The sequence below is a fragment of the Myotis nattereri genome (assembly GCF_964212035.1).
Source record: "Myotis nattereri genome assembly, chromosome: 8".
Taxonomy (NCBI): domain Eukaryota; kingdom Metazoa; phylum Chordata; class Mammalia; order Chiroptera; family Vespertilionidae; genus Myotis; species Myotis nattereri.
In genome coordinates, this window is record NC_138083.1 from 68,702,625 (window position 1) to 68,846,472 (window position 143,848).

At 47.6% G+C, this 143,848-nt stretch overlaps 4 protein-coding genes across 4 annotated transcripts; 3 read left to right on the top strand and 1 right to left on the bottom strand.

The window, feature by feature from the left end:
- Nucleotides 1–2,176: 2,176 nt before the first annotated feature.
- SLC2A10 (solute carrier family 2 member 10) lies at nt 2,177–12,405 on the bottom strand (the record flags this gene model as incomplete). Its single annotated transcript, XM_081096558.1, has 6 exons — nt 2,177–2,255; nt 2,774–2,909; nt 5,165–5,287; nt 5,847–7,130; nt 12,107–12,164; nt 12,376–12,405. 6 exons carry the CDS (start codon nt 12,403–12,405, stop codon nt 2,177–2,179), a joined length of 1,710 nt encoding a protein of 569 aa, XP_080952684.1.
- A 3,890-nt stretch (nt 12,406–16,295) lies between these two features.
- On the top strand, nt 16,296–20,968 carry TP53RK (TP53 regulating kinase). Its single transcript, XM_081097423.1, has 2 exons — nt 16,296–16,614; nt 19,352–20,968. The coding sequence occupies exons 1-2, from the start codon at nt 16,317–16,319 to the stop codon at nt 19,828–19,830; spliced, it is 777 nt and encodes a 258-aa protein (XP_080953549.1). The 5' UTR covers nt 16,296–16,316; the 3' UTR covers nt 19,831–20,968.
- A 15,679-nt stretch (nt 20,969–36,647) lies between these two features.
- SLC13A3 (solute carrier family 13 member 3) lies at nt 36,648–99,905 on the top strand (the record flags this gene model as incomplete). Its single annotated transcript, XM_081097422.1, has 13 exons — nt 36,648–36,758; nt 56,435–56,700; nt 59,818–59,951; nt 69,497–69,563; nt 72,487–72,672; nt 75,005–75,130; nt 76,507–76,599; nt 77,550–77,654; nt 81,190–81,287; nt 84,776–84,888; nt 93,231–93,392; nt 95,243–95,380; nt 98,178–99,905. The coding sequence occupies 13 exons, from the start codon at nt 36,648–36,650 to the stop codon at nt 98,355–98,357; spliced, it is 1,779 nt and encodes a 592-aa protein (XP_080953548.1). The 3' UTR covers nt 98,358–99,905.
- A 3,901-nt stretch (nt 99,906–103,806) lies between these two features.
- On the top strand, nt 103,807–108,002 carry OCSTAMP (osteoclast stimulatory transmembrane protein; the record flags this gene model as incomplete). Its single annotated transcript, XM_081096559.1, is given in 4 exon segments — nt 103,807–103,850; nt 106,286–107,276; nt 107,604–107,957; nt 107,961–108,002. Coding segments are annotated over 4 exon segments (1,431 nt in total).
- Between the last annotated feature and the right edge of the window lie 35,846 nt (nt 108,003–143,848).

The window sequence follows — 143,848 nt, forward strand, 5'->3', positions numbered from 1 at the left end:
GACATAGTGTTTTATTTGCACATTCTATCCGTCACGGTCTTAAGGCTGGAAAATCAACAAAACAATAAATCGAGCCCTGATCTGTAATGTTCCCCCATCTCTGTGGGGCCAGCACACTCCCCATAGCCAGTTTTCACTGAGGTAGAATCAGAAAGAAATGCCCGGTCTCCCCCGTGTCCCTCATAAGATACAATAGATGTAACCTCCAGAGCACAGATAGTAGTAAAATGTGGTAAAATAAGGAAGTGATGAGTTTTTAGTGTTTATTTCCTTTGTTTTTAATACAATTTATTTAATTATGAGCTTCAGTAATTTAATTTCTCTTAATGGCTGTGTTTAACTGTGATTCAAGCTTTCAAAAATCCTGAAAATTTAACAGTCTGCTCTCAGAGCCAGTAGGAGCCAGCTCCAGCACCCCACTGGCTAGAAGGGAAGTACCGTCACCCCCAACTTATGATGATTCAACTGATGATTTTTTGACTTTATGATGATGTGAAAGCCATATGCATCCGTACTTTGAATTGTGAATTTCTATTTTCCTGGACTAGTGATACGCGGTACAATACTCTCGTGTGATGCTGGCCAGCGGCAGCAAGCCTCCACTCCCAGGCCACCACTCCATCACGAGGGTACACAACCCATACCCAACTCCTAAGTTATCTGCCTATTTGTTAGATGGTGGTGCCCAACTGTAGGCTAATTAATGCAGGTGTCCTGAGCATGTTTAAGGCAGACTATGCTAAGCTACGATGTTTAGTAGGTGAGGTATACTAAATGCATTTTTGGCTTAACCATGGGTTTATTGGGCTGTAACCCCATCACAAGTCGAGGAGCATCTGTATGTAGAAAGGAGAGGAGAAAAGTTGAGGGACCAGTCCGTGGGGACTGCGCCAGCATCCCCAGGTGAGCGACACGATGACAAAATCTTGCCTGACGCCAGCACCCTGGACCTCCTTTAGCTCTTCATTCTCAGCAACCGGGAACTCTGGCCAGTCCCTTCCTTCAGGGACCACTGGCTGAACTACCTGTTCAATCTCTATGTGACTCACCCATTGGGGGACAATGCTTCACAATGTCCCAAAGGGGCAGGCATGGGTACTGAGGTGAACAGACACCTCCGACTCCCTGATTAGCTGCATGGGACCAGCTGAAGATCTCCCAGATGGAGTAAAATACACCGCAGAGGCATAGTCACCCCCCCCCAGCCCCCCCCAATGCAGAAGCGGAAACTGAGCTTGAGGGAGTAGTTATTCACCCAAAGTCAACAGCTGCCGAGAGGTAGAGGCAACACTGACAACCAGGTCTATAAGCCTCCAAAGCCATCTCCTTCCTGCATGAAAGGGCAGCCAGCACCGTCCTGGAGACAGCCCAGCAGCTCGTTCCACACTGGATTTTAGGGCACTTAATTCTGGACTTCTGTTGACCTTTCCCCGAATGAAACTTACATCCTCCAGAGAGATGACTAGAGACTTGAGAGCAGGGCCCACGTTGAATATCTGTTGTATTATCAGCACTTAGAATTCCCATTCATTGGTGTCAGAAGAGATCTTAAGAACCACTTGGTCCAGGTCCCTGACTGTACAAAGGGGGGAAACGGAGGCCCGTGGTCACACAGCAATGACACCAGCAGACTCGGGACTAGAACTCAAGCCTTTTGCTGACCAGTGTGGGTTGCTGGTGAATGGTACATATTCCGGAGAAGAGAATTGGGGGGGTGAACAAAACTGATATCTAAGAGTCGAAAGAGCAGGCCTCCCCCTCGCTGAAAAGTCCCAACCAGATGAAACAAAAGAGCAGAGACTATGGTATCCTCAGCTGGATTGAGGGGTGATAGCAGAAGGGACTTCCTGCCAGAGATTCTTTGAGAAAGCCCAGGGCACCATGGAAACTCCATAAGAAGTTCTCATTGTAAGTACTGTAGAGATGTGCAGAGCCAGTGGGGAAACTGAGGCAAGAAGGCAGCTCCTCAGAAACCCTCAGAGCCTGAGACTGAACATGAAGACTTTCGGGTTCTCAGACTCTCATCCCTTTCACCCCAGCACAAGAGACCTCCTCTGGAGCAGGGGTCAGTCTCAAAGGACCGCCTAGAACTTGTGCTCTGGAGCCCAGGCAAGCAGGAAGCTGGATCTCGTCGGCAAAAACCATGGGCCCAGCATTTTCCAAGCAGAGGGGCTCCTCAGGAGGCCGCAGAGACCTTGATGCGGCTGTACCGGATGCCAGACGTGCTCTGCCTGTGGCCAAAGCTCGGGGGGAACCTGCCAAGCAGAGAGTGAACAGAGTCAGGGGGCAGGGCCTGGGAGCCTTCCCGGAGGAGACAGGAGTGGAACATCCCCTGGGACCCCCATCGCCACTCCCAATCCTACCTGTTCCTTCCTACCTCCGGCCTTAATATCCATTTCCATCTTCTGGATTACCCAACTACTCCTCTTGGTCCCCCTGTGTCTCCCCTCACCGCCATGTGCCCCTGAGTCCCCGGCTCCAGCCAGACACTACCCTTCCATTCTAACCTCCTGTCATTCCCCAGTTACAGGATTTAACAACTCCTGTCAGCTGGGCTTAAAGGCAAATGAAACTCTGTTGTAGGAAGACTCCAAACAACTCAAGGAGAACAGCTCCTGTAGGAAGTCAGGACAAAACGCACAGCATCCAGTAAGAGAGGCAAGAAGAAAAGAAAAACACTCCCTTGCAAAGGGAAAGGATGATGGCTCAGGTCTTGCAGGGACGTGCTCGGGCTCATGGGACCCTTCCCCGGGGCCCGCCCTGTCCCCCTTACCGTCTCCTCTGGAATTGCTGGTCTATCTCTGCCAACGACTGGCCTTTTGTTTCAGGGACAAATAAATAGATGAAGCCCAGGCCGAGGACGGCAGTCAGCCCGTAGAGCAGGAAGGTCCAGGACAAGCCGATGGTGCCTGGGGACAGGGGTGGGAGTGTGGGCCTGGGCACAGCCAACCGGCTGGCTCCGGGTCACGCACTGAAAGTCAGCTGGCCTAAAGAAGATTCTCCAGATGGTCAATTTGCAGAATGACCAACAACTGTCAGAAAAGTACCTTAAAGCAGGAGTAGGACTGATTGTCCCAGAGGCCGGCAGGGGCAGGGCTCAGATCCACACACGCTGCCCAGGGCATCTTGTCTTTCTGGGGCAGCCCGCTCACTCGCATCTAAACCACTCACGGGTGGAGTGTGCCCGGAATCAGAAAATGTGAACGGAGGGAGACTGCTTTCCGCCTTAGCAAAGAAACAGCTGCAGGAGGCAGCCGTGGCAAAGCTCGGCTCTGAAGAAGAATCCTTAGTGATTCATGGATTGGTTATTCCGTGAACTGAGCATTCAGGGAACTGGGTTTCAGCCCGTTTGGCCCCAGTCTGATTGGTCTGGGAGAGAAGACAGAAACCTTAGCATCCTAGCCTCTCCCTCTTCCTAGAGACTCGGGTGGAGGCCTGGGTCACAGGGCCAGCGACCAGGACCCCTGGGATGACCCTGACGCCTTCGAAGTCAATCAGCCCAAGAGAGAGAAAAAGGAGGCTGTGAAGGAAGAGACCGGGTTGAGCCAAAAGTGAGAATGATATTTTGGCTGCCATTCTCGCCTCTACCAGAGCTGGGCTGGGAAGCTGGAGGGCTGGGATCTCGCCTGCACACTACCTGGCTGGATTTAGGGAGGACGTACTTCCCCATCTGGGAAATGTGGATGGTAAGGGCAGGATACAATCCTAATAAACCCCTCCCATTCTTCCATCCACTCTCTCACCCACTCACTCATTCCCCTGAGGGAATGCTTGAAGAGGAGGCAGTGGGGAGAAATCTGGATTCCCTAAGACTGGGGGTGGGGTGGGAGATACCCATGTTCCCCCCAAGCCCCCGGAGGTGGCTGTGCCTTTGAGGAAGAAACGCTTGGCTGCAGGAAGCGGGAAAATCATTGAACCCTAAGAATGTGGGACCCGCAATGAAGGCCCAGGCAACCAAGGGCTACCTTGGGCCAGGAGCGTCTCAGAGACCCTTGCCCGGTGTCCTGTGCCCTTAACATTCCCACCCACCCCACCCCCACCTAGACTGGGTTTGAATGCTAGGTGAGAAGAGACATGTCACCCAAACTAGATCTGAGAAGACTTTCCTGCTGGCCGGTGGGCATGAGCCGGTACGAGTTGGCTTAGAACAGAAAGAAAAGGCTGCGCTCCGCACGCTCTGCTCTCAGACAAGTTCTCGCCAGTGTTGGTGTGGCTGTCACCTGTCACGGGGCTCGGAGGATTTTACGGCGTGTCTGAGGGCTCTGGACGCCGTCAGACACTTCCATGGGACACGTGCATGAAGTTTTATTTGAAGAATAGTTCTGCTGCTAGCAAATAGGAAACATTTAAAAACCCTCCCGCTCTGGAGTGGGACTTTGGGCTACAGAGAAGAGCTTGCACTTGGTGGAGAGGGGGGAAAGCAGAGCCCTATACTCAGGTCCCCACCCAGAGCTTGTGCCCCTCCCCCTCCACACTCATCAGAGATGCCCCCTTGACCAGGAAAAGTGGGTGCCTCAGTTCTCCTCTTTCAGCCTCCACTCCCAAGTCACCCATCAAGCCAGCCCACACACCGGGGGGGCCTGGGATGAGGCAGAAGCCTCACAAAGCAGATCCTCTGTTGTCTTTGTCTCCCAGCCTCACCTCTCCCTTTTTCTGATACCAATTTTCCTTTGAAGAAGCCTCCCCTCCAAATTCTGATCCATGCGGTTGGCAGAGGTTGTCCCTGCCCCCTGGCTCCATGGTGGGTAGTGTCCCACACCTGGAGACAGCTCTCCAGCCACAGTGATTGGTTCGGGGATGGGCAATGAGAAGCAATGGTAGGTCTTGGGGAGGAGCCACTGGGAAAGAAACGCTCTCTTTCCTTGGGGCTGCCGATTTTAGGTCGCTGGTGGTCATCTTGGCCACCAGGAGGGCCTGCCTGAGGGTGAAGCCCACAGTGTGGGAGGCAGAGTGGAGAGGGATGAAAGATGGCCACAGTTTTGTTGGCGCTTCTGGTGCTTGATGCCAATTGCCCTCCTCTTTTCAATTATTCAAGACAAAAAACATTCCCTTTTGTTCATAAACTGGTTCGCCTTGGATTTTCTATCGTTTGTACCCAGACCGATAAGGAGGTTGCTCCTGGATCCAGAGGCACTGGACTGAGGAATGAGGTGAGAGCACTCACCGATGAGGTCGAGGAAGGAGAGGCTGATGAAGAGGTTGGCGGCCCAGTTGAAGCTGCTGCAGAAGGCGAAGGCCCTCCCTCGGATCTCTTCTGGGTAGATCTCACTGAGGACCAGCCAGGTCACTAGGACAGGAGAGCAGGGAGGGCTCCTAGGCTGTGGCCGGGCTGGGCGGGCACGCAAGGTCCAGCAGGCAGCCTTCCATCAGTGTGATTCAAACAGGGTAGGCTACTGAAACCAGACTCTCCCTGGCTGCTTCCCCCACAGGCTGTAAGATCCCACAATCCCTTTAGAGTGACCTACACTCTTGGTTTCCCCAGGACCAAGGGTGTGGATGCCTGGGACAGGGGACTTTCAGGGTCCTGGGCAATCCAGATAGTTGGTCACCCTAGTCATTAAATTCCCTTCGAATTCTTTGAGTGAGCTATCCAGGAGCAAATTCAGGTTTTAGGTTAAATGATTTGGGGGCTTTTTAAAGTAAACAATATTACAAACATGCAGGCAGGCGCTTGCCCTCAAAAGGAGTACCTGCACATAAGCGAGGAGCCCTGAAGCTAAAGCCACACTGGCTTCATGGTCAAGCCCCCTCTAGTGTCCCTCCAAGACCCTGAAGGGCACCATCCCCAAGCTTCCCACTAGGAAGGGTAGAAGGCTCAGAGTCACCTGCAAGGAGCTCCCACCTACCTGGTCCAAATCCAAAGGAGAAGGCGCTCACAAACACCATCATGCAGACCAGCGCGGTCCAGTGCAGCAGGGCACGCTCTGGGGCAGGAGAAGGGGGTGCTGGGGAGGCGGTGCTTAGGACTGGCTCGGGAGGGACTGTGGGACCCCCAGCTCTGGAATGACGCTTGGTTTTCTCAGGAGTTGGCAAGACTGGCTCCTCTTGGTTCTTGCTGGTTGTTGACAGTGGATGTGAAGAGAAGCCCGTTGGCAGGTCAGACTCTCCAGGGAGGTTGAATGGCCTGGTGGCATTGGGCATGGCCAGGCAACTGGGGCCCGAGTCCATGGGCACAGCAAAGCTGACCAGGCCTATGCCACTGACGGACAGGGCCATAAGGGCACAGCCAGCTAGTAATAGGGCCCTGCGGCCTGCTCGGTCCACTAGCCCCATGGCAGTCAGGGTAGCTGCCACCTTTACCGCGCCAAGCCCCACTGAAGCCAGCACAGCTGAGGATCCCCCATGGAAGCCAACTGAGTGGAAGATGGTGGAGGCATAGGACAGCACATTGGGCTGCCCTGTTAGCTGCTGGAAAAGCACCAGCCCCAGCCCCACAGTGGTCCGGCCTCGCATGTTATCCCGCTCCCTGAAGAGGTCCAAAAAGGAGTATCTTGGCCTCCCCAGGCCCAGCTCAGTGGCCTCACCTCCCTGGAGGGGGATGAGATCCCTGTGGGCTGCAGCATCGTCTGTACCCGCAGGGAGAATGAGGAGGCTGAGGGACTGCAGGAGAGCGGGTGCAGCAGCCCAGCCGAACATATGCCTCCATCCCCGGGGGACCGTGGCCAGCGCGTAGTTGAGTGCATAGGAGAGCAGGATGCCTACAGTGATGCCTGCCTCATAGAGGGACACCATCACCCCCCGCTGCCGTGGCCCCGCCAGCTCTGACATGTAGATACAGCAGGCCATGGAGGAGAGGGAGATGGCAAAGCCAGCAGCTGAGCGGCCCAGGACCAGCCAGGCCAGGGAGCCAGCCAGGCCCAGGCTCAGGCTGCCTGCCAACAGCACCAAGTTGCTCCCCAGGATGGCTTGTTTCCTGCCATAGCGATCAATGAGGAAACCCCCTACCAGAGAGGCGAGGAGAGCCCCCAGGAGCAGGCTGCCCACCAGGAACTCCTGCTCCAAGCAGCTTAGCCCAAATTCAAGCTGCAGTGGCAGCAGGGCACCCGAGATGACTGCTAGTTCATAACCAAAGGTCAAGCCACCCAGCAAAGACACAGAGGCACACAGGGGCAGGAGGGGTGGTGGGCGGCCTGGAAAACAAAAGTGACAGGGGCTGAGTTCAGAATGGTTCCTTGCTAGAGCCTCCATCCATTCAACCACTCCTCCATTTGACAGTTGCATCCAGCTCATCCATCCATCCATCCATCCAACCATCCATCCATTTATTCATGCATCATCCATTGATCCAACCACTCATTATCCACCATCCATCCACTTCTTCCTTCAACCATTTCTCCCTCCATCCCTCCACCCATTCATCTACTTCCTCTATTCACCCAGCCATCCATCTACCCATGCATCTATTCACTCCTTCCTTCTTCCACCCACCCCTTCTTCAACTACTCTATCCATTCACCTACCTATCCATTTATTGAACCATCTAGCCACTCATCCACTCCTTCTTTCATCCATTCACACATCTATTTATTGATCAATCAACCCATCCCTTCATTATACACTCTTCCATTTATCCATCTACTCTATCCACCACATATTCATCCATTCATTTATCCATTCACATACCCCTTAATTCACCCAAACATCCATTCATTTATTAATCCATCTATTCACAAATATATCCATTCATCCAGCCATATGTGTATTCCATCCCTTATGTATCCACCCACCCACCCACCCATTCAACCATTCATTCAAAACTTATTTATCTGGCACCTACAACACACCAAGCTGTATTCTTAGGGCTGGCAATAGTATAAAAAGGCAGATGATGAACAAATAAATCTGTGCTATAACTTCAGGTGGCAATAGGTATCATGTAAAGAAGCAGGGGGAGGGGGCTGAGAGTGATGGAGGACTTCTATTTTAAATAGGGTAGTCAGCTAAGGCCTCTCTGTAGAGGGAAAATTTGAACAGAGAGCCGAATGAAGTGAGGGTAAAAGTCATATAAAGCCTGGGTGAAAGACATTTTAGACAGAGGGAAGAGCAAGAACCAAGGCCCTTGGGCACGACAATTTTTGGTATGTTTGAACAATAACTATTAATATTAATAGCTAGTGCTTATATGGCACTTACTAAGCACCAAACCCCGTTTTAGGGGTTTTATATGTATTCACTCACTTAATTCCTCATTTACAACAACCCTATAACATATTATTATTAGCATCATCCTCCAAGGCACAGAGAAGTTAAGAAACTCTCTCGGAGTCACACAGCAAGTAAGCGGCAGAGCTGATGTAGCTAGAGAGTGCAGGCTTTTAATCACTGTGCTATCCAGCAAGGAGGCCAGCGTGGCTGGAGCCCAGCAAGTGAGTGAGACAGACGATGAGGTAGGAGAAGCAGACAGGGGTAGATCATGCATGTGGAGCTGTGTCGGTCATGAGGACAATGATGAATTTCACTGTCAGTGGCTGGAAGCCTTTGAAGGCTTGCGCGGGGGTGAGTTGGTCTTTGGTAGTCACCTGCACATGTGGATCTCGAGCACTTAAAAGGTGACTAATGGGATTAAGGAACTGAATTTTCATTTTATTTAATTTTTACTCATTTACATGTAAAAATAGCCACATGTGGCTAAAGGCTACCATATCGGCAGTTCAGTTATACAGTTTACTCTGAAATTTTAACCCACATACTTAAACTCAAATGTTTCTGGAAGCATCTAGAGTAATCCAGCAGTATCTCATGCCATGCTAAGTCTCAACTCTTTCACGTAATATTCCAGGCCCTTCATGAGCCAAACCACCCAGACCTGACAACATTCATAATATTGTAACCAGATTTATTGAGTGTTTTCTCTGGACCAAGTGAGTTATTGCATGTAAAGCACTGCTTTGAGCACTTAAGTACAATAACTCATTTGATTCTCATCACAACTTTAGGTGGTAGGGTTTTGTATTATTTATGAATGAATAAACTGATCATCAGAGAGGTGAAATGACTTGCCTAAGGTCAAAAGCAGTAAGTAGCTGTGCCTAGAATCAAAGCCAGGCTGTCTGGCTCCACAATCCATTCTCTTCACCACTCCATTTGAAAACCTTGGCATAATATGATTTCACTCGGGTCTCTCTTATTTCTGCCTCTCCCCATCTCCGTTAGGCAATTTTTGTACAGGTAGAGGAGTTTCATGGGTGGAAAAATCCCCCCCTTTCTGCTAACCCTTCTTCTCATCACTGCCCCGCCCCCCGCTGCCCCCCCCCCCCCAGGGAAATAACTCGTACCCTTCCCTCTCTAGCCTTGTTCTACCTGTTCATGACCATCAATAAACACCCGGGGGAGATTATGCTGCCCAGGTCCTGCCTCATCGTTACCTCTCTTGGCCCCACCTCCCTCAGTTCTTAGAATTTACTGCCAGAAAGGAAGGTCTTCCAGGCCATGTGAGGCAATCAATAAAAGCACAGAATCTGTTTGCTGTGTCCTAGGTTCCTTTTGAGGTGACAGGGAACCCGGCCAAAGGGCTCACAGGCAAAGCTGACTGTCTACAGGTTTTGCTGGAAAACACGTCAGAACAGATTCTGGTCACAGTGGCAAGAGAACAAGGAAAAATAAACGTGACATGAAATGGTCATAATAACCAGTGTCCTTTACTGAGCACCTCCTCTATGCAATCCTAGGTGCCTTCTCTCAATTCAGCTCCCTAACAACGCTAGGTGGCACTGCTACAGTTATCCCCATTTTACAGATGAAGAAACTGAGGGTCCGAGTGTTCTCACAGCCGAGAAACAACAGGATCAGGACTCAAATGCTGACCCATCTGAATCCCAAACCTAAATATTTAAGAGCTTTGCCGAACTGACTTCAAGCAAGAAGGGCCAATCAGAGATACATGGGGTGTGAGAGAGAGCAGGGACACGGGCAGAGGTGGAGAGGAAGGAAAGCTCTCAGGAAAATCCCATGTCACAAAACATGATGCAATGATACTGCCCCAGGAGACACGAAGGACAGTGTCCAAGGAGTCGGGGCCATTAGCATCATTCCCGTATGTCTTCCTCCACTTTCCAAGCCACATTTTTCACTTCTAACCAACTCCGCGTTCTCCCTTCATTTGCTCATACCACATCGCGAGGTCATTGATGTGTCCTCCTTATTAAGTTGGACAGGACAGAGATTTACTGTCTCTGCCTCCAGGGCCCCAGCGCTGCCTACCACCCAAGAGGGGCTCAATGAGGTTTCTGCTGAGAGAACCAATGGCTGGGTTGAGGACCAGGGTGGTATCCCCACGTGGCAGGCCAGGGGCTGTGTCAGGGACATTTGAACCTCATCTAATGCTACCCGAGGGCTCCTGTGAAAGCCTAAGTTGGCCTGTGTCATTCTGCTCAGAGCCCTCCAAGGCTGCCTCCCTCTTCTCTCCGAAAATCCCCAAAGTCCAAGGCCCTGCAAGATCTGCCTCCTCTCACTCTGCTCCTCTGGCCACACCAGCCTCCCCCTGGCACCCAGCACTTCGCATCCCCTTTCCCTGCTTGTGTTTCTCCATGGTACTTGTCACCATAGGAAATAACGATATATTTTACATATTTATTGGTCTCCCCTGCCAGAAGGTCAGCCCCAAAGGAACAGGAATTGCTTATTTCGCTGTCTCTCGATGCTGCGGGCAGTTTGTGGCATATAATAGGCCCTCAATAAATACTTGTTGAATAAGTGGATGATTGATTGAATGAATGAATGAACCAACTAATGAACCAACTCTGGAGATATAGGAAATCCAGAGAGAAAGGATCTCGGCTCTTGAGCATCTGGCGAGGTCCGGGGCCTAGAAGTGGCCATGGACAGGATCAGACCAAATCCTGGCTGCCAAATTAGGACCCTAAAACCAGAGCTGGAGTTCGTCACCATCACCCTGTGCATCAGAGGCTGGGTGGTACAGTGGTTAGAAATGCAGGCTGGAACCAAAGTGCGGGTTCTATCCCAGCTTCTCCTCTTCACCGCGGTATGACCTTGTGCAGCTCGCGTAACCTCTCTGAGCCTCCTCATCTATGAATGAGGGTAACAGTAATACCCACCTCATATGCCTGCCGACCTGACAGCCAGTGTTCCCAGAGCAAGTTTTTAAAACACAGCTCAGGTCATGTCCCACCCGAGTTTAAAATCCTTCTCCAGCTTGTCATGTTACTTGGAATAAAATCCAAACTTCTCACTATGGCTACAAAGTCCCACATAATCTAGCCCTTGCCTACCTCCCTGACCTCCCTTTTACTGCTCTCCCCTGGCCCAGTGTGCTCCAGCCACACTGGCCTGGACTACTCCAGATCACTCCTCCCTCAGGGCCTTTGCACTTGCTGTTTCTTCCTCCTTGAAGCTCTTCTCTCAGATCTTAGCAAGCTCAGTTCTTCTGAGTGATCGCTCAGCGACAATGCCTCCTACGCCGGGAGGCCCTCCTTCCCGCTTACCTAAAAACCTGCCCCCTCATCACCATCACACCACCGCATTTTATGTGTTCCACTGCGCCCCCTACCTGTAAACCTATGTCTGCCACACAGTAGATGAATGGATGGCAGAGTGAGCCTTGGAGGCTTCTGAATCCTGAGAAAAATATTAAAACCTTGGTCTCCCATAGCAACAAGGAAATTCCTTACTCCCACACACAGTCCTACATTCTAATCTCCTCTGTCTCCCCTCTGCTGAATCATATCCACAGCAGAGGTTTTGTCTATATGCTCAGGGCAGCATCCTCAGGCCTGACGAACAGAGGTGTTCGGTGAATTAATTAATGAATTTGCTCCTTGTGGAGCCTCTATTTTTTTTTTTTTTTTTTTTCAGAACAGAACAATTTCGTTTGCCTGGAATTGTAAGGCTTGAGCCGGTCAAGGGAGGCCTGGCCGGGAGTAAGTGCTCAGCATTAGGTAAGGCGCACTCTCAAGTCACTTTTCCAGGGCAGAAAGGAGCATGAAAGGAAGTGCGCCCAGGTCCCTTCCCAGGCCCCAGCCAGGGCCTGGAGTGCGGGACTCGCCACCGAGTGGGCGGTCCCTGGTAGGGGTGCCAGCCAGGGCGGAGGGCGCGCGCACAGATGCGGTCGCGGGGACTCTGCGGTGGGCAGCGCCTGATCGCGACTTACCCATGGCGAGCAGGACACCCGAGCGTGCTGCGGGCGCGGAGCGGCCAGGCGGGCATCCCTGGGCCGGAGTCCCGGAGTCCCTGAGTCCCGCCAGGCCCACAAACTTTCTGGCTGGCCCGCCTCCGTCCCTCCCTCTCTGCCTGCCCGCCCCCAACGCCGCTGCCACGTAGGCCAGCCCTGGCCCCCTGTGTCTGGAGGCGTGACAGAGGGGCGCCTGCGCCTGGCTGGGGGCCACTACTCGCAGTTCTCCGGAGAGAGATGCCTCTCACCATGCCCCCCAGGGTGCTCCCCACTGTCATCCCTGTTGGGACCCCCACATGCATTCCCCTCCCCCTCCAACCCCCATAGGAAGAAGACTTTGAAATCACTGCAGTCCACACTAGCCTGGCCACCAGCATGTACACACACACACACACACGCACACACACGCACACGCCTCTACACTGATGGGGTCACACACATACCCACTTCAGCCACTCAGACACTCTCCCATGGACTCATCCTCCAGTCATTGGACACAGGTTTGGACACCTCCCAAGTACCACAGGCACTGTGCTAGGCCTTGGGATGGGCTGGGAGAACGAGACGGACAGATTTGTTTGTTCTTGTGCAATTTGCTGTCCAGTGGGGGAGGAAGAAAGGTAAATAACAAGCCAGAGAAATGCCAGCTGGTGATCATGGCTGGGTAGAGAATGACACTAGGGTGATGGGGCAGGCAGGCACAGATGGCTGCTTTAGCTCGGGGGTCTGGGAAGGCTGTTCTGAAGAGGGGGTATGTGAGCTGAGACCTCAGGTTCCAGGCGGGGCAGAAACAGCTTGTGGAGTATAAGGAACAACAAAAATGAAGCCAGAGTGTCTGGAGCATGGCACATGACGGAGAGAGTGGAGGGAGATGGGGCCCAAGAGTGGAGTTGTTAAGGGTCAGATCATTGGAGGCCGGGGTCGGAAATGTGGATTTTATTCCAAGTCACACACACACACACACACACACACACACACACACACAATAATTGGGGCAATCTAGTAGGTTATAGGGAGCGAGGGTGGAAACAGGGGAGCTTCTGCAGGTGAGAGGTGGAGTTGATTTGGACTAAGGTGATAGTAGTGGGGATGGAAGAAAGTGGGCAGATGGGAGATAGACTTGATAAGGACCTACTGATGGAAAAGGTGCAGCTTAGGGCAGGAAAGAACATCTACAGTTCTGTTTTGGCTGTGTGACATTTAAGGTGCCCACTCAGCATCCCTGTGTAAATAGGTAGGGTGTTCGATGGAAGAGTTTGGAGTTCTGGAAAGGAGGCAGGCTGGGGATACCCCCACTAATTCTCACTCTCAGGCAAAAACATATACATGGTCACAGGCTTTTCTCATCCTATGCTCATACACAGACACATTCGTTGACATGTGTCACATACCCTCACCCAGCATGGACTGTCTGCCACAGACACAACTGGGCATCCAGCAAAGAAGACAGCATTTGACAAGACCTTCTGAGCCAGGGGACACTGTACACTTCGGAAAATAATAATAGCTGGGGCAGTTTGAAAACATGGCTCCAAAATTCTTTGTTTCCTTCCTTGAGATCAAAGTGGGCTTGTGACAGCTTCAACCAGTGCACAGAGTAGCACTGTGTGACTTCTGAGGCTGAGTCAGGGGTACACTGGTGCCTGGAGCCCCACAACTCTAGGAAGTCCCACTACCCTGAGGACGCCATGCTGTGAGGAAGTCCCAGGTGCAGAGAGAGGCCACGTGGGCATGCCTCAGTGGGTGGTCCAAGCCTTTGAGTCATCCCAGCATGGCTCCAGAAGGAGCCTTCAGGTGATTCCAGCTCCCAGTGTCAAATCTTTCCGGCTGAGGTCCAGGATCATGGAGAGCAAGCATGTCAAACTCGCAGCCCGCCAGCCACATGCCTCATTTATTTGGCCCGTGTTAGCCTTTGAGTTTGGCATGCTTGATGTAGAGCAGAGACAAGCCATCTCTACTGATCCCAGGCTGCATTTATGACCCACACATTCCATGAGTATTAATTAAATGGTTGTTTTAAGGTCCAAAGTTTTGGAGTAAATTGTTATACAGCAATAGTAACCAGGACAATAGCTTTAACTATGGGGCAATGATTATATACTTTGATTTCAGCACTTTACAAATATTAGCTCACTGTTAATCCTTACAACTACCTAATGAGAATGGAATTATTACAATTACCCCATTTTATGAAAGATGTAACTGAGGCAAAGGGAGGGGAAGTAACTTGCTTGCATAATAAACAAATAAATAAGATAAATAGAGCTCAAAGACAATCACTAGTATATAGCTGAGCTGGGAGTCAAGCCCAGTCATGGGGAAAGCAGGTACTTACCCATCACGCTCTGCTACCTTTCGGGCATGGAAAGATCCCAAGGAGGCCTCTTGGCCATTGCCAAGTGACAGCTCCTCCTTCGTCTGTGGGTGTCTGGAATTGTCACCAGGAGACCTGGTACAGCAAGTGCTCCACTCCTGTGAGATACCCTTTAGAAGTTATACGGTGGAATGGAGCATGGAGTTCTCTGTGATCTCTGTGGCTGGCATTAAGTCATGCAGATGTTTGCACACTTGCTGTCATGTTCTCTCTCTCCTAGAGCAAGAGAATCCCTCTTTATTGGTTTTCCCAGATGAGAAAGGAAAAGTTCTAATCAAGCATTTTGGTAGCATCTTCACAAATGACTTCCCTTGAGGGTGCGCAGGGCCTAGTGATTCATTTCTAACTAATAGAATACAGCAAAAGTGGTTACGTCATCTCAGAGATTAGGTTATGAATGGCAGTGACTTCATCTTACTCATCCTTTCCTGAGCTCTCACTCATTTACTCTGATAAAGCCACCTGCTATGTCATGAGAGGCCCACGTGGCTAGAGGTGAGGGGGGCCTGTAGGCAATAGGCAACAAGGTACGAAGGCCCATGGAGATATAAACCCCACCACCAATCGAATAGTCATACAAACAAACAAACAAGACCGTCTGTGACAATGCAAAAGAGAAGAGGTTCATGGGGACACCAGAACTTATAAAAGTTGGATTTTTCCCTCTTGTGAGAAGTCAGGAGGGCTTCCCTGGGGAAGTGACATTTGAGCTAAGAATGAAAGGATATGTAGATGGGTCTAGGCAACAAAGGGAGGGAAGAGCAGTGGGAAGCTGCAGGTGCAAAGGTTCGATGGCAAGAGGGAACCTGGAAAGAATGAAAGACTGAGAGAAAGCAATTTTGTTTGAAGATCGAGGACAAAGGGGAATTTGGTGGGAGTTACTTCTGGAAGATGGACGTCGTGTTCCCATGCAGGACCTTGTGCTTGTGGGTCTTTATCCCAAGCACAGTGGGAGCCATTGGAAGGCTTTAAGCTAGGTTTCCTGCCATAGAAGCCAGAACCAGTCTGACCATAGCAAGCCTGGGATGTAAATATGTTTGCACAGTGGATTTTTCAAAGGCGGGCCTCAGACCGATTTGGTAACCATAGAAACAGAAGGCTTATGTGGACACTAACAATTATGATAATGAAACCACACACTTGGGAAACTGGGCGTTATTAATCGAGTTAGTTCTGGGTGAGCTCTGAGTAGTCTGGCCTGATGAAGGGTGCTGGAAACCACAGTATACCATCACAAAGGGTCTGATGTTTGAAAAGGTGACCCGCCCTGTGATGAATGAAATTGTGGAGCTGGGAGTTGGCGGCACAGCAACCCTGGGACCGAAGGGCCTTTCTTCAGTGTTTCAGAGTCCCAGTGATAGGCGAAAAGGAAAATGAACATATGAAGAGTGCATGCCATCCACCAGGCACCCGCACAGGCAACATCTTATTTAATTTTAATAAGCAATTGCCAAAATAAAACTGATTATCTTCGTACTGAAGGTGACGAAGCTGAAACTCAGAGAAATGATGTTGTTTTGCTGCATTACACGTGGTGCCAGGAACCTGTGTTTGCCTCCTAGGCGGTAACGCCCAGCTCCGGAAAAGACCGGAGATTCTGGCAGCAGTTTTCCGGAAAGAGCCGAAGAGCTGGGAGGCGGGGCCACAAGAGTCTTTTCGGGGCTTCCGTAAGAGCCGAAAGGTCGGGAGGCGGGACCACTCGCACGGGGCGTGAGTGTCGGAATTCGATTGGCCAAAGAGAGCCGAGGACCTTCGGAGCGAGCCGAACGTCTCCGACAGCCCCCGGGCAGAGCCGAGGGGCGCCGAGGCGCAGCAATGGCGGCGGCCGGAGCTGTGGCGGCGGAGAAAAGCGAGGAACAGACGCCAGAGGCCGATGCGCTGGCCACCGATGCGCTGGCCGCGGCCCGGGAGCGGTGCAGCCGCTTCTTGAGCGGCCTGGAGCTGATGAAGCAGGGCGCCGAGGCGCGCGTGTTCCGCGGCCGTTTCCAGGGCCGCGCGGCCGTGGTGAAGCACCGCTTCCCCAAGGGCTACCGGCACCCGGCGCTGGAGGCGCGGCTCAGCCGGCGGCGGACCGTGCAGGAGGCCCGGGCGCTGCTCCGCTGCCGCCGTGCAGGTGAGATGGCGTGGCTCGGGGCCGAGGCGGTGCGGATGCGGGTGCAGGTGAAGGACTCTCTTGCGCCCCCTGCGGTCTGCGTGGCCTTGAGTGCGTCCTCTGTCCCTGCCTCTTCATTCATTACTGCTTAGGCAGCCTCTGGGCCTTGCAGGGGCGAGCATTGGTCCTGGAGCCTGGTCAATACTAGGCTCTGCCACGGTGGCTCCTGTAGAGGGCGTTATTTAACCATGCTCAGTCTCGGTTGCCCCTTTTGTGCCCTCTCAGTATTGGATCATTATCTATGCACTAGTGGCCTGGTGCACGAAATTCGGGGGGGGGGGGCGCGTCCCTCAGCCCAGCCTGCACCCTCTCTAATCGGGGACCCCTTGGCGATCTGGGACTGCTGGCTCCTAACCGCTCACCTGCCTGCCTGCCTGCCTGATTGCCCCTAACCTCTCTGCTTGCCTGGTCACCCCCAACTGCCCTCCTCCACTGGCCTGCTCGCCCCTAACTGCCTCTGCTTCTGCCCCCACCATCATGGCTTTGTCTGGAAGGAAGTTGGAAGTCAGGAAGATGGCAGGTCGACTGGGTCTAATTAGCATAGTACCCTTTTATTAGTATAGATTATGTAGTACAGGATTGCTTAAATGGTGGGGAAAAGCCTTTTCCAGCAGGAGAAGATGCTCTTGGCAGACAAATACACATAATCCCTATATCTGGACTGATAGCCAGCCATATGCACTATGCTGCCAAAGTGGTCATTAAAATATTGAACCGCTTTTTTACATCTTACACCAAGTAGCTGTTGCCCTTAAAACCCCCTCCTCAACCCCCACCTTAGGCTCTGCCTTCTCAGTTCACCCAGATTAGGTTCTGATTGGTTGGTTTCTATGCCATCAGCATCAAAAGCTCTGCCTCCTAGGCAGCCATTGGCTCCTCGCAGTTCACTCAGACTTGGTTCTGATTGGTCAGTTTCTATGCCAGTCAGTGTCAAAAGCTCCGCCTCCTAGGCAGCCATCTTGTGAGGGCATGAGGGTTAATTTGCATATTACCTCTTTATTATATAGGATTACTTTTAAGAAGCAGATGCAAGTATAAGTACTTGCGCTGGAGTCAGACTCTGTGGGTTTAAATACCGACACCACTGTAGCCTTTCAACAGGTTTTGTAACCTCTCAGCCTGTTTCCTCGCCCATAAAGAGAAATCCCAGTTGCAGTATTAATCTCATAGTGCTTTTGGGACCATTCGATGAGGTATGTATGCCATGTATTACATTTGAATGTATGACTGGCATGTAGTGCTTAATGAATTTAGCTTTCATTAAATCACTTTTTTCCCCATTAAAACACCATTGTGCACCATCACCGTAAACTTGTTCTCAGGTGAGAAACTGCGTCTCAGAGAGGGGAAGCAACTTGCCCAAAGTTACTCAGTTAGTGACCCAGCCAAGCGCTCAGCTCCTCAGCTCATATTCCTCTGCCTCAGAAAAACGGGCTTTTCACTTTCATACTTCCTGCCTTTCTTCCTGACATTGGTATTTTTTTAGGCACCTGTGCACCCAGACGTTGTCAGGTGCTGGGAGATCTGGAGGAAATGCAGTAGTGAACAAGCAGGCGGATCTTTGACCTGCTTGGGTTTAAGGAGTTATTTGTGTGTTTATATTTTCTTTTGCATCCTCTCTAGGATATAAGGTTGATTAAGCAGGGATCGTGGCTGCCCTATTTCCTGCTGTATCTCCCCTAAACCCCCCAAAATGTTCCCAGTATCCTGAGCATGATGGACATTTAGTAAAGATTCATTACATCTTTGCAAGTCTTGTTCTCATGTTATAGAAGCAGTAAGGGAGGTGGAGAGAAGTTGATGTGACTTTAAGGTTATACAAGTGGCAACCAAGCGTAAATGAATCACTCCGGAGACCTTGTTAAAGTTGAAATGACAAAGTTTTATTCAAGGGTCTTAGAATTTGCAAATTGGAAACATTACGGGGTAACACCCAGAGCGTTCCAAAGAAAAAAGTTGGGAGTTCTTATAGTAAAAAGTACATTCTTGAGAAGACTCGGCCCTGTATTCCTAGCCTCTGGATTGGTCTGAGGTACGAATCCTCTAGATTAGTGATGGTCTGCACAATGAGTATCAGTTCTTCAGGGAGTTATAGTATTTATATATCCTCCAGTTCAAAAGTTCACGTTCTCCGGCTAGTTAAAATGAAGTAAAATCTTTTCCTTGGGCTTCCTCCCATTTGTCTGAACCAATTTGGTCAGCCTGACTATACAGACTCCCTTTTAAGTCAGCTTAGCTGTACTGGTTTCATCTTGTTTTCTTCACCCCTTGCTCACAACTAACAAGGAAGGGAGCTGGGAGTTGAATTCGTCCTTCTGACTTGGAAGATGAATCTGGAAGCCAGTACACTGCTTGGCCTCCTGTTTGGGTCCTTATCAGGTAGATAGTGCTTTTCCTGGGCTACACTTACCCTTCTGGCTTTGTTTGCTTGTTTTTTAGGAAATAAGTATGAATGAAGTCCAGTCGTAACGGTGGAAAGTTGGAGGGAGCTTTGGCACTGAACTTAGCCATGAGGTAGTTTAGGGAGCAGTTATAAAGAGCAGAGCAGGGGGAACTTTCAGATGAGTTCCAATGTACCATTCTGCAGTGTTTTTAAGTCTTAGCAGATAGGAAATGTAAAAAACTGCATCAATCTTTGAAAGTTAAGCTTATCATTTAAAAAAGAGTCTAATTCACACGGGTTATGTCTTGATTGCAGGGATATCTGCCCCAGTTGTCTTCTTTGTGGATTATGCTTCCAACTGCTTATTCATGGAAGAAATTGAGGGCTCGGTGACTGTTCGAGATTATATTCAATCCACTATCGAGACTGGAAAAACTCCTGAAAGTCTCCTTGGCTTAGCCCAGACTGTGGGGCAGGTTTTGGCTCGCATGCACGATGAGGACCTCATTCATGGTGATCTCACCACCTCGAACATGCTCCTGAAACCTCCCCTGGAGCAGCTGAACATTGTGCTCATCGACTTTGGGCTGAGTTTCATTTCAGCACTTCCGGAGGATAAGGGGGTTGACCTCTACGTGCTGGAGAAAGCCTTCCTCAGCACCCATCCCAACACCGAGAGAGTGTTTGAAGCCTTTCTGAAGAGCTACTCCGCCTCCTCCAAAAAGGCCAAGCCGGTGCTCAGAAAATTAGATGAAGTGCGCCTGAGAGGAAGAAAGCGGTCCATGGTCGGGTAGAAGGATGCGTGCGACAGCTGCGGACAGTTAAGCTATTTACCTCACAGTAAATTTGAAGAAGTGCTAAGAGTGTGGATTACACCTAAAAAAAAAAGTATTGGGATATTTTTAAGTGCTGTCTGCGTTCATGCTTGTTAAGTGTCATTATCACCTGCACTGGACTGTTCTCAGGAGCTTACCATGTCCATAAGCCAGGTTCCAGACCAGGGTGGGCAGCATCTGGCCTGTGGGCCGTGTAAGACCTGCAAAACCATTTGATCTGGCCCTGCCAATGTTTGATCAAATATAGCGGGCTAATTTTAAAGTTGATAATTTTGTATGACCTGCAAATGATGATATAAATATTCAAATGGCCCATGGCAGAAAAAAGGTTCCCCACCACTGTTCTAGACAGAACTGAGTACAAAATAAACCTAGGACAGGCTTTCTCCTCAGGAGCATGGGCACGGCAATAAAAAACATTGACCCACACGATGAGAAGAGTGTCCTCTGTTCATTCCTGGGGAGACGAGAACAAAGTCTCGGTGACAGTGATCTATACCGGCCTTTTAAACCAGTGTTGTTTGTTGTGTTCGTGACATTCCTCTTGAAATCAGTGTAGTGGGATACAAGCAGCATTTTAAAAATAAAGTAGAATCAGAATAAAGTAGAATGTGCATTACATGGAGTATTGTCAGTCCTGTTTTATAAGACTTATTTATATATGTGTATATAGACGAGTATGTACTGGGTTTTGATGTAAAATATATTTTGAGACTTATCGTGAAAAAGATGAAAAATACTGCTTAACTCCAATTTCCCTTTAAAAAGCTTTTGTACAACATTGTTTTTATATGTGTTGCTCTGTGATTTTATGGTTATCTTCTAGTTACGACAATGATTGACATAAAGTCCTTTTATATAGGTAAAAAAGCGAATCACTTTGTCTCACAGACAATAAGTAGATAGAGTAAAAATGGTGACGTGTCTTGGCTGTGACTGAAGTTTGATGAAGCCTGGTTTACAGGAAGGTAGAAGAAACCTGAAATACGATGCAAAGTGCCACTAATAGCTCTCGCTTAATGTTGCCCAGCCTCAGTTTCTTGCCCCAACGAAGGTGTGTGTGGAAGGCATAGTAAAATACTTTTGTCAGCTCCAACTAGCAAGTGAATATTTTGTGTGCCAGGTACTGGGTACAACAGTGAACAAGATGGACACGACACCTGCTCTCCTGGAGGGAACATTCGGGTGGGCCCGAGACGTGTCTGTTTCCGTCACCATAGCTACCACTTCCATGTGGCAGATGCCCAGGAATGAAAGAAAGCAGCCCTTCCTGGGCAGTGGTGACTCGTAGAACTAATCATCACCTGGTTACTGCATGTTAGGCATTGTGCCAGGATCTAAAACAACTACGTTTGGCATTGTCCCCATTTTATAGATGGAGAAATGGGTTTAAACTGGGGGGAACTTATCCAAGGTGTCACAGCTAGGGGTACTTCACCTGCCTCCAAAGCCCACGTTCTTTCCACTGATCCTTTAAGAAATGAAATGCTGGCTATGACAGGTCTTAATCTGATAACTAGAGGCCTGGTAGATGAATTCATCACCAGTGGGGCCCCTCGACCTGGCCTGTGGGATTGGGCTGAAATTGGCTCTCTGACATCCCCCGAGGGGTCCCGGATTGCAAGAGGGCACAGGCCAGACCGAGGGACCCCAACAATGCACCATTGGGGCCAGGGAGGGATGCAGGAGGTTGGCCAGCTGGGGAGGGACCACAGTAGGGCTCCAGGGTATGTCCGGCCTATCTTGCTCAGTCCCAATTGGCCAGACCCCAGCAGCAAGCTAACCTACTGGTCAGAGCATCTGCCCCTGGTGGTCAGTATATGTCACAGCGACTGGTCAACCGGTCAGCTGTCTGCCCCCTGGTGGTCAGTGCACATCATAGCGAGCAGTTGAGCGGCCTTAGCATACTACACTTCGATTGGTTGAATGGACTACCGGACACTTAGCATATTAGGCTTTTTTATTATATAGGAGGATGTGTATTGGCAGTATATAACATTTTTAAACATCTCCAGAGGCTGGCTTTTTTTTTTTTTTTTTTTCCAGTGAGTATGTAATAAGACAGAGGGCATGCCATAACTGGTTTGGCTCAGTGAATGGAGCATCAGCTTATGGACTGTAAAGTCCAGGGTTCGATTCCGGTTGAGGGCATGTATCTTGTTTGCAGGCTCCATCCCAGTGGGGGGCATGCAGGAAGCAGCTGATAGATCTTTCTCTCTCATTGATGTTTCTAACTATCTCTCTCCTTTCCTCTCTGTAAAAATCAATAAAATATACATACTTTTTAAAAAGGACAGAGGGCTCATCCCCAGGGTCCTCAAATGTACTATAAGGTTGGTTAAGGCCAGTGTCTACCTGGTGGGAAGAGTGAGTGAATTCCCACCTGAACGTGTGCAGATGATAAGTCACCCAGCACTCACTCTGTGCCTGGTCCTGGAGATAGGGAGCACGGAGGCTGTCCTCGCTCTCCTGGAAGCATAAACGAAGTGCCCATGACAGTTTCAGACAGCGACGCATGCTGTAAGGGTGCTACAGTCCTGTGTGACCTCAAGGGGAGGAGGGAAGTGGTCAGGGAAAGCCTCTGATGAAGTGACATGGGAGCTAAGATGTGCAGGCAAACCTGAATACCGGGAGTGTGTTCCAGGCAGAAGGGCCTTCATGTACAAAATAGCAAGGCCAGTGGGGCTGGTTTGCAGCAAGCCAGGAGGAGAGACAGGAAATGAGGCCAGAGAGGTGGTTAGGGGCCTGTAGCAAGGTTGGGTTTTATTCTAAACTAGAGGCCTGGTGCATGAATTCGTGCACCAGTGGGGTCCCTTGGCCTGGCCTGCAGGATTGGGCTGAAACCGGCTCTCTGACATCCCCTGAGGGGTCACAGATTGTGAGAGGGCACAGGCCAGGCTGAGGGATACCACCGGTGCAAGATCAGGGCTGGGGAGAGATGCAAGAGGTTGGCCAGCCAGGGAGGGACCACAGGAGGGTTCCAGGGTGTGTCCGGCCCACCTCAGTCCCCATCAGCCAGACCCCAGCAGCAAGCTAACCTACTGGTCAGAGTGTCTACCCCCTGGTGGTCAGTGCATGGCATAGTGAGTGGTTGAGCGGCCTTAGCATATCATTAGCATATTATGCTTTGATTGGTTGAACAGTCGTCCGGACACTTAGCATATTAGGCTCTTATTATATAGGATGTGTCTCAGAGGGTTTTAAACAGGGAGACATGTTTTGAAAGCATTACATTGGTAGAAAAAGGAATAGAGGCAAGAAATCAACGAGAAGGCCACACAACCGGCTGGGCCAGTGATGTGGTAGCTGGGGTGGAGGGGTGGCCAAGCGTGGCTGTAAGCCGCTTGACAGCCCTTGGTGTGAGTGACATGGCAGCCAGCAGCAGTGGGGAAGGAAAACGGATCTCCCCTGCAGACGTTGAGAGGGAGAGGGATACTGCAGACCACGGGCTTATCTGTGTACCCGGCCTATGGGAAGTAAGAGGTTAGCAAGCATTCCGAAGCGGCCCTAGTTGTCTCACAAGCTCTGAGGCCTCCTCCTGCCATTCCAGCTCCCTCGGGGTCGGTGCTTTGTAGTGATGAGCCAATGACAGCTGTGTGTGAATTCCTACCTGAACCCTCAGACAGGAGTTATAACCCCCACTTTACAGATGGGAAAACACGCTTAGCAATGCAAAACATCATGTCCCAATGTCACAGTCAGTGGCAGAGCTGGGTTTCAAACCTTGGGAGGATAGCCCACATTTTAAACAACAGCAACCGTTTGTTGAGAAGTTTTAAGTTCTTGGCATGCATTAACCCATTTCACAGAGGAGGCAAGTGAGGCTCAGAGAAATTGAATCTTGCCCAAGGTCCCCCAACTAGTGAGTGGCACAGTCAGGGAACTGTGATGTGACCCTGAGATCTGTCCATCACTGAGAGGGGCATGGCCCACATGTGGAATATTTAAAAGAGCCTCGTGGGCAGTCCATGGGCCACAGGAAGGACTTACGCAAGCCTGGCATAGTGAGTGCCCTGTACAGGCGTGCTCTTGTTAAGTTAGGTGAGCTGACCACACCGGCACCATGTGCAGGCTGGGGGGCTTTGGGAACACCCACATTCATGAAGCATGTCGGGTATAAACTCGCTGTAACTAAGAAAGTAAACCCTAATCCTGGTCCTGGTTCTAATAAAATTTTATTTACAAAAACAGGCAGCTGACTTGTGTGCATTCGCTTGCCAACTTGATTTTTTAAAGTATTACATTAAAACATCTGTCTTGATTGCCGAGTTTTTAGGTGCCCCCGTAGCTTGTGCCCAAGAAGAGCCTCGTGCGCCTGGTCCCTGTCCTCACCCGGCTGACCCTGACTGCTCGAACCCGTGTTCTTACAAACCTCTTTTGTGGAACCGGGAATATCCTCTCCGGCCGCTCCAAAGCACTGATTCCCCTTTCCCCAGCCCAGAGGAGTGGCTCTCTTTTGCCACTAGAGGTCGCAGGTTACTCTCATTCCTGGAGCAAAGATGTAAAGGAATCTTCCCTCCCATTCCTCCTTCTCCACTTCCTCCTCCCCTCTCTCTTCCTCCATCCTGCCTCTCTCTGCCTTCCTCCTTCTCCTTCCTCCCTCTTCCCTCTTTCCTTCCCATCTCCCTCTCTCGAACTTGTTCATTTATTCACGCAACACTTTAGCTCAGCATCCATATGTGGTGGGCACCATGCTCATCGCTCAGAACGGAGCGAGCAAGACAGATGTGGGATGCCTACTTCCCTCCTGTCTTAATTTGTCACCCATCCCCTAACCTTCACTCATTCATCCACCGTGTATTTATTGAGCACCTCGGCTGTGTCTGGCTCAGAAGGAGCCATGGTAGTAAGAAAATCCAGCTACCACCGGGGGCCCCTCGCCTCTCCCCACACTGCCGCAATCAGTGGTTTCCCCACTGCTCCCCGTGCTGCTGCACTAGCCCCTACAGTCTTCCTCATCAGCAGTGAGAGGCGCCTTTCAGAGCCAGATGATGCCACCTCTCTACTGAGAAGTTTGATGGCTTCCTTTCCCTTGTCTCCTTGCTTACCAGGGGCCTGGCTCGGGACCCCCCACTGCGCCTCCCTGAGCCTCAGTGTCATCTGCAAAGTGGTCTCACAACGGTGCCTCCCTCATGGAGCTGTTGGTCAGAATCCCCAGGAAACAGACTCTGAGATGCAGTTGAGTTATAGGAGATTTACTAAGGCATGGCCTTGGAGTTAACCTCCGCAGAAGGGAAGGGAAGGGAAGGGAAGGAGATGGGGAGGGCAGAGGGAGAAGTGGGCTGAGAGGCAGCCCTGACCACAGCCTCAGCTGACCCCACGGGGAGCTTTTCAGCTACCATGGCCTGCGGAGATGTCCCAAGTTGAGCCGAGATGACCGGGCCTTCATAACCCCACATCACCCAGTCATTGGCGGGCCACCCCCGGGGAGGGTATGAGCTTGGATACGAGGCCACTCTCTGCCCATGACTCCATCCCGGAAGCGCAATAACTGGAAGCTGCCTGCTGGCTGCTCCTGCATCCAAGGCAACCGGCCCTTCCATGCCCACTGCAGGCATCAGTGACAATGCATGTGGAGTATTGCAGTGCCTGGCACTAGCTATTGCTGCTGTTGTTACTATACAATTTATGTTGCTACTATTTTTAGAGACCAATACACAGGCAATTTTAATACGACACTATATGCTCAATGTATAAGCCAAGGGTACTCAGGTGCACTTTTCCACATAGCCAGGCGCCAACACAGTGTATTCTGAATCAAAGGGCCTGGGGCTGCTCTGGGAATGTGCATTTCCAACATGTTGCCAGGTGATGCTGAGTACCACTGCCCCAAGGAAAATCACTGCTTCATGAAAACAGGAAATGGATGCGGAGGGGGCAGAAACAATAGCTATTCCCTATACCCGTTTCACAGAAGAGGGAGCTGGAGCACAGAGGTTCTGAGCAACCTGCCCAGTCATCCTCCTGTAACTAGTAGAGATGGTGCCAGACAATGTCAAGAGCCTCAGGCGCTCCCATCCCTTTTGGACGGAGCCCCGGCTTGTTCAGGTATTTATTAGTGGACAATGGCTTTATCCTTTATCAGGGAATCTCAGGTTGATCCTTGGCATAGGGGTGGGCGTGTGACCTTTATCTGGCCAATAGCACACAAGAGGGAATCCGTGCTTCTGGGGAAGATTTTGCTTCTCGTAGAAGATGAAAGGGGGTGAGAACGCCTAGACTCCAACACCTGCCCATCAGCAATCCCAGCCTTTGAAGGCAACGGTGGTCATTGGAGGTTCAGCAGCCACCGTGAGACCATGAGGCCACTCCTGCAGGTAAAGCGTCAGTGAGACGAGGACCTTGGAGTAGAGCGATGGGCGGAGTGTGACTCTGTTGACATCAGACCTCAAGCCTCTCTTCCTTGGTTTACCGCATAAGCGACCGTCTTTAAAGCTGATGCTGCTTTAACCAGGTTTCCTGTCATTGAAGCCAGAGAAAGATGCAGATTCCAGTCCCCTACAGCCATGTTTGTCCCACGGCACGGTGCCCTTCTGGGTCAGGCTGGGCATACGGGGGCAGCAGGAGCCTCTATTTAGATCAAAGTGAAGGGGCAGTGGCAGGCGGGCTCCAGCACCTGCCCTCCAGAAACCACGCGGCAAGAACACTGGACTGAGATCCAGCCTATTCAAGGCCTGGCCGATCTCTGCCACCAACGTCCTCCTCGAGTTTGGGAGAAATGCCAGGCTTCTCTGGGCCTCAGTTTCCCCATCTGTAAAATGAACAGCTTGATCTGGATCAGACAGGTTGCCATACCCACAGACATTTTTGTTGGGTCCATATAGTGTTTGGTTTTTGGTTGCTAATGTTAAACCATTTTTATATTTCATAGAAAAATCCAGACAACTGACTTCTCTGGACATATTGTCAGGAGATCTGGCCACAGTAGACACCGTTCCAATACCTCTGTCTTTAGAGGGGGGCTTGTGCTCACCGATTCACCCAACCCCCACCCTTCCCTAGTGCCCCTTGACGCAGAGCCAGCTGCCAGCCACCATTTATTATCAAGCTTATCCTGCTCTTTTCAGTATCAAGTTAAGAGGAAAATGAAGTATTTCTTGCTCCCAGACCCTTTCACCCTCATGCCGCTGGTCCCTGCAGGCATTTGAATTTGCAGCTCCCAGATAAGAGGGCCTGCGCCTTCTCCAGAGGTCGAACAGGCATCTCAGACTCAATATGGTCAGAGACGAACTCCGCCCCTGGGTCTCTGTGCCAGCCTTCCCATCACAGGAAACGGCAGCTCTGCAAAGCCAGTGCTTTAGCTCCAAACCTGGGAGCCCCTTGACACCCCTTTCTCACCCTCACACTCCCACCCAACCCTACAGCAGCAAATCCTATTAGCTTTACCTTCAAAATACAGTCCTGAAGTTAGGAGACTGGCTTCGGAGAGGGGCAGTGGCTTGGAGCAGGCTCTGGGGGCACCTGGGAAACGGGTCAGGTCTATTTCTTGAACTCAGTGCTCATTACATGGGCGGATTCGGTTGTAAAACTTCATCAAGGTGCATACATATTATGATGTGTGTGCTTTTCTGTATGTCTGTTACAATTCAATCAAAAGCTTATGAACACAGGGTTAGAACCTGTTGCTATGTACCTCTTCACAACCATCCCCCTCTGGCTGAGGCCACAGGATCTTTTGCCTAAACCGGCGCAGCAGTCTCCTTATGGATGCCTTGCTTCTGTGTCACCTCTCCCCGCCCCCCCCCCCCCGCCCCCATCTGTTTTCCACTCAGCCTGGGGCATCCTGTTACACCTAATTCAGATCATGCCGTTCCTCCTTCCAAAATACTCCAGTGTTCCTACCGCATTCAAAGTCAATATATCCACTTGCCCTCACCCTACCCTTTCTGACCCCTGCTTGTCATTCTGCCTCGGCCACATAGTTCTTCCCAGTCATGCGTCCATCTCATGGCTTTTGTACTTGCTGTTCGCTTTGCCTGCAACCCTGTTCCCCACAGACCTCACTTCCTTCGGGTCTCTGCCAAACACCCCTTTGCCTTCCACGAGCACCCTGTGTAAAAGGTAGCACCCCCATCCTCAGCCCTCCCTATCCGACACCCCCTCCCCGCCCCCGCCCAGCTTTCTCTCCCTCCCACTCACAGGCTCAGGTATCTTATATTTGCTCAGTTGCTTCTAGTGTGCTCCGTGGACAAGGGGCCTTGGTGGCCCCTCTGCTCCAGCCCTCATTTCTATAATGGTGCCTGGAAAGTAGTGGGTAGTAGTGGGTGCTCTGTGAACATTTACTGAATTGACATGAGTTTTCTAGTACAAGTCCAACCTGGTTGTTGGGAAGGAAATCAAGGAGCCGCGTGAGCCTTCCTCCCAATACTGCAAACACACACACACACACACACACACACACACACACACACACATCACCTACCCTCAGCCTTCCTGCTGGAGTTCAAAGCAGAGTCCCGTCCTGACTTGCAGCTTGGAACAAAAAACACTCCGGACCCTGGGGGGTTGGTTCTGATCAAAGGCCTCCTCCTGTTTGTAAACCTTCGTCTGTGCCTGGAATGGAGGGGGTAAGAGGATGCCCGGAACCCAGAGTCCGTTGCAGTCCAGGCCAGGGGAGTTCAGGGCCTGCCCCTTTCAGAGTGAGGGAAGACCAAGCCAGGCCAAGCTTGACCACCCCCAGGCATCTCCCCGGCCTGAGGCCCACCGGCAGGGACTTGCCTCAAAGGCAATATTGCTCTTGGAGCTGTAGAGGACTCCACCAAAATGTCACAAGGAAAGATGCTGGCAGTGGTACAGGGCTCAGCGAGGCGAGTGTGGGGCACTGAGAGTCCCTACTGGATGGGGCAGGGGGGTGGGGGTGAGGGGAGTGGTGACAATACTCCCCTCACGCTCTCTCCCCTCACCTTGCTTCCTTTTCCCCCATAGCACCAAGCACCATGGGATATGCTGTATGTTTCATTCATTATAAAGCTACTGAAATGAAGCCTCTATAAGAATGGAGGCTTTTGTCTTATTTGATCACTGCAATAGACCAGAACCTAAAATGGTGCCTAGTACATAGTAGGTGCTCAATTAATACTTGTTGAATGAATGATATTTAGACTTTTGATTGATGTTCATAATAACAAAATACAATGATTTCAAGCAGGTTTAATTCTTCAATATTTCTTGAATCCCTACTATGTTCTAGGCACTGGGAATGTTCCAACCCTTACAGAAACAATTTGGACTCCTTGTTCTCATGGGGCTTAACCCAGTGGGGAATAATTGCAAATGACAAGCCATGTTGTAAAGGAAATAACTCAGGGGGGTTCCATACAGAACAAGTCACAGAGGCCCCTCTTGAGGAGGTGACATTTGCATTGAGACCTGAATGAGAATGAATCAGCCACTGTGATAGGAAGGTGGGGAAGGCAGAGGGAGCAGTCACTGCAAAGAACTTACATTCAAAAAGCAGAAAAAGGTCACAGAGAGGGTATTGCACAATGATTGAGAGCACAGCAGGCAGGACCTGGGGCCAGGCAGGACCTGACCATTTATGTAAGTGCCCAGCACTGTGCTTGGCACACACCAAGCCCTTAATAACTGGGAGGATGACTACAATCAGTATAGAATGCAGAGTTTACCATAAAGTGTTACTTGCTTATTAACAATGGGCTGTAGGGGAGTAGCAGTGTGTCTCACTCCACCATGCCCTGGCTGTGTGACCTTGGACAAACGTCTCAGTCTCTCTGAGCCTCCGTTTCCTCATCTGTCCAATGGGCCTATCCAGTAGGGAATGAAAAGAAACGGTAGTCAAATCATCCATGGACTGTGGACGTTCTTTAAGAATTCCCTCCCACATTCTACTTCCTTTTCAGTGGCAAGGGGGACGACACAGAGAGGAAGTTCGTGGTGCAGCCTGGGGGCCATTCCTCCTGCAGTTCTAAGCCACCAGGCAGAGGGCTCATGCCTTGTGGACTCTCCTTCCTCTAAGAAGCTCTTCTCCAGGTGAGAAAGGTGATAGTTAACTACTGCAATGGAACAATTGCTCCCGAACCGAATGACACCAAACAACTACTTACTATGCTCACAGATTATGTGGGTCAAAAATGTGGACAGGGCAGTAGGGAGATGTCTTATCTCTGATCTACCATATCTGGGGCCTCAGCTGGGTGTATGTGGGGGGGGGGGGGGGGGGACGGGCAGCCTGGGATCCTCTGAGGCTGATTCACTCATTCACCAGTTCCTTGCCACCGGCTGTGGGTGTGTGTGTTTCCTTGTTTAGTTTGAACATCAAATATGGTGGCTGTTTCAAAGGCGAGAGTCTCAAGGGTGAAGGAACCAGGTAGAAGCTGTATCCTTTTCCGAGCTCAGCCTTGGAAAATGTCTAGCATCCATCTGCCTGTTCTATTAGTGGGCTCGTCACAAGCCCTCACCCACTTCCAAAAAGAGGTGGAGACAGAGACACGCCCTCCACTCCCCACCCCCTTCCGGCCGCTGAGTGGAAAGAGTGTTAATCCCACTCTGAGCGGAGCGTGTGGGATGCACACCTAGGAAGGGGACACACAGGCAGAATGATGGTTGCCCATTGCGGAACACTTACTGGGTGCAAGGACTATGCTACATACACCCTTGCCTGTTAATCCTCCCAACGTCTCTGTTATCATCCCTTTTTCAGAAAGGAAGCTGAGGCCATTGGAATGAAACCTCTTGCCTTGGGTTGCCACAGTAAGCAAGCAGCACGGCCAGGACTTGAACGTAGCTTTGTCTGATGCAGCGTGATTATTAGGATTAAATGAGATCGTACATGTGAAGAGCTGGAAACAGTGCCTGGTACATGATACAGTCTATATTCTTGCTATATTAACAACATTCGTATTATTACTTTTGAGCCACACCAGATGGAAGCCCCTGGGCCAGTGGTTCTCAACCTTGGCTGCACATTAGAATCACCTGGGAATCTTTGTAAAATCCTGATTTCTGGGCCTCATCCTCCGGAAATTCTGTTTCTTTGTTATGGGGTGGGGCCACAACATTAGTAACAGAGAAACAGAATTTCCGGAGGATGAGACCCAGAAATCAGGATTTTACAAAGATTCCCAGGTGATTCTAATGTGCAGCCAGGGCTGAGAACCACTGCCCTGGGCTCAGACTCAGTATCGTACTCTTAGCCTCTTAGCTGGTTCCAGAGACTCTGGGGAATGGGCCCGAGTTTCTCTAATGGCAGCTGGTCCAGTTTGGAACACCCCAGCCTCCCGCTCCCAGGCCTCGAATGTCCAAAGTGCCCGCCGTGGGGCCCCTCCCTCATCCAGTGCTGTCTGATGCCAACCTCACTCACTACAACCTTTGATGAAACCGGTGACTGGGCTGGTTCAAGGTCAGGCCCCCAGTCTGAAAGGATATGGAGAAAGTTTCATCACCACCTGCCAGGTCCATTGGGAAATACCTTGCCCTCGGGGTTCCTGGAATCCTGGAAGCGTGACCCAGTTAGGAGGCGAGCTCAGTGCCCCTTTCTGGGCCTTTCTCTTCCCACCTCTCAGCTTGCCAGGTTTCAGGTCTTTGCATCCCATTTCCGGATCTTGCTGTGACTGGGTACTCTTTTCACAACGAGTTCCTTAATGTTTTTCTTGGAGTTGTTTCACATTATAAACTTAAATAGGTCTAACTTAAAATGAGGATTTTTAAAAAAATAAACCATGGGCTTTAAAAAATACAAAAATCACCTGCTCTAAGTCAAAAGTAATTATACGAATAAATAAAATAAAAATCAATCATTACTGTCCAATGTTGTTCAACATGTCTGGCTCTAGAGCAGAAGTTCTCAACCTTCTGGCCCTTTAAATACATTCCTCATGTTGTGAACCAATCATAAAATTATTTTCGTTGCTACTTCATAACTATAATGTTGCCACTGTGATGAATCGTAATGTAAATATCTGATATGCAGGATGGTCTTAGGCAACCCCTGTGAAAGGGTCGTTCGACCGCCAAAGGGGTCGCGACCCACAGGTTGAGAACTACTGCTCTAGAGCCTTCTCTGGCTGTTACAAAGAGAGCTGATCAAGTGCCGAGGTGTATAGGGATGCTAACACCCAAGTGAGACTCTCTCCGTGGTGTAATAAAGAGTTAAAGGAAACTGACACAGGGAGTACTTTTCTGGGATTAAATGTTATTATTTAAATGCCGTGTAGTACAACATAAAATAATGTGTATTTCTTCACTGGTGTACTCCTCACACCATGAGAAATATTCCACCATCTCACTAGATCCCGGCAACAGCTTCTTTCTCTCCAGGCCTCATCAGACTATCAGTAAGACCTGCAGCTCTGTTGCCAACACATATCAAGAACCAAATAAGTTCTCACCACGCCTGCCACTACTACTCTGGTTTCAACCACTATCATCTCGGCCCAAGGGATGTTTTAAATGAAAAGCATGTCCACTAGAATAGCTGTCATAAGGAGCAGTTACAAAGCACAGCTAGTGTTACACTGAACGGCGAGAGACTGGATGCTTCCTGAGATTGTGAACCATACAGGGATGTCCCTTCTCACGCCCTTATTCAACCACAGTGATTGAGGTTCTAGCAAGTGCAGTCGGCAAGAGAAGTAAATGAAGGGCATACAGATCAGAAAGGAAGAAATAAAACGGTCTTTATTGTAGACCACATGACTGTCTATGTAGGAAGTCCCAAGGATTTGATAAAACAAACCTCTTAGAACTTATAAGTAAATTGAGCAAGGTTGCAAGATAAACATACAAAATTCAACTTTATTTCTGTATACGAACAGTGAGCATATGGACACTGAAAAAGCAGAATACCATTTATATTGCTCAAAAATGTAACACATGTAAATCTAACAAAATATGTACAGGAATTTTAGGCTAGAACTGCAAAATGCTGATCAAGGAAATCAAAGAAGATCTAAATAAATTGAGAAACATACCATGCTCACGGACTAGATGAGTCAGCATAGTAAAGATGTAAATTCTCTCCAAGATTGATATACAAGCTTAATATAATTCCTACCACCAAAATCCCAACAAGAATTTTTGTAGATACAAATTATTCTAAAGATTTACATGAAAATTCAAAGAAACTACAATAGCTGAAATATTTTTTCATCTGGAAACAATTTATTATTAAATGGATTAAGCCCTAAATCCATCAAGAAAAAGAATCTCACACACTCATGGTTAAGATTAAATAATCCATAGGCACATGTATGCGCTCACTAACAAAAACAGCCCCTGGTAAAATTCCCAATATGCAGGAAAGATTTAAAAATAAATGTCCAGTGCATTTAATGTTGCCTGTAATCAGATCTCCTTTGATCCTTAGATGATAAGGTTAAGACTGACACAATTACAACTTGGAAAGGGGGGAGGTAGAGAAAATAAAAACCTAGAAATTGCAGGGAGTGGGAAGTAATCCAATTAATAGCAGCATTGAAAATATGTGATCTTACAACAAAATGCATATCAATTTGGAAGATTAATGTCTAGGGGCATTTTCTTCCCCAAATAGGGAGAAGAGTGAATGTGGAAAATTAGATTTTTTTTTTTTTCAATATTCCTAGAGCCAAAGGCAACCACATATCTGTAGCTATTAAACTCTCCAGGGCTTGAATATCAACAAGCTCTTCCAATAATAATTATCTTGATATTTTAAATTTAAAAAAAAACCACGGAAACAACCCTGCAATAGCCAATAAATTCAAATTCTTATCAACCTCTATTTCTTACATAGTCTGTGAAAAGAGGTAAATAATTGTGCCCTTTTTAAAGATGCAGATAATTTGCCCATCGTGCAAATGAAGCTCACCTGGTCTCAACAGGAGGCACCTGCCCAGGGCAGTCAGAAAGGCAACCAGCACTGCATTTTGTTGCCAGTCATTCCGTTTGAAGTGCCTTCTCCGTTGGAATGAGCTGAGCCAGAACATTTAAAACTAACCAGTGGGCCAGTAAACAAAGCCCATGCCACAGAGGAAAGGGCCTTTAGACCCGATGAGGAGTTGGCAGGCCTGTTCTTTTCTTATCTCTGCTGTTCTCCAGAGAGAGATTCCTCTAAGGTGAGCCAAGTTCAGCGGCTCATTTTAATCTAGAGCTGCTCTAGGATAAGCCATCGAACTGGATTCTGCTAACTCGGTTCTCATCCCAACAGCACTCTGTCTCCCTGCCCCCTTGGGAAGTCCCTAGGGAAGCAGATGGAGCTAATTAGTAGGACAGCCCGTCCAAGGCAACGCAGGTATTGTACTAGCTGCATATGAAGGACTTCCCCACAACTGTGGCAAAAGCCACAGAAGAAATATTTTTCCCACAGAGGGTTCCCCAGTCATTGTCCTCTTTAACTCTGTCCTCCTTTCTTTCTTTCTAATTTTTATTGATTTCAGAGAGGAAATGGGAGGGGGAGAGAGAGAGAAACATCAATGATGAGAATCATTGATCTGCTGCCTCATGCACGCCGCCCACTGGGGATCGAGCCCCACAACCCGGGCATGTGCCTTGACCGGGAATCGAACCGTGACCTCCTGGTTCATAGGTCGATGCTCAACCACCGAGCCATGCCGGTCGGGCTGCCCTCCTTTCTTTAGCTCTCTGCCTGACAACCTCAGCCTGTCTTCACCATGTTTCTTCTCCCGGATGCAACGTGTTTCTCTTCAGCTTACTTTGGAGAAAGGCTTATTTTTATGATTCACCCAACTAACGGTGAAATCAGGTCAGCTGGGGTAGAGGGGGGAACTGAGCAAACAATCCTCTATGTCTGAAAAACAGCTGCTGGCCTTTGAACTTCCCGAGCTGCTTGGCCCAGCTGTGCTGCCCATGCGGGGTCCGCGTCATCCATTGTCATGGTGGGTAGCGTTCCTCGGCTCAGCCTCTGGCCCTGAGGGCAGAAGGCTTGTGACCCGGTGGAGGCGCCTTCCATCTGCTCCTCTGCGAGCCGTTCTTCACTCTCTTCCACCATCAGCTGGATCTCAACAGCAGCCATAGGCCTGCGATTCAGCAGCTGAAGGTTTTCAGTTTTGGTCGATGTGTGGCTTTTTGTTGCTGTGAGAGGTTCCCTGACTGTCTCAGGACTCTGGCGACTGCATGTGTTTTGATATGTATTTTAATGTCTTGGCTTACTTCTGTCTCTGTAACTTTTCTCAGTGAGCCAGAGCAGCCCCACCTAAATTTTCTCCTGTTGCTTTTTCTTAAAATACATTTTTCAAGAAAGAATAAAATGGGAGGAATCAGTCTCCCCAATTTAAAGACTATATCTTGCAGTCATGAAGACTACGGGGTATTGGTAAAGAAACAATTAGATCAATGGAACAGAATAGAGAATCCAGAAATAGATCTAGCACATATGCCTGATTGATTTTTTGACGAAAGTACAAAAGTAATTCAATGGAGTAAAGAAAACTTGTAGAACAAATGATGCTGCAGCAATTGGTCAATGATAGGAAAGAAAGGAAATTAAGAAAACAAAAATAAAATCTTCAACCTAAGTATCACGCCTCATGAAAAAATGAACATATGAACTTAAATATAAACAAAATTACAAATTATCAAACGTCTAGAAAAACAAAGTGAGAAAATCTTCAGGACCCAGGGTTATGCAAAGAGTTTGACTCCAAAAGCATAACCCCCCGCCCCCAACCCCTTAAAACAACCCAATAAATTTGATTCCACCAAAATCACAAATGTTTGCTCTGTGAAAGGCTGTTAAGAGGATGACGAGATTGGGAGAAAATATTTGCAAACCTCATATCTGGTAAAGGACTGCCGTCTAGAATATACAAAGTACTCTCAAAATGCAACAGCAGAAAACAAACAGTTTGGTTAGAAAATGGGTAACCGACAAGCAGAGATCATTCACCAAAGAGGCTATGCAGATGGCCAAGAGGGTCCCAGAAAGATGTTAAACACCATCAGCCATTAGGAAAATGCGGATTAAAACCACAATGCACCCCTATCAGAGAGGCTGAACTAAAACTAGCGACACCCCACATGCTGACAAGAATGCGGAGAAACTGGATCACTGGTAGAAATGGACAGTGGTACACACACTGCGGAAAACAGCTCAGCAGTTTCTTAAAAAAACGAAGGATGCAACTACCACACACCCAGCAACTGCACTCCTGTGCGTTTATCCAAGGGGAAGGGAAGGACCCCTCCACGCGCGGGTCCACCTGGGGGGAAATCAGAAAACAACATCGACGGCTGTGGCAGTCACACAGTAATTCTCACTGAGGGCTTGCGCTGTGCCAGGCACTGTGCTCAGGCCATTATGCGCATGATCTCCATTAAACTGCCCCGCGGACCTCTTGTCTGGTAGTGACCGTCTCACCGTCACCCCCGCCAGCTGGAGGCCTAAACTGAGGCTCAGAGACCGTCGCTCGAGCCCACGCAGCTAGCACGTGGCAGAACCTGGATCGGAACCGGGGAGTACTAGTAAGTACGGTAGTCCTCACAGTGTCATTATCGCACACTTCACAGGGGAATCAACGGCAGACAAGACCGCTGCCCCGGGCCACAGCCCTCGAAAGGGCAGGCTTAACCCCGGGGCCAAGCTGCCTGCAGAGTTGGAGTCCGGTTGCTTAGTTATTGCCTGACTTTTCCTAACGTTTCCCGGCCCCTTTCATCCAGTTCCCGGCTGGGGGTGGGGGCTGGCAGCGTCCTGTTTCGCCCAGCAGTGTCCGGGGAAGGCGGAGTCCCCTCTTTGGACCCTCCCCCAGCCTTTAAGCGCGCGCGGGGGCCAGGAGTCGCAGTTCGGGCTGGCCGGCTCCCCCACCCGCGCGGCCGCACAGATGGCGGCGCTGGCGATCTTGGCCAAGAAGGTGTGGTGCAGCCGGCGCCTGCTGGTGCTGCTCATCGCGCCGCTGCTGCTGCTGCCGGTGGTGTTCGCCCTCCCGCCCAAGGTAACGCCCCTCCGCCCGCGAGCCCGCCGTCCCGCCTCCCCGGCAGCGCCGCCCGCAGGACCCGCTCTTCCCAAGCGCCGAGGCCGGGGACGCTGAGGTCCTAGCCTAGACCGACGCCCCTCTCCTCGCTCTTTCTCCTGCTGCTGTGCACGCCCCTAACTCCTTGCCCCCTTTCCCAGCGCCCGAGTCCCACCCAGCTTTCTGGATCTTCTCACTTCTAGGGAACGATTTCTCCGTCTTGAGCGCGAACCACAGGCTTGGAGCGGTTACACATTTCACCTGGTCATGACTAGGAGCACTCATGCCCAGCTGTGTGGCCTGCAGCAAGTCGGTTGACCGCTCTAGTTTAACGCCTCTGGGGGAAATGATAGTGCCAATCCATAGGGTTGTCGTGACTATTAGATGAGGCAATGCAGTCATACACATAATGAACGATGTTTTGATGGCTTATATGATGGTGGTCCCGTAAGATTATAATGGAGCTGCAGAAATTCCTACTGCCCAAGTGACATGAAGCCATCCTGATGTAACAAAACACACGCCACGTTTAACAAACACTAGGAGCAGGGTGCAGCGCTGAGCTTTGCCTCACGTGTTCCATCTCATTGAATCCTTTTTTAAATTAAAATGTTTTTATGTTTAATTACAGTGGACATACGATAGTATACTAGCTTCAGGTGTACAACCCAGTGATTAGATATTTATGTGATGTATGAAGTTATTACCGTAATAAATCTGTACCCATCCTCACTGTTTGTGGTGATGCAGGTGTGAACGAGCCCACTGCGCTCCCAGTCCCATTAAAGTGCAGCACTGCCGGAAGCCAATTCCAGCATGTCCTAATTGCAAGAGTTTCATCAAAAGGTTGATGGAACTTGGGGACTCAACAAGGGCTGAGTCGCATATGTTATTGTTGGGAATGGCTAAAGGCATTTCCCAAAACCTGAAAAGAAATGATTGCTTGCTGCCAGACAGCTCAGGGCATCTTAACCTACATGTTATTGCCTCCTACTGGCCAAACACCTGAACAGCCGTAGGCTAATTCTCCCGGGTCTGACAATGGACTCTGTATAGGAAACCCTGCCCTTTGAAGTGTATGTCTCCACCTGGCCTCAGGACAATTTGTGTTAATAAAAAGCATGGGGTCCTGAGACAAGGAGATCTTAGTTTCCTTTAAACTAGGCTCCTCTGACCCCCAAATGCCTTTCAAAATTATGCTTCGTCTTTGGACTCTCACTTAAGTTACACCAGCCCCTTTTCCAGATTGCTGAACCCTTCTTAATGCCGGAACAAGAACCTCAGCACATGCCATTATGTACAGTACATGATACTTGATAATAAACCAGTATGCTACTGGTTTACGCATTTCCTGTTGTCAATGTAAGAAATGTGCAAACCTTTAGAGAACTTTTTAATTGAATTTATTGGCTTGCAAAACCATACAAGTTTCAAGTGCACAACTCAATAAAACATCTGCATGCTGCATCACACGCCCATCACCCCAAGCAAAGTCTCATTCCATCCCCATTTCATCCTCTCTTTGTCCACCTCCACCTAATCCAGTGATGGCGAACCTATGACACGTGTGTCAGAGGTGACACGTGAACTCATTTTTTTGGTTGATTTTTCTTTGTTAAATGGCATTTAAATATATAAAATAAATATAAAAAATATAAGTTTTTGTTTTACTCTGGTTGCAAATATCAAAAAATTTCTATATGTGACACGGCACCAGAGTTAAGAGTTTTTCAAAATGCTGACACGTCGAGCTCAAAAGGTTCGCCATCACTGCTCTAGTCCCTGCCCTCCTTTCCCTCTGGCCATTTCCACACTGTTGTCTGTGTTATGCATAGACTGTATGTTTTTTGACGAATCCCTTCACTCTTCTTTCATCCAGTTCCCCCACCCCCCTCCCCTACCACGGCTGCTAGTCTGTCCCATGTGTCTATGTTTCTGTTTCTATTTTGTCCATCAGTTTATTGTGCTCATTGGATTTCAGATACAGGTGAGATAGTACGGTGTTTGTCTTAGCAGAGTAATCTCCAGGTCTAACCATGCTGTTGCAGAGGGAAGAGTCCCCCCTTTTTTTATGGTTGTGTAGTATTAGATAGAGAATTTTTATGAGTTTATTTGAGCCAAACTGATGACAATTGCCGGGAAGCAAAATCTCAACAGATTGAGAAATGGTTATCTTACAGTTTATTTTGTAGATTAAAATCAAAGGAGTAGACGTGAGCAAGTTACATGAAATTCATTTGGTGGTAGATTGGGGAGGTGGGAGAGAGCAAACCTGGGAAATCTCTGAGAATGGACAGAGATGGAGAGCCACATACTTCTACATTGGTGGCTATGGGGTAGTTAACAGTTAACACTGACAGCACATAGAGAAGGTATTCAGAGAACAAGATAACAGGAGGGTTCCGTGGTCCCATGGTCTGGTGGGAAATTAGGCCCTGAGGGGTCTAGAAAGGGGTGGGGATTACACATTCCAAAGGCATCTTATCAGATATGCAAAAAGACAGTAGACAGGTTCACTTGAGGTAAACAGGTAAATGCCAGCCTTAGTCAAGGAAGCTACATGCCCAGGACTTGGTTACCTGCCGTGACTCACTTTTAGTTAGAACTTGTGTGTTCAGACCACCTTATGTGGTTACTCTCAGTCTGAGTTTGTAAGCCTCCATGCAGGCCTCCCCGGAGCTGGTCAGGTTTAGTATGTGGCCCAACTAGACTATACTAGACTTTCGTCCACACTAGACTATACTTGTTATTGCTGTTTGGGAGTGTACTTTTTCTACTTGTAAAAAGAAGTTTGCACCCTGGCCGGGTGGCTCAGTTGGTTGGAGTGTCATCTTGTACACCAAAAGGTTACGGGTTCGACCCCGGTCAGGGTGTGTCCGGGAGGCAACCAATTGATGTTTTTCTCTGACGTCGATGTTTCTCTCTCTTTCTCTCTCTTTCTCACTCTCTCAAATCAATAAGGAAACATCTTTGGGGGAGGATAAAAAAAAAAGAAGTTTGCTGTAAACAATCAATAAGCTGTTTTACGCCCGCTGTGGCTTCATATGTCTCATATTTAGTCTCCTGATTGTATTGATTTCCGTGTGCTTGATTTAATCTTGTGTTGTTTGGTACTGTAGGCTATCGTACCTAGGTGTGTAGAGGCTATACCACCTCGGTTTGTGTAAGAGTACTCTGTGATGTTCGCACAATGATGAAATTGCCGGAAGATGCCTTGCTCAGAACACATCCCCGTCGTTAAGTGGTGCATGACTGTATATGTAAATCTCTTAGAACTGAGCCTGGTATACAGTAAGTGCCTAATAATATACTGGTGGATTTTAATCCAGGAGCCTTGCATGATGGGGACAGCCAAGTTTAACAAACACTGGCTAGGAGCAAGGTGCAGCGCTAAGCTTTGCCTTAGGTGCTTCATGTCATTTAATCCTTTCTTTTATTAAAATATTTTTTTGTCTTTCAATTACAGTTGACATACAATATTATACTAGTTTCAGGTGTTCAACCCAGTAATTACACATGTATATAATTTATGAAGTGATCACCCTGATAAATGCAGTACCCGTCTGCCACCATACATACATAATTATTATAATACTAGAGGTCTGGTGCATGAGATTTGTGCACTTGGGAGGACCCTCAACCCAGCCTGTGCACTCTCGCATTCCGGGAGCCATAAGAGGATGTCCGACTGATGGCAGGGAGTGGGCCTAAGCCAGCAGTTGGACATCCTTAGCACTGCCGCAGAGACAAGAGAGGCTCCCGCACCACCGCTGCGCTCACCAGCCGTGAGCCAGGCTTCTGGCTGAGCAGCGCTCCCCCGTGGGAGTGCACTGATCATGAGGGGGCAGCTCCTGTGTTGAGCGTCTGCCCCCTGGTGGCCAGTGCGTGTCATAGCGACCGGTCATTCCGTCATTTGGTCGATTTGCATATTAGCCTTTTATTATATAGGATTATTGGCTACTAGAGGCCCAGTGCATGGATTTGTGCACCAGTGGGGTCCCTCAGCCTGGCCTGCAGGGATCAGGCTGAAACCAGCTCTCCGACATCCCCTGAGGGGTCCTGGATTGCAAGAAGGTGCAGGCCAGGCTGAGAGACCCCAATGGTGCACGAATCTGTGCACCGGGCCTCTAGTATGCATATAAGATCTTTGGTTAATCTCTTCCTGCCCTCCCACTCCCCCTTCCCTCTGAGATTCATCAGTCTGTTCCATGATTCCATGCCTGTGGTTTCTGCTTCTGCATTGAGCATCTGCCCCCTGGTGGTCAATGCGTGTCATAGCTACCGGTCAGCTGGTTGAATGGTCAGCCAGTCAGCCGGTCACTTGGGCTTTTATATAGAGAGATATTTCTTATGCTGTACTTTATATTCCCATGACTATTCTGTAACTCCCAATTGGTACTTCTTAATCCCTTCACCTTTCAATGCCCCTCACAGGGGGAGGATTATTTACCCCATTTTCCAGAGAAGAAAAGTGAGGCTCAGAGAGATGAAGTGACTTGCTCAGAATCACACAGCAAGCAACTGAATGGGGGTTCAGTCCCTAGCTTCTCAGAATCCAGACCTCAAGCTGTTTTCAGACTCTCAAAGAAAGTCTTGAAAATCAAAGGAGATCCAGATTGATGCCAAGAGTGTTGGCTGGAAACCACCATCAATGGGGGCTGAAAGGAGATGGGACCTTAGGTCCCTGTGGGGTCCTGAACCTGTGCCCAGTCCATCTGAAGCATCATGGGAGGGCACTAAGTTGTTTTGCCATCCCTCAGTGAGATATTAAATGTTCATAAAAGTAATGAGAGGGTATGATTTAGTGGTGTGTTCCAGCACCCACCAGTGGAGGCCAGGGGAGCTGGGACAGGTGTTCAGAGAGAGCTGCCTGGAGGAAGGGTTCCTCCTTGGGCCTAGGCAGTGAGGAGATGGTACTAGGTGGTGCCAAGGAGATCTAGAGCTAATCCTCGGGCAAGCCCTTTAGTGTGGAATTATCCAACTAGACTTTCCAATTAAACTTTCTTGACATAGAAAAGAAAAAACAATAAATGCTGGAATAGGATTTAGGTCACTTTTTCAAAAAGCATTCCATCCTAGGCCACTGGCTGACCTCAGGACCTTGGGCCAACTTCTTCTTTGGCTCTCACTTTTCTTGTCTGTAAAAAGGGGCGATTACCTTGCCGGTTTCAAGAACTAAGATGAGAGGGTTGAGAGAGGAAGTGGCCTGCCTGGTAGAAGGATGGATGGGTCTGCTATGTCCTAGGCGAAGCTCCAGGGACGAAGAGATGAAATGCACAGGATCTCTCTCCTCAGCAGAGGGTTCTGGAAGCTTCTCTCTCTCTACTTTGCCCCCTAGCAAGATCTGTGAACCCAGAGGCAGATCCAGGTGTTATGGGGCCTGAAGTGTGTAGTATTTGAGGGGCTCTATTTAAGAAAAAGCATTCAGGTTTACACATGCAAGATTGAGTATGGGGTTTGGGAAGGAGATATGAAGCTTAAAACTTCATTAGCTGCACATTGAATCTGCTTCCCTGTGAACCCCAGCGTGGATAGGAAAACGGAAGTGCCTTTAACCCCTGCCATGGTGGTAGCCGATGAGCAAGATGTCTTATGGAGTGCTTGACTCTTACTATGTGCCAGGCACCATGCTCAGAGCTTCACAGGCATTGTCCTATAACCAGGGAGGCAGCTGCTGTCAGCATGGCTATTGAACACATGAGCAAATGGAAGCTCAGCAAGGTTAGGCGACTTGCCCAAGGTCACACAGCCTGTACAAGGCCAAGAATGCAAGGTCTGTACTTCTTTTATCTCTTCCTTTTTAAATTAAATTTATTGGGGTGACATTGGTAAACATAATCATATAGGTTTCAGATGTGGGTTTCTATGTTACAAGATCTGTATTTTCTACTGTGTGCCCACCACCCAAAGTCAAATAAATCTTCTCTTGCCACCATATATTAGGGCCCCCTTTACCCTTCCTTCCCTCTGGCAGCCCCACACTGCTGTTTGTGTTCATGAGTTTCAGTTTTATATGCCGCTTCTAAGCCTCTCTCACATAGAAATTCTGGAAGCACCCAGGCAGGTTGTCCTGCACACATATGGGTTCCCAAAAACTTTTGCAAAATTGCAGATATCAGAACAGCAGAGAAGTCTAAGATGCTCCGGCATTTGCTCTAGGCCCCTATTTGGGTCTGTACTACCATCCCCTATAAATACCCACCATCCCCAAACAAGTCCGTTGGTAGCCAGACTTGATACCTTTGTACAAGTTAGGAGAAGGGGCTCTTCCTCAGGCGGGTCAAGCCCCACACTACTAGGGTGCGTGGTTCTTACTTGGGTTTTCCAGCTGGATGACGTCTCCGGGCCACTGTGGCTCTGAGGTCCTAGGAGTCTGACTGGTCGAATGGGTTGGTTCTCATGCACCTGTCCCCTGGTGACTGGTGAGCTGGTCTTCAGGGAGGCTGGGGTTAATCTGAAGGGCAGATGAGTGGGGGAGGAACAATTCTTACATTATGTCTTCCTGGCTCCAAACACTGTCAGCAGGGACAAAAGGAGTGGGATGCACTTCTGGAATGTGCCATTAGGGTTCCTGCTCTCGCTATGAAGAGTGCTTTCCAAAAATGGCCATCCAGGCAGTGGAGGTTTGGGGACTGGCCTTGGACAGCGAGAGGGACAGATGAGACTATTAACGCAGGCTTGCAAATAAATAGCAGCCCCGTGTGTTTGCAGAGAAATCTTGCCCCCTTTCCCTAATAATAATAATAATAATAATAATAACAACTTCTGATTTTTCCCCTTTTATCTTATGCTATTTTACATGGCTTTCACATTTTATTTCATTTACTCTTCCCATAAGCCATAAGAAGCAGGAATAATGATTATCCTCATTTTTACAAATGAGGAGAGTGAGGCACAGAGAAGTTAGGTAATGTTCCTGAAGTCACACAGCTACTAAATATTACTTCAATCAGTTCTCCTCTTCTCATGGTCCTAGGTTTTGGCAGACAGGGTGGCCGGGGTTCTGAGATGCCCTTCAGTCTCCCCCTAAAAATATTTCCCTGGAAACAACAAGAAAGCAACAAGCCCAGCCTTGTGGATCGAACACCTTCTGGCCAGATACTGCCTCGTGTTTTTAACTTGTGTCATCTGCTTGAACCCCGGAGAGCTCAGACAGGGAATTTGTCCTCATGCACCCCCAACATGGCGTGGGGTCTGATTTGGTTTCCGTCACCCAAATGCCACTCACAACATTTTTGCCAGATCCTCTGACCTCTTAATTACCCATTCCTATCACTTCCCTATTTTTTATGTTAATGCCTTACTGCCCCACCTTAAAAACAAACAAACAAACAAACAAACAAACATAAATACAATGACTTAGAAAAAATACATTACTACGGGATCATGTATGTAAAATAAGGATCATGAATGACTAACAGAAGAAAACTAGCAGTGCATAAGTAAATACTGTGCTGGTTAATTCTGGCTCCACACAGCTCCACACAGCCTGCTTGAAGCTGAGGGCCTGAGACCTGCCCTTTCTTTGTTATAAAGGGAGGGAAGTGATCAAGAGAAGTGTTCAAGACAAGCTAGTACCAAACTGAGACTTTTTTTGGAGGGAAATTGCAGGAAGAATCAGAAAGGGAGTCACCTTGATGTTCTTTACTGTCCTTCTATGAGTGGGCATGCAGGAGGCAGCAGCTCAATGATTCTCTATCATCATTGATATTTCTATCTCTCTCTCCCTCTCCCTTCCTTTCTTGAAAAAAAAAATAAAAGTATATCTTGCCCTGACCAGTGTTTCTCAGTGGTTAGGGCATCAGCCAGTGCATTTAAGGGTCATGGGTTCAATTCCTGGTCAAAGGTACGTACCTGAGTTGCAAGTTCATTCCCTGGCCCTAGTCAGGGCATGTATGGGAGGCAACCAATCAATGTGAAGATTATTCTGATTATCTGGGTGGACCCCCCATAACCGGTACAAGAGGGAGGCATGGAGGTCAGAGTCGGAAGGAAGGCAACCTCTAGAAGCTGGAAGGCCAGTACGATCTCTTCCAGAGCCTCCAGAAAGAACAAACTTCAGCCCAGTGAGAAGGACTGCAGGCTTCCGGCCTGTAAAACTAGGAGAATAGCTTTGAGTTCTCTCGGTTCTTCCAGCCTGCCAAGCTTGCTGCTGCCTCAGGGCCTTTGCATTTGCTGTCTGCCCGGCATGAGCTGGATCCTTCTGGTCATTCAGGGTTCAGCTCCAATGGTACTTCCTCTGAGAAGGGCTCCCTTCTCAAGAACACTTGCCCTCCTTACCCACAAAACTCTTTTTAAAACAGCCTCCTGTTTTATTCCCTTTGTGGCTTATCCCAATCAGAAATGATCGTTGTCTGTTCATTGTCTGCCTTCTCCACTTGGCTGTGAGCAATTTAAGGGCAGGGCCCAGGCCTGTCTTGTTCCCTGCAGCATCCCCAGAGCCTAGGACAGCATCTGACCCATAGTAGGCATTTAGTAAATAAGTGAAGGAATGAATTGAAACTTGAACCCAGGTAGCTCTGATTTCAGAAGACATGCACTTCTTAAAACCCTAGACCAGTGGTCGGCAAACTCATTAGTCAACAGAGCCAAATATCAACAGTACAACGATTGAAATATCTTTTGAGAGCCAAATTTTTTAAACTTAAACTATATAGGTAGGTGCATTATTATTAACTTAATTAGGGTACTCCTAAGCTGGCCTTTGCTAAACACGTCCTCAATCTGATTGAGGTACGTTCGCTGAGGTCGACCCCTTCCAACTCTCCCATCCACACTCGTCTTGTATACTTGTTTCATCTCTCTCCTTTCCGAAAACCGACTTCTGCGCATGGGCCACGAAGTTTCAATCGCACTGTACGTGGGCGCCCGCACGTGGTATTTTGTGGAAGAGCCACACTCAAGGGGCCAAAGAGCCGCATGTGGCTCGCGAGCCGCGGTTTGCCGACCACGGCCCTAGACGACTGTCAATTCATACGGGAGCTCTGAGCTGGCACCAGTGTTTCCAGCCCTTTCGTTTTCAGCTGGGAGGACCGAAGCCCGGAAGGTAGGGGGCCTTTCCCAGCCTCCCAAGCCAGGTGGTCCCACAACCCTCACCTGTGCCCCCACCCTGCTGGGACCCATCGCTCACACGGACCCCTTGGCCTCGGAGCGGCTCCTCTGAGCTCCTGCCAACTTTCCACTTTCTCAGAGCTCCTGCCAGGCGTGTAAACAGGCCAACGTGATTCCCCTGACCGGACTCAACGGGACAGTGCCCTCTGGACTGATGAGCAGCATTTTCTGACACCCCCAGACACTGAAGACACGAAGTCAGCACCCTAGCTAAGCTCGACACGTCACACACGTGTGCCCGAACCACTCTTTCCAGCTGAAGTCCCCCGGAAGAGACACAAAGCCACACTGCCTTCCAGCAAGCCATTGCCCACCCCCAGCCTCATTTCCCCGCTGCAAAGTGGGCAGATAGGGTAGTGCCTGATGCTCAGCAGGTGCTCAATAAAAAATGGTGGCGGCTGCTATTATTTGCAAAATAGGAGCACCGGGATCCTGGCTCTGTCTACTTGTCCCTGGAATTCGCAGGGGGAAAGGTGGTCCATGGGAATGAACCGGTGCCGGCGGGGAGCGGGCACTGACACCCAGAACAGAACAGCGCTCCCAGCTGGATAAAGACACTGGGAAAGGGCTGGGGAGGCCACCATGGCCCTGCCAGCCAGCCCACTGCCCAGTCCCCCTGGCTCGGCTTGGCTCCCCCTCGGGGATCCTCATCAGCAGTCTGGGCTAAAAAAGGAATTTCATTCCAGCAGAATTAAGCTCTCCTGTAGGAATGTGCTGGTCCCTGGGAAGCTGCAGGAAGTGAATTCAGGTTTGTTGGTGTCCTGGGCCACATGCCTTATTCATGCCCCCTCCTCTTCCCCCAAGAGCCACAGCCAACACCTCTCTAGCGCTTATGAAGTGTCAGGCAGGGTTCAAAGCACCAAAGATCTGCTTGCTGGCTCACTTATGTTCACCGCGGCTTTGTGGGGCAAGCGCCGTTATTATCCACATCCATGGTGAGGAAACTGAGGCACAGAGTGGGTTACTGACAGAGCTTGAAAGTGGCAGAGCTGGGATTCAAACCCTGACACCCTAGCTCTAGAATACATGCTCTCCCCATGCTGTGGACACAGGGGTGATGGACCCATTTTACATGTGAGGAGGCTGAGACTCAGAGAGATGAAGCCACTTGCCTAGCACCTCACAGCCACTGAATGAGCAGTGGGGCTGGCACCGGAGCCGAGGTCTGCTTTGTGGAAAGCTCATGCTCCACGCTTCAGTGGCGGCTGGATGGGGCGGGGGACCTCAGGGAAGGCTTCTCAGGGGAGAGACATGTCATGCTGACGCTCTTTGGAAGTCTCGGGGAGTTCTCTGAAGACAGGGACTAACAGGGGTGGTTAAGCATGATGAACAGGAGCTTGGGTTTGGCTGCTTGGGTTCAAACTCTGGCTTTGTAGCACGCGGTGTGACCTTAGGCCAGTTGCTTAACCCCTCTGTGCCTCAGGTTCCTCATCTGTAAGTGGGTCTGATAATTGATGATGCTTGCAAAGGGCTGAACAGATGTTGGCTGCCTTCAGGGACAAATCGCCTACTGTGTTCTGAGCTCTGGGAAGCGCTTTCCATCAGTGGTTCCCAAGTATTTTGCCCCCCAGGGGACCTTCGCCGTTGTCTGTGGACATTTTTTATCGTCTCAATTGGTAGGAGGAGGGAGGGTCTACTGGCATCTGGGGGAAGAGGCTGGGGCTGCTGCTAAACGCCCCACAACAAAAGGGCCAGCCCCACATCAAAGAGTTACCCAGCCGCAGGTGCCAGTGGTGCCAAGGGTGAGGACCCCCGTCCTAAACGCATTCGACCCCTCGATCCCCCAACCACTTCCTGCCCCTTTCTGCTGCCCCCTTGGCCTTCTCTGGAAAGGGCTAGGACTCAGCAAAGCTCCTCATGGCGCTCAAGCAGGGTGTTGGCAGAGTCCAAAGAACCGCAGTGCAAGCAGTTTACTGAGATGTGTGTCTTGGGAATGTGGTCTGCTGTGCTCACACCAGGACTAGACTAGGGGTGTCCAGGCCTAGTGGAGCCTGGCAGGGGCTGCTGCAGCCTAACACCTGCTTTTGGGGTGTTAGGGAGACTGAGGCCTGTTCTGAGAGGACCATCTCACCCCCGCTAACCTGGCCCTCCACCTTAGAGACCTGGCTTGGTTTCCTGCTCCTGATCTTTTCTGCTGTGGGAGCTCGACCTCCTCTGGAAGAGGGGTCTGCCCAGAGTAACTTTCTGGGGGTGGCGGGGAAGGGGCAGAAGGGTGAGCGTATGAACCCTGTACTAGACTTCCTGGATTCCAGTCTTGCTCTCCCACTTCCTGGCTGTGTGACCTTGGGCAAGCTACTCAACCTCTCTGTGCCTCAGGTTCCTCCTCTATAGTCTGAGGACACTGATAGGACCTACCTCATGGGGTGTTGTGAAGATTGGCTCATACACCGAAAATACTTTGGTCTGTGCCTGGTATATAAGAGGCACTGAGTAAATGTTTGCTGTTAGCATTGTTCGTAGTAGTAGTAATATTGTTATTTGCTTTACAAATGAGCCCATGGATCCAGGGGTCCAGAAGGGCTTTATAGGGGATGGAACTTGTCTCTGAGTCCTCTTGGCAACCTCCCTTCACTTATTGTGTAGGTTCTTTTGTTCTCTGAGCCTCCCTTTCCTTTCCTATAAAATGGAAGGAAGGTCATTCTGAAGAGTTGCTGGGAAGGTTAAATGAGATAGTGCTTATTCAGAGAATAACCTCAGTGAAAGTTCCCTTGCCATTCTTATTCTTGGCCTGAAGCCTGGAGCCCCTGAGGTCTGAGAAGTGAGAGGTTATGGGCATTGGAAAGCCTTTGTCAGGTCAGGTCTCAGGAGCAGGGTCCACTTCCCTGTTACTAACCAACCGTATCAGCTCCCGGGATGCCTGCAGCAGGGCCAGCTGGACCAGAGTGGGGGGTGGGGGAGGGAGGCAGTGGGGTGATGATAAACAGTAGAGAATTGAAAACATCAGGGACAGGGCGGACCCCCCAGTGCCGGCGAGAAGTTAGGTAGAGTGGTCGGCACCCAGGACGTGGCCTCAGCTGACCCAGGATGAATCCCGGCTGGACCAAGAACTTGCTCTGTGAGTGGGGGGAGCAAGGCACTTTCCTTGCCAGCCCCGGTGCCCTCATCTGTCCCATGGGCCTACCCACCTCCTGGGGCTGCTTTGAGGAGCCAGGGAACCCAAGTGCTTTGTGAACAGTGAAGTGTCCTGCAAAGAGTGAAGTAATAGGTATCTTGTCCGTCTTGTTCACCAGTGCGCCCCCAGCACCTGGCACATACTAGGTGCTTAATAAATATCTTCAGAATGAATCCAGAATCAAACGGATATTTCTTCCATGTTTGCCGCAGGCATTGTCCACAAGTAGTTAGCACATCCAGTCAAAAACTAATTGAGCACCTATGACACTCCATTCACTATCCTCGGGGAACATGGCAGTGTACCCAATACTCACAAGTCCTTATACTTATGGGGCTGGCATTCTAGGGGGCGACACTGAAAACAAACAGGAATTATGGTGTCGGGTGATGATACGTGCCAGGGAGGAAAAACAGAGAAGGGGAGGGAGTCAGGAACGGGATAGTGCAACTCCAGGGTCAGGAGGTTTCCTGGGAAGGGACCCTTTGAATGAATACCCGAAGGGTGACATTTAACTTGAAGGAGGTCGCGGAGGAGCCCGAGCACATACAGAGGAAGAGCACCAGGCAGGGCACTTTACAAGTGCAAAGGCCCTGAGGTGGGCGTGTGGCAGGTGTTAAAAGAAAACATCCAAGATCTTCCTGGGTCCTCATGACGGCCCCTCCTGATCACCTCTGGTCCTCAGGTCACAGAGAAACTAAGTCGAAGAGCCTTAAAGAGATTTAAAGGCAGATCCCACGCCTCTGCCTTCGGACTGGACTTCACTTCCACCAGAGAAAGGCCCCCAAAGGTGTGGGCGGGGCTGTGTGTGGTGGGGGGAGTGGAGAAGCCCTGAGTGGGGCTTTAACTGCACCCCTCCACCCCTGATGGGAACTGAGCTGCCCTGTGGACAGGGACACTGGGGTCCAGAGAGGGGAAGGAGACTTCTTTTTGGCCTCTTTTTCTGAACAACTTGTTTTGTCCTCCTGGGGCTGAGCCAGGCCGCAGGGGGCTCCCGCATCCGGTGGGGCTCCCACCAGCCCACCCACCTGTCTGGCGCAGGAATGATTAGTGAGGCCTGGGCAGCTGTGGCAGTGAGCCGCCCGGGAATGCTTTTAATGAATGGCTCCGAGAACTTTAACTTGTACTTGAAGTTGTACCTCATCCGCTAATGAGTCCAGAGGACAAACACACTCCAGTCCAGAGGAAAGTGGGGAGGACAGGGGTGACTGGACTCAGAGGTCTTCTGGGGCAGGTCACCCTCTCTACTTTCTCCTCTTTCCCCCTTGAGCAGCGGTTCTCAACCTGTGGGTCGCGACCCCTTTGGCGGTAAAACGACCCTTTCCCAGGGGTCGCCGAAGACCATCCTGCATATCAGATATTTACATGACGGTTCATAACAGTAGCCACATGACAGTGATGAAGTAGCAACGAAAATAATGTTATGGTTGGGTCACAACATGAGGAGCTGTATTTAAAGGGCCAGAAGGTTGAGAACCACGGCCCTTGAGTCTTCGGCCCCAGTGGATACAGGTGGCACCGAACTGCTTTCTCGGAGTGTTTTCAGGGTAGGGGGGCCCTGGTTGGGAATCAGAGACCGGACTCCGGGGCGGCCCCAATTATTTCCCTCTGTCACCTGGCGCAGTTTCTGGCTTCTCCCTCCATGGAAAGTGGGCACACACGACAGTCACCTCTGCTCCTCTCCAAGACTGAACAGGCCAGAGGGGACGCAAAGGGGCCTGTCAGGTGCTTTTCTGTTGAGTGTCTGTCCTTTCATTTCCTTTGCTAGGTGAGCTAGTGCAGGTCAAAGGCAAGGCTTGGTGCCTGGCCAGTGTAAGCCCTCTGGAAAAGGTAGCTTTCTTGTTCTCACCTACCATTCCTATTCGAGCAGGGTGACCGTGGGTAAGTCACCCAAGCTCTCTGAGCCACGGTCACTGAGCCGCATGTAAACTGGGGACAGTGGTCACAGCTGCCTCACGGGCTGTGGTGGGTTTCACAAGGGGATCCATAGGAGCCATGCCTGGTCCATAGTAAGTGCTCAGTGCGTGCAAGTGCTGGGCTTGCTCTGAGGCAAGGAGGAAGATTTGCTTGGGTGGGGAGAGGCCCCCAGAATCACCGGCTTTCAGAGAACAGCCCGCCCACATCCCCTTTGCTGCCCCTCCAGCGCCCTCAGATGCTGTCATACGCACCCTGACTTAGGGAGGAGGGCACAGAGGCTCGGAGAGGGCACCGTCTGTCCAAAGCTTGCAGCTTGTGAGTGGTGGACGGCGGGACTCCTAGTGGCCTTGTCACCTGAGCCTCAGCTGCACTCATTTAACTCTCTTTTTTAAAAGGCTTTTTTTTAAGCGAGGAAGGTAAAGGGAGAGAGACAGATAGAAATATCAATGATGAGAAAGAATCATTGATCGGCTGCCTCATCCTGGGCCCACAACCCAGGCATGTGCCCTGACCCGGAATCAAACCGTGACCTCCTGGTTCACAGGTCAGCACTCATCCTCTGAGCCCACCGGCCAGGCAGAGGTGGAAGTTCTTATCGTCATGATCACCATCTCCATTTTACGGAAGAGGAAACTGAGGCACAGAATGACGTCACTTACTCCAGGAAGCGATAGAGGCAGGATTTGAACCCAGGCACTCTGCTTCTTGGCATCGGGTCCAGGTTGCAGCCCCCTTCTCCTAGCTCCCCGTCCCCTGATCCCAAAGGCTTCTGCTTCCCCGGCGCTGGCCATCTTCCTGGTGCTGCCCCACCCTGGTGACCGCGATGCCTCATCCCTCGGTTACCTCTGAGCAAACTGTGGCTCCGAGCGGGGAGCCACCTGCCCAAGGTCACTTCCACCGGTAACGGGGCCGGAGCCATGACGCTCCCAGCCCTGGTGACTCCGGAGGCTGTGACCCTGGCTGGCACCGGCCCTGGGCTGAGGGTGGTGAGGGGATACTGAGCTGTTCAAGGCATGGCTTCTGCCTCTCTAGAGTTCAAAGTTCAGGGCTTCCCACGGGTCTCTAGTGGGCAGCTGGCCCCAGTCCTGCTCCCCAAAGGGCCTGGCATGGAGTCACTGGGGCCTGCCGAGAGCCTGGGTGCAGCCCAGTGCCTGACAAATATGCCTGCTGCTGCCCACCAGGGAGCTGGCAAGGGGGGGTGGCAGGGAGGATGGTAGTGGATCAAGTTTCCAGATCAGGGCTCCGAGAACAGACCAGTTCTCTTTCTGTCCTGAGTGAGTGAAGGGGGCAAGCTTGGGGCAGTGGGAAGAAAGATGCCTTGTGTCTGCCTGGAAGTCATTCCCCAGCTCAAAAATTAACTGCCTGATAAAGCATTTTCTTCTCTGCCCCCCCCCCCCCACCCTCGTGTGCTTTGCCTGCAGACTTTAATCCCTGTGGTAATGGACTGGCTAAGCCCGAGGAGCTGGGGCTTCTTTGGTGGGAGTGGGGGATTATGCGGCTTCCTGAAAGAACTGCCTGGGTTGGGCTGCATGAATAGGGCTGCTCAGGGGCTGTGGGAGCCTTCCTTTCTTGCTCCCAACCAGGGCCAGGACTCTAGTAAGTCCAGGGAGGCCCCCAGGGAGCACAGTTCAAGTTGGGCTCATTGTCAGGGTTGTGCACCTGCCTTCCCCTGGTCTCAGCCCTGCTGCCCACTCCTGCGGCACAGCGGGCTTTCAAGGTAAAGTCCTTACAGCTGACGCGCGGCGTGACCCCCCCGCAAGCCACTTGCCCTCCCTGGCAGCCATTGTACTAGGGGTGAGGTCAGACCAGGATTTCTCAACCTCGGCACTATTGACACTATTGGGAAAGAGTAATTCTCCGTGTGGGGCTGTGCTGGGCACTTCAGGAAGTTTAGTAGCATCCCTGGCCTCTACCCACTAGATTTTCCCCCTCTAATCATGACCAGCAAAAATGTCCCCAGGCACATGTCCCCGGGCGGGGAGGGGGGGAACAAAATCACCCCCTGTTGAGAACCATGGGGTTAAATGATTTCAGATTCATTCTGGCTGTCGTATTTTAAGGTTTTCTTTCTTTTTTTTTTTTTTTAAGATTTATGAAGAGTAAGAACTTGAACTATTAATAATAAAGTACATTAATATATGATTAATATATAATAATTTATCCAGCCCGGCCGGCATGGCTCAGTCGTTGAGCGTCAACCTATGAACCAGGAGGTCAAGGTTCGATTCCTAGTCAGGGCACATACTTGGTGTGCAGGCTTGATCCCCATGCGGGAGGCAGCCAATCAATGACTCTCTCATGACTTACGTTTCTATCTCAGTCCCTCTCCCTTCCTCTCTGAAATCAATAAAAAATATATTTAAAAAAATAATTTATCCAACATAATAGCTCATATTTATTTGGCATCCTCATGTGTCCATCACTGGGTCAGTGGTTAACTTATATGAAATAATTCACTCTCCTAGGCAGGTACGATAATCATATGCCTACAGCAAGGAAGGAAACTGAGGGTGAGGAAGCTAAGTGACTGGCCCAGGATCACACAGCCGGAGTGTGGAAGGTTTATCTGAATCGAAAAGCCTTGCTGTTTCTACTGTGCATGTTTCACATAGAAACGTTAGGACATACAGCACCTCCTGAGGCCCTAACTGCCAGGGGGAAGGCACTTCTGGTGGAAGCTGGTGGAACCCAGACTTTTCTACTCCATCCACTTTTCTAAAGCAGCCTGACAGCAGCAACCAAGGGTAACAAAGGGAGAAGAAAATGCCATCTTTGATGAGAAGGGAGGACCACAGTCCCACCCCTGGTGTGTGAAGAAGAAGTCACAATGGCGATGGGATTTGGACCAAATTGCACAAGGAAACCAAGGGCCGAGCATGCGCTGCAGGTCCCAGGCAGGACGCAGACTGCTCCAGAAATATTGTTCAGCGCCACGAGCTCGTCCTAATCCTGGCAGAGCCTAGAGAAGATGCAGGGGAGGGGAGGCACTGAGTACTGTGCAGTACAGCGTTCAGACGACCTGGAGGAGGAGGCTCGGAGCCCCTCGGTGAGATGCAGGGTGTTGGGAGGCGGGTGGCAGACAGAGGACGGACAGTGATCAGTTTGTCATTGTAACACGGCTCTAGTTTTCTTTCTCAGTCAGACTAAGAGGCATGAAAACTCAAAGAGACCCCTCAAAGGACCGTGACCTTCTTGGGTCTTCACACTGAGACTCCACAGTAAGCCCTACGCTCAGAGTGGAGACACATTCCAGGGCAGCGCTGGTGACCAGGGACTCTGCGATGACCAACAGCGGTGAGGGGTAGGCACCTGCTGTCAGCCTCCTCCTGGCCCCTCTCCCCACACTTGCCTTTAACAAAGTACGGGTCTGAGAGGAGTAGCCCCAATGACAAATGGCTAGCATGGGACCCCCAAAAAGACAGTGTGAGGAATAAGAAGAAAGGGGACATCAAATAAAAGTAAAGAATAAACCCTGAAGAGCTGCGTTATGAAGTTGGAGAAACTACTGAACAGATATTTCTCCATGAGATTAAAAAAAAAAAGAAATTATTTCAGTGGGATTCTCTGTGATGTAGACAACCCCAGATTATTTATTCTCCATTTTCAGATGAACAAACTCAAGCTCAGAGGGGTCAGTGACTTGCCACAAAAACTCAGTAGCAAAACTGCTGTGCCCAGGCTTCCTGGCCCTGAGGCCCGGGTTCTCTAGAGCAGCTCTGTCCAGCAGGACTTCCTGCGATGAGGGAAATGTCCGGCATTCCCTGTCCAGAATAGTAGACACAAGTCTCATGTGGCTACTGAGCTCTTGAATTGCAGCTGGTGTGGCTGAGAAACTGGAATCTAAGTTTCATTGAAGTGGAATGGATTTAAACTTGAATAGCTCCACGTGGCCTGAAGCTACTGCATCTGGACAGCTCAGCCGTGGACACGTCCTTGGCACTCTTTTCCCTTGTACTTCAGCCATCACTGGACATCAAGTTCTCAAACCTGGCCTTTAAAATTAGGACCAGGCTGCTTGCTTCGGGCTCCGTCTTCTCGGGTACAGCCTCCTTTAGGCGTATCCACCCCTGGGAGTTTCAGCTGGGTCATGCCAACTTCTGAGGGCCAAGGGAGGGATGGTCTGGGAAGCTGAGAAATGTTTCACCTGGGGCCAGGACTCCACCTACCTTGGGCCACCTTCTTGAAGTGGAACCTTTGGACAGAGCAGGGTGGTCAGGAGGCAAAGTGCTGACTCGGAGATGACCCAGAGATAGAGCCTGCAAGGTCAGACACCTCCTGCAGCCTCTGAACTCCAGAAGTTAAAATTCACAGGAACAGGATCTGAAGAGCTCGTGACTCTACCTTCTCCCCTAATCTACCTTCTGTCTCTGTGAGTTTGACAACTCTAGGTACCGCATATAAGTGGAATTGTACAATATTCCTCTTTTTGTGGCTGGCTTATTTCACTTAGCATGATGTCTTCAAGGTTTACCCATGTTGTACAATGTGTCAGAATTTCCCTCCTTTTTAAGACTGAATAATATTCCATTGTATACATGTCTATATTTCACAGTTTTCTTGTTCATCTGTCAATGGATGCTTGGGTTGCTTCTACATTTTAGCTTTTGTGAACAATGCTGGGACGATGGGTGTACAAATACTCTTTGAGCTCCTACTTTCAGTTCTTAGGGGTATAGTACCCAGAGGTGGAGATGCTGGGTCATATGGTAATTCTATTTCATTTTTTGAGGAGCTACCATCCTGTTTTCTATGGTGGCTATACCAATTTTATTCCCAACGAACAGGGCACAATAAAGTCCTTGCCGTTATTACTATTATGGATGGAGTGTATACTAAGTGTCGGGCATCGTGCTGCCTGCCAGGTAGAGATGCTACTGATGCTCTCTCCACATCCCCATTGACACACCCCATTCTACGCATGCTCATAGCTTCTTACTGCCCCTGAGCTGCTCAGCACGAGGCCCTCCAGCTAGCTGCACATGGGGCAGGCTGGAAGGGTGGGGCAGCAATGCTCCCAAGAGCAGCCCTCAGTCAGTGATGACCAGGGAATGGGCAGGTGAATAGCCCAACTTCTTTGCCCCTCAGGGGGACAACCAGGAGGCATGATCTACACCGTCCCCCAGGGTCCCCATCAGGCTTGACCCCGGTTGCCCACAGTGGTAACCTCATTAACACTCTGCATTGGCTTCCTTCTCTGTTTCACTTCGCCACACCCTGCTGGAACTTTCTGAGATCCCCTATTAAGTCAAGTGTTTTCAGTCTCATGCTCGTCTCAGGGTCTACTTTTAAGTCAACGGGGTATTTCATAGAACCCTCAAACAGTCCTCTAAACTGGACAGATATGGCTTCCCTGTTCTAGAGTTGAGCAGAATGAGGCTCAGACAGGTGACACCACCTGCTTGGGCACGTACCCTCTCCTCTGCCTCCCCATGGAATGTGCCCGATGGACCTGCTGCAGGACCTACTCCCCTGCCCCTGAGCTGTGCTGAGCCTGCATCCCCCCCCCCTCCCTTTGCAGGAAGGCCGCTGTCTGTTTGTCATCCTGCTCATGGCTGTGTACTGGTGCACGGAGGCGCTGCCCCTGTCGGTGACAGCCCTGCTGCCCATCATCCTCTTCCCCTTCCTGGGTATCCTGAAGTCCAAAGACGTCTGCCCCCAGTACTTCGTGGACACCAACTTCCTCTTCCTCAGTGGTCTGATCATGGCCAGCGCCATCGAGGAGTGGAACCTGCACCGGAGAATCGCCCTCAAGATCCTCACATTTGTTGGGGTCCGGCCGGTCTGGTAAGGCCAGGTAACGGGTCCAGCCCAAAGGTGGGGCGTTAGAGGGACCACATCTCTTGGAGCCCAGATTTACTCTTCCTTGTTGCTCATCCAGGCTAACAAACGCATGTCCTGCCTTCCACTTACTTATTCATTCCTCCTATATTTAATGAGCCCCTCTGTGTGGCAGACACAGTGAGAATTTTCAAAAGTGCATAAGAACCACTGGGAAATCGGTTGAAATGCTGGTTCCCAGGCTCCATCCCCCGGGATTTGTGGTCAGTGGTTTTAGAAGGGCCCGTTTAGCAGTATGAATCCCACGTTACCTGCTCTGGGGAAGGGCTGAACCTTTCTCTGCCTGTAAAATGGAGATATAATAGCCGAGACCTGCACAGCAAACGCTGCCCATGAAACATCCCAGTTTGGTGTTTACCAGCCAAGGAGAAGGGAGGGTGGGGAATGGGGAGAATGGCCTCAGAGAAGCAGGAGGCAGGTCTGTTCCTGCAGGCAGGCCCTCAGCCTCTGGCTAGGATTTGAATTTTTATTCTAAGAGGATTGAGTGGCCTTTCAAATAGGGCCATTGTTGTTCTTTGCTTTTTTTCCCCCCTCCAATTTGGTGAATCTTAAGTATTCCTTCGGGAATAATGTTTTTAAATCATAAAGCACAACACATGAGCTTTAAAACAACAATAAGCACAACAACTACAGCAAAAGGCAGCCATCCAAATACTTTTTAAAACACATAAATCCATGATATAATATCATATGTATGTACCTCTTTCCAGTAAAAATGATAGGATATAACTACTGTCCTAACAATTGTACTTTTGTTTTCCTTTTCTTTTTTTAAATTGACTTTTAGAGAGGGAGGTAGGGAGGGTGAGAGAGAGAGAGAGAGAGAGAGAGAGAGAGAGAGAGAGAGAGAAACATAGATGAGTTGTGTTAGGTTTTTGGCTGGTGACTTGGGCTGTGAAAGAATTCACAACTGAGAGAAGAGATAGATGCAAAGAGAAAGTTTATTTTACTTTCCCTGAAAGGTAAAGGGCCAGTGCATTGCTAATCAATACAGAAAACAAAAGTGGCATCCCCTTTTCAGCCCTGGCTGCTGCTAAGCAACAAGGAAGGGAAGGGAATCCTGGGCCGGAGTTGAGCAGATATCAGGGGGGTTGTAATTTGTTTGTTCTTCAGGAGACATTCTGGGCAGATGTCCTAGGGAAGCGTCTTATCAGTATTTTTCCCAAACCTGTAAAACATGCTTAGAGTAAAAGTTATGAAGAGATCAAAAGAGGCTCGTTTGAAGAGGAAGGGGGAAGGGAACTGTCTACTAACTAGAGACTTCTTGATGCAAATTACCCCTGAGTTGTAGAAATAGCAGGGAGGAGGGGTATGCGAGAACATAGCCTTGAAAGGAACTTATCTTGTCTTGCAGTTTGAATAGAGGGGCTGTGTGAATCAGAGGAGCTAACAGTCGTGGGGTGCTTTTCTAAATTGTGGAAGGCTACCTCTCAGAAAAAGAGGCCTTTTTCGTGTCCTCACACTCACAGTTTGCCTCCTGCATGTGCCCCAACGAGGGATGGAACCCACAACCTGGGTATGTACCCTGATCGGGAACCGAACCCGCCACCTTTTGATATACTGAATGAGCCAACAACTGAGCCACACCGGGCAGGGGTGAGGCAATCGCTGCCGTTTTGAGGCAGTTTTGAGTGTCAATGATACTCCCAGGTGTCGCACCTGTTATACAGTAATGCCGTATGAAAGTACCCGTGGTCTTCATTGGTAACCAAGTCCCAGGCACTTCTAATACCGTTTATCACAGATGGGAAAATTTCTATCAGATGTTAGCAAAATAAAGATGGATTTTTCTCCCTCCTTTCCATCCTGAATGATATCCATGGCCCACCCTGATTATGAAACTCTATTTTAAAATTATCTAAGCTGGGGAGGGACACGATGAAATTTGCATTTTAAAAAAAAATCCCTCCTGGCTGCCAAGTGGAGAGCCGATGATCAGTGAGAAGGTGGACGCAGCCCCGTTAGGAGACAGTGCTGGGGGTCCAGACCAAAGATGGTAACAGCGTGGACTAGGTGGTGGCAGTGGAGATGGACAGGATGTGAGAGCTCTTTTTGTGATGGGGGTGGGGGAAGGGTGAGAGTGAAGAAGGTTCTGGGTAACATGTAAGTTTTTAGCATCTGCTTTGGGCCTAGCACTCTGCTAGGCTCTGAAGCTGTGTTTCCTCCTGGAGGAACTGCAGTCGTGGGGAGAGATTCCATCTGTCGTGGAATACCCAAGAAACACACATGCTGTGGGAGCCCACTAGAGAGGTAGGGTCATGTCATGGAGGAGCTTACATTTGACCTTGAAGAATGGGTGGGGCTCTGGCAAACATATTTTAAAGTTCCGACAATGTGACACCAGTTCAGACATAGATTTTAAAACAGAATAGCCCTGGCTGGTTTGCTCAGTGATTAGAGTGTCAGCCCTCAGACCTAAAGGTCTTGGGTTCGATTCCCGGTCAAGGGCATGTACCTCAGTTTCGGGTTCCCCAGCCCCGGGAGGCACCCAATCACTATGTCTCTCTCATGTCAATGTTTCTCTCTCTCTCTCTCTTCCCCCTCCTCCCTCCCTCCCACTCTCTCTAGAAATCAATGGAAAAAATATGCTCGGGTGAGGATTAAGAGAAAGATAACAACACAGAATCAATAATCTAGAAGAAATCTGAGTCAGTGAGGAAGGGAACGGTTATTCAGTAAATGGTGGGTGTTGAAATAATCAGCTTATTCTTCGAAAAAAGATCAACTTAGAGCTACCATCACACTATATATACATCTAAGTAATTTAAGGTGGATTAAAAGTGGAATGTAAGAAGACAGGCCATGAAACATGAATTCCTATCGTCAGAGCCTGGGGGAGCGGGGGGGCGCTGGTAAGACTGGGAGGGAAGGGGAAGAGGGGGCTGGGAAGGCTGTTTGGGGTGAGATGGTAGAGGGTCTTGGTGCTAAACCAAGGCAACTTTATTATACAAGGGGGGCCATCTGTAAAATGAGGGGGCTGTGTGCTTCCGGTGTGGCCAACTCAGACCAGAGGACCTCCTGGACCCCAGTTCCAGCGCTGCCTCTAACTCCCTCCATCCCCAGGCTCATCTTTGGAATGATGGTGAGCACCGCCTTCCTGTCCATGTGGCTGAGCAACACTGCCTCCACCGCCATGATGCTGCCCATCGCCAGCGCCATCCTGAAGAACCTCTTTGGTGAGGAGGAAGAGAACACAGGTGAGGCTGTGGAAAAGGGCAGGGCCAACCCGCAGGTGGAGGAGTGAGTGGTGATATCCACAGGGTGTCCGGGCAGGCAAAGGGAAGGCACTTATTGAGCACCTGTTATGCGCCCAGTATTTTAATAATAGCAATAATAGTAATAACAACTGAAAAGTAGCGAAGTCTAACCATGGTACTTAAAAAATAGCACTTATTGAGAATTTACTATATATTAAGCAGAGTTAAACACTTTCCATACACCATCTCCACCTCTCAAAACAGTTTTATGAAATAGGTACTATCATTAAACCCTTTAAAAATATATATTCTTACTGATTTCAAAGAGGAAGGAGAGGGAGAGAGAGATAGGAACATCAATGATGAGAGAGAATCGCTGATCGGCGGCCTCCTGCATGCCCCACACTAGGGATTGAGCCCACAACCCGGTCATGTGCCCTCACCAGGAATTGAAACGTGTCCTCCTGATTTGTAGGTCGACACTCAACAACTGAGCCATGCTGGCCAGGCTAAACCTTTTTTTAAAGCATTTGAAGAGATGCTTAAAGTCATTAATGCCCAGAAAAATGCAAATTGAAACAACAATGAGATTGACTTCGATGAGACTGGCAAAAAATGAGAGAGCTGGATAATGCCAAGTATTGGCAGGAATGAGGGCCATTGGAACTCTGAGCACTGCTAGAGAAAGGGGAAACTGGGTCGGTCTTTCTTAAGGGCGTCCTGCAAATATTTAATCAGATTAAATGTGCACATACCCTGGCACTCAGCAGTTTTGCTCCTGAATGTAAATGTTAAAGGGATTCTGACAAAGGACCATGAGAGGACGCATGTGACGATGTTCACAGCAGCATTCTCAGTGGTGTGGCGAGTTGGTAGCCACATGGGTGCGATCACTAGTGAAAGGGAAGGGAAAGTGGGGCGGGTGCACATCACGGAGCACTACACTGCTTTTAGGAGCAAATATTGTTATATAAATGGAGCTCATAAAACATAGTTGTGATTGAAAAAATAGCCAGAAGGAGATACAGGATACATCTCCATTGTGTAAATACCATAATGTAAATTAAAATCACACACAAGTGACCAAACATTTTGCAAGACCATAAACAAATGAAGAGCAACACAATAAACACATCAGAGTGGCTGCTCTGGGAAAGACGGGAGTGAGGAATGGAGATAAAAGGGACTAAATGAATAAATACAACAAAAGAGGGGCCTTTGCAACAAATGAGAATGTGCCACAACTGAGGGGTCACTCAAGCCTCTGAAACCTCTGTGTTCTAAATAAAACAAGATGCAAGTAGCTGCCATGTTTTCAGATGATTAAATGAGGGCTCAGAGGGGGAAGTGACTTCCCCAAGTCACACAGCAGGCACATGGCCGAGCCCCACTTTGCACCCAGGCAGTCTGGCTCCAGTCCACTCTCTTACCCATGAAACCAGCTGCAATCATGGAGGATTCATTTGGCTGCAGGTAAAAGAATAGCAGTCTGCAGGTGGCTTAAAGAATAAGATTTTTTTTTTAACTCAAATTCCACATCCTGTCTGTTTTAAAACATCTTCCTTTTTATTTACATAAATATCTTTAAACAGAAATTTTACATTAGTACATGTGGGCAGAGATTGAAAATTTATACCCAGTATTGATTCTTCCTTTGTTCTTTTATTTTTTTTAAAAAAATATATATTTTTATTGATTTCAGAGAGAAAGGGGGAGGGAGGGAGGGAGAGGGGGGGGGGGGAGAGAGAGAGAGAGAGAGAGAGAGAGAGAGAGAGAGAGACATCAATAACGAGAGAGAATCATTGATCAGCTGCCTCCTGCACACCCCACACTGGGGATCAAGCCCGCAACCTGGGCACGTGCTCTGACAGAAAATTGAACCCTGACCTCCTGGTTCATAGGTCGACACTCAACCGCTGAGACACCATGGCCAGGCCCTTTGTTCTTTTGGTAATAGAACCCCTACTGGGGCACATGGCTGGGCAGGGAAAAAGCTGAATTTCCCAACCTCCCTTGCAATTAGATGTGACTAAGTTTAGCCAATGGGAATGGGAATATGATGGAGGGGTGAGAGATGCTGCCTGGCACCCAAAGATGGAAACCACATATTGAAAAATGGATGGTAAATGCACCCCAGAAACTCTGGCTCCTTTACCCCACCTAGCACAACAAACATTACCCATGACACCATGGGTTTTGTGTGCTAGTTATGTTTTTTCGAATATTCGTTCAAGTAAATATATACATATTCATACTGAAAATATACATATTCACCCACTGACCATCTACATTCAGTCTCATTTACTGTGGTATGGTTACTTCCCCATCCTGTAGTAAGGGGTCTTGCTTACTTTATTTCCGCAGCAGCCCTGAAACCTAGAAATGACTGTAAGTACTTTATAGAGGAGGTTCAGAGAGGTAAAGAACCAAGCACCTTATTGGCAAAGGACAGAGCCAGGGCCTAGGCAGGTCAAGGGCTTCCACGTGGAAGGGAAGACACGCTCTGGACCAGGGGTTGGCAAGTCTTTCTGTGAATGATCAGATAGTCCCTGGAGGCTTTGCTGGCCACTCCACCGCAGCCAATCAACTCTGCCCTTGCCCAGAGGAGGCAGCCAGAGACAATACATAAACGACTGTGTGCGCGCTTGCGTCCCAAGAAAGCTTTGTTTATGGTGCCGAACCCATAAACGTCATGAAATATTCTTCTTCTATTGACGTTTCCCAGCCATTTAAAAACGTTAGCGTCATTCTACGCTGGCCGGCAGTGGGCTGGATTCCTAGGTTGCGGATCCCTATTTTGTAGTTGGTTTTCAAACTGTGTCCCCTGAGTCTTGGGTTCCAAGAGAGCTGCCTGGTAAGTGCCCTGGGTGGCAGCTAACAGTGAAGGCTCGCTCCTCCCATTTCAACTCCAGCTGCCCCTGCTGCATCTGCTTTATACACCGAGCTGCCAAGTAACAGTCACAGGTGTTCACTGAGCACTTACTTTCTGCAAGGACTCTTCTTAGGGCCTGGCATCTGAATGAGGAGGAGCTAGCATGGGCCCCATCCAGAAGAATGGAAATGGAGGAAGGAATAAGCAAAACAGGATACATAAAATAAAAGAAAGCAGGTCACCCCACTTTCAAGCAGCTGCTCTGGTGCTTTGCACCCAGATTGGCTGATTTCAGAGCCCGTGTCCTGACCCTGTCATTCTGCCTCCAACACAAGAGCTTTTCAAAGAGTCTAGTGGCCAACAAAAGGTTTGAAAGCCAAGTCCCTTATTACAAAGATGAAACATCTGAGACCTGGAAAAACGGAAGGGACTTGCCCAAGTCACACACAATGTTGGGCACAAAGCGAAATTCTGTCTTCCCTCCAATTTGTGCTGCAGGGTGTGAGGAGGTAGGAGACCCTGGGGGGTTGGGGCAGACGCCTGGGCAGTGGGATCAGAGAGTGATTAACGATTAACCCTAAGATCTAAAGCAAAGCTCATTCCAGTGCAAAGAGAGATGCTCCCTTTCACCCAGTGCCTTCGCTCGGTGAGGTGAGGTGCGGTGAGGTGAGATGGGGGTGGAGGGCGTGGAGGCTGTGCTCACGGGTCAGGACAGGGGCAAGGAGGCTCCAGGGGCTGTAAGTCCATGAGAGACAGCCAAGCAGCAACCACAATGACAGTGTGCACTTTCACTTTCTGAAGCCCCACCACATGCCAGACACTGTGCTAAAATCCTCATACCCATCAGCTCACTGAATCTTCCCAACAGTACTATGAGATAGATGATCCCCATTTCACAGATGAGGAGACTGAGGCTCAGAGGCAAAGTGATTTGTCCGAAGTGCCGAGCTCTGTCGGGATGTGGAACCTGTGCTTCTGAGCACCACGTCAGAGCAGGACAGAGCCAAGGGCAGGGTGGTGCTCGCTGGACAAGACCCCAGGCGTCCTCAGACTTGGAGGACAGCCTGCTCTTCTCGTCTGTTCCTTCACCAGCTCTGCTCCTAGTGCTGCCCAGGGGACTCAGAAGCGTCCTTCTACCTGCACATTCTCATTAGATCCCCCACCTGCGGGTGGCCTTCTCATCATGCCCATGTCACAGAGCAGGAAACTGGCGCTCAGAGTGGTGAAGTATCTGCCCAGTTCCCTCAGCCAGTAAGGGGCCCGCCTGGCTGTTGAGTCTAAACTCTACCATCCTTTCGCCTGCATTTCTCTGCCCAAAGAAGCCCAGTTTGCCACCATGTCTTTCCTTTAGGAGTGTCCAAGAGGCCATCATTCAAAAACCCATATTTGAGGCTGGGTTAAGCATTGCCCGCCTCCTTTGCTCTTCATTCATGAGGCCAGGAGCAGGGGGCTCTTTTCTCAACTCTAAGATGAGGGCAATACCTCCCATTTCAAATATATTCTTGTGAAGTTTACATGAGAAATGAGAACCAGGAACACAGGAAGGGGTTCGTTACTATGTGGAAGTTGTATAAAAACCATTAGATTTCCAGGCATTGCAGGAGCTGGAAATAAACCTCATACCGTCAGGCACAGTTGAAGTTTCCTGTGCCTCCTGGTTGGGAGGGATTCATTTGTTTATTATCTGCCTCCTTGTAAACGCCAAGCAGAAGGGGAGTTTGTGTCAGTCTCTTTCCTTGCTGTGGTCTTGTTTCCCTACAACATTGTTTGGCGCGTAGTAGGTGTTCAATAAATGAGTGGAATTAAGAAATGAATAGACCAGCCCAGGCAGCGTGGCTCAGTGGTTGAGTGTCAACCAATGAACCAGGAGGTCAAGGTTCGATTCCCGTCAAGGTACATGCCGGGGTTGTGGGCTCAATCCCCAGTGTGGGGCGTGCAGGAAATGGCCAGTCAACGGTTCTCTCACCATTGGTGTTTCTATCTCTCTCTCCCTCTCCCTTTCTCTCTGAAATCAATAAAAATATATTTAAGAAAAGAAAGAAATAAATGAATAGACCAGTTACTTAACTGTTCTAAGCCTCAGTTTCCTCATAGATAAAATGGGGATATTTATACTTGCCGTCTAGGTTGTTGTGAGTGCTAATTGAATGCATGGATGTAAACCTGCCTCATCTGGGCCCTTTGACTGTCCCTGGGGTTCTCTTTACTTAATTTGATGCAAGAACTCTTCCCTGCGGGGCTTCTGTGTTCCCAACGTCTAGGTTAGACGAGGGTTAACAGTTCCAGGTCAGACCTACCAAGGGCCAGGTGGACACCATTGGAGATGGAGTGAGATTCGAGGGAGAGGGGGTGGGGCGAATCAATAGTCCTGGAATGAGCCTGACTCTCCCACCAACCCTTTGGGTCAACTTGATCCCAACCCTGATCCACTTCTCCAGGCCTCGGTTTCCCTGGGTGTAAAGAGGACGGTAATAACCCCTGCCCAGCTCTCCCTGCCCTGCCTGATACAAACTCAGGTACTGGTGTTATTTGAATAAGACCTTACATAAACCCCAACCTCTAACCAGCCTTGTATATAGCACGTACAGTCTAATACTGGGGCTCCTAGCTCAGATGCTGGCAGCAACCAGGGTCCGTGGATGAGTGACAGGGGTTGGGGGGACTGAGGTCAACTGGTGAACACATGCTCCCTCTGAGGGTGTGGGCAGCCTCAGGAGGCTTCAGTCCCCCATCTGTAACTTCAGGGGAGTCGTTCTCAAGCCGGGCTCCCCAGAATATTCACCTGCAGAACTTTTCAAAAATACTGCGGCCCCAGGATCACTAAACCAGAACCTCCAGGGTGGGACTCAGGTATTCCCAGGAAATGCTGCCATTTCCCCAGGGGTGTGGAGGGAAGGGTACAGAGAGAGCTAGCGATGGGTGGGGTTCAGGGTCACTGGGTCAGAGTTCTCCCTGTCCGGCCATCCCCTGGGGAGCGACTTTGCCTCCCAGCATCTGTGTCCTATTAACAGCTTCATTTCCTGCTTCAGTGCCCTGACCTCTGGCCGTGTGCACTGCACGTGGACATGTATTCCCATCACAGGAGCCCCTAGGAGGCCCTCGTCCCCTTGGCCCAGGGTGAACTGATCTGCATTTAGCCTTCGGACCCTGGCTGGTGGTCAGCAGCGCCAGCCTCAGACACAGTAAAAATAGCACACAGCGAACTTCCGTCTCCCTCTTACTTACGCTGCAGGGTGTCAGGAGGTAGGAGACCCTGGGAGGTTGGGGTAGACGCCTGCTTTTGTGGGCAGTGGGATCAGACAGCTGGGGCTGGTTAATGATCAACCCCAAGACCTGAAACAAAGCTCATTCCAGTGCAAAGAGAGATGCTCCCTTTCTCCCAGTTGCTGTGTCGGGGAGGGAAGGTGAGGACAGGGCGGAGGCCGTGGAGTGGAGGCTGTTAGCACGCCAGGCTCCGGGGGCTTTAAGTCCTGGTGCAAACAGGACAGGAGCAGCCCAGAGTGGAGAGAGGAAGGAACTTACTTCCCCAGGTCCCTGGGTGAGGCAGGGAGAGAGCAGAAGCAGGGGTCTAGACCCTTCTCCCCAGTCCACGCGGGCGAAGATCCCAGAAATATATCTGTAGTCGAACAGGCTGAGTGTGTTTCTGCTGCTGCCATGAGCGGGAGTGCACACGGGACAGGCTTGATCGTCTCAGTAAGAGGGCGTGTGAAAGGACCTCTCATAAGACTTGGGCTTTGGCATCTAAGGGAGCAGGCTTTGCTCTACATTAGTTGCTGTCAGAAGTCAGGGGCAGCTTAATGGCTGGGCAAGGAAGTGGCAGCCATTCATTTGGCAAGAGTGGGGGTGCTTGGCATTTTGTGGGAGGCAAGAGGCTTTGTGCTTAGGCAACTTCAGCATCCTTGCTTCGGCTCACCGTTTTATCAGTGATTAGAGGCCAGTGATGTGCAAGATTCTTTAGGTCCAACAAGAGAGCAACATAACGCAGGTAGACGTCAGGGGCCACTTCGATATTCTTTCTCAAGAGCAACCCACGTGAACTAACTCCTGGGTAGTGCTCAGATTCCTGTGACATTCTTTAAATCATAGTCTGGCAAACTTCGGCCCAGCAACTCTAGCCCACTACCTGTTTTTTTTGTGAGTCAATGATAGTTGATATATTTTTAAATGGTTGAAGTTTCAGTGCCCCCAAATAAAGGTTTAGCCCCAGATAATGTTTTACGTGTTGTCTGTGGCTGCTTCCATGATATCATGGCAGGGTTGAGTAGTTAACAACAGAGACCATGTGGCTTCCAAAACCTAAAATATTTACCACTTGGCCTTTTACAGAAGAAATTTGCCAGTCCCTGCTTTAAATGGTACCTCAGCCCATTAGTTGCTATAAAAAATATCCCCGATTGGGCATTTACGCCTCACAGTTCTAGAGGCTGGAAGTCCAAGATCAAGGAGCCAGCGGATTTGGTGTCTAGTGAGATTCGACTTCCTCTTCATAGAGGGCTGTCTTCTTGCTGTGTCCTGACATGGTTGCAGGGGCAGGAGGGCTCTGTGGGTCTCTTTTATTAGGGCACTAATCCCATTCATGAGGGCGCCACCCCTATGACCTAATTACCTTCTAAAGCTCCACCTCTTAATACTATCCCATTAGGGATAACATTTTAACGTATGCATTTTGGGGAGGATATAAACATTCAGTCTGTAGCAAATGGGTCAACTCCTTAACCCTCTTGACAACCCTAGGAAAACTACTACTTCCATTTTGTGAATTGAGGTGCCAAGTGATTCAGAGAGATCTCTAAACCAGGGTTTCTTAACCTCAGCATTATTGACATTATGGGTGGGATAATTCTTTTTTTGTCGGGGGGCTGACTTGTGCATTGTAGGATATTTTGCAGCATTCCTGGCCTCTACCCACTAGATGCCAGTAGCACCCCCCGCACCCCAGTTGTGACAACCAAAAATGTGTCCTGACATGCCAGTGGCCCCAGTTGAGAGCCACTGATCTAAGGTCACTTAGTAAATGATGAAGGTATGATTTGAACCCAGAACCCAGTCACATGCTCAATACCTAGGGATGGTTTCTTTTAATCTTGGTGATGATTTCAGCAGCAAGAACTTTTAATCTCTTCCATTTTTCTTGTCTATAAAACACTATCAAGCAAGGGATACTTTTCAAATAAAGTCAGATCCTGTCCTGACCCTGATCCAACACTCTTCTGCCTCTGCTCCCATGTGACTCAGAGGAGAAACCAAAGTTTTTACTGTGATCCCCAAGTCTCCTGTATGATCCAGCCCACTTTCTGCTACCCCCACCCCTTGCCACTTATCTCACCTCACCTCCTATTCCTCTCCTACTCCCGCAGGCCCCTACAGCCCCATGGTCTCCCTTCTGCTTCTGGATACACCATCACCCTCTCACCTCAGGGCCTTTGCACCTGCTCTTAATTTCCCCAGAGGTTTGCATGGCTCACCCCCTCACCTTCTTCAGGTGTCTGTTTGCTGTTACCTTCTCAGTCATACTTCTCTTGACAAAGATTGTCTGATCCCAGAATACCAGGCCCCTTCCCTGCTTTATTTTTCTCCATGACACTAATTTCCATCTGACATACTGAATATTATACTTATTTGTTTATGGTCTGTCTCCCTAACCAGAAGGTAAGTTCCACAAGGACATAGATTTTCATGTCTTGTCACTCAGTGACATCACTGATGGAGTGATCGGCTAGGGTTCACTGACAGTTCTGGTCCTGGGCTCCAGGTTGCACCAAGCTCTTGTCTCAGAAGAACGGAAACACTCTTACAACTTATTCACTCTCGGCATTTTGATGGCCACTAGCCTAGTGCAGTCCCACTCCCTATCTCCCCTAGGGCTTCCCTACTCTCTGCTTTCCCAGCACACTGGCCTTCTCGTGGTTCCTCAGTTCTTCTAAGCTTCTTACCCAAGGGCCTTTGCACATGCTGTTTCTGTTGCTCAAAACTTTTTTCTCAAGACCCTTCATGTGGCTGGCTCCTTTTTATCCTTAAGGTCTCATATCCAAAGCCATCAGCGTATGGTGTCTCTCTGTTGACTGATTACAGTAGGCCACCTGCTCCCTCTCCCTACTCTGTAATTACTTTCCATCACCTGCCCCAGCTTTATGTCCTCCCTCACTTTCATCACTACCTGAAATGTTCTTTCTGTGTTCACTGTCTGTCTCCCTTTCTAGAACATAAACTTCATGGGAACAGGGACCTTGTTGTATACTTTTCACTGTGTACCCCAAGCTCATAGTCAATAGCCCATAGTAGGTGCTCAATAAATACTTTTTGAATGAATAACTGGGAGATTGGGACCACCCATTCCATTGCTGATCCATTACCACTCATAACGAGTCTTTCCCAAACATCCCTTTGGCAATGGCTGCTCAGGTAAGCCTAGGCTTGAGTTCTGGGCTGTCAAGCAGTCTTACAGCTAGCTAACACCCTGCCCTCAAGTCTGGGGTCTCCAAATAGGCACGGGTGGGGCAGGAAGATGGAATGTTGAGCGGCTTATTTTATTTATTTATTTGATTGAATGAATAGTATGGGATTCTTGGCCAAGAGTGAACCCTGAAGAAGTACTCTTGACTGCCTACAAAAGGATGGGCACACTCCTGTCCCACTCACATGACACTAAGCACATCATGCTTTCTTCTCCTAGTTGCTGTGGGGACAAAAGGCATGAACCCTGTGCCCATGGAGATGCAATTTCTTGCCAGAAGAGAAGAGTGAGTTCCTGGTAAAAATCATTGAGGAGCCAATTCTTGGTCCAAGGAGATGATGAACGAGAGCTCAGTGCTGCAAGCAACCTCCCTCCCATCTCTGAAAATTTCTCCAAATGACATACTTGCCCAAGTTTCCACCTTTTGCTTACGCATAGATCTCCACAGAATCCTTAAAAATGCAGATGTGGTCAGGCAGAGGAGTACATTCAATCCCTAGAGTTTTAGGAAGGGGAGGGTCTCCAGGCCAGGCCCAGAAGAGCAGAAGAGCACAAGCCACATGATAGTCAAGAAGGAGAGCAGGTGCAGACCAGGTCGAGAGACGCCAAGGACAAAAACGTCCTATGAGACAGTAATAATTGTGACTTCTGTGAGTCCAGAAGCACCTTCACATCAATAGCATGTCCAGTCTCTGGTGTACTTTGTGTATAACAATATGGTTAAGATCTTGGGGTTTGGAGCCACACAGATCTGACTTTGAACCCGGGCTCTGCCACTTACCTGCTGTGTCATTTAACCTTTCTGAGCCTCAATTAAGTTCACCTAACAACTGGATATGTTATCGGAACCCAGCTTAAAGGGTTGCTTTGAGATTAAATGGAATAATGTCGACAAAGCCAGCTGCTAGGCCCTACATGCACGATGGTAGCACTTGTTATTAATGGCATTGTTATCTTGATTTAATGGTGATGGAACAGTAGGAAGTAAAGTGATTTGCTCTCAGCATTGCTGGGCATTGATCAGGTCTATTTCATTCACAAGTAAAATCCATAATATGTCCCATGGTTGAGTGTGTTATGCAGGAGAATAAAGCAGTAAAGAGGCCAGGGTGGGGGCCTGGAGCTGGAAAGGGCAGCTTTAAAATGGGTAATGAGGGAAGGCCTCTCTAAGAAGGTCATGCTTGAGCAGACACCTGAAGGAGATGCGGGATCGTGGAGGATCTGTAGAGTGTTCTCAGCAGAGGGACCAGCAGGTGCAAAGTTCCTGGGAGTCCCAAGCAGACAGGAAGCCTGTACGCTTCCTTTGGGGTTGGAGTTGGGAGAGTGGGTGGTAGATAATGTTAGAGAGATTGCCTGTATGGTGAGGGTGGTAGTAGTGGGACAGGGCATGTGGGACCTCATAGGCCACTGATGTAGCTTTGATTTTGAATGGAGGGGAGCTGATGGAGGGATAGCAGAGGAGGAATATGATTTTACATCTGATTGTTTTATCCCAGGGACTGTACTCCTTCCCAGCACCCCTTGGGAGCTTTGAGTCCAGCTTTGAAATCATGGGTTCTGTGATGGCCCAGCCACTCACTACCATGCAACCTGGGAATCAATTTTTACCTCCTGCCTATGCAGAGTTTATTGGAAAATACCTGATGCTACTCTCTGGAACGCCATGTCCATTAGATGAAAACTCTATGTCCACTGGATGCAAGCCCTGTCCCCTCTCTGGGCCTCAGTTTCCCCATCTGAACAAAGAAGGGGTTGTACTAAATCAACCCTAGGGCCCATCTGCTCTCTCATTCTCACTGGGAGGCTCAGTCTGGTTGGGTTCCCACATCTGAGAGGCCACAGTTCCCGACCAGGCCACTCACCTGAGAAGTCAGACCATGACGACATGGGTCTCCAGCTGCTTCCTTGTGTCCCTTTCAGACTTCTGATCATGTCCCCATTGTCCACTGGAGATGGGGCCCCTCATGTAGCAATTAAAACCATACAGTATTTGATGGATCTTTCATTATTTTAAAATATTTGATTTTTAAATATATATATATATATTTCTTTATTAATTTCAGAGAGGAAGAGAGAAGGAAAGAGTGAGATAGAAACATCAATGATGAGAGAGAATCACTGATTGGCTGCCTCTTGCGCACCTCCCCACTGGGGAACGAGCCCGCAACCCAGGCATGTGCCCTTGGCTGGAATCAAACCTGGGAGCCTTCAGTCCGCAGGCCGATGCTCTATCCACTGAGCCAAGCCGGCTAGGGCAAAATATTTGATTTTTTAATGGCACAGGAGCAATTCGTAATTTCATTCACTTATAAACATTTTATAATTGCACAAGTCAAAAAACAAACAAACCACTCTTAAACAAAAAATATATTCGGCATCTCACTCCCAAAGATAAGTTAAAACAGTAAAGTGAATACCAATCTAGATTATTTATTGATATCTCTATATATACATACACACATTTTCTTAAATGAAAATGTTGACAATACTATATATGCTGTTTTGGAAACTGTTGTCTCACTTAATGGAGTGTAGTGAACATCTTTTTACCTCAATCACATTTGTGTCAACATCATTAACTTTAAATTATATAATTAATAACTCTTAATTTTATTCTTTCCCAAAACTCTAACTGTGCAAGGAAAACAACCCAGAAAAAATACAAATAGAGAAAAAGGACCTGTAGTTCAACCCCCGAGAAAGGTGCCAAAATGACTTTGCCTATTACTATTCTAGACTTTTCTTAAAACTCAAATATTCATGAAATAATGTGAGTATTGTTAAAATAAAATAAAAACTAGTGCTGTTACCTATCTTATCACTTTACATAATGGATATCTTTCATCTTAATACACTCATCTAAATCACAATTTTTAAATAGCATCCAGAAAGGGGATCATCTTTATTTAGCCAATCCCCTTTTGATGGTGATTTAGGTTATTCTAAATGGAAATGATAAAAATTAATTAACTAATTAATTAAAATGGTATTTAACACCATGGGGAACTCTTGTACCCACACCGAGACATTTGCCCAATTATTTCTTTGGGACTAATTCTTAGCAGAGAACACCTGAGCTGAAGGGGTGCCGAATTACCTTCTCAGGAGACCACGGAGCTCTCCCCACCCCAGCAATGTGCGAGCTGCTCCGTGTGGGCCCAGGATCGCTGTGTGTGTGCTGAATGGCGTCTCTTTGGGTTTGTTTAAAGCAAAGACTTCCCTGAGGAGGCAGAGGATCCGCCGGCTCTTGCAGACAGCAACAAGAAGGCGGAAGAATATCGCAAAAACATCTGGAAGGGCCTCCTCATCTCCATCCCTTACGCGGCCAGCATTGGGGGCACGGCCACTCTCACCGGCACGGCTCCCAACCTCATCCTACTTGGTGGGATCAAGAGGTAAAAGCAAGTGTCTCCGTTCCCCCAGCCCACCTCCCCTCCCCCCCCCCGCCCCCGGCCCCCCCCCCCCCCCCCCCAGCTTCAGTCAACTAACTACAGGGAATGTATCTTGAGTGCCTTCTATTGGCCAGGCTTCAGCATAAAACCCAGCCAAGTCTCTGCTCTGTGGGACTTTTATTCTGGTGGGGAGATACATGGTAAAGGAAACAGCAAATGAATATGAGAGATGTCCATGTCATAAATTGTGAAATAAATCAAAGCAGGATAAAGGGGTAGGAGGCACAGGAGTGAGTCGGTCACGGATGTCTGGCCTTTCTAACAAGAGGACATTTGAGCAGAGGCCTAGAGGTGAGGGAGTGAACCCTGTGGACCCAGAAGGACAGCGCCTTGCGGACAGAGGGGCAGCCTGAGCAAAGGCGAGCGGCATAAAGGCCGCCGGGCTGCAGTGTAGAAGGTGCGGGGATTGTGAGAGGAGGTGCGGTAAGAAGAGGCCAGACGAAGGCAGCTCTTGTAAGACCCAGTGGGGAGTCCGTGGAAGCTGAGAGCAGAAGGGCGACGTGATGTGGCATCTGCTTTGAAAACACCCAACCGGAGGCGCTGGTCTGCGCCGTCCTGTCCAGTGAGAAGCTTGGCAGCCACGCACGCGGCCAGCGGGACAGCGGGTTCTGCCAGGAGGTGAAGTGTCCCCATCCCTGAAACTATTCCAACAGAGGCCGGCATGAGAACAAGAGAAGGCTTCTCAGACAGCATGGCTTGTCGACTCGGTCATTCCAAGCCTCTTAGTTCAAAGATTTAAAAAAATTCCTGTATTTCAAGATCCTAAGATGTTCAGATTCTAGGATTCTGAGAGGTTTTCAGATTCCTGTGCAGTGGAGATACGGCCTGCATTGATTTAATCTTCACAAATGCACACGTAAGCATTTGGCAAGCAGATAACAGTAAAAAGCCTTTGATGTCCCACATGGCCCCAGCGGCTGACCAGTTTCTCTTCCTGCTACTCAACCAAGGAATCAAGGACCTAGTATCGGGAGGGTGAGGGAAAGCTGGTGTTGGTCTCCTGAGAGCAGGTTTGGCATACATAAATCGGTCCTCTACTTGAGGGTAATTGAAATTCTTTTTATGAGAAATTTTAAGTACACTCCAGCTTTGCCTCACAAACTAATTTTAAAACCTTAAACCTCCACTATATTATATCAGGTGCCTAAGTTCCTTGATTGTATGATTTGATATCAGGTAGAAACCAGTGATTCTCAGCCATTGGGTGCTTGTTAGAGTCACTGGGGGAGATGAAAAAATACAGCTGGGTCTCAGTTGCAGAGTGTGATTCAGGGGGTGTGAGATGGGCCAGGCGTCAGCATTTTGCCAATTGATTTCAGCCGGCTGCAGACCTTTGGTGTCTTTTCATCTCCATTCTCTGAGCAAGACTTGGCTGTGCCTTAGGTTTTGGTTAGCAAACCTAGATGGCCCTGTTTCAGATGTGGGCACAGGCTGGGCTGGCCCTGTAGGAAGAGGCTGGACTGGAAAGATGTGGGTTCTGGGAGCCTCAGGGCAGGTCCTGAGGTGGGGGATGCAGGGAATGGGTGGGGTGGCAGTTGCTATCAGAGAAATTTCAGGCTGCCTGCCCATGCTGACATGAGCAGAACTTTGTCCCAACTTTAAAAGAAATTAGGGAGGGCCCGACCGGCATGGCTCAATGGTTGAGCATCGACCTATGAACCAGGGAGTCATGGTTCAATACCCGGTCGGTTGTGGGCTCGAACTCCAGTAGGGGGTGTGCAGGAGGCAGCGGATTAATGATTCTTGTCATTGATGTTTCTCTCTCTCCCTCCCCCTTTCTCCCTGAAATCAATAATAAAAAAATTTTTTTTAAAGAAATTAGGGAGGAAATGCTGGAGTTGTAAGTGAAAATATCAAACATGAAGGATTTGGAGTAAATTGTATATAAATTACATGAATGTTATCGGCAACATTTAATTGCTCAGGCTTGGACTCTCTGGTCTTGGAGGAGAGGATTTAGAAGGAATGCTAAGTAATATGGAGTTCTGGTTCTCCAGCTAGGAGCCCGGGAGACAGGGCAATAGCTGCCCTGAGCGTTTTCCTGGGACGTTGCTCCCCAAATTCATTTCATTAGTTTATTCTGATTATACATTTAATGGTGGGTACATTATAGAACTCTCAGATAATATAGAAAAATAAACATTTGAAATACCTTTCATGCTACTGTGAATATTTAACATACTTCTCATTTTTCTATGCGTGCGCACACACACACACACACGCACACCCCGGCATGGCTGATCTTGGCTGGCTCTCGCCTCCCTCTTTTCTCCAGTGCCTTCCCACAGAGTGACGTGGTGAATTTCGGCTCCTGGTTCATTTTCGCCTTACCTCTTATGATGCTGTTCCTGTTGATTGCCTGGCTCTGGATCTCCTTCCTGTATGGGGGACTGTTCACGAGGTATCACCTTCATGTTTCACTTGAGCTTTGAGCCAAATTGAGCTGTGTTTGACCTAGGTTCCTTCTCACTAGGGAATGGCGGCTTGAGTCCTGGTCTTCTGCATACACCGAGGACTGTCTTTATAATGTCATGTTATCTTCTCATTTGGTGACTATAGTAGACCTCACTTCCCCACCGTGTCAATTCACAGGAAAGTGAATACCAATGGTGCCCATGAATACATAAAAACTTTTCATACTGCCCCCCAATGTTAAAAGGTGTTCAAAATTACTCTTAATAAAGTAAATGCAAATTACTTTTCTCTTATCAGATTGGCAAAAATCCACTTTGCTGTATGGTAACAGACACTCTTATATGTGGTAAATGGGAGAACAAATTAGCACAATTCTTATGGAGAATGACTTGACAATATTTATTAAAATAAAAATGTGTTTTTATTAGTGGTTTAGTATCGATGATGGATGAATTAACTGAGGGTCTGAGCATAGCAGGCAGGTCACACACCACCCACTATCTGCTAAACTGTGTGTCTATATCCTTTGTACATTTTTCAAATGGACTGTTGGTGTTGGTTGATCTTATTGATTTCTAATACTCTTTATATATTGAAAGGTTAGTGATTATTCTGCAATATGAGTTGCAAATATTTTTCTAACTTGCTTTTTACTTTGCTTACAGTTTTTTTTTTCATGTAGGATTTTTGAGAAAATTTTACATAGACTATTTATCAATCTTTTCTCATATGGCTCCTGAATTTTCCATTACAGTTAAAAGGGCCTTCCCATTAAAGGAGTTTTTTTAAAAAAAAGTAATCACAGTTTTCTTCTGATATTTTAATATTTTTCACATTTAAATTCCTTTTTATCTATTTGGAGTTTATCCTTAGGGTGCTATGAGGTTTAAATTCATTGTCGTGGTATCCTTGTCAAAAATCAATTGACCACAGATGTGTATGGGTTTATCTCTGAACTCCCAATTCTGTTCCATTGAACTATATGTCCAACACCATTGAACAAATAGCCCATCTTTTGCATACCAGCTGTGATACCAACTTTGTCACAGATAAATCCCCATTTATATTTGGCTATATTTCTGGGCTTTCTATTTTATTCCATTGATTTGTCTGTTTATTCATGTTTCTGTTTGATCCCCTAAAGGATCCCCTGGGAGTCAGATGATCAGATTCACATTTAAAAAGAACATCCAGGCTATATGTGGGGAGAACAGTTTTTAGGAAGGGAAGACAGAGGGAGACCAGCAGGCCACTGGAGTTTCCCGAACAGAGATAATGAGGCCTGGCCAGGTGGTGGTGGGCTGGGGCGAAGTTAGTCACCCTTGCAGTAGCCACTCCTAACTTCTCTACTTTCTGTTTCAGGGGCTGGAAGAAGGACACAGAGGTCAATGCTACTGGAGAAGAAAGGGCTCGAGCTGTGATTCAGGAGGAATACAAGAGTCTGGGGCACATGGTGTGCGCGATCCAGGGATCCATGGGGTGGAGAGAAAACTGGGCGGTAGACTTTCAAGAGAATTACCTCTTGGTCTGATTCCTGGGTCCCCGGGGGCTGAGTCCCAGGGGAATATCAGGACCAGTGGCCTGAAATGGGGTCCTGGAGATGGAGGGTAGGGAGGTGGCTCACACAGTCAGCCTCTTGCCCTAGTGCTGGGGTAGATACTAGGAAGCTCCTCAGGGTGTACTTGGGGTGGGGACTTGCCTCCTTCCTGCCAAATGCACCCTTTCCCTCCTGGTACATGGGAGACTCAACATTGCTTTGGGCAGCTTCCAGGACCTTGTTTAAAGTGTGTATTTCCTGTGGTAACAATAACTCGGAGTCAGCAGGCTTGCCCCCAAGGGCTGACTCTGCCACTCACTTCCTGTGCGACCTCGGGCAAGGCACTAACCCTCTCTGGGCTCTGTTCCCCAATCTGTGAAATGGGCACATTGGGTAGATATTTGCCCCCAACATTTGCAGACTCTCTCTCTTCCTACTTGTCTTCATGTCTGTCCCTTTCTGTGTTTGTCCCACTCTGCGCTCATGTTCATCCCTGTGTGTGACTCTTTGCCTACCTCTCTGTTTCCTGTCTCTCTGATTCTCTCTTTCACTCTTTCTCTCTGTCTCTGGATTCTCCCTAGGACTCTGGGAAATTCCCAGTAAAAATTATATAAATAGTTTTGCTGAGGGGCTGCTTGATACTTAGGAAGGACCCTGGCGAGTGTGGTAGCCCCAGGCAGGAACCACTCACACCACAGAACAGCCTTCTCCTCACGCGGGGGGGCTTCCTGGGGAGTGAACTCCTCCTTTCAGTTTCTCCGAGGTAGGGTCTGGGCCCAATCACACTGTGGGCACCTGCCCGAGGCCTTCCCACCCTGCAGACCGCCCGAGCCCACGGTCACCATGTGCCTGCATATCTATACCACAGGTTTGCTGAACGGGCCGTTTTCGTCCTTTTCTGCATGTTCGCCATCCTCCTCTTCTTCCGGGACCCGAAGTTCATCCCTGGCTGGTCCAATCTCTTCAAACCTGGGTGAGCCTCTGGGGACCCACAGGTGGAGTCCAACAGGGAAGATTCCGGGATGGGCTGCGTGGAGCTGGAGAGGCAGTGCAGTGGGGTGACCTGGGCGAGGTTCAGGCCTCTGGTCCCTGGTCATTATTAATGGCTCCTTTTTTTTTGCTCTCGAAAGAGTTTTGGTTTGGAGGATAAGACATTTGGGTTCTCATGTATTAAGAGCTTTGTCTTTGAAATCAGACAAAGCTGGGTTTCATGGGCAGCTGTGTCACTTACAAATTGTGCAGCCCCAATCACGTCATTCATTCATTCATGCACTCAGTCAACATTTTTTGAGAGCCTAATATGTGCTAAGCATTATGCTAGATGCTGGGGACACAGACAAAAACAAGTAGTTAGACAACAACATAACATTGTAATGAGTGCAATGAAAGAGTGAGAGGGTGGAATTATAAACGAATGGAGTGGGGGCCTTGACCTTGGCTAGTTCTGGGGAGAACCGAAGTTAGACAGAGTGGAGATAAAAACTGGAGACACACTAGGCATGTCTATGAGAGCCTGAGGTAGGAGCCAACTTAGGACCCTTGAAGCCCAGTGTGACCCACGCCTGGTGGGGAGGGAGGGAAGTGGGCAAGACGTGGCTGGAAGGGAAGGTGAGGGCCAGATCATGGAGGTCTTGTTGGACATGTTAGCATTTTGGTATTTTTTAGTAAGGGTAATGGGAAGCTATTGGAGGATCTGTGTCGCAGTGTCCTCATCTGAAAAATGGTATAATAACAGCACATTTCTCACAGAATTGTTCTGAGGATAAATGAGTTAATACATGTCAAATGATTAAAATTGCTCATAGGAAGAACTCAGTAAAACATCAATGACATTTACTAGAGAATGCATAGCAGGGTCAAAAATGCAGGTGAGAGAACAGTTAGGAGCTATGGCGCCATCCAGATGGCCCCTGTCATCTGAGGCAGGGGTCAGGAAGCTAAGGCTTATGGACCAAATCTGGCCCACTCTTGTTTTTGAATGGTTTTTACATTTTTAAATGGCTAGGGAAAATCAAACGACTATACAGGATGGGGCAAAAGTAGTTTTATAGTTGTGAGTAAGCAAAACACAGAATTTATTCTCGCATCATTATTTATTAATTATCGTATTATCTTCCATATGAACAACTGTAAACCTACTTTTGCCCCACCCTGTAGTTTGTGGCACAGGAAAATTATATGAATTTCAAAGGACAGTGTCTACAAATAAAGTTCTGTTGGACCACAGCCATGCCTTAGGTACTGTCTACGGCTGGTTTCGTGCTGTGATGTCAAAGTTGAGCCATGCCAGAAACCACATGGCCTGCAAAGCCAAAGGTATTTACGGGGTGGCCTTTTATAGAAGACGTTATGGGCCCCAATCTCGGCGAAGGCTTTAACGGCTCGAATGAAACAAAGAAAGTGAAAATCACCTAGAATCTTTGTCTCCAGATCTGATGGACATCCTTTCTGACTTAAAAGGAGTGCCTCTCGGAGAACCATTCCACAACTTGATTGGCTTGGTGGCTATACGACTGTGTACATTAGGCTAAAATCACTTAACTATATCCTTAAAATGGGTGCATTGTATTCCATGTTAAGTATATATTTCAGTAAAACTAATTTTTAAAACACAAGCAAACTGATTGAAAAGAAACCTATCTAAACACAAGATTTTTTTGACAGAAGTGTGATTACAGTGAACATACTGTTTGCGATCTGCTGTTTTTTGTTTCATGATAAAAGTTATGTTTATTCATTATAAAAAAATTCAAGCAATGCTGAAGTGAAAAAGTAAAATTTAGTTGCCCTTCATCTCCCCTCTGTCCCACTCCCCAGTGATATTCACAATTAAAGTTGGTGTGTAATATTGTAGACACACACACGCACATTAATACACCCACAGAGACATATAACAAAAAATTGGGAAATATAATAATAGGATCATGGACAGTTTGCCATTTCATTCTTCTTATTAAATATTTTTATAGATTTTATTTATTTCAGAGAGGAAGGGTGAGGGAGAGAGAGAAACATCAATGATGAGAGAGGATCATCAATTGGCTGCCTCCTGCACACCCCCTACTGGGGATCGAGCCTGCAACCTGGGCATGTGCCCTGGCTGGGAACTGAACTGTGACCTCCTGGTTCATAGGTCACCACTCACCACTGAGCCACATTGACAGGGCTATTTCATTCTTTTTAAACACTGCATAGTATCCTATAGAATGGGAGTATCTTAATTTAGCTTATCAATTCCTTTTGGATTGTGTCCAATACTGCCAATAAAAACTTTTTTTCTATTTACAAGGTTTCTTGGTTTTATGTCTACACATAAAAATTGATATTATCTCATATATTAAAAAAAGATGTAGGGTATTTCATTATGTACATATTATATATATTATTAAAAACACTTTATTTAAACATGTCTCTACTAAGCATCTTCTATTTTTCAGTCTTATCAAATGAACATCTCTGTACATAAGCTGTGTACAGAGCCCAGTTATTTCCTGAGGGTAAATTCCTAGACGTATAATAACCGGATCGAGGGGTATTCACATGGAAAGTATTGAAGCATGATGCCAGCTGTCCTCTGGAAGGTTAAACATCTATTTTCCCACCAGCCCTATATGTTTTCCAACATCCTCATTCGGTGTTACCACCCTTTCCAAGTTTGCCTGTCTGTTCGCAGAGGTAAAAACAGAGTAGTACTCCGTTAGTGTTTTGATTTATATTTCTCGAGTATAGTGGTATCGCCCACCTTTTCCAGTTTCTTGGCCATTTGAATACTCTTCTTCCCAAATGTGTGGGCTAAACATGCTTTTGTTAGTAGTTGGCTCTGAGCTTTGAACTTGCAGCTGGGAAAATCTGGGCTCAGTACCCATCTCCCCACAGACCATGGTCTGGCCTTGAGCCAGTTGCTCTGCTCTCTGAGCCTTGGGTTCCTCATCTGAAATGGAAGAGGCCTACCCCAGGCTCCTGAGAGCTTAGCATCGCCTCCACTGGACACCTTGTGGATCCTTACAAGCTGGTAGTTAGGCTTTGTGGGGCCACGAAGCTGGCTCCATCTGGGCTCTGCTGATCTGAGTGAGCTCCATGTCCATGTAGTAAGCTGCCCATCCCAGGAGGAATGCAAACAGAAGCTGAGCAAATGCAGAGCTGCTACAGGAACCCTGGTTACAGTGACCCATGGGGGTTCCACAGACCCCGGTACTCTGTGGCTCTCAGATTCTTTCCTCCTTGGTCAAGTCCCTTGACCGCGTGTCCTTGAGTAGGGAGGAAAAGTATTTGTTTGGCTCAAGCAGGATCTAAACGCCCCGGGGGGGCTGTGGGCAAAGGGCTTTTGCATCCACGGGTGGTTGCATCCGTGCTGAGTTCAGTGCAAGACAGAATCCAGAGGCCACTGACCAGGCCCCTTCACAGGGGCCCTGATGCCCTCCCACAGAGCCTCACTGGTAAATCTGCCAAGCCTTGGCCTGCTGCGATGCCCCGGGTCACGTGACTCAGGGCCTCATCTGTCCCCGTAGGTTTACTTCTGACGCTGTGACCGGCGTGAGCATTGTCACCGTCCTGTTTTTCTTCCCATCCACGAGGCCCTCTCTCCAGTGGTGGTGCGACTTTAAAGGTAAGGTGGTCCGGGCTGGGGTGTCGGCGCGCTCAGTGAGTTCTGTGGCGTGGAGCGTGGTAATCGGTGGCCTGAGGTGGGCCCCACCCCTGGGACCTGAGAGCCAGCCCTACTGTACGAGCCACGAGCCACCCTGAGTCTCCCCACCCCCGCTCCCCGTTCTCTGTCTGAGCAGCTACCTTGTCTGGCACTTAGGGCTGCCGGAGGCGGCTGTCCGGGCAGGGCCTAGCCACCGGATACGGTCCCCGGGCCAAATCCAGCTGCCTGTCTATTTTTGTACAACCCATGAGCTGAGAATGGCTCTCACATTTCTAAATGGTTGACAAGAATCAAGAGGAAAATATGACACACAAACATTACATGAAATTCAAATTTCAGTGGCCAAAAAGTTTTTAATTTCTTCAATAAGAAATTTGTGGGCTTTTAATTTCTCTAGTTATTTAAGTGTCTCTGCAATAGCCTCATTGTTGCCTGTTGGCCCACAAAGCCAGAGATATTTACTCTCTGCTCCTTTATAGAAAAGCTTTGCCACCTCTGGACTTGCAACCTAATTGCCCACAGGGCCAGATGTGAGCATCTCAAGCTCGGTTAAAATGAATAGGAAGAGGTGTGGAGTGAGGCAAAACTGCTGGAAAACATTCAAATCCAGCCTAAAAGCATCACAGAGCCCTCCAAACCAAACTGTCTGTAGTCTGGCCTTGGCCTTCAGAGCTCCATCCAGCATGTGACCCCACTGGATTTCCAGCAGTCTGCCTTGAGAGGGTGCCAACACCTGCCACCTGTCAGGTGAGCCATGTGTGTGCCTGGCCCATCGCTATCTGGGGAGTGAGATGAGCTCTGGACCAGGAGTCAGGAAACAGTGGTCCTAAGCTAATTATTTTCTATTGTGTGTCTTTTAATTTATTTTTATTGATTTCAGAGAGGAAGAGAGAGATAGAAATATCAATGATGAGTGAGAGTCATTGATCGGCTGCCTCCTGCACGCCCCACACTGGGGATGGAGCCCGCAACCTGGGCATGTGCCCTGACGGGGAATTGAACCGTGAGCTCCTGGTTCATAGGCCGACACTCGACCACTGAGCCACACCGGCCAGGCACTATTTTCTATTGTAGAAAAAAATGGCATATTAGGAAGGATAGTTCCAATTTTGTAGGATGGGGGTTGGAGTGTGGGGAGTACCGTGTAAGGATCGGGAGGGAGAGGATTTCTCGGCCCCACCAATAGTTCCTGGAGCAGAGCTGGCCCAGGAGGAGGCTGGCACGGGGTCCGAGGGGCTTAGGCTGTGGGCTTTGGCCTCTGCAAAACCGAACAGGCTTCCCTTGTTCCTCCATCTCTGCTTCTCTGTCTTGCTTCCAGGCGCTTTCCTCACAATCCGCTCCGTGTGTCATTTCTTGGTCTCTTCATAGTTTCCACTGCTCCTTAGCTTTTGAATGTTGATAGTTTCCGCTTCATTCTAGTTCATGCCTTTTTGTAAGTTCTGACTTCACCTTGCTGGTGCCCACTCTCTTTTAGTATCTGCTCCCACGGCTTCTACTTCCTGTCCCCTCCGCCTCCGTCCCCCTGGCTTCCCGTCTTACCGTGTGCGCTCCTTCGCATCCACTCCCTCGGAGCCTCTGCTGCCTCCTGGCATCTGTTCCCTCATAACGTCTGCTTCCTCGTGACCCCCACTTCCTCGCAGTTCCTGCTTCCTGGGAGGATCTGCTTCCTCAAAGTGTCTGTGTCCCCACAGAACCTCCGCTGCTGGCCCCCCTCCTATATTATTATGCGACCTCTGTCCATTCTTCTACCGTCAGTTATCACTTCTCTTTGCCCAGTTGTCTCTCTATTGCCCACGGATGCTTCTGAGAGTAAGAGTCTAGTTGGTTTGGTTTATTCTTCTTTTTAAAATAGCAGCTGTATTGAGATATAATTTACATACTGTACAAATCACTCGTTTGCAGTGTACATTCAGTGGTTTTCAGTATATTCACAGAGTTGTACAGTCATCAGTACTATTTTGGAACATTTTCACCACCCCATGAAGAAACCCTGGTTCATTAGCAGTCGCTCATGCCCCTCCCCTCAAGCCCTAGACAATCACCAGTTTACTTTCTTTACGGATTTACCTATTCTAGATATTTTACATAAATGTAAACATAGTTACATATGTGATTCTTTGTGACTGGCTGCCTTTAATTAACATGATGTTTTTTAAGAATGAGCCATGTTGTAATAACATGAACCAATACTACTACTTTTTTTTAAAAATCCTCACCAAAGGATATGGAGAGAGAGAGAGAGAGAGAGATCAGTTGGTTGCCTCCCACACACCCCCCGACTAGGGATTGAAACCACAACCTAGGTATGTGTCCCGACCAGAAACTGAACCCCAAACCTTTTGGTGTATGGGACAATGCTCCAACCAACTGAGCCAGGGCGGTACTTGGTATTCTTATTTGGGCAGATCTCCCCCCACCAGGCTACCTTGTAGCCTCATCGGTTCCTGACCAGCCTGTGGCCTGGCTGCTCTTGACCGGGTCCCGTCCAGGGTTCTGTCACCTGGGAGTGGGCTCATAGGACCTGAGCTTCCTCTCGGGCTGGGGCTGCGGGAAGGGCACCAGGACCTGGATGTCTGGTACCCCAGCTCTGTCCCTGATTTGCTGGGTGACCTCCCAGTGAGTCCCTGGATTCTCTGGAACTGGCTTTCCCGAGTAGGTCCCTTAGACACTTCTCGCCTCTGGCTTTCCTAGTGTGCAGAACGGGGGTTGCAGGCTCCAATGCCTACAGGGAGGTGGCATGTATGGAGGCAGCGGATTGGGTGCAGGGCAATGTGTTTCAGGAAACAAGGCCCTCCCTGTTCATCATTCCTTTCACATTTTTGAAACAGAAAACAGTTTCTGTCTTACATGAAAATAGCAAGTGCCCAGCCCCGTGGAGAATAGGGATGCCCGTTCATGCATGTTTTGTCCATGGCTGCTCTGTGCCATCACGGCATCCTAGTTGCAACAGAGGCTGCAAAACCTAAATTATCCGGTCCCTCACCCTTTACAGAAGTGTGCTGGCCCCTGTTCTGGCCACTGCACGCACCACCGCCTTTGAAAACCTAAAAACCATCCCATAGTTCCACGGGCCAAAGATTCCCATAGCTTTTTTCTCTCCTGAATAGCCTTCCTCTTTCCTTCCTCCCTTGCACATCCAGTTACAGAGAGAACCTTCTGCCCTGGGTGAGGATGAAAGTAACACTTGCCCAGAAGGACTGTGAGAGGCTGGGAGGGTGTCCTGGCGTGGAGGCCTGCTTCCAGGACACCCCCAGCCGCGGGGCCCCCTGTTTTCATTCTGAATAGAGCAGGTGCCCTGCCATGGTGGTGTGGGTTTTCCCCGGCAGCTCCAAAGTCAGATGCTGGAGCCAGATCGTGGCTTCCTGGAGAACCCCGAGTGCCCCCACAAAGACAGGCCTGCAGGAAGCCGTGTCCGCTCCTCAGAGTGAGTGTCTTCTCTCTCTGCCCAGCTCCCAACACAGAGACAAGGCCCCTGCTGACGTGGAAGAGGGCGGAGGAAACCATCCCCTGGAGCATCATCCTCCTCCTGGGAGGGGGCTTCGCCATGGCCAAGGCCTGCGAGGTAAGACGGGCAGGAGGGCTGCACGCCCGGGCGGCGTGGGCAGGTCCCAGTCCCAGCTGCAGGCGCAGCCGAAGGGCCGGAGACTCCATGGGCCCTGCAGACACCACCCCCCCCCCTTTGCCAATTAGGATAATCATAGGTCCCCTCTCAGTGCCCGGTGCTGAGGAGGAAGACAGGAGTAAGGTCTGATCTGGACCCTCAAGGAGCTCACAGTGGACTCGATACCATTGCCGGTACCAATAACATCACGCTCGAGGGCTCTGTGAGCACAGGGGACCACCACCACATACAGTTCCCGCCTTGTCCAGCGTGCTTTACATGCAGTAACTGCTTTAAACTTCCAAACAAGTCCGTGCGATCCATGCCATCGTCCTTCCCATTCTATAGATTAGGAAATGGAGGCACAGAGAGGTAAAGTCACCTGCCCAGGGGCACACAGCTTCGTGCTCCGGATTACGATCCAGGAAGTTTGACTCTAGAGTGTATGCTCTTAGCCACTATGATATAAATGTTAGGTACTTTTAATACTATTTATTTAATTAGTCATTAATGTTATTCTAGAGGGTTCTGTGAGCTCAGAGGCAGGGCTGGGACTAGAGTGAGGCGAGTGAGGCGAGTGAGGCACCGGGGGTGCAGGATTTCCAGGAGGCGCTCACGCTCGGGGTCGTCAGCCCTGCTCAGAGGAAGTGCAGCCTCAGTATCCACCATGTGTCATAGTGTATTACCTCACTGACCCCTCACAGGACCCTAGGGTCTAGGTCAGCCGTGGGCAAACTACGGCCCGCGGGCCGGATCCGGCCGTTTGAAATGAATAAAACTAAAAAAAAAATAGACCGTACCCTTTTATGTAATGATGCTTACTTTGAATGTATATTAGTTCACACAAACACTCCATCCATGCTTTTGTTCCGGCCCTCCGGTCCAGTTTAAGAACCCATTGTGGCCCTCGAGTCAAAAAGTTTGCCCACCCCTGCTCTAGGTAATATTTTACCCCCATTTTCCGGGTAGGAAAACCAAGGCTCAAAGTTCTTCCTCTGTGGGGTTGTTGGGAGTAATTAAAGATCTGCTGATGCAATCCATAGCAGATAGGAAAAATTAAGCAACCCCCTTAAGATCATAACATCACACTCTGCTTAGGAGCTGGGGCTCGAACTCCTGTCGATGTAATTTCGGAGTCCAGGCTCCTAATGGCTCAGTTTCCAGGACTTCCCAAGTGCCAGGCACTGCTTGAGGCACTTTGCAAATACTGACTTGGCTCATCTTCATAGACACCACTGAAGGAAATGCTATTGCTGCCCCATTTCAAAGATGAGGAAACAGAGGCACCTGACGCTAAATAGCTTGCCTGTGTTTGTGCAGACAGGTGGCAGGGCCAGGATTTGAACCCATAGCTGATGCTGCTGCGCGCGCCACCTCCCAAATCCCTCCCTGTAAGCCCATGCATTTAAAACCACACCCAGCTAAAGGTCAATCTGAAATTAAGGTAATGGAAACCTGGAACTACTCCTCAGATTGCTCTCTCTCTTTTTTTAAAATATATTTTATTGATTTTTTACAGAGAGGAAGGGAGAGGAAGAGGAATACAGAGTTAGAAACATCGATGAGAGAGAAACATCGATTCAGCTGCCTCTTGCACACCCCCTACTGGGGATGTGCCCGCAACCCAGGTACATGCCCCTGACCGGAATCGAACCTGGGACCCTTCAGTCCGCAGGCCAACGCTGTATCTGCTGAGCCAAACCGGTTAGGGCAGATTGCTCTCTTTTTAAATTCAAATTTAAAATTTCAGATTCGAGGTGTTACAGTGCAAGTCACCCATTAAGGTATACACCAGTCAGAAGCCCAGGTCTGGGGACCCAAGTACCTGGATTCAAATCTCAGTTCTGTCACCCCTTTCGAGGGCCCTTTGGGCCAGTTCCTGGACCTCCCTGGGCACCAGTTTTCTCTCTCTGAATCGGCTCGAAGTTCTTACTCTGGGGTTGTTGGGAGTCATTGAAGAAGACATGCTGACGCAATCCATAGCAAACAGGAAGTGCTGAGGAGGCCCTGTGCATCCTCAGGCCACGCTCAGTGTAGGTTTTGCTTCCCAGAAGCAGGCTCTGAGATCATTCGGTGACCTTGAGGGGTCGCAATACAGCTGCGAGGCAGACCTGCGAAGCCTCCACCCACCCCACAGAGAGCGCCAAGCTGAGACGGCCCTTCAGAGATACCCCGTTGGTCAGGGATGGCCAGGCCTTTCCACCCTGGCTTCCCTCCGGAATCTGTGGATATGGCCTGCCGGGAGCAGGGGCGACCTTGAGCAAGGTAGCCTGGGGTCAGGGGCTGGCAGTGCAGGCTGTCCGCTGCCCGCACTCCCTGCGCTGGGGTAACAAGGCCTTCAGGGAAGGCGGTCTGGGTAGCACACTTAGGTTCTCTACACAGCAACTCTTTTTCTGCAAACTATGTTTTCATTTTATTCTTTTCCCCCCAATAAATAACACAGTTACAATGGTACAGATTTCAAAAAGAGCAAAGAGATGGATGAGAAAAGGTACTGTTGTTGTCTCCTTTTAAGGAATCCCAAAGACCAGAGAGGTTAACTGCCTGACTCTAGGTTACACAGCTCATTGGTAGCAGAGCTGGGTTTTGAACTGGTGTCTCTCTGATTCTTTTCACTACTGTCTTCTGCTGGAGCTGTATTAAGGAAGGCTTCCCAGAGGAAGTGACATGCTATCCAGGTCTTAAGAGGACCATGCAATGCATTGGGAGAAAGCGTGGGCTGTGGAACCAGGCCATCCGGTTAGAGTCTCATATCATTTACCTCTTAGCTGTGTGCCTCCGTGTCCTCATCTACAAAATAGGCATTCAAATGGATCCCAGCTCACCTGGCCAGGTAGCTCAGTTGGTTGGAGCATCGTCCCAATACATCAAGGCTGCAGGTTCGATATCCAGTCAGGGTAAATACAAGAAGCAACCAGTGAGTGCATACATAATTGGAACAACAAATCGGTCTCTCTCTCAAAAAAAATAAAAATAAAAAATTAGCCCTAGCTGGTTTGGCTCAGTGGATTGAGCGTCGGCTTGTGGATTGAAGGGTCCCAGGTTTGATTCCAGTCAAGGGCACATGCCGGGGTTGCAGGCTTGATCCCCAGTGGGGGGCATGCAGGAGGCAGCTGATCAATGGTTCTCTCTCATCATTGATGCTTCCATCTCTCCCTCTCCCTTCCTCTCTGGAATCAATAAAAACATATTAAAACACACACACACACACACACACACACACACAAACACACACATACGGATTCCATCTCATAGAGTTGTTGCAGTTATTAAGTGAGCCTATTCGTACGGAGAACTTAGAGCATAGCCAACATAGCTGGTTATTTTGAGGGATGTTGGGGGAGAGGGGAATTCAGGATCAAGGATGACACAGAGGTTCTCACCCCAGCAGCTCTGTGGAAACAGATGTTTACTGAGATGCACCTATCTGACCCCGAGGGAGGAGGCACAGGGTGACCCCACACCCCAGAGGCTTCTCTGAGCTCAGAGCTCTCTCAGGGGGGCTGGGCTGCAGGACCGCTGAGCATGCTGGGAGGCCAGTCTGGCCCGGGCCCGGCCCCAGGCAGCAGGCTGGGATTTCTGTTCAAGGAGGGCTTTGTGTAGCAGCTGCCCCTTTCCCCCAGCTCCTGCTGGTTCCATTCCCTCCCCAGGCAGCACAGCCTGCCCCGGAGGGACCAGAATGCTCACGGCACTTCCTGCTCCCGAAGTGCCCTCTCGTCCCTGCCCAGTACCCTTGCCAGGCCACAGTGGCCTCCTGTGGCTTAGAGGCCCCTGGATGGGACCCAGGGTGAGTCTGGCTGTGCAGACTCCCACATGCTGGCTCCGCAGGGTTGGAATCAGATCCCAGGGCTTACTCTGAACTTGGGCAACTCGCTTACACCCACTTCGTGTTCTCACCAGCTTTCGCCTGCTTCAGACTAAATCCTTGGCGCCCCCTGTATTTAGACTCCAGGCTGAAGGCTCCCACTGGCCTACCCACAAGCCCCGTCAGCTGCCATCTGTCTCCTCTCATCCGCTCCACGCCAGTCCCACTGCCTCCTCAGCCACACCATGTTCATTCGCACCCAGGACCTCCGGATGGCTTTCTCCCTACCAATTGCTTCCCCTGAGATCTCGGGGTCCTCACCCTTCAGGTCTCAGCTCCAAGGTCACCACCACAGAAGGGGCCTCCCGGCCAGCATATCTAAAGGAGTCTCCCCATCAACACAGCCCTCTCCCTCTTACCACTCTGCTCACACTGCATCTGCCCCTCGAAGGATCCCGGTCATTTGTTTGTTTACAGGTGTCTCTCTTGCTAGAATATAAGCTCTGCAAGGGCAAGAATCATATCTGTCTTATCCGCGTGTCCCCTGCTCACGGAATACACATTAGCTGGACAGGACCTAGCAGATGGGCGGTTTTGAGGACTGATGACAAGATGGATGTATGGAAAGTGCCCAGAGAGGGGTGATGCATGCCCACCTGGTGCTAACACGGGGGCCACTATCAACCTCACCACTTTTGTTGTTATAATCTTACCGTCTCATGGATAGAAACCTGGCCTGATCCTGGCACCTTGTGTGTAGTCTTTTAGTCTCCACCACAACGAACTTCTCTACAAATATGTTGAGGGGATTGAGGCTCCATCCCCTCAGAGCGGAGTAGACACATGGTCTTCTTCCCGGTCCCTCATTTCCTGCCAGAGAGGATGTTTGTTGTTGTTGTTGTTGTTAGTTTAATTGGAGAAAGTAGCCACTGAGGTGCTTACCAGCCAGACTGTGAGCTCAAAATTCCAATCCTGGGGCAAGTCATCTGACCTAATTGGCAAATCACATCTTCTTGGTGCCCCAGTTTCTTCAACCACAAAAATGGAGAGAATTCTACTCCTTACCTCCTGGGGTTGCCATGAAGATTAAATACGTTAATGTTCGCAAAATGCTTACAAGTGAGCCCAGCACAGAGTAAACACTGTAAGTGTTGTTAAGTAAAATAACTAAAGATAAATTACATCCAGGGCTTACTGTGACACCGGAACTATTTCTACGAGTGCTTGTTTAATCCTTACCACAGCCCCTTGAAGAAATCGAGGGCCAGAGCGGTGCCCTGGTATGAATGTTCACCTCATGTATGCAGCCTTCTCTTGTTTCCTTCTTTTAATCACGTTCACTGGCTCTCTCTACCTAAGAATTGCTATACAGAGTTGCACACCCACAGCTGAACCTACTATGTGCTATGAGTGTTGTAAGAGATTTTCAAGGGTGTTTTCCATTGAGGTTTCCACGTTAAGCATTTCACTTAGACCAGTGGTTCTCAACCTTGGCTGCACATTAGAATCACCTGGGAATCTTTTTAAAATCCTGATTTCTGGGCCCCATCCTCCGGAAATTCTGGTTCTTTGTTATGGGGTGGGGCCACAACATTAGTAACAAAGAAACAGAATTTCCGGAGGATGAGGCCCAGAAATCAGGATTTTACAAAGATTCCCAGGTGATTCTAGGGTGCAGCCAAGGTTGAGAACCACTGCCTTAGACCATACACCCTCCTTGTAAGATGCGACCCTACTGTTATCACAGAGATCTAGAAGAGGGCCCGGTGGAAGCAGGACAGGAGGAGGAAGAGGGGAGCGCTGTCCTGCCTGCTCAGCCTCCCTCTCCCATCCTGCAACGTGACCTCAGGCCTCTCTTGGCATTTCCGAGGATCGTAAAGACACAACTGACAACCACTGCCCTGGGTGATTTCTGAGCGTTCTGCCGCCTCTGGCATCTCCTGACTGGTGCTACTAATGACAGCTGGCATGATGCCCAAGCCCTTCACTAAATGCTTTAGGGATGAACTCTTTTTCTTCCAATAATAACCGTCTGGGACAAGTACTGTTATATCCCCATTTTACAGGTAAGGACATTGAGGCACAGAGAGGTTAAGTTACTTGGCCAGGATGACACAGCCAGAAAGGATTAAGATGGAGAACAGACTTAGTCTCACTCCAGAGCGCTTTCTCTTCGCCCTCTGGCCTTTCCGCTTTGACCTTGCCTATTGCTGATCCCAGAGTCCCAGGACCCTGCGGGGCTTTGTGGTTCCGAGGAAACAGAGCTTCTGATTCCGAGGGGACTGGGAGTGGGCAGGTGAGGCCCTTAGGAGTCCCCAAGAGAACCCCAGGCACTTGGAGGCTCTCCTCTCTCACGAAGCTGCCAGACCTCCCTGTGGCTATGGAGGCTGAGCCATGTTGGGACGTTGGCTGGAAGCCCGTCACCCAGAGGTCTGGCTACAGGGAAGTTCTTGACTTCTCATTCATCCAAGTCATTAATATTCCCTCTCTCCAGCCTCTTTCCGTTGAATGGCACACACTGCTGTCCATCTCTTTGCCAAAGCCGTGGCCTCTGGGAAAAACCAGCGGCCCATTTTTTTCTGTGAAGGGTGCCCGGGGCCAGGGGAGAAGCGGGGGCCTCGATGCTGCCATGTGCCATACTTTCTAGGCCATCAGACAAGCAGCGCAGATGTAAAAGAAACCTCAATTTTACACAGTCTCTTTCAAGGCAAGTTATAGGGGCACGTGTACTATTTTATTTATGGAAAAACAGGGTGCTGTGTTCTAGAATCCATCATGAAATTTTAAGTTCGGGATAAGCAGTAGATTTTCTATTAAACATAAAAGAAATGTGTATAGTTTCTTTGGTAAAGCAGAGTGTATTGGTACCAGATGGCACGGGGTGAGTGATAAAAGGGCTGTGGTAGACATACACTTGATTCTAGAAGGCAGGGCACTAACCCAACTCTGCCTTGGCCAACATCTAAGCCTCTGGGTTTGTTATCTTTGTTACAAATGAAAACAAAAAAACAACCTGCCAGACAAGACCTTGTGGGTTTTTTTGAGATGTTGACGCATGGCACCACCAGGGGGCAAAAGAGAGCACAAATTTTACACCTTCAGCTTTGCGGCCTCGGGGTCCTAATGAAGGTGTTCTGGAAGCCTGGCAGTTTAGGATACATTTGATGATAGGAGGGAGTAGCTGGGGAGAGTATACATACTGTACACTTGTAAATGGAGTCATTCCCGGAGAAGTCCTGGAAAGGGCTGGGGATGATTCTGCAGAATAGATGGCAGCGTGGCGTCCGGGGCCAGGGAGGGAACCCTCTAACTCAGCGGTTCTCAACCTGTGGGTCGCGACCCCTTTGGGGGTCGAACGGCCCTTTCACAGGGGTCGCCTAAGACCATCGGAAAACACACATGATTACATATTGTTTTTGTGATTAATCACTATGCTTTCATTATGTTCCGCTTGTAACAATGAAATTGGGGGTCACCACAACATGAGGAACTGTATTAAAGGGTCGTGGCATCAGGAAGGTTGGGAACCACTGCTCTAACCGGTCCTTTCTCCGTCCTGTGGGGCTCTGGTGAGCTCCGGGCATGCCCTTCACTGAGAGGGCCGTGGCAGACTGGCGTTCCCGAGGGAGTGCTGCAGGAGCACGTTAGCTCACAGAAGCGCATGGCCCTACGTGTGAAATGCACCCCAGCCATGACGTTTGGCGACTGTGGACATCACAGAAACTTTGCCAGGCTCACACTGCTCCTCCGTGACGCAGGGACAAGTGTCCACCTCATGGGATGGTTGGGAGGACTCAGGGAGCTAGTGTATGCCGGTGTCTCGCACCCTATAGAGCCACATTGATGGTGATTGTTATGATAATGAATAATACAATGTTAACAGCGTTAATATTTGTGATCATTGTAATAAACATCCTTTTTATTGATCATAAATATCTACTATTTATAATCATATTGACAGTGTCATACTTAATAGATACTTGATACATGTTTTATATGACATGTGATATAGAGTATATCTTCTATATATTATACATTTGATGCATATTAATAGATAACAATCACAAGGTTAATGTTTTGTGCAATATTTATGTTCATATCATTTTAATTCGTTACTGTCATTCGAGGAATGAGGAGATTTATCATGGAGGATCCAAGTCCCCTCTCCCATTCAAGTTGGAGCTTAGGGTGCTAGACCCAAGTGAATTGTCTAGAGAACCAAATGGGTTAGTTGAGGATCCAAGGCTTTGAGTCCCGGGCCTATAGCGTACGAAACAGAGAAGAGCTCAAGAAGCAGAGACGCTCATTCAAGTCCAGGCTCCATGTGTGACCTCGGACATGTCACTAACCGCGCTGACCCTCAGACTCCCCATCTACGAAGGGATCATTGTCATCATTGTGATTGATCCCAACCCTCCCCCCTGGGCCAGCCCTCAGAGGTGGCACTGGGGTGGGCTGGGTGTGAAGAGGTGCCCTCGCTCCTCCCCTCCCCCCGCAGCAGTCCGGGCTGTCGTTGTGGATCAGCGATCAGCTGCACCCGCTGGAGAACGTGTCTCCCGCGCTGGCCGTCTTCATCATCACCTGCGTCGTCATCTTCTTCACCGAGTTTGCCAGCAACACGGCCACCATCATCATCTTCCTGCCCGTCATGTCAGAGCTGGTGAGGGCCCTTCTGGGAATGCGGGGGAGGCAAGGAGGAGCACCCGTCCCTCCAACCACCCAGGTCAGAAACCTCTCCCCTGCTGGCGGGGCCTCCCGCAGGCAGCCCCAGGAGTCACTGCTCTCTTCCAAAATGTGTGAATGTGGCAGAACCCAGATTCCAAGAAAAAATACTGTGGAGTTTTTTTCTTTAAAAAAATGCATAATCAAAGTAAATATTTTTAAAGTGACCAAATGGCCTTCTTTGGAAAGTTTTCTAGGAAGATATAATTTCCAGGTTTGGATTAAGCAGAAGTAGAAAGTCTGACTAGTCCAATAACCACAGGAGGAACTCTGATGATAGCAAAGCTCTAGCCTCCCTGTAAACCCGGGCTCCTTGGCACCACTGACACGTGGGTAAGTGGTGGGGACAGCCTTGTGCACAGCGGAGTGTTTAGCGGCACCCCTAGCCCCTACCCGCTAGATACCAATAGCGCCCCCTCTAAATCGTAACCATCACAAATGTGTCCAGACATTGCCAAGTGTCGCTGGGAGGGGTACTCATCCCCTGCGGAGAACCACTGCTTTAAAGGTCACCAGTCCTGGAGGGCTGGCGAGGTGAGAGCTGGAGCCTTCAAGGAGCAGAGAGTTCTCAACTTGCCCAAAGCGTTCTGGAGCACAGACAGGCAGAGAAAGCCATCCCACCCTTGTGTCAGGTTAGCAAGACCCCGAAACCAAACGCAAACCAGGGGAGAAAAATGTCCTAACTCGACCTCGTGTGTAAATAAAGATGCAAATAGCAAAACGAATCCAGGATCATATGCCAAGAACAACATATCACGGACAAGAAGAATTTACACTTGGGATTTCAAAACTGATTATCCTGAGTTATACATTTGAATAGATTAAAGGGGTGTTATTACCTCAGCGTAACCCCACATCTAGGGAATTAAGTCAATGTTGCGAGTATATGCTTTGTATGCAAACAGTGACAGACCAGGCACTCGTCTGAACCACTTTGTTTTTCTTTGCTTACTTAGGCATCCTATATAATAAAAGGCTAATATGCAAATTGACCAAACAGCAGAACAACCAGTTGCTATGATGTGCACTGACCACCAGGGGGCAGGCACTCAAAACAGGAACTGCCCACTGGTGGTCAGTGCACCAGAATATGTCGTTGGAGAGAGGTGAAGAACCAGCGGCCCACTGACGGAGGCCAACCCACAGACACGTTTGACCCCCAGTCTTAGACGTTTGGAAATGTTTGCCAACAGCTGCCATCTTGAGCTCTCCTTATCCCTGAAGTCCAGTGAGGCCCCAACCCAAGGGGCCCCGACTCCAACTGTTAGGACCAGGAAGAGGGCTTGTTATTTTAGAGCATCTGCTTCACCTGGGACCGTGTCAGACATGCAGATTCTTGGGGCCACCCCAGGCCTGCTGAGTCAGCAGCTCTGGGTAAGTGGGGGCCAGCCCGCTGAGCTTTAACAAGCCTCGGTGGCCCCTGCGCGCTCAGATCGGAGGCGTGTCCTAGGCACATCTCCCCAGCCCAGCCTCCCTGGTGACCCTGCAGTGCGGCCCCAGAATGTCACTAACCTTGAGAATGTCTTCTCCGTCTCTCCCTTGGTCTGGCTCTCGCCTTCTGTCCGTTTCTGTGTATCGTATCTCTCATTTCTCCGTGTTCGTATATCTGGTTTCTCATTGTCTCTGCATCTGTCTTCTCATTTGTCTCGACTGCGCACGCTCACGCTGCCTTTCTCTATCCACGTGTCTTTGTCTCTCTTTCTGTCTCTAAATCTGTCTCCGTGTTGTTCTCCCTCCAACTGTCTCTATCTCTTATGTCTTTGTCTCACCACCCCCTCCTGAGCCCAGGCCATCCGCCTGAAAGTGCACCCCCTGTACCTGATGATCCCTGCCACAGTGGGCTGCTCCTACGCCTTCATGCTCCCGGTCTCGACGCCCCCCAACTCAATTGCCTTCGCCACTGGACACTTGCTGGTCAAAGACATGGTGAGGCTCGGCATTTTCTTCTTCTTCTTTTTTTTTTTTTAAAAAAAATAAGTTTTTGCCGAAACCGGTTTGGCTCAGTGGATAGAGCGTCGGCCTGCGGACTGAAAGGTCCCAGGTTCGATTCCGGTCAAGGGCATGTACCTGGGTTGCGGGCACATCCCCAGTGGGAGGTGTGCAGGAGGCAGCTGATCGATGTTCCTCTCTCATCGATGTTTCTAACTCTCTATCTCTCTCCCTTCCTCTCTGTAAAAATCAATAAAATATATATTAAAAAAAAAAAAAATAAGTTTTTATTGATTTCAGAGAGAGGAATGACGGGAGAAATAGAAATATCCATGAGAGAGAAACATCAACATCCACTGGCTGCCTCCTGCATGCCCCCTGCTGGAGATGGGGCCCACAACCCAGGCGCATGCCCCGATAGGGAATTGAACCAGCGACCTCTTGGTGCGTGGGTTGATGCTCAACCACGGAGCAACTCTGGCCAGGCAAGTCTGGGCATTTTCTAGCAGAGCCCAGAGAGGTGGGTGGACACAGGTGGTGGGCTAGGCAGCTGGGCAGGGCTCCTGCTCCCCCAGCCACCATCCCCCAATTTCTACGTAAGTCATTCTGAGTGAGGCCAGGAAGACACATTTTAGCAAACACTCTGTTTAGACAACTTCCGGAAACACTGCTTAAGTGATTGCTTTCCAAGGTTTGCTTTGGGGACAAGGGACTTTCCCCTCTCTGTGCTTGCTTGTTGGGCCAACTGCACTGTGCCCAGCATCTTTAGGGAGGAGAAATGCCAGTCCACACCCTGGGACTTGGGTGGCCTCAATGCCTGGCCAGCTGAGGAGTGTGGCAGAAGCCCCCAGAGTTGGGGGGGAGGGGTTTCCAGCTTTCAGCAGGGCTCAACTATGGGGCAGTGTGTTCCCTCTTCCCCGTGCTCCCTGCTAAACCCCCCCCTCCCGCCCTCTCCCCTCCTCCTACCTCCTGCTGCCTCTTCCCCCTCCATCCCCACCTGGGCCTGGGGCGTTTGGACGCTCAGAATGTAAATAACTCATCCTAAACTGGTGCACCCCAGGGGTGATGTGCTTAACCAGTTCAGGATGCTGGCTTCCAGGCTCAGGGACTCAGCAGGATGAGTGGCCAGAGAACTAAAGTAAGAGGCAGAAAGCGATCCAGAGCAGCAGAGTGTCACACACAGGTGTTAACTAACTAAGTAACTCAAGTGGAACTAAGCAGGCATTTGAGCCAGGCTCCCAGGACCCTGGCGAGGGAAGACCCCACCCTCCTCCCAGCTCCCCCAAAGCTTTGGGCTCCTTCTAATCCTCCACACTTGTCAGGGGCTTTAAGACTCCCTAGAACAGAGGCAGCCAGCACAGCAGTTTCCCGGCCTATGCCCTTTCCATGAACCATCTGGGGAAATACTCATTTCACAATTTTACTAAATCAACCTACATTTTTTAAAAACTTAAATAAGAGTCCTGGGCAGTGTTGCTCAGTGGTTGGAGCATCAGCCCACGCACCAATAGGTCACACCTGGGTTAAATCAATCCCAGCCCAGGTTGGGGCAGCAAGCGGGAGGCAACCAATGGATGTGTCTCTCTCATCTCTCTCTTCTTTCTCGCTCTCTCTCTCTCTCTCTCTCTCTCTCTCCCCAAACACACACCTTTCTTCCCTCCCTTCCACGTTCTCTAAAAATCAATGACAAAAATCTCCTCAGATGAAGATTAGCAAAATCAAACAAACAAAAAACCTTAAATAACAGTATTTAAAAAGAAAAGTTACCAATGTACATGTAAATGGAAAACCAGTAATGCATGCCATTGATGGCAAGTCTAAAAATACATGCAAAGGGGGAAAAAGCAAAATAATGAAATTCTCCCCAATTACAGTTGCCTGGAGAAGGGTCTTGTTAAAAAAAGAAAGTGGAAGCCTGGCAAGTGTGGCTCAGTGGTTGAGCATTAACCTAAGTCCAGGAGATCACCATTCGATTCCCGATCAGGGAACATGACTGGGTTGTGGGCTCAATCCCCAGTAGGGGGCGTGCAGGAGGCAGCCAATCAATGATTCTCTCTCGTCATTGATATTTCTATCTCTCTCCCTCTCCTTTCCTCTCTAAAAGTAACAAAAATATATTTAAGAAAAAGCGGGGGCGGGGGGTGGGGGCCAGTGGGAGAAGAGGAGAGAAGCGTTAAGGAAGGGCATGGTAGCCCCTAAAGCAGACTTGCTATGAGGAAGCGATTTGAAAAGCAACCTAAAGGGAGTAATTTTCTCACAGCTGGATGCTAGGGTGGAACAAACAGAAAACAGAGCTGGGAAACAGGTGTTTTCAGCCCATATTTGGACTGCATAGTATGAGAGGTCAGCCTGGGGAGGGAGCAAGTGGGCAACTCTTTCCAGCTATCTGAAGAGGTAAACATTTCCAGGAGAAAAAATCTTCCCAGTAAACATTATAGCGTTAACTGTTGCGGGGGGGGGGGGGGGGAGGTGATTTAATGATCAAATCAGACTATTTTCAAGTTGTGTAGCCTTAAATAAGCCAACTTCTCTGAGCCTCATTTTCCTCTTCTGTAAAATATGAATAATAATAATAACCCTTATAGGGCTGCTTTCAGGGTTAAATGACCCTATGACAGCTGCATGGCACAGTACCTGGCCCCTATAAGCCACTCAATGAATGAGGACATTTGAGGGACAGCCTAGGGTGTGTAAAGATGGGAGGGTCTTGGGCATCCACCGAGCTGGGTTTGGGTGAATGACTTTGGGGTTTTTCCATGTATACAATGGGCCTCAAGTCTGTGTTCTATTTCAGGTGCGGACAGGCTTCCTGATGAACCTGATGGGCATCATGATACTCAACATGGCCATCAATACTTGGGCACAGCCCATCTTCCAGCTGGGCTCCTTCCCGGACTGGGCCCAAGACCACTTAACCAATGTCACAGGAAAGCCACCCTCATTGGTGGCCAACGACACGTTACTTGCCCTCTGAGTCCTCCTTGGAGACTCTGGGCCGGGCCCTCCCAGAAGGCTTTACCAGTACCTGCTCTTAGGATCAAACAGGGTGATCAAGCAATTCTCTGTGATCCAGTAGGCAACACGCAAGGGTAACCTCCGGTGGTCCACTTGGGTCAGCAAGTTCATTACCTAGGACACCTTCTCCTCGCTCTTGCAGCTCAGGACTCAGATATTTCCCAGATCTCAAGCTTCTTTATCTCTGAGCTGGACTGTGGTTAGGATGCAAGAGGGCCCAACTCCAGCAACAATAAATAAATCTAGAATTGCATTTGTCTTGAACAGTTGGGATGGGAATCTATCCATCCCCTTGGGCTCAGTGAACATTCCCCACTGACTACTGTAGGTTGCACTCTAGACAGACCATCTCGCCTTTAGGGGCCACCTTCCTTGGAGACCTGTCCCAGCTGCTCACAGCTGATACATGTTCAGTTCAGTGGGTGCCTGTTCTGCACCAGTTGTTTGACTATTTCCCCTATTGAAACCCAGCAGCCAGGGGAATTTTCAACCCATGGAGCCGGGGGGAAGGGGAGCAGGGGTCAGAAGGGACAGATGGCCTCCTGAGGACACGGAGACTTGCAGAGCCTCCTTCCTGCTTCTCCGAGCTCCCAAGCACACCAGGGGAGTTCTAGAACCCCCGCTGACATCTCTACCTAAGCTGTTATGATTCTCCTGTTTAATCTGATTCACTGTGGCCATATTTCTGGAGTTGGGCCAAGCCTGGGCCCTGCCCTCTTGCAGGTGACTCATGGCTCCTCCAGCCAGAACCCACCTGCCTGTGGCCCGCAGAGGCCCGTGTGGCTGCTGGCTGCTGCTTGCTCCGCAGCTGGTTCCAACCCTACCCCAAGTGGCAAGGATGTTTGATTAGCAAAGACCATATTTTCCAGGGAGGAGAGGAAAGTCAAGAGAGAAACTGGGGACTTGCAAAGGGCCAGGGTGACATGTCGCAAGCAGGCCAAGTGTCACAATCCTCTTTCCAGACAGGGCCACTGAGACTTCCCGAGAGCCAGTGGCTGGCGGGCTCTCCTCGGGGATTCCGTCACTGCTGGCTTCAAGCAGAAGTATCTGGGCATCTCCAGTGAACAACACAGTCCGGGGCCCTGCGGATGCTCAGCAAGTGTCTGAGGAACGAGTGGCCTGGCATTAGCATAGCACCGGCAAAGGCACCCCGAGGGCCCCAGAGCCTCACCTCTCCCCTTCCTGCATCTCCGAGGGATGAGGGTCCCTGAGCAGCAGCCTGGGCCTGGAAGGCAGTCCCCAGAGACTGAACTCACCCTCAGTACAGCAGGAGTGAGTCATGGATGTTTCCCTGGAAGCAGGCTCCTTCCCAACTGAGTAGAATGTCAGTATTTAGTCACAGTTACAGCCCCGGGGGTGAGGAGTGGGGGAAGGTGTGTTCCCTGTGGGACAGGGCAGGAGAGAAGTGCATTCACAGAGAAACCCATGGAACTTATAACCAGATGAACTGTGATTTCAAGTACTTTTGATTGAAAATGCTATAAAATAAAGAATGTTAATCAACACCGGCCCTTTAGATTTTTTTGCTGTTCTGGGCATCGAAGAGCTTCAAAGCCCCAAATTCCTGAGGAGGGAGTTTCACAGAATTGATTTCCCTGATCTCACTTTCTTACTGCTCTCTGCTCTACTCTAGCCACACACTCAACACCTTCTGCCTCAGGGCCTTTGCACATGCTGTTTCCTCTGCCCAGAACACTTTGCTCCCAAATATACTAGTACACTGGTTTCCTCGCCTGGTCTGCCTCTGGCGGCACAGGCAGAGAGAACACTGAGTGTGTAGGGCAAACAGAAAAGGGGTCATGGAAGGTTTAGATCATATTAGAGCTTGCAAACTAGCAGTCCCCAGGATTGCCTCCAGCCCACAGGTTCTGTCCCCGTTCCCCGCCCCTCCCCCCGCCCCCCCCCCCAGCCCCGCTTCCGTGAGTTTTAAACTATTAATTTATTGCTAACATTTTCAATTCAGGAGCTTTCACATTAAAACCTGGATTTATGCTTCTCCTGGAAAGGAAAATACCAGATCTTATTGCTATCTGGCAACAATTGTTTGGAGTTGAGTAATTGTGGTGGGAGAACTTAAGTTGGAAGGTGAACCTCTGGTTTGCCACAGTTCCCACCACTCCTTAATGTACTACACTGGCTCCCTTTATTAGACTCTGGCACTTTCCTGGCTTCTGAAGGCATTTGTGTCTATGACTCCTGAGCAACATGACCTAGAACAGTGGTTCTCAACCTTCTGGCCCTTTAAATACAATTCCTCATGTTGTGACCCAACCATAAAATTATTTTCGTTGCTATTGCATAACTGTAATGTTGCTACTGTTATGAATCGTCATGTAAATATCTGATATGCAGGATGGTCTTAGGCGACCCCTGTGAAAGGGTCGTTCGACCGCCAAAGGGGTCGAGACCCACAGGTTGAGAACCGCTGACCTAGAAGGTCCATTTTAGCTTTCGTTCACAGTTCCTAATGACCTAGAGCAGCGCTCACAGTAGAACTTTCTGTGGTGCTGGAAATGGTCTATGTCTGCCTTATAGGGTACGGTAGCCACCTGCAACCCAAGTGTGGCTAATTGGAATTGAGATGGGCGGTCAGTATAAAACACACACCAATTTTAATAACTTAGTACAAAAAAGTGAATGCAAAGTATTCTATTAACACTTTTTATATTGACTACATGTTTAAAGGATATTATTTTGGATATATTTGGTTGAGTAAAATATTTTATTAAAATCAATGCCACACCCTCGTGAGCATGGCTCAGTGGTTAGAGTGTCAGCCTGGGCACAGAAGGGTTGTGGGTTCAATTCTGGTCAAGGGCACATACCTGGGTTGCAGGTTCGATCCCTTGCCCCAGTGCGGGAGGCAACCGATCAATTGATGTGTCTTCCTCACTTCGATGTTTCTTTTTCTCTCCTCCCTCTTTCTCTTTCTCTCTCCTTGTTCTTTTCTACTCTCTCTGAAAATCAATGGAAAAAAATATCCTCGGGTGAGGATTTAAAAAAATTAATTTCACTTTTTTAAGTGGCTGCCAGAAATGTTTAAATGGTTCCCATTCTGCTTCTATTGGAGAGCACTGTCTATTTGGGAAGATTTCAGCCACCTCTGCATATTCTCAAATCAAGTACATGGCAGTGACGTGCTACACCCACAGGCTGTAAGATTCAATGACTCCCATAGTGTATGGGCCTCTGATTCGGATTCCAGATCTGAGGGTTTACCACTTCCTCTTCCTGTCCTGTCTTATGGCTATGAATCCTCAATGCAGAAATTCCCTTCAATTACGTTGATTCTATTTTGGTGATTCAGAAGCCGTTTCCGGATGTTGTGGACTTGAAGTCAAGCCGGCCTTATATAGGCAGAAGTGGCTGCCTACATGTGCTGAGAAAAGCCAAAAATATCTTCTGCCCTTTCCCTGCCTATTGCCCCCATCCGCCCAAATCTTACACATCCACCCAGAGGCCTTCGGGCAATGACCAACATGGGCCTTAACCAGTCAGTTCCCTGATGCCAGTGCAGAAACTGGGCAAATGCTGGTGTCTTCCAGGGCACTGTGCTGCTCATCTCCAACCAGCACCGTCCCCTGAAATTTCCCACGTGAGGGGACCCTGGTCAGGGAGCTTGCCCAGTGGGCATTACAGAGGCCTGTACGGTCAGGTGTCAGCAGCCCAGAACACACGCAGGCATAGCTGTCAGCCACGGTGAGAAGGAGCAAGCAGGAGCATCGAGCTGTTGTTTACTGGGCATTCGGCATACATTATCTCACTAAATCCTCAAGGCCACCCGAGAAATATTCTCCTTACAGCAGAGTCCACACAAGTTCAGAGAGGGATAGTGTGTTGTCCACGATCACACAGCACACACAGTATGTGGAAACGCTGGGCCTGGATTTCCAGGGGCTTCAACCTTCAGCCGGAGCAGAGTAGAAGCTGCCCTTAGCGAAGGTGTCTCCACGTGGCCGGGCACCGCTGTTTGCACCTGGGCAGCGGTGCTCCTCACCTTGGCTGGATGGCTCCACAGGCACATGCCTTTGCGGCTCCGGTCCATTGGGTGCCCCGTTCTCTGCACACTGGGTGCCTGGCCTGCCTTCCTGGAGGGGTTTGTGATCTGGGAAGGATGTTAGGCTCCCTGTGGGCCCAGAGTGTCTCATTCAGTTGTGTCACTTCTCCTATCTGGGCCACAAGACATCCTCCTTCAGGCCTGAGCAAGTGATCCAGGCACCATGTCCTTATAAGGGAAAATGGCAGAGAGTCTGGAATGCAGCTTAAATGTCCCCTAACCAGCCCATCCTGCAGGGTGGGGACCTGGGGGCTCCGGAGAGGCCTTCTGGAGGAGGCAGTCCTACAGGCAGTGATGGGGCACAGAGGTGCTGGGAGAAGACAGCCTGGAAGTGTCCCTGCAGGGTAATGACTGCAGCCGAGCGCATACAGGGAACACACATTTATTGAGCAGCTACTATATGCATCACAAGGTCCTCATGAGTCTTAGGACTCCTTCCCTCCACACTAGTAGAGAACGGTGGTTGACCAGTTGACTTGGGAACAGGACTGTGGGGTGTAAATTATGGTTTTGCCTCTTAGCAGCTGAGTGGCTTGGTTAAGGGACTTAACTCTCTGGGTCTAAACTGAAAAATGGAAGCAATAACAGCCCCTACCACAAAGGGTTGTAAGTTGCTAGGATTCAATAAATTCATTTATAAACTGTTCAGATGCAAAGCAAGTGCTCAATAAATATTAACTATTATCACAATTATTCTCTTTTAAGAGGAGAAAACTGAGAGTGAGAGAAATGAGGTCACCTGCTTAAAGTCACACAGCTAGGGAGGGACAGAGCTGTGCTGTGAAGCCAGGTCCCCATTTGCCTAAAGACAGGAGGGGAGCTGGAGATAAAGACGAAAGCCAATGATGGTTAGAGAAAAGTCTTCGCAGAAATCCAGTTGTCTCCCGTGGTCCCCACCCTCTAAGAGGTGGGCTCAGGCTGCTCCTGGGACACCTAACTGTGGAAGGAAAGGGAAAGAGAGAGCTGAGCGGAGTTCTGGTCCCAGCACTGCCACGAACGAGCTGAATGGCTTCCCTGCACCTCAGTTTCCTCCTCTGTGAAATGGGACTAATTCCATCTTCCTGTTACAGGACTACCAGGACTAGAGATGTTGCTTGGGAAAGGCCCGTTCTCTCCTCCCACACCTTCTACCCACTCCTGCCTACCCGAGGAGGATGAGGCAGCTTGCCCAACCTCCTGGGAGGTGGGCCCCGGCAGGGCGGGACAGGCGGCCAGGAGGACTTAATTAAGGGCAGAAAAGCAGAAGTGACAGGCTTTCCCAAGTCTCAGAGGACAAAATTCCCCACACTTCCTCTCCACCTGCTGCCGCTGCCTAAGGCCTCCTGGCTGCCTCCGCTGCTATTCAGGAGGCATGAGGACCCTCCAGGGGACAGCTGCGCACCTCATCAGGACCGGGTAGGTCTGGAGACCTTGGATACTGGGAGCATCAGGCATCTGAGGTAGCGCTGAGGCCTCATGCTCTGCCATTCCCTGGCTGCATGCCTTTGGGTAAATCCTCACCTCCTTGAGCCTCGTTTTCCCATTTATGGAATGAGAGTAGCAACAATGTCCGTAAGACTGTACTGAGAATCGAATGAGGAAGTGCTCATGTAGGACTTGCTCTTGTGCTTGGCTCAGAGTAAGCACTCAATAAATGGCAACTAAAATCCTTAGTGACCACACTCAGCACAGGCCTTGGCACCCGATGACTTAGAACTGGTTTTCCATCCCAATATTGTTTACAGTAGCTATTTATTCTCACAGCTACCAGGTTTTGAATACTAATGATACAGTAGGAGGTGGTTTAGTTCCAAATCAAAATGCCTTCAGGAGCTGGGGAGGTCATAATTCATTAACTCTAACCTCAAGTGGGTCCTCCACGGTGCCCAGCATTTCCTTTATTCATTTACTTTCCCACTTTCCTGGACAACTACCTTCTCCGGGATCTTCAAGCTTTCATTGCCTCCTCTGGCATCCTCACCATCAGTGCGGACCTTTCTGAGCAAACGGAAGCAGACATGCTACAGTCAATAAATACTTAGGGAGCACCCACTACATGCCAGGCACTATTCTAGGCACTAAGACATATCAGTGACCAAAAGAGACCAAGTTCCTGCCTGGTGGATGCTCTAGTAACAGACAATAGCTAACATGATACAAGTTGCCAGACACAAAATGACCCTATGCTGTACTACTTTTATTGTACCATTCTATAGATGAGAAAACTGGGTACAGGGAGGTTAAGAAACCTGGCCAAGGCCACACGAATGGTGAGTGGTGATTTGAATCCAGGCAGTCTGGAGTCATGCCTTTAACAATTGCAGTGTTCTGTGCATATCTGATGATGCTGATATATAATTGCTCACACTTTGCCTGTCCACCTACCATCATCTGTACCCATTTCCTCTGCCTTCCCACCTGCTAGTAAGAACGAATGGCCCCTGCTTCTTCCTAAGACCAGCCCCACCTTTTGTGCTCTTGGTCTCCCCCCTGCCACCCATGAACATCCCTGCAGGGAGCCTCCCCTTCATCACTGTCCCCTCTTTAGTGGACCTCCCACCTGCAAGCCTGCCAGAGCTTCTTCCATCTTAAGTGAATTCTCTTGGTCACATTTCACCCATCGGCTACTGCATCTTTCTTAATCCACCAGCAGCATTTGACATAGTTGACCGCTCCCTTCTTCTTGGAACATTTTATTACTTGGCTGCTCAAGCACCACATTGCCTGGTTTCTTGGTCTCCTTCGCTGGTTCTTCACCTCCCAAACTGTTAACCCTAGAGTTCAAGGGCTCAGTCCTTGGATCTCCCTCCTCCTCCTCCTCAACACATGTCTTGAGGAATCTCATCCTGCCCCTTGATTTCAAATACTATGGATAAACCAACAACACCCAACATTCTATCTCCAGCCTGATCTCTCCTCTAAATTCCTGATTCGTGTTTCCAACCACATACTCAACAGCTCCACTGAAAGGCTAAATTGGCAACTTAAATTTCAGACTTTCAACTGAATTCCTCCTCTCCCCACTTCACTCAAACCTGCCTGAACCATAGATTTTTCTGTCTCAGGAAATGACACCTCGATGCTTCCAGTGCTCAGGCCACCAAACCTCACGGTCCTCTTTCTCTCACACCCACAGCCAATCAGTCTGTCAACTTTATTGACTCTTCCAATAAAACATATCCAGAACCCAACCTCTTCTTATAATTCCTCTGCAGTCACTCTTTAGTGTAAGCTCTATAAGGGCAAGGATTCTCATCCATTTATTCATACCTGTTTCTCCAATGGGTGACACATAGTAGTTGATTTAAAAATATTTGTTGAATAAATAAATATAAGGAAAATAGATAAGTTTCTCAGAGGTCAACGGATCCACTCTCCCTTTCTCTTCTCCCCCCAAATTATAAAAGAGACACTGAGGTTTAGAAAGAAGGCACGTTCAGTGTCACACAGTGCCAACAGTGAAACCGTGTCTTTATTTTTCTCTTTCTCATTCTATCTCTTTTATTTGTGCTTCTCTCTTCATGACTCTTTCATTTCCTTGGGACAGTTGCCCTCACAAAATTGGGATTATGGACGCAAGCATCCTCCCATCCTCAGGAACTGCATACAAACTGGGTTCTTCCCTGACAACTCCAGTGTGAATAATCCTGGGGAAGGCTCTCATTGGTTCAGCTTGGGTCAGGTGGGTCTGGGGTGGGTTACTCTAATTGGCCCACTTGGGAAGACTGCCCACTCCTTTGGCTAAGGGGGTGGAGCCTGTTAGCAGGTGAAGAGTTTGTGGGGCAGAGACAATGGGCAGACACCCAACCCCCACCCTCCTGATAAAGGTTCCCCCAATTTCTTGTGTGCAGGTGGAGATTCTGGCTCTTGGGGCTCTGCAAGGCCCTTGTCCCACTGCAGGCGGCCTGGGCTGCCTTCTCTCAGCCTGTCCCAGCCAGCTATGACCAGCTGTTGATCCAGCTTCTCCTGTGTGGTTCCCTAGCTGTTGCTGCTGCAGGTCTGGCCCACCACTGGCTAGCGTTCTCGCTGCTTTATCCTCTGGGGCCCTCGGCCATGGTGGCCTCTCTCTGTGGCCTCCTGGTCTTACTAGGCCTGGGCCTGGTGCCTCCAGCTCGCTGCCTGTTTGCACTCAGCGTGCCAACTCTGGGCACAGCACAGGGCCGCCGCCTGCTCCTATCCTGGAGTACTGCCACCTTGGCTGTCACCGTGGTGCCCAATGTCTTGGCTAACGTGGGCGCAGCTGGACAGGTGCTGAGGTGTGTCACCGAGGGCTCCCTGGAGAGTCTTCTCAACACCACTCACCAGCTACACACAGCGTCCAGGGCTCTGAATCCCACTGGCCGAGGCCTGACACTCCAGGCCCAGGGCAATGGCTCTGTCTTCCGGCTTCACATGCTCAAGGTCACTCAGCAGGTCTTGGAGGACTTTTCTGGCCTGGAGTCCCTGGCCCAGGCAGCAGCGCTGGGCATCCAGCGGGCGGTGACAGGACTCTTTATGCTGGGCCTCCTGATAAACTCAGCCCGGTATCTCCACTGCTACCTGACTGACCTGCGGTTTGATAATGTCTACGCCACACGGCAGTTAGCCCAGCAGCTGGAAGAGACCGGGGCCACACACCTGCTGACCTCCCCACCAGCCTGGCTGCTCAGGGCGGCTTGGCCAAGGCTGTCCCAGGGGGAGCTGCTGAGCTGTCTACTAAGGCTGGGGCTGCTCACCCTGCTCCTGGTGGCCACAGCGGTGACCGTGGCCACAGACCACATGGCCTTCCTCCTGGCACAGGCAGCCGTGGACTGGGCTCAGAAGCTGCCTGCTGTGCCCGTTACACTCATGGTCAAGTATGATGTAAGTGTGGTGATGGGAAGATGGGCATAGAGTCATTTTCTTGAGGGAAGGGGAAGGGTTCGTGAAATCCCTGACTTGCAATTGAATTTTACTTACCTTCAAGTCAGAGTCCTGGGATAGGCTGTGGGACCTGGGGCATCTGCAGATGAACTTAATTCCCACTACAACACGACACAGTGTTTCTGTTCTCACCCCCTACTGCTTCTGTGCCCATTTTGCAGATGAGGGCAGGGAAAGTTGAGCGGGCCCTGAAAGCGGCAAGTGGTGGGGGGCAGGGAATGGCTAGAGCATCTGTCAGTTGACTTGGCCTTTTTCTCCTTTACGAAGGCTGCCTACACCGTCCTGGACTTCATCCCCTTCCTCTTCAACCAGCGGCCTCTGGAGAAACCCTTCCACTCTGCCCACAGGTCCTTCCAGTGGGAGCTCCGCTTCACCTCCCCTGGCTGCCCGCTGCTGCCCGCCCAGCGCCCCCTCACGGCCGCCCCCCTGGCCGCGGGGGTCCTGCAGCTGGTGGCTTGTTCCACGGTCCTCCTGGAGACCTACGCCCGCCGACTGCGGCACACCATCGCGGCGTCCTTCTTCAAGGCCCAGGAGGCAAGGAGGGTCCACCACCTTCATGCCCGGCTCCAGCGGAGATACGACAGGAACCGAGGCCAGCAGCTGCCCCTGCAGGCTCCTTCCTGATCCCCACACCTGGACCTGCCAGCCAGCACCCAACATGGATAGACATGCCTGGACGTACTGGACCCCTGGAAGAACAGAGAGCCCTGGAGAAGAGGGGAAAGATGTTTGGAGTCACACAGACCTAAGTTGTCATCTTGGCCCTTCTGCCGCCTCCCTGTGTGACCTTGGGTGGTGGCTGCACCTCTCTGAGCCTCGTTTTCAGCAGCCACATAATGACAATGATGTGAGCTACTTTCCACACGGGAATGTGGGAAGGACAGAATGAAATATTGGGCATGAAAGGCCCCCGTACACAGAAAAGAGCTATGCCAAGTGGAAGGCAAGGAAGTGCAGAAATGGCTCAGGGCTTCTCAGGCAGGTGGGAGTCGGTCAAGGCTCTCACCCGCATCAACGTTACCTGGCCAGTGGAGACTTCGCTTGTGAATGTGCCTAAATGCGCCTGGAACTTATTTATGTGCCCCCGAACCCTCTGAACTTACTGACTGTAATCTACAAGTGTCCTCATTTTATAAATAATATATTTATTAAGTCCTACATTAGGTTAGGTTACTTTTTTGCTTCAAACTCCTTTACGGGCTTCATTTAAGGCTGTCAGGTTTAGCAAATGAAAATACAGGACACCAGCTTCCACTTGATTTTTAAACAACGAATATGGGTTTAATGTCCTTGCGACATATTGTTCTTATGCTAAACATCCTTAGAATGTGCCCATATTGGTTGTGGGTCTGAAATTCAAACTGGACTGGTTAACCTGCACTTTATCTGGGGCTTGGTACCCCTTGTTTTCCCCTCCAGATTATTATCTGCCCTTCTCCCACCTGCTGTCTTTCACAAGGGTCTGACCTTTGTGAGTCTGGGAGTCATAACACCCTGGCTCCCTTGCCCTTGGTTGGACCCGGTCCATGAGAGGCACTGATAAGCCGTCCAAAGTGGGAGGGGAGAGAGAGGCCAGGGTATTGGCCCCTGCCGCCCTCTGGGCTGTTACTGGGCAGAGGCCCCATCCCATTAGCTGCTAATGATTAGCAGGAACAGGCTGTTTTCTGATGCTTCGTGGGAAAACCTAGTTCTGGCGTTCTTAAAGCTAGGTTTCAGAGGAACGTAAAAATGTTGAGGATCATTAGCATTTTGGTGGACATTTGCTAATCTGTAATCTTCGTTTCTCATCTATAGTGTTGGGTGAAATCAATAGTCAACTTTTCTTTTTATTAATGGTTCATGTCAATCAACCAAGCCCTATAATTAAAGCAAAAGCTATTCAAAGAATCCCTCTGCTAGAGGCGGCGCCGCGGTGCCTTATGGGGAATGTAGTCAGGAAAGGCATCAGGCGCCCTTTGGGGATTCCTGGGAAGAGCGCCGGGAAGCCTCTTCTGCGCATGTGCCCTTCGGTTCGCTACCTGGGCGCCCCTCGGGTTCGCCAGGCTCTGGCGGGGGTTCCCCTCATTTCACCTGACCTGGTGCGAACTCAAAGCGAAGTGGGTGCACCCACCAGTCAGAGGAAGGGCTTGCGGGGAGCCGCCAGCCCTCGGGGGTCGGAGGGCAGGGGTGGGAAGGGTTGGGCGGGTGCTGGCTCTCCTCGCCTCCTCTGGAGGGAGCCCCAGAGCGGGTTTCGATCCCGGAGAAAGGCAGCGAGGACCGCGCTGGGCTCCCGACCTGCAGGCTTCCTGACCTTCTTTGCCTGAGGAAGGTGCTCTATGAAGATGAAAGGTTTGTGCAGCCATGTGGCCAAAATCTGGTTCCAGAAGTTCTACGGAGGCGCTTGGATCTGCAGCCTGTGTGGTGGTTTGAAAAGGACTAGAGAGCAGCAGGGAAGGGAACAGCTATTTACTGAGAGTTAAATACTATCATCATATTACTTATCTTATCCTACGTCTTTAGTAGAACAAAGATCTGAACTGCAGCTGAAGGGAGTGGCCATGGTGTAGATTTGCCTGGGAAAGGTTTGAGGGTGGGAGGTGTTGGCAGCGTTGCATGAAGTTTTAAGAGCTTGATGTTTGGGTTCAGATCAGGTCCTCCCACAAAACGGCAGGGCATCCCTGGGGACATGAATTAGACGAATCCTGTTTCCTCGCCTGTTCAATGAGCATGGGAATAATATTTGCACCTGTGAGGGTGGTTCTGAGGTAGAGTGAGCTAGCACCTGTGAGGATCAAGCCCAGAATTTAATACGCCCTCCATCATCCCCTGCTGTCCGTGTTACCAAGATCTTTAGATACTTCACTCGGTCCTTCCAACCAGGCTGTGAGGTCGGCAGTACCATCCCTATCGTAGCATGTGTTCAAACCTCACTTGCAGAGAACTAACATGATTTACTCACTTGGGCATGACTTGAGTTTCAAAACAAGATTTACTCATAGTCTCATGGTCTTCTTAGTATACATTCTCCTCTACCTATACCCATTGGGTTTTCTCTGACACAATGACTTGTTCTATGTGTGTCCTAGGAAGCAACTAGCGATATATTTCGATAACCAAACCATTTGGCCTATTTCCCTTGGTCACAAGGCACAAATTGAGGCTTCTAGTTCCTGCCTGCCTGCTGCAGTGTTGTCTCGCTCCAAAGCAGCCCTCATTAGATTTTAGACAAGGCCCAGCTCATCAGGCACTTGAACCTTGGGATTCCAAGGGCAGGTTCCAATTCAATGAAAATGTGGCTCCTAGGCCCAGGTTGAAACGAAACCATTCCAGTGAAGTGAAAAGCAGAAGGCCCCCGGGAACAGGAACCACACCTAGAAGAACATGCTTCTGAGCTAAAGCCTTGCCCTACAATTCCAGCATGGAAGCAGAGGAATCCCTGAAAGGAGCACATCCAACAGTTACTGGGCCAGAATTTTCCTCTCCGTTGTGAGCAAAGTCTGGGTGGCCACACCATGTTCGGGGATCATTGATTATTGTGGCTCAGCAAAGCGGGAGGAGGATGTGAGCTGCCACTGAGGGAAGGGCATGGGCAGGGTGCAGGTCTCACAGGAAAAGACACTTCATTGGAGGATTTGTGAGGGGGTGGATGGGAGGGAAGGGGTACCACCCATAGCTAAGGAAATTGTCCCTCACCATTTTCTAAACACATCAGCCCTTACAATCTGCACTCTTTCTTTCTGTTAATTTTTAGTTGCTCAAACCCTGTTCATCACCAATCCAGGGATTCACCGAATTTCCCCCTTATAAAATCACACTGTGGAGATACAGTTTTTTAATCTATTACTTTTGCCTTAAACTTAGGACTTAGAAGATAAATAGCTTATCCAGTCATGCAGTTTGCTAGTGGGAATTCAATTTCTGGAATTCAGGTCTTGATTCCCAGATGGGGACCCTGTCCTCTACCACATTTAAGTTAAAACACATTTCTTAGAAGAAAAAAAAAATCCTCTTGAAAAACTGTAATTAAGGGGACCACGCAAAAGGATAAGCTTGCATTGCTTTTTTCTGAACTTCTGGATTCTCTGATGGCAAGTGGCTAAAAATATAGGAAAACAGGTAAACTGAGATCCTGTGCCAGTAAATATTTTAATCCTAAAATCAATCTTAATGCTGGAATAGTACCCCAAACTTTGTATTTAATACTGTATTTTGTTTGCCCAACCTCCTGTTATTGGACTTAGGTTGTTTTTAATATTTTCAAAGGCATATCTTAACAGTAATGGTGTAGAAAACAGTTTACATTCACTCAGTATGAAAGTTCTGTGTGATCATTTTAGAATTATAAATGGACACGTGGATATTGCCTCCATATGTTGTTTCCTGTATTTTCTGGTGCCAGATTGGTCAGAGGGCCGTTTTCTTGATAGGTGATTCTAAGAGCTGCTATCTTAGACAGATTGCTCATGATTCCATCCCCCATTCTTCCTTACCCAGCTCTGGCATCATCACTCTTGGCCCTTTCTCAAGAACATCTGAAAATGAACAAATCCCAGGTAAGTTGTTGAGGAATTTACTTCCCATATTCTACAGAGAATTTCAGAGAGGCTTATAGTAGTTTGTACGTTCAGAGAAAATAGTAGAAATATGTAAAATTCAGCATTCGAGAAAAGAATATCAGATGAACTCTGGAAAAGTTGACATACAGAAATCATATGTTCCTGTAGCTTTATTCAAGTTGTTTAAGAATCACTGATCCAGCTATAGCTGGTTTAGCTCAGTGGATAGAGCACCGGCCTGCAGACCAAAGGGTCCCGGGTTTGATTCTGGTCAAGGCCCTGTATCTTGGTTGCAGGCTCCTCCCTGGCCTGGGCCCTGGTCAGGGCTCATGCAATGTGTTTCTCTCACATCGATGTTTCTCTGTCTTTTCCTCTCTCTTCGACTCTCCCTAAAAATCAATGGAAAAATATCCTCTGGCGAGGATTAACAAAACAAACAAACAAGAAATCGCTGATTCACACCCCATGTGAAAACAAATTCCTTAACTAGAGTATCTTTGTGTGCAGTTCTTATCTTTAGACTTACAGAATGTAGTCAAATACTCTTTTCCAAAATTATTTTAGTTCTTATACATCGCCTTCACTGCAGTTATGTTATGTTATTTTAGTACACAGCAGGTCCTTGAATAACATTTTGTTCAACATGGTTTCATTATAATATTGATGAGATGCTATAGGAACTTCTTTTAAAAATATTTTTTTATTGATTTCAAAGAGGAAAGGAGAGGGAGAGAGAGAAACATCAATGATGAGAGAATCATTGATCGGCTGCCTCATGCACGCCCCCTATTGCAGGTCGAGCCTTCAACCCAGGCATGTGCCCTTGACTAGAATCAAACCTGGGACCCTTCAGTCCACAGGCTGATGCTCTATCCACTGAGCCAAACCAGCTAAGGCATAGGAACTTAATTCTTATTTATATGAATTAGCCTATAGTGACATTGGTTTTGTTATGGGTTGTTTCACCTAAATCACAGAACCTATCAATGGCAACTGTACTTATGCTCATTTGTTACTGTTATATACTATCTGGGGTTTCCCTTCCACATCCTGGTTGATTTTAATTATTTTGGGTGTATGTGACATTACCTTAATTCTAAGAATCAGGACTGCAAAGAAAGATACACGTAGAGAAGGGTCATTTCCTCCTCATCCCTTCTACCCCATTTCTATTCCCCCATTCTTTCCATCTATTCCCACCCATCCCTAAAGGTAATCTTTATTGGTTTCTGGTTTATCCGTTCTGTAATTCTTTTTGTAGATATGTGCAATTACATCTATATTTTCTTTTATCCCCTTCTTTCTTACATGAAAGGTAGCACATTATTATAGAGAGTCCTTTGCACTTTGCTTTTCCCACTTATCAGTGTAGCCTGGAAATCTCTCCATATCAGCTCATAGAGATCCCTCATTATTTATACCTTCAGATACTGTTTTTTGATCACTACTCTCTCTTCTCTGTCCTCTGAGCGCCAGAACCAAATATCCAACTGCCCTCTGGGCATCTCTAATTGTATACTCCCCAGTCACCCCAAGCACAGCATCCTGAACAGCAATGCATTTGCTTCCTATGCTCAAGTCTTTTTTCCCCCTTAATTTCAGCATGACATTAGCACCTGCCTACCCAGCTGATCTTGCAATATAGACTGGACATTACATCTCTCACTACACAACCTATTAGTGGTCAGCTCTTCCTGCTCCTCCTCATGTAGGATTGATCTCCTCCTTCCCACTCCCACTGGAACTACCCCTGATCATGTCTCACAGTGGTATCCTAGTTTTCTTCCCCTCTAATTTGACCTTTAAGCCATTTCCCATTTTTCTAGAGTAGGAGACAACAAACATTTACCTTAAGGACCAGAAAATAACTTCTTTTGGCTTTGTTCTTCACAGGGCCTCTGTCAAATCTACTCAACACAGCTATGGTAGCAGAAGCAGCCATAGATAATGTGTGAACAAATGGGCCTTGCCGCAGTTGTCTGTCAGTGGGTTGGACTTGGCAAACCCTTATGCTCTAGCATTGCTTCTAAAATACAGATTTGGTCACAAGACTCCAGTCCTTGCTAACATAGATCTCTTCATGGATTTCCATTATTCACAACAGTGGTCTCCAAAGTGGATGATAGGGAACACCCCAAGGATCCACTGGGCTTCTTGTTCACATTGGTATTTTGGCTAAAAGAATCAGAAAAGAAGCTATATTGATATTAACATAGCTTAAAACAATTCAGATGCATAATTTCCAGATAAAAGTATGTTAGTTGTATGTGCACACATTTTACTGATGTTGTACCTCAAAAGAAATGTGGACTTTAATTCCAGAAAAAGTCCCTCTTTTCTCTGCCCTCTGTCCAGCTCCTAATTATCCATTCATACTGAGATGTTTATAGTCTCTGAACTTCCCATGTTTTATGCCTGCATATATTTCTTAGTGATCATATCCCTATAAAACACACTATTTATGTTTCATTAATTACTGTCCCCTCCAAGAAACCTGATAATACAAAATAGAGCATGCTTTCTCCCTTTGTGATCACCCTTTATCTTTTACACATGACTGTCTTTGCTCTTTGCTGAAGATGTGTTTTCTGTTTATTCCACCCTCTCAGAATGTACACTCCTTGAGGGTTATATCTTATGTGAGTTAGTAACTGAGGAATTAGAATAGCTCTAGACCAGCCGTGGGCAAACTACGGCCCGCGGGCCGGATCCGGCCCGTTTGAAATGAATAAAACTATTGAAAAAAAAGACCGTACCCTTTTATGTCATGATGTTTACTTTGAATTTATATTAGTTCACACAAACACTCCATCCATGCTTTTGTTCCGGCCCTCCAGTCCAGTTTAAGAACCCATTGTGGCCCTCGAGTCAAAAAGTTTGCCCACCCCTGCTCTAGCTACATCTAAGAATGGTGCGAACTCTTCAGGGAGGCCGGGTGTCTCAGAATGATACCCATTTAGACAAGGCAGCCGAAACCACCTGATCACCCGCCAACCGATGCTCTCGTGTCTACCCTCTTAACTCTTTATGCTGTAGTTCCTTGAACCACAATCATCTTTTTGTTCTGTCATCATTCACTGGCAAAATTTCTTCTTTTCTCATAGTTTTAATTCCTCATTCCAAAGAGATGGCTTTTCTTTTTCTTACGCTTACTAGTAGATTTGGGTTGCATCCTCCCCCTACAAAAGTTTACAACTTTAGAGAGCTACCTCCATTAAAAATATTTTATTCATCTAGTAAAAATAGATAATGAACAGACAGCAAAATGAACTTTTTGGTGAGAATGTCTTGAATAGCCTAACTTTTGTATAATGGCTATCCTTTGATCCTATTGTATATAATTGGAGACTTATGGCTTGGAACTAGTGATAGCTCCTAGGAAACGTGGTATATTAGGAATATTTTATTGGGACGTAGTTTTCTATTGAGTCTGCTGGTGGCAACTTTGGAATTCTAGACTGTTCAGAACAGCCTATTCTAGCCTGACCTATTAATCTTTCTTTCCTCTTTTCCTCATAATATAGCTTTAGTATGAGCAGTTTGGACCCGATAGGTGCCATGGTGGAAAGTCTTAATACATTTGAAATACACAAAATAGTTTCCTTTAAACTTTACCTTAATCTAGTATTTTAAGGACCAAAATTAGGAGTTCGTCTCATGCACAATTTTTTTCTTTGTATCCCAATGACCATTCAGTTTCCGTGGTTGTATTGGTTACATATTTTTCTACTCATTTTAAAACTTATTTCAGTTACGTTTTAACTTATATAATTTGAAATCTATAATGTGCCTGTTATTTACAAAGAGTGAGCCATATATACACCTTTCCAGTTGAGCAGCCCTGGGCAGTGTTGCTCAATGATTAGAGCATTGACTTGTGCACCCCAGGGTTGAGGGTTCAATCTCCTGCCGCAGTTGGGGTGCATGTGGGAGGCAACATCTGATGTTTCTCTCTCTCCGCCCCTTCTTCCCTCCTTTCCACACTCTCTAGAAAAATCAATGGGGGAAAAAATGTCCTTGGTGAGGATTAACAAAGAAAAAAACAGATGAAAGCAGACAAGGAGGGACCGTGCCTGGGGTTACACAACAGTTTAGCTCTGTGGCAGACACTGTCATATCTGAGGAAGCAGAAGATGCAAGAATGACCCCCGAAGAAGAAACTGAACATCAGTTTCCTGTCACTTGCTATGGATGGAGGCCAGTCCTAAAGAGACTGGTAAGACTATGCCCATCCTACTTGGCTGAACAGGGCCAAGTGGCCACCAGTGATTATGGGCACAGATGCAGGAAACTGTAATTTGATTTCTGACCCGGGGCCAGAAATATACTCAACATTACACATCAGTGTTATCATATGCCGGGAAACTCAGCATTTATTAAAACATACAGGAAGTCGACTTCTTGCAAATAAAACAACCCTACAAGTAATAGAGTCTCCACGTCCTGAATCGAAGTCCTAGAACTGCAGTTTCTCCATCTCCTCTTCGTTCTCTAGCTACACCTAAGAATGGCGCGAACTCTTCAGGGAGGCTGGGTGTCTCAGGAGTATATCCATTTGGACAAGGCAGCAGAAACCATCTTATCACCTGCCCACCGATGACCTTTGGATTTCTCGTGTCTACCATCTTACCCCTTTATACTTCAGTTCTTTGAACCACGATTATCTTTTTGTTTGTTATTCACTGGCAAAGTTTCTTCTTCTGTCATAATTTTAATTCCTGATTCCAAAGAGATGGCTTTTCTTTTATTGATTTAAGCTTATATGGGGGTTGTATCCTCCCCCTACAAAAGTTAACAGCTTTAGAGAGCTACCTCCATTAAAAGTATGATTGTATTCATCCAGTAAAAATAGATTATGAACAAACGGCAGAATTAACCTGTTATTGTCACTATATCCTCCAGCTGCCCCTTGACTCACTTCTCACAGTAGGAACTGCCTTAACCAATTTCAAGTCTGGGTTGAATATGTTTAGCCATTTTCTCTCAAAGAGCCAAGTCAATGCAATGTAGAAAGTACATTTCTGATCACATATCCCTGTTTCTTCAACATATATGTATTTACATTTCTAAAATATTTCATACAGGATGAAGAATTGGGCTTTGATCTCTTAGGTTTAAATTTCAAATTCCTGGTAACAGGTGATTTTTTTTAAATGCTTTTTTGTGTCTTCTATGTTTAAAGTTTCTTTTTATCATGAATTTTCTGATGTCAGTTAAATTTCAAATTTCTAGTAAAAAGTGATTTTTAAATGCCTTTTTGTGTCTTCTGTGTTTAAGGTTTCTGTTTATCATGAATTTTCTGATGTCGAGCAAGTTTTGAGTTTATGCTAAAAGCTTTTCCACACTGATTACATACACAGGGTTTCTCTCCAGTATGGATTTTCATGTGTCTATGAAGATTTGAAAGGTCGTTAAAACCCTTTTGACATTCACTACATGGATAGGGTTTCTCTTTAGTATGAGTTTTTTTATGTTGCTTAAGCTGTGAGCTATAGCGATAGTCCTTTTCACATTCATCACATTTGAAGGGCTTCTCTTCAGAATGAAGTTTTCGATGTTTAATGAGGTTTGAATGGTGTCCAAAAGTTTTTTCACAAACATTGCATTGATAGGGTCTTTCTCCAGTATGAGTTCTTTGGTGTCGAGTTAGATCCGAGAAACGGACGAAGGTCTTTTTGCAATTACTGCATATGTAAAGTTTCTCTCCAGTATGGAGTTGTTGATGGCGATTAAGATCTGAGAGCTGGTGAAAGGTTTTTTTACATTCTTTACACGGAAAGGACTTCTCTCCGGTATGAATTCTTTTATGTAAATTAAGATTTGAGGTGGTTTTAAAGGACTTCTCACAGCTATCACATTTGTAGGGTCTCTCTTCAGTATGAACTCTGAGATGTATGATGAATTTTGAGTATGGATTGAAGTCCTTTTTGCAGTAATTACATGTATAGTATTTCTTTTTAATATGAATTTTTTGGTGTTGATTTCTTTCTGAGAAACTGGGAAAGGTCTTTTCACAAGATTTACAGGCAAAGACTTTCTTTTGAGTATGCATTTTTTTATGCCGAGTCAAGTTGGGTTTCTTGCCACCATGAAACTTTTGATGTGTATTAAAGGATGCGAGAAACCTAAAGGCCTTCTGACATACATCACATTTGTATGGCTTCAGTTCAGTGTGCATGTTCTGATGTTGAATAAACTTGGAAGCTCTGTTAAAGGTTTTGCCACATTGTTTACATTCAAAGTGTTGATCTAGAATATACATTCTTTGCAGTGTTGTAAATGATGCTTGGTGCCTAAAGACATTTTCACCGTATCTGCGGGCTTTCACTACCTTGTGAATCCTCTGATGTCCAATAAGTTGTGAGATGTGGCTAAAAGCTATGCTGCAGTCATCACATTCATAACGCTGGACAGAAGTACAAGGTTTTTGATCCTCAACATGGTGAGAGCTTTGTCTGAAGATATTCACAGATTCTTTAAGGGCATGATAATTCACCATTGCCGGTTGACATGCTATTAGGAAAACAGTGAGAAAACTAAAATTAAATCTGGAAAGCATAACAAACATCAAGATAATTAGTAAGCGGGGTGAGGGGAGGAAAGAGTTCAGTGACAGGGGACTTTAGAGGGGTAGGAGTGTGTGGGGTGAGGAATGAGAGACGTTCTCCAAATAGTGTACAAGAATAATTAAATGATCAACATGTAGCCACTGAAATTTTTCTTTGAATTTGAAATACTTATATTTGTGACTGTAAAAAATGACTTGTTGAAATTTTAATTACCAAAACAAAAAAGCGTAAAGAATTTAAAATTAATCACATGAAAGTCCCAGTATCAGTTAAAATCTCATTTTCATTAAGGTCTTTTAAAATATCTCTGTATAGATATGACAGTTTGTGAAGGTGATTATGTTTTAACTATTTTCCTTTAAATGGCAAATTTGGGGAAATTTATATTGGTAAATATAAATCTGGTGTAGCAATTTAACTGATATTTGATATTTTAGTGGATGACAGGCTCATTATTGATCAGGCCACTCATCTGTTTGGATATTTGAATATTTGTTTTTGTTATTGCTGAGAACACTCAGAATAACCTTTATATACATCTTTGTTAATTTGTTGAAATACACTCTAGTCATAGATTGTTAAAATACAGTGAAGTCCCAGTATGTATGTGTGTGTGTATGTGTGTGTGTATACACACACACACATATACTGGGTAAGCACACACAGGTAAGTTCTTATATTGCATGAGCATATCATTTTTTGGTATCTTGATAACCCCAGACTCTATCAAACTTATGACCCCCATAGTTTTACCAAAAGATAACTTCCTCTCTGAAGTCAATAAAAATATTTTTTAAAAAAGAATAAGAAGGCTCAGGTTTACTTGGAATTCTTGTGAACAATTCTGATAAAACCTTTGAATTTCTTTCTGGATTCCAGGACTACTTCCCAACATGCCTACAGCATTTTATTCTACTCTTCAGATCTAATAATGACCCAAACTAAAAATCGTCTTTTCATCCCTTGACTTTCAGGAGTCTGTTAATAAGCTGTCTTCTTAATTGTGCACTGAAACATAAGTTTCTATGAAATCCCTAGATGATCATTGCAATTTCTACTTTCTGTTAATGATGGGCATATCATCTTTCTCCAATTAGATAGTAAATTTTATTGCTTTTCTGGTTGGTTGGTTGATTTGTTGTTAAAATTCACCCGAGGATATTTTTCCCATTAGATTATTTAGAGTGAATAGAAGGGAAGGGGAGAGACACACAGAGAGAAACATCAATGTGAGAGAGACACATTACTTGGTTGCCTCCAGCATGCACCCTGACCCAGGTCAGGGATTGAGCCTGCAACCAGGGTACCTGCCCTTGACCGGAATCAAACCCACAACCCTTCAGTCAGCGGGCCCACACTCTAACTGCTGAGCAACTGGCTAGGGCCTGGTTTGTTATTTTATCTCCAATATACCTATTATCTAATCTAGATTTTAAAAATCCCTCTCTATAACTCTTTTGGAAAGAAAAAAGCAGATATTTCATGACACTTTTCTAGCTAACCCACTCATCCATTCTAATCACTGATAAATTATTTGACCAGCTATTCATATTTCTGTCCCTTCGTGTGGTAATATAAATTTTAAAATTTTACCAGCACAATACTTAGTGTCCTGAGATGGGAGGTATAACAAAAGGGGCACAGGGGAGAATGGTGAATACAGGGTAAAAAGATTTTTCTGGAGGCCTATGGGGAGGGCTCCTCTCCTGTTACCTTGGGGGTCCAGGTTGCTCTGACCAGCTGGGGTGTGAGCTGTGATGCACCTGCTTGTTGTTTGTCAATTACCTGGGCATGGAGGACCTGTCACCTCTTTCTCCAACATCCTGGGCAGTTCCCCTTGCTTCAAAGAGGATATCACTTCTGCCTTGTAAGACCAGTGTCCTAAGAAAAACAAGCGACTTTGAGCATGCTGCGTTATTACAGAACGTAGACCCACACTTTCGGCGATGATGAATCTCACCTCAAAATCTCCCAGGAACCTCTAAAGCACTGTTTTTGTTTAAAATGGAAAAAAAAAAGATCATCTACATTCTAACATTTCCCCGCCTGTTTCATAGGCACACAATGGCCTTAAAAGTACAGTTTTGAAGGGAGTTGTGATGGTTTGGGCGGCAGCGGAGAATATAAAACTTGAGTCCTCGCAAGATGGAAATGCCCTTTCCTAACATCACACAGCTCCAATGCTTTTCCCAGAAACGTTGAGTTGAAGTGCAGTCAGGCATTTTCAGGGGCTTTGCAGGTAATTCACACAGAAGGAAAAACATCATGGGTAGTTTCAAACTAACAAGGGAAGCTCTCCTTACCCAGCGACACGAGGTAATCACAGTTATCCAGCATCACATCCGTATACAGTTTTCTCTCTTCGGGGCTCAGACCAGCCCACTGGTCCGGAGAAAAGACCACAGCCACATCTCCAAGGTTCGCCGACTCCTGAAATAGCATTTTATACTTTATATGTGTACCTGCTTCCACGTGGCCCTGAGATATCTTTCAAGTTGGGCATAATTGGGAGGGAAACAGCATGTTAGAAAGTGTGGTCAGAAACTATAATGGAAAGTGGAAACTGTAAAAACTATACTTTCTCCTCAGAGTTGGGGAAGGCAACATTGCCTATCCTCTTTTTATTTTTTAAGCCATAGCTAAAGAAACATGCATTTGTTGTGTGTGCTTGGCTGAGGAGCCAATGGGTGAAGCTGCGTCTGTGGGATGAACCTGGAAGTTGGGATCCCACCCAGGTGAACCCAGGAGGGCGCGCCCCCTGCCTGGCTGCTGGGCTGGGACCTCAGCTGTTCCTGCCTTCAGGCGGGAAATGAAGCATCACCCTTCTCGAGTCCCAAGCCTGCCAGACTTCAGGGTGGAGCTGACACCCTTGGCCCTCAGGCTGTCAGACTTGGACTAGAATTACACCCTCCTCTCTCCTGGGCCTCCGGCTTGTTGCCTGCAGACCTGGGAGTTCTCAGCCCCCGTCATTATGTGAGTCAATTCCTTATAACAAATCATGTGTGTGTCCTGTTGGTGTGCCGTTTCTCTGGAGAACCCCAATTAATACCACTTGTTAGCTTCCCTACAGTGTGGATTGATAAGGGTGATACAGGCTGAGACATCAGGAGACGCCTTTAAAAACGAAGTACATTTGAGCTGCACATTAAATGCAAGGACAGCCACCTCTGGTTCCAGCGATAATGGAGTGGTTGCTCCGAGTTACCCGCTCCCGGTGAAGAACTTAAGAAGCTAGGTAAGCATACCAATCACCATCTCTATGCCCTGGAAAGCAATCTGTGCGGGGCTGTGACCCTTGACGTAATAAAAGCGCCCATGAGCCTGGAATTGTCTTTGATGGCATCTCTAGAGGCAGTGCAGGGACATGGAACCCCTGCAGAGAGCAGGATCTTGCTGGACGGAGGGGGAGGCTATGAGAGTTTGGAGTTTCCTCCAGCACAGCTGCGGCTTGGCGAGCAGGGTGCTACCAAAGAGCCCTAACCACCTGTGTGAGCTGACACAGACTGTGCCTGCAGAGGGCCACACGTGGGGGGACAGCTGTTGGGCAACTGAGTCAAACAGAAGCTTTTGGAGGTCACACGGTGCTAGTAAGAAAGCAGGATTGCAGCCAGAGGGGAGAAGGGAGAGACCGGGCAGTTTTAGTTGAGGCCACACATTGAGTTCTATACTCGGTGCAGAAGTCCTTTGAAAAGGCAGGCAGAGCCGGGCCGGTGTGGCTCAGTGGTAGAGCATTGAACCATGAACCAGGAGGTCATGGTTTGATTCCCAGTCAGGGCACATACCCGGGTTTTCAGCTCGATCCCCAGTAGGGAACATGCAGGAGGCGGCTGATCAGTGCTTCTCTCTCATCATTGTTGTTTCTATCTCTCTTCACCCACCCGCCCCCTTCCTCTGTCTGAAATAACATATACTATATATAAAGGAAGGCAGAGTTAAACTTATCCACTCAGACTTGAAAACACTGAATGACTAGTGACGTCTCTCTTCCAGAAGAAATAACAGTCTTTGATAAACCTGTGTTGGTCCGTATGGATTCATAACAGCCCCCGAAAAGGGTACACTGAAGTCCTAACCCCCAGGACGTCAGAATGTGACACTACTTGAATTTTTTTTTTTTACAAAAGTAACCAAGTTAAAAGGAGATTATTAGGGCGAGTCGTACTCCTCCAGGACTTCTAAAGGGGAGATTTGGACACAGAGGCAGACATGCACAGAGGCACAGCTCTGTGAAGAGACACGGGAGGAAGGCCAGGTGAAGATGAAGCAGAGATGGGGCAACGGGTCCTCCAGCCAAGGAGTGGCAACGGTGCCAGCAAACCCCAGGAGCTGGGATAGAGGCCTGGATCACATTCTCCCACAGCCCCAAAGAGGAAACCATTTTCAGGCCCTCCAAATCAGTATTTTAGGAGGAAAATCATAAGCAAGCAACTCACCTGCGATATCACCCTTAGAAATGAAAGAGCCATTTTCTCCTCCTGCTGCTGCTTCTGTTCTCAGAGGAAAGCGGAGTTCCGAGAAGTCTCACCTTAAAATTGAGGCAGAGGTGGGTGAGGTCAATCGCCCGAACCTCCCACCCCACCCCACATCACTACCACCTCAAGCACACGCACGTGCACGTACACACACACACGCACGGAAGAAACCAGGAGTGCCAGCCGCCACTGAGCCTTGGCCCCAGGCTCCCCTTTCCTCCTGAGCCCCACCAGGAGCCCACGGGCTGCTGCTGCAGCTGGGATTTCAGGTACACGGGGCCTCTCCCCACAGGCCGAAGTTCGCGACTCGACTTCCCAGCTCTGCCCTGAAAAACGTTCCCTCCGCTACCCAGTGGGACAGAGCACGACTCACCCTCTCATCCAGGTCAGCCCAACGCGGCCAACAAGCCCGCACGCAGCTGAGCCTGCTTATGTGGAGCCCAGATCATCAGAGGCAGGACCTTCTCATTTCCTCATCAAGGCCAGCCACTGCCTGCAGGCTCTCGCCCAGTGGTTCTCAACCTTGGCTGCACATTAGAATCACCCGGGAATCTTTGTAAAATCCTGATTTCTGGGCCTCATCCTCCGGAAATTCTGTTTCTTTGTTATGGGGTGGGGCCACAACATTAGTAACAAAGAAACAGAATTTCCAGAGGATGAGGCCCAGAAATCAGGATTTTAACAAGATTCCCAGGTGATTCTAATGTGCAGCCAAGGTTGAGAACCACTGGATTAGGGATGCAGAATTGTCTGGTCAAGGATTCGAGTGCTCTTTATTCACACCTACTGTTCACCCCATCGTGAGGTCATATGACACACACCCCAGAGGGGCTTGTGTTCTTACTGCACACTTGAATCTTGGAAATGAGGGGTCTCACGTGGTGCCCTTCACCCACAAGAGGCAGCTGCAAGGAGGAGGTGAGGCAGTTTGGCGCTTGGGACAGGGAGATGGTGTGAAACAGCACCTCTACTTTCCATGCCCATCGCTGACAGGGGGAATCCAGCATGTGCCGATTGCCCTCGGTGGGTTGGGAATGACAGAAGTGTGTGGTAGGTGAAATAATGACTCCCCCAAAGAGGTCCATGTCCTAATTACCAGAACCTGTGAATCTGTTACTTCCCATGACCAAAGTGCCTTTGCAGGTTTGAGGTAAGAATCCCGAGATGGGGGATTAGCCTGAATTGTCTAGGTGGGCCTGATGGAGTCAAAGGGGCCCTTCTAAGAGGGAGGCAAGGACTTCACGTGACAAAAGGGGGCCAAAAGCGAAGGAGTGGACGCTGGAGATGGCAAGGACACAGGTTCTCCCAGGGACCTCCAGAAGGCACACAGCCCTGCCACTGATTTGTAGCCCCATAAAACCCATTTCAGAATTCTTCCCTCCAGAACTGTAAGGTTGTGAACTTGTGTTGTTTAAGTCACTCAGTTTGTGGGGATGTGTTAGCGGTAAAGGGGAACCGACCCAGAGACTGAGAACGGCCTGGGTGAGGATGAGGTGGGCACAGAGCATGGATGCCCCGACCAGAGGCCACGATGAAGGAGGGATGTCAGGTCCCGATGCTCATTTGTGCCCCAGGCAGGGGCCAGCCAGGCCCAGGGGACAGCACCCAGGCCTGAGTCATCTTTCCTTGTTCTTTAATTTCTTGTTCAGCCCTCATGAAGGGAACACTTAATTCTGAGGCAAAATAGGAGGAAAGGGAGAGGGCTTTTGAGAGGAGAGAATGTGCTGGAGAGCTCATGGTGAAATTTGGAATCTGGGAATTTAATTTCTCAACCAACTGACAACTTTAGGAGTCTGTTTTAAACAAGCACTTACTGAATTGGATGGAGTTCCCCTGGAAGTGATCAGATTGCATTTTATTACAGTAGGAAAATGAGAGCTCATGTCGGAAATGTATGGGAAATAAATCCACGTTCCTCACATCTACGTTTATCAGTATGAGATTTTTACATATTCCAGTAGAAAACAAGAGGGAAAGTCTTTCTCCAATAGCAGAGTTAAAAATAAAGACGTTAAGATGGAGGTGAGGTTGAAAATGGAGGGTCGAAGGTCAAATTGTGTGGGGCTGCCTGAGTTTCCGATCTGAATTTCTGTGAAAGAGAAAGCTTCGCAGGTGAAAGCAGTGTGTGAAACCTGGTAAAAGTTGCAACAGTTTTTAAAGGGAATGGAAAGGGGAACTGGAGAGAATGAAATAATGGAACTGCTCAGATAAGGTTTGAAGTCTGTGATTCTTACAAATATCCAAGTCATAGATGGCAGGGTAGGGACTAGGGCAGAGGCAGCAAGAATGGAGGCGAGCAAGCAAATATTGTAAACTCTGACGTAAGAAGTTACAGTGACAGATCAATGTTACCTTTAGATGAAATGTTGGAACATACAGGTTAGGTGACATGGTGTAGGTCCCCAATTCTTAGTAATGAAACTAGAATCTGAAATCCATTCTCCTAAAATCTCAGGCCAACTTTTCCTAGGGCAATTTTATTGGATAATAGCTTAATAGCGCCTCAAAAAGGTGGCCATGGGTTTCTAGTATGAAGGATTTAATGACAAAAAATTGAAAACTAGACATGTGTATAATACTGTAATATTCAGATATGCCAAGATAAATATGTAAAATCATTCATGACTATAACTTTTATTGCTTTGAAAACACTGTGCTATTAGATGTAAGTTATTTATAAAGGGATATATTAAAAATTGGAAAAATTAAACATAAAATGATTTTACCTGGAGTTCTTTGATCAAGATGTCTTTGAACAACCAAAAAATTCATAATGGATGCCTTTTTTGTTTCTTTACTTCTTAAACAGTTAAATGCAAAACTTAATTCACAGGCTGAGATTGACTCACAGTTAGTGAAAGGCCTGAGTAAACATGGCAATATGTAGGGACAGAAGAAGATTAGTTTTGGCTTTTTAAAAATGAGGGACCAATTACTCTACCAAGTCTAATGATGACTTATTTGCAATACCAGCTTTTCAGAACAAGTTCCTTTAGTCTTATATTCAGGAGTTGGTTTTTGTCTCCTTTCCTGTCATTTGAATTCTAACAGCCCTATGTTGCAATAAGTCAACATCATCATTTTTCTCTAAGTATATCTAAGGAGATTAATGATAATTCTATGAGACCAGATGTCACAGATGTTACCACCATGCAGACAAAAAAGTAGAAGCATTCTGTCACCCTGAACATTTTCATTTATATTGCTGATGTCAATACCCATCACCAATCACTCTGTAAGTTTCAGTTTCAAAATTAAGAAGCAAATTAGTCACCTTTTTTTGTCTCTGCATACAGGAATTTTCTTCAATTGTTTAAATCCCAGAGAGATAGAGTTCACATTGCTTATTTATGTCTAATTGTATTGGGTGTACAATTTTCCTCACAAAATCTTTTTGTCATTTAACATGTTGCCTTTATTTGTTTTAAAAAGTTTATTCATGATCTAACTTATTATTTTATATCAATAAATAAATAATCTAAATAAAATTAAGTGTTTTAATTTCATTATTCTTCTTAGCTTTCTGCTTTCAATATAGGGAATATGATAAAAGCAATGCCTTGGCTTATTTCAAATCCTAGGCTGAATATTCTCAGTCATTTTTCTGGTGGATAGTTCCAAGAATCACAGACATACACAAAGTAAAGTAGACTATACACCTGTAGTCATATAATGCTGTTTCCTTGACAAGTATGTTCTTAAATTGTACATGCTCATTTTATTTTTAAATTTTCATATAGTATGAAATTTGATGAAGGATGGTTGACTATTATAATCACTATGGGAAGATATTTAGCTATGGACAGGAACTCTCTGGATGAATTCTCTGGTGTTTAGTAAAGAAGATGTGATGCCTGGAGACCTATTCATTATTAACATAGCTTTAGAAATTCTATTTCTCTGGGTTTTCTGATGTCAAACAAAGTCTGACCTTCTTTTAAAAGTTTTTTTTACACTGATTACAAGAGTTTTACTTGTGAGTAGGTCCTTTTATGACAGCTAAGATTAGATGCATTTCTGAAGGTTTTTGTCACACTAGCTACATCCATATGGCTTTTCTCCAGTATGAGTTCTTTCATGCTGGATAAAAATCAGTTACTGCTAAAATCATGTCCACACATACGACACTGAAAAACTTTCTCTCCAGTGTTAATTTTTAAGGCTATTTCAGGACTTCTTCTTGGCTAAAGTCTTTTCCACATAAGTCATATTTGAAGGATTTCTCTTCAATATGAGTTCTCTGGTGTTTACTAAATTGTGAGTATAACTTAAAGCATTTTTCACCAAATTTGTATACTGTTGGTTCAGTATAAGTTTTCCAGTGTTCAATAAGCTTTGAAACGTTGTCAAAGGTATTGTTTTCCTGGAGTATTAATTCTGCTGTGTCATTTCAGGATTGCCTGTTGGCTAAAGGCCTTTCCACATTCATCACACTGAACATGTTTCTCTCTAGTGTGAATTCTTTGCTGTCTAGTAAGGAATGAGTACAATCTCACGCCTTGTCACGTGTGTAGTTATGGTCCTGTGTGCTTTTTCTGCTGTTGCATAAACTTTGAAGCTCTGGTCAAAGTATTTCCACAATCATTACATCCAAAGAGTTACTCTAATACCTGAGTGTTTTGGAGAGTAGTAAACAGTGAAGGATGCCTCGAAGCTTTTGCATACACATCATATTTGTATGTTCTCTTCTGTATGAATTTTCTTATGTCAAGTAACGTGTGAGATGTGACTGAATGCCATTCTACAGCCATCACATGGCTTTGCATTACAGTGTAAAGTCTTTGCTGTACATTCAAGTGTGAGCTCTGTCTAAAGGCACTAATGGATTCATTAAGGTCAGGAGGAAAGAATCCACATGGTTGGCATATTAATGGGGAGACAATAAGATAAAATTAGACTGTCACACCATACTATAAATCACAATGAATTATTATATGTGTGTGTGAGTGTGTGAACAATACAAAGATACATGACTATAGGTTGGGGAGGTGGCAGCATGTCATTGAGAAGTGGCAGTGTATGGTGGGAAAGAGAGCAGCTATGCATTTTAAAGGTATCATTTAAAAGCAACATCAATGTTTTTATAAATAATAAGAAGGTACTGGCATAATTCTTTCTTTGAACTAAAAATAATCTTTTCTGTAAGAATTACCTATTAAAAATTTTACACTTAAAACAATGTTATGCTTAATAGACAAAGTGTTAATTGGGATTTTACTTTAATTTTGCTTTTAACGACAGATTTTAATGAGTTACTATGAGGTTAAATATTAATATAGCACATTGACATTAATACTACTTGAAAACTAATAATTAGAGTGCCATACCAGACTTACCCATTGATTTATTACATAGAATTTCTATTGTGTCCATTTGTTGATTTAAAGAATGATTCACTAACTTCTGTATAGATTTTTATGAATTTAAAGTCTTAGAATTTGACTTTTTCAAAGAGAAATCACAATTACATATTTGCCACATTTTAAAGCACAAAACTCAAGTAAGTTCTTATTGATTTGTATTCTAAACTCTCATATGTGCATGGGTATATCATTACTATCATAATTTCTACAACCATAGGTTCTACATTCTACCTATATTTTATATTTTTGTTAATCTGATACTAAGTTTTATCATTTATATTTTTATTTGGATTTATTCAGTGGCTAAAAAAAATATGTTTGGTTTGTGTTTTATGAGATAAAACAAAGTAAATTACAAAAAAAAATTAAGAAGTAAATGTAAGACTCTCCACCACCAATAAAAAAATGTAATTAGCATAGTATCCTATTACTAGGCCTGCGTCCTAACCATGGATAATGTTACTCTAGTCTCAAATGGATGGATGAGAAATTGCTAACATAAAACACAATCAGGAAGTAACTTTAAAAATAAAGTAGAACTACCACGTATGAATACAGTAGGTGGCATAAATAGAAGTATAATACAGACAAAGACAAATAGTAAAATGGGGAGTCTCTGAATAATTTAGAAAACTCCAGATTGGATTTAAAAGAATATTAAGTTTAAGACAAATGTAAAATAAAAGTACTGCTCTTTACTAACTATAAGCCTAAGAATAAAAGAAAAAATTTGAATTCAAGGAAGAAAATTTTCTAGAATGCCTGAATACTTCCCAGAAATAATAGGTAAGTCTTGGCCAAAAGACTTTTTCTTTCAGCATTCTGAAAGTATAATTCCATTACTTCTGTACTCCATTGTTTTTGAATAATCAGCTGCAAATTATATTGTTCTTATATGTGATAGGCCATTTTTCTCTTTTGCTGATTTCCATATTTTCTCTGTCTTTGGCTTTCAAAATTTTGATCATGTCTATAGGTGTGGAATTCTCTATATTTTTTTTCCATGTGCAATTTGTTCCAGCCAATCTACTGTTGAGCCCTTCAGGGGAAATATTCACTTCAGTTAAGGTACTTTTCAACTTCAGTATTTTCAGTTATTGTAACTTCTATCTCTATTGATATTCTAGAAATGCAGAATCTTAGGCCCCACCCACATTAGCTGAATAAAAAGCTGCATTTTAACAAAGTTCCCAGGTAATTCTGTGCACTTTGCCTAGTAATCCAATCACTGTTAGTATTGCTATCACACGCCTCTTTGTTTAAGTAGCTCAGCTTTTTTTTTTTTTTTTAATATATTTTATTGATTTTTTACAGCGAGGAAAGTAGAGAGATAGAGAGTTAGAAACATCGATGAGAAACATCGATCAGCTGCCTCCTGCACATCTACTACTGGGGATGTGCCTGCAACCCAGGTACATGCCCTTGACCGGAATCGAACCCGGGACCCTTCAGTCCGCAAGCCGACGCTCTATCCACTGAGCCAAACCAGTTTCGGCAAGTATCTCAGCTTTGATAAGCTATGAAGTTAGGGCTTAAATACTTATTTTAATAAATAACTTAAAGGAAGTCTCATAGATGTGACGTGAAAGTCATATAGCTAGTGGATAAAATTACTGAGATTCAAACAGATATTTTACTCCAAATTTTATCTGTTTAATATATGCTTATGCCTAAAGTAATGAAAACATGTCTGCATCATTTTATCCTTAGTATAGCTGTAACCCCATGCCAAATCATTGTGGAGAAAATATTGAATTAATCTTTCTTCTCTAGCCCCGCTCTGTGCTCAGTAGCTTTTTAGAATTTATAGCTCAGACTAAAGTTTAGTTTGTGGACCAAGTTAGAGGTTCTAGATCAAGTTTATCTGACCCCCCAGCCCAAGTCCAAGATTCACTGGAACACGAGCTCAAGAGAAGGATAGCTCTGAGTACCTTGGAGAGCACCCTCCTAACCTGAGACCTTTGAGGGCAGAGTAAAAGAATCCCTAGAAGAATTAGGTCCTAGATAGCTGGGCCTGAAAAGCAGTTATTGATTCTCCTGCTTATAGTGAACTAAGTTAGGATAATATCACCACATCCATGGGCCATCAAATACTATGTGACAGTAGAAGCTGTAGGCAAACCTTGGGAGGGGAGAGATAAGCCAGGGCAAAGGGGGACAGGTTCTATAGGGAAATATACTTTACTACAGGCCTGGTGCACAAAATTCGTACACTCAGGAGAGTCCCTCAGCCCAGCCTGCACCCTCTCGCAGTCCGGTAGCCCTCGGCGGATGTCCAACTGTCAATTTAGGCCTGCTCCCCACTAAGCCAGCAGTCGGACATCCTTAGCGCTGCCGTGGAGGTGGGGGAGGCTCCCACCACTGCCACTGCACTCACCAGCCACGAGCTCATACATTGAGTGTCTGCCCCCTGGTGGTCAGTGCACATCACAGTGTCGGTCATTCCACCATTCGGTCAATTTGCATATTAGCCTTTTATTATATAGGATTGTAGGATGTTTGAAAATTTGGTCTTGGAATAATTGCTCACTAACTTCACCAACTCCTCCCTAAATACACACCAACTCTATTTTCTTTTTCCCAGATTCTAGGCTGGTCCCATACCATAAATATTACCAGATCTGACTGATATTTTCCCCTTAATTATGGCCAATAGGAAGAAAAAGGTTTCCTCTTAGCTATAGAAGAACTGAAAGGTAGCACTGGAGTGAACTTTGCAAGTTGCCTAAATCTTACTCCTTGCTTAAAATAACAATAAAATTAGGGGAGAATGAGTACATGACTTGTCTAGGACCACATATATTGTTAGTGTCTACACGTGTGTGTTTTTTATTTCAAAAATTGTAAGGAACCACATAACTTACAGCAGTAACGCACACTAAATGTGAACTGTGTGTTATTGAGGTTTGACTGTATCACCTTAGCAAATGAGCTAAAATGTACACATTTAGTAGTCAAGCCCAGGATCATTAGTGTTCTTGATTAAGCACACTGTTACTAATGCTTTAGAATATTTTTTGAATGATTTTGTAACTTTGACAGGTATTTTAACATTCCCTGTTATTAACATTTAATATATTTTAATTACTATACTAGTCTCATCAAAACATTCATTAAATAGTAGGACTTTTTAAGGGGGTCTTACGAATTCACGAAGACGAATTATGTTGAAATGGAAATTAGATGTTATAATATACTACAAAGACACTTAAACAAACACCATAATGCACTGTGCAGTTAATTTAGTGAAGAACTCAAAACAACATCAGAGCTAATGCTGAGAACATTAAAAAGGCAGTATTAGAGCAGATATATTCCACAATAGATGTAAATTTATGCTCTCTGAGAACATACCTTTCCTCTTATATGTCTATTCCTATGTGGATATTAGAATTGAATGATGCAGGTTTTGAATTCTTGCTGGTCTTTATAAAAAAAAATCTTTGCATAGACTGCTCTACTGTTAATGTATGAGAATAAAATATTTTTTAATTTGTTTTGGTTCAATTTTGTTCTTGCATTTGGTTTTTATATTTGTTTTTATACCCTTAGGACACATGTATGGTTTTTACCTGCAAAAAATAAGTAAATGCCTTATATTCTTGTGTAAAGAGTATTTTATTTGAAAATATATTTTAAACTCTCCACCATATTAATTAATATATCTCTGCATTATAATTTTTAATGGTTACCTGATGCTCCACCTTACAGATTCCTACAAGCTATTCTTCTTTTCTTTACATTTATATTTTTGACAGTGTGTTGCTGTTAATATAAGTTATAAGAAATGTACTTATACATGTATCTTTGGACAATTATTTTCTTAGGTCATATTTCTAATAACAGAATTGCTACATTGCAGTGCATGCTCCTTTTAAGTCTTGGTAGAATGGCCTCTAAATTGTTTTATAAATTATTTTCCAAATAGAAATTTATGAGACTGAATTCTTCCCAAACTTATGCTCACCCTGGATATCATTTTTCTTTATAATCTTTGCCAATGGTAAAGCCAAAAAACATTTGCATTTTTTATTCGTAGTTTATGAGTTGCTTTCATATATTTATTCCTCATTTGCATTTTTTCTTTTATTACTTTCCCCTTTGTATCCATAGATCATTTTTATGGTAGTGTGATCTTCTTATAAATGTGTAAGAGATAATTAAATGAAGTCAATAAACCATTTCTTTCACATACTTAACAAATATATTTTCCAAGTGATTTTCACTTGATTTTTTCCCCGCTGGAAGTAAGGTTTTAAATTTTTCTAGAGTAAAATCTGGTAGTCATTTCTTTTATGATTCGACAGCTTGCTATCCCTACCCAGAGACTAAATTAAAAAATTATTTTATGTTTTCTCTAGGTTCTTGGTGGTTTACTGTAAGATGTTAAATCAAGAATCCACATGAAATTTGTGATAGCGTGTATGACTGAGGCGTGCTCGTCCCCTCTCCGCCCATTGCCTAGTTTCCTAACATGGTTTCCTGCCCACCTCATTCTCCCCTCCCCCCACTTGGAAATTCCCCGGTCATCATACTCTAAATTCTTATGAACTCTTGGGTTTGTGTCTGTACTTCTAAGGAGCTAGAGGCAGTCTTTTGAATTTTATATTAATATTATACATATTCATGTATTATAGAAAATACTGATTTCTTTTTAGACCTGGCTATTATTCTGTGGTTTGTTGTTGCTGTTGTTCTTCTTCTTCTCCTTCCAGATGAAATTTAGATGTGTTCTGTGAAATAAAGTAAAATAAAACAAAAAATAAAGAAGTCACATCACTCAGCTTACTAAAGTTTTGATCGGATTTTGTTGAAGAATGTTGTGTCTTGCTATTTAGGAAAACAGTACATGTCTCCATTCACATCACTTCTTTTATGTAAGTTCTGCCCAATTTTTGTTAATCTAGCCCTAAACTCTGAATGCTACTGTGAATGGAACTTATTTCTTATTACTATCATTGGCATAAGAGGAACAGTTGATTGAGTGACATCATGAGAATGAAACTGATCTGGTGTGATTTACTGAAAACATAACGGCCCTTATATTATGCCAAGAAATGTGTAACCTGAATTTAGTTGGAGGAAAAGAAAGAGAGAGAGAGAGAGAGAGAGAGAGAGCAAAAGTAGCAAAATATTAACAACTGTGAATCTAAATAAACAGTTTATTCCGGTGTTTTATTCAAAATGAATCATCCTGTAACTTTTCTCTACATTTGAAAATTTTCAAAATGAAAAGGTAAAAGGGGTAAGAAAATGATTAACCACATGTTTAAGGTAAAGATTAAAGCAATACATTGAACTTTTAGGATCCCAGTTTAATAAACGTATCACCTAACGTAGTCATTCCTGGGAGAGGAACTTGTGTTTGCCTTTGATCTGATCTTCCTTTGAGTTTTGTGTACATGGCCTTTTACCTAGTTTTAGAGCATCACTTTTGAAATCCAGTGTGGAGATGTTGCTTGCATTCCTTGGGGAAAACTTGCTGGTAGTGGGTATTAATCTTTCACTATATGGCAGGCCTGTATTTTTTAGAAATTTAGTTAAATATTTATGTTTTCATACGTGCAGCTGACATACATCTGTCTTTCTCAAGGCAGCTTTGAATCTAAAGTGACACTGGTTGTAGGTGGAGCCAGTTTCAGCTCCTGAAGGTTTAGGGGGAGCCAGGGCTCCCAGGAAAAGTAGAGATGATTTTGGACAACCATCACCCAATTCACCAAATAAGGCGGGACTTCTAAAGACTGTCCCTAAGGAGAGGGGCTCGGAGGCTTATGGGTAACGGAGTCCTGAATTGGATGGATTCCTGGGAGGAGGCGCAGAGAAGTGGTCCTCGCAGCTCCCTCTGCGCATGTGCAGTTCGTCCTCATTGTTCGCCCGCTCCCTCGTTTCCAGCTTCGCGCGCGGGCAGATCACCAGGTAACGACGGAGCCTCCCGGCGTACGCGTCGCTCACTGACCGGGTCCTGCACGGAGGATGTGCACTGCAGGTGAGAACCTCGCTTGGAGGGTTGCTTGGCCAGGTCTGTGCGCACGCCTGGTGGAAGCCGAAACCTGCGCGAGTGGCGTGCAGACTGACACCCTCCAGCTCTAGTTCCCGGTCTGCTCTGCCTTTGCCCCTAGAGGAAGCCAAGTGACAGAGCAGCTTGGCTGCGACCCTGCGGGTTCCAGGAAGGGGATATGGACATGGGTGTCCTGGTCAGAATAAAGTGCGCTGAGAAAAGGCATCCACGTGTTCAAGGACTGTTTCCAGGAGCTCCTCGAATTTGCATGTGCCCCGGCCAGCCATTCATTAGGGAGTGAAATCCACCACACCGGTGGAGATGAGGCTCATCCTGGTACAGGTAGCTGTGCCTGCCGGCTAAGGGCAGGTGGTGGGTCTGCAGTCTCGCGGGCTGACTGAGGAGTTCGAGTTGGAACTACAGGTGGTGCAGATTCTAGCCTTGCCACCGAGTCTCCATGGGCAAAATGATGAGCCTCTAAGATGCAGTCTCTCCATCAGCAGAATGAAGTCATTCCTAAAACCTGTCTCCAGGTTGATCTGAGGATCGAGCGAGGGAGCACCTGTCAAGCAGTCAGCGCAGGTCCTGACAGTCACGAAGCACCTGGGAAATGTTACTGCCCTTTTCACTGTTCTTTCCATGAAGTGTATTATTTGTTCTCAAAGACCCCCTGTAAAATCGGGGTTAGTCACCCCGTTTTAACCAAGCAGTAAGCCGAGCCTGGAGGTGACGTTTCATGGCCAGTAATGGAAGGAGCTGGGGTGGGATCCTCCAAGGGCTTGATTTCCGAGTCCCAGGCAGGGTTTGCCTGGCAGCACGTCCTTCACAGCGCTCAGCCGAGTGGCACTTCCCTGGAGCCGCAAGGAAGGACCTGGAGTGTGTGAGGACTGAGTCTTCCCTACAGGCTCTTGAGGATTCTCGGTGCCTGCACAGAACCCTCGGGTTACTGCACAATTGAGCCTTCTAGACTCTTCCTTCATTGTCTGTCTGCCCTGTGCCCTCAGCAGTTTACAGACCCGTCAGTCACACTTTCTGGCAGTGGTTCCCAGCATGCATCAGAATCACCTGGAGGCCTTGTTAAAACCCAACAGTGGCCTGGTCCCACCCCCAGAGTTTCTGGGTCAGTAAGTCTAGGGAGGGACCCAAGAATTTGCATGTCTACCAAGTTCCCAGGTGCTGCTGCTGGTGCTGCTGGTCTGGGACCACACCGTGAGAGCTGTTGTAGGGGGTGGTGAATTCCAAGAGACGTGGGCCAGGGCTAAAGTTTCCAGTTCATTGAATTTACCCCTTCCAGCCAGGTCCAAATTTCGCTGATCACTCAGCTCTTGGGAGGAAAGAGGGTGGGAACAGAAGCAGGACTCCCACCTGGGGGATCCCCACCCTCCCCAGATGGGCACCAGGGCAGAGATCCGAGGAACAAGCAGGGTCTGTATTCGCTTGCTCAGAAGCAGTTCCCCATCCTTCTGCCCTGAGGTTGTCAAGGCGCAGAGAACTGGTCCTGTGGTTTGTTGTTGTTGTTGTCAGTCAGTGAAAGCAAGGACCAACTTTCCAAAGAGAGAGGTCAGCGGGGCTGAGGATGGGGTCAGTAGGCAGGCTTCATGGGAAGGGAAACCCTGTGGACAGGATGATGAGGACATGGTCTGGGAGGGAGGCCAGGGAGACACTATCTCTACTCCTCCCAGAAAACCCTCCTGCATCAATTCTCTCATCCCTCTCCTGGGACCCTGCCCAGCCCTTAAACCATGCACATCGCCACATCTGGAATTTAGGGCTATGCCACCCACCTGCCATGCCTGCCTTCATAGCAGCACAGGAAGGGTTTTCAAGGGTTCTATAATCCTGCCTCATTTTAAAAGTGAACAATATGGGGCCTGAGGGAGTCATTGGCATAGGGTTAAGTATAAGGTTTCTGGAGCCAGACTGCCAGGGTTCAGAGCCTGGCTTTACCATATTACTTTAATGTTCTCCCCCTCAATTTCCTCTATAAAGTTGGAGTAAGAAGAGCACCTACATCTCACTTTATTTTAAGGAATAAACGGGGTAACATCTATAAACTATTTAGAACAATGCTGTTACATGGTGAGCAATATGCAACTATTGTCAGTATCATTAACGTTATTACACCTGGATTATTAAACTATTGTCAGTATCATTAATGTTCTGACACCTGCATTATTATCTCCATTTACATTGTTCATTAGTGGCAGAACTAAAAGGAGCACCAAGGTCCCCTGCCTGCAAATCCCAAGCCACGGTTTTGTCCACCGTGTCTCAGTTAAATCAAAGCAAGTTTCTTAATAAAAAGTCCTTTGGAGATACTGCAAACCAAGGAGAACAAATCTCCTTTCCAAAAAAAAAAAAAGGTTTTCTGGAAGCACACCCATTCCTGTTGTCAGAGGTTCCGATGAATTCTTTAACCACAAGGAGTTAAAAACATACGTATAAAAGTACGTGAGCAGATTTCTATCAGGTTTTTATTGTTGTGTCATCGTCTACATTTTTTAATGGAAATATTTAGAACATACAAAATAAAACTATATAATGACTCCCATATACTTGTCATAGCTTCAGCAATTTTCAAAATATGGGCCATTTTATTTCATCTATCTATACTCCCCCAACAGACAAACACACACACACACACACACACACACACACACACACACTCCCCACCTTCCTCTACTGGATTATTTTAAAGTAAATCCCAAATATCAAAATAATTCAGAATGTCACATGTTTCATAATGGACCAAAGGGGTGGCATGTTGTCCTTCCTATGCTACGATTTGTGTAACCAGGTCTTTCTTAGTTGGACTTTGCCTTGTTGTATATTTGTCGGCTATTGAATCGAGGGAGGTTATACCTTGTAAGAAACCAATAAGAAACAATATGTACTCTCCCCAGCGGAAGGCCTGCCTCTCTGAGCTCCTCCTGGTTAGCCCAGGGTTGCCAGAGGCCCCTCAACATACCTGCCCTGCCTGAGGGTCAGAGACATTCCCCTGCTGTGCGCTGTGGCACTAATCCGTGTGGATTTCTAGACAGCGCCATGAGGACTTCAAGGTAGACCATAGTTCCCATGATACCTTCTCTCTTTCCCTTTCTCCAGCTCTGCCTTCCCAGTTCTCCACACTCTTTTCTTCCAGGGGCAGAAGAAAATGAACACATCCGAGGTGAGTTGTTTACTTATTACCAATTTTTTTCCTGTGAAATCTAAGAGTTCCTTTGCATTTTCAGTAAACACATTTTTTTATATATATATATATTTTTTATTGATTTTTTACAGAGTGGAAGGGAGAGAGAGATAGAGAGTTAGAAACATCGATGAGAGAGAAACATCGATCAGCTGCCTCCTGCACATCTCCCACTGGGGATATGCCCGCAACCCAGGTACATGCCCTTGACCGGAATCGAACCTGGGACCCCTCAGTCCGCAGGCCAACGCTCTATCCACTGAGCCAAACCGGTTTCGGCAACACATTTTCTTATCAACTGTTTTTCTTCATTTTTATCATTTCCTGCATTATTATTTTCCTTTCCTTTCTTAATCTTCAAGTAGTTGCCAAGGTCTACATTTTCTTTTTATTCTACTATTGATTACCTTTGATGTGTTTAACACAGATGTTAACATATGTGTCTCTCCACATCAGGAATGGTTTTTATAGTACCGTCCAAATAGGATAGACTCCTCCCTTATCTCAAGCTTTGTGGAAATAATCTAATGCTTTTCTTTTTTCTCTCTTTTTTTAAATATAATAAATATTATTTGGGAGTTTTTAGTTAACAGTCGCATCACACCTTTTTACTACTTGGATAATAATTATTTAAACTTTAGCATCCATTTTCTGATTATTTTTGCAGTCCCAAGGTTGAAGGCAAAGTGACAAAATAATAATAATTGGTCAGTTCAGTTATAGTCTTACCTACAGTTTAGGGCTGCTTATTATGTTCTAGTCACTGTTAATTTTCTTACCTGGATTAGCTCAGATAATGCTGATGTTATGAGACAGGTACTTTTTTTTTTTACTTTCGTTTCATCTATTTTGTTTAGGTGGATACTTTTATATGCCTCTTTTGGGAGGATATAAGTAACAGGTTTAAGTAACTTTTTAAGAGGTTGGCTGGAGTCGTTCTACGGATACATCGTTAGACATTTGGCCAGAAAGACATTTGAGACCACATTCACTGCAAGCTTCCCACGCACTGTTGGCTGTAAGTTATCATCTGCTTATGGTTCAACTTGCTCAAGAGCTTGGGAGATATCTTAGGTGTAAGCTTGCCAGAGAAGACACAGGGTACTCCTATAGAAGGGTTTCAGGCACCTGTGCGGACCAATGGAGCTGGCGGTCCTAGCTCAACCAGGGCCCTCACCTTCCCTGTCTTCTATGGCTGATTGCTTTACCCCATCCCAGAGGGCCTGTCGTTGAACCGACGAGGCCACTGTAGCATCACCGTCAATCCCTGTAGCAGCTCCTCTTCCAAAGTTTCAGGAATTCTCAGGCGTGGTTCCCACAGCTTTGTCAAAAACTATAAAACGTTGCCCACATACCCTTTATAAATAGCTTTTTAAAAATGTTTCCTGTTCAGTTAGCCCCATGCCCCCTTCCTTTTCACACCTGAAAGCCACCCACAGTCAGTCCTTTCTGATCTACCAGAACCAGTTCTTCAGCCCTTCTCTCTTCCACCATCATTCCTGGAAGCCAGGTCTTCTTCCTCAGCTTCTGCTGAGTTTTGACAGAGACCCCTGGAGGGTTGCACAGAATGACTGTGTGGTTACATGCCTTCTGAGGCTAGGTATCTGAAAGTGCCTTTATTCTGCCCCGTTACATGAATGGTTGATTGCTTACAGGATTTGGGTTTGAAATCCTTTTCCTTCAGAGCATTAGGAGAAAAGATCATCTCCATGGTCTCCGGGCATTTGGAAAGACGTGCGGCAGTTTATTCTCGTGTGCGTGTGTGTGTGTGTGTGTGTGTGTGTGTGTGTGTGTGTGTGTAGGTAACCTGTTTTGTTTTTCTTTCTTGCAAGTTTGTCTTTACCCTCGGGTTTCAGACGTTTCACCAGGCAGTGCCTGGTTATTTGTTCTTTTTTCAGGCTGCCTGCTCGGTAATTGGATGGTCCTGTTGGGATGAAGACTCATGCGTTCCGGGATGTTTTCCGTTACTTCTCAGATGGTTTCTCCTTCCCTCCAGCTCTTTGTTCTTGTCGCCCAGAAATCCCATTAGACTGTCAGTGCCTCTCCCAACCGGCGCCTGTGATTTCTTACTTTTCTTTCATCATATTCGTTTTTCTGTGTTTTTTGTTCTATGTGCTGAGAGATTTGCTCATTTTTGTCACCTGTATGATTTGGTTTTCCAGCCTTCTCTCGAGAGTTCTGTTTTTCTGTTTTCATAAGTCAGCAATAAAATATTTAGGGTCTGTGGACTTGTTTTTTCACACTTCACTTTTCTCATTTCATAGAAGATTCTTTCATCAATTTGGGAACTTCTATTGGAATTCTTAAAAGTTATTCTCTTTGATAGGGGAATTAAACTTGTTTTCATAGTCATCAGTCTGTCCTCAGTATTTACCTTTCAGGCTGCTGATTTTTATTGACAGGAGATTTGTTTAACAGTCTTCAAGTCTGTTCTTGAGGCTTCTTTTTCAGAGGGTTGTTTTTCCTCCTACATTAAGGCCTTTTTTGTCTTCTGTGTGAAAAGAAAGGTAAAACCCTCATAATATCAATTTGGTAGCTGATGTGTGTTACTTGGCAACCAGAGGCCTGTTTCCTTGGCAAGCTTTTCACTGGAATGAAAGGATGATTCGGGGTCTCCCACATGAATAGTTGGGACATGTGTACAGACAGGCTTCTCTTTAGTCTGTACAGAGGGGGACAAAGCTCGAGGGGACCCCATTTCCCCTGCCAAATGGGGCAGTGCCTTACCTGAGCCTATTAGTCTGTTTCCCTAGAGTTGCCTTAAAAGAAAAACTGTGACCGTATCAGGGTGCTAAGCACAGTTCATGCAAACACGTGGAGGCAGTTCCCTGCCTTTATAGAGACCTGGCCTCCTGAGTGTTAACCCGCAGCTATCCCCTGAGCAGGGAAAGAACCACCAGAGGAGGGGGCGGTCCTTCTGTTACTCCAGCTCCCTCTTCTGCGGCCCCACCCACATCCACTAAAGTTTCCTGAGCTGGGAGGTCTCGCCAGGCTTTGCGCAAACCTGAGCCTTTGCCACACTCTGTATTAAGGGGTGAGCACAGTGCTGCCACTATCTCCCTCCTCCTCTGCATCTTCCAGAAGCCAGTCAGCGTTTCTCACTTGCTGCCATCCTTTCCCAACACGCTTCTGTTCTGATACACATATTAATGTTTTTATATCTCTCCTTGCTGTAGTTTCAGAGACAGAGGAGATGTGTGTGTGTGTGTGTGTGTGTGTGTGTGTGTGTGTGTGTGTGTTCAGCCCATTGCATCGAGTTAGGAGAGCACTTATTCTTGAAATTGTCATCACCAGACAGCATTTATTTGATGGCTGCTTTGGGGGCACCATAGTGGACCAGACCAGGACTGTTCTAAATGCTGCAGATACAGCTGCTAACTCCTGGTTCCTGTTCCTTCGTCGTCACCAGGCCCGCTGGCCTTGCCCTGCTGCTCCCAGGCTCTGTTCCCTTGGTCTCCACGCTCTTTGTGAGCAAGGTCCCTGTTCGGATGGCTTCTGCTACCACTGAGATGTTCCTGGTTTCTAAAAATACATCCTAACCCTACACCTCTCTCCTAAGCCCCAGCTGTCACCTCAACATCTCCACCCATGGGTGCCATGGACGCCTTCAGTATAACATGTCCAAGAGTCAGCTCTCTCTTCTCCTGCCCAATCTGCTCCCTCTCCTATTTTGCCAATCTCAGTATCTGGCATCAGCATTGACCCAGCTGCTCTGGCACTTACCTGGGACTACTGCTCCTTTCCCCCCCTCATTCCATAAACAATTACTGACTAATTCCATTTAGAATCAGCTCCCACTTCTGAATCCTTTTGCTGCTACGTTAAAGTAGGCGGACATCTCTTTTCATAGTCTATTACCTTCCTCTCTGACTTCTCTTGGAAACAGGCTTTCTTAATCTTCAACACTATCAATATTTTGGGACAGATAATTATTTTTTTAAAAAACAATAAGATGTTTTTATGGATTTTTAGAGAGAGAGAGGAAAGGAGAGGGATAAAGAGATAGAAACATTAATGAAAGAGAAACATCACCCATCAGCTGCCTCCTGTACACCCTGCAACCTGGGCATGTGCCCTGACCAGGAATTGAACCAGTGACCTCTTGGTTACTGGGTCGATGCTCAACCACTGAACCACACCAGCCAGACCAGATAAGTCCTTGCTGTAGAGGCTGGCCTATGCATTGTAGGATATTTAGTAGTAACTCTGGACTCTACCCACCATATACCAATAGCACCCTTTCCTCAGTTGTGACAACCAGACATGTCTCCAGACATTGCCAAATCCCCCATGAGTGGCAAAATTATGTCTGATTGAGAACCACAGCTTCGAAACACCTTGCACTCGGCTTCTAGAACACTACTTTCAATTTATAATTCTGATGTGTCACTTGTTTACATGGCCCCATCGTCCTCAGAAGCAATCTCCAAAGCAGGCATGTTGGCCCCAGAGAACTGCACAATCAGGTCTTATGCGGCCTGTAAATAAAGTTCGAGAATGCACTTTTATGTTTCTTTTGTATCTAAAAAGCTCAGGAAAGGTAAGCTTTACTTTTGGTGTATGGCTGGAGAGTCATAGACATCTAGTGTAATTTATAAGAAATACCCGGTAACTTTTTTAAAAAATATATTTTTTATTGATTTCAGAGAGGAAGGGAGAGGGAGAGAGAGCGATGGAAACATCAATGATGAGAGAGAATCATTGATTGGCTGCCTTCTGCATGCCCCCCACTGGGGATCGAGCCTGCAAACCTGGAGAAAGACCCAGTAACTCTTACTGATGGGGTGACCAAGTATTTGGAGGCCACTGCTCTATATAGGAAAGTCCAAAATTTCTCCATGTCTGACCACTAAATGCCTCCTACCATTCTATGTCTCATCAAAGCCTCCCACCTTATTCTATCACGCTGTACTACTTGCAATTCCCTTAACCGAATGTGCATTTTTAGTGTGTCTGTATCTTTGCTTATACTGTTGTCTCTTATTCACACAAAACTCACTGTTGGCGTGCAACCACATCTTTATCTCCTCAATGCAGCATAACCTGAGAAAACACGCAAAGAATTGTAACCCTCTCTCCCCTTGGTGACCTCACTCTGTCCACACAGTTTTTCATGGCTCCCTAATTCACTATTGCACATGTCTATTTCCGTAGAAATTCGCCTCATCAGCCTGTAAATGCCTTAAGACCAGGACCAGTGTCTTATTCTCCTGGTGTCCTCCAAAACCAGAGCAGTTCTAGGCAGGCAGAGGAACCCAGATTGCTTATGAATTAATAAACAAGCATGGCAGCAGAGTATTTCTGTGATGATTTCTGTCTTTCCCACAAGTACATAGACACCCCTTGTAATATTGCCTGGTAAACTTTTAACGGTGAGCACAGTAGGATTCGTTCCCAGATGTCTTTCTCCTGCCCTCTGGTCTTGAGCACTTCAGACTGAGCAGCATTGGGCTGTTACAGGGGTCAGTGTCGTTCGAGAATGTATCTGTGGCCTTCACCCGGGATGAGTGGCAGCTGCTGGACTCTGCTCAGAGGCACCTGTACAGGGACGTGATGCTGGAGAACTACAGGCACCTGTTGTCCCTGGGTAAGCACAGCCCCAGGCAACTCCCAACAGCATGCACTTCCTTTCTTAGGAACCACATCAATGTAGAATATTATGAGTTTTCGGCTTGAGAATTCGGATTAAAAGATCCTTTTAAGGAACATGAAAGAATATTGTGTTCTCACCTCCCCAGTGAAAGAGTCTTTTTCGACGAGGGCCCCATCATTAATCAGCTTCTAAAGCTTCTCCCGTCTGATTCCTCAAAGGGCCTGAACCCTAAGAAACGTTGCCAAGTCCCCTGTCATTTCCCATCACAGGGCACTGTGTCACCAAACCTGAGCTGATATTCAAGTTGGAGCAAGGAGAAGAACCATGGGTAGTAAAGGGAGAGTTCCCAAGTCAGAGCCATCCAGGTGAGTTAATGAAGTCAGGTCAAGGCAACTGGTAGAAACTGAATCCCAAGAGTCCAGGTCAAGGGTTGGTATCTTTGAAATATGTTTCAGAAATCTCTTATAGAGGCTCCACTTTTAGACATGACTAAAGACACATAAGTACCATACCTTAGCTATGAAACCTCCAAATTTCACTTTCATATACGATTTTTAAATTTTCTGTTTGACATGTATAGAGAGAGATTTGCTTGGTTTTTGTGGCATCCATTTGCTGCCTCCCTCATCTTAGACCAGGGGTGGGCAAACTTTTTGACTCGAGGGCCACAATGGGTTCTTAAACTGGACCGGAGGGCCGGAACAAAAGCATGGATGGAGTGTTTGTGTGAACTAATATAAATTCAAAGTAAACATCATTACATAAAAGGGTACGGTCTTTTTTTTCAATAGT

Coding starts and splice junctions, on each gene's coding strand:
- TP53RK (XM_081097423.1), top strand. CDS start 16,317: ATGGCGGCGGCCGGAGCTGTGGCGGCGGAGAAAAGCGAGGAACAGACG. Junction 16,615..19,351: donor GCTCCGCTGCCGCCGTGCAG/GTGAGATGGCGT, acceptor TCTTGATTGCAG/GGATATCTGCCCCAGTTGTC.